The sequence below is a fragment of the Periplaneta americana genome, chromosome 14, assembly GCF_040183065.1.
Source record: "Periplaneta americana isolate PAMFEO1 chromosome 14, P.americana_PAMFEO1_priV1, whole genome shotgun sequence".
Taxonomy (NCBI): Eukaryota; Metazoa; Arthropoda; class Insecta; order Blattodea; family Blattidae; genus Periplaneta; species Periplaneta americana.
This window is the reverse complement of record NC_091130.1, coordinates 149,053,481-149,165,578: the sequence shown is the minus strand read 5'-3', so window position 1 is coordinate 149,165,578 and position 112,098 is coordinate 149,053,481. Positions and strand designations below refer to the sequence as shown.

The 112,098-nt window shown below is 36.6% G+C and overlaps 1 protein-coding gene and 1 non-coding gene across 2 annotated transcripts; one reads left to right on the top strand and one right to left on the bottom strand.

The window, feature by feature from the left end:
* Positions 1-7,654: 7,654 nt before the first annotated feature.
* ogre (optic ganglion reduced) lies at positions 7,655-75,466 on the bottom strand. The gene is made up of 2 exons (XM_069846275.1): positions 74,558-75,466; positions 7,655-8,833 (listed from the first exon to the last, which is right to left on the bottom strand). Exons 1-2 carry the CDS (start codon positions 75,071-75,073, stop codon positions 8,261-8,263), a joined length of 1,089 nt encoding a protein of 362 aa, XP_069702376.1. The 5' UTR covers positions 75,074-75,466; the 3' UTR covers positions 7,655-8,260.
* Positions 75,467-86,942: 11,476 nt separating this feature from the next.
* On the top strand, positions 86,943-87,014 carry TRNAD-GUC (transfer RNA aspartic acid (anticodon GUC)). Its single transcript has one exon. It is a non-coding gene; the product is annotated as a tRNA-Asp (tRNA).
* The last annotated feature ends 25,084 nt before the right edge of the window (positions 87,015-112,098 follow it).

Sequence of the window (112,098 nt, the reverse complement as noted above, 5' to 3'; positions counted from 1 at the left end):
AGATGGGAGGACTATGACCCATGTTTCAAGTTGCACACCATTTCGGCAGGCCACGCTGTGCATGTGTAGTATCTGTGGACTCAACTCAGAATGTTGGGAAGGAAATAAAGGTATAAAATGAAACACAAGTGCATTCAAGTCTCTTTCAAACTGTATTGTCCAGATCCAGTTAAAACATCACGTTACATTTTAATTGGAATGTCTTAAAAGGAAGACAACGGTTTCACTCTATAATGAAAAATGGCAGCTTACTTCTCGCTTCCTTGGATAATCTCTTGCTTTACAAATTGCGTACAAAATATATTTCAACAGTATATAAACTGTATGCTCTTAGCACAGGAAGATAGACTTCAACTTTGTTTAATATAAATTATATATAAAATGTTTATTATGTAATACTCGATCTAGAAAAAAATGCAGACATGTGCTTTGTTTAACCCTTCTGAAGTTGAACACACAAATTGGAAGATTCCGTTTTCATGTTAAGAGATGTCATCACACAGGACTTAAACAAAGGTGTTTCATATTCACAGGCAGTCTACTGAACAATATATTTACACACAGTCACAAACAAGAACAATTCCTTTCACTTCAGAATACTGATTGATATGTTACTTCGACAAGGAACTGTGGTGAGCAGATTAACTACATTCTAGTAGTAATGCGTCTAAGAATGTACGAGACGATATGAGAATAGTAGCACAGGTTCGAACCTACGTCTACTTCGAAACCATGTAGACCGGAGGGAAACGAAACTCTGGCATTTGCAGCTGCGTTACGGGCAGGGCATAGTTGCGCCCCACGGTCAGATAAAATCCAGCAGATAAAAAAGGGTCCCTATTTTGTGGACATAGTTGCGCCCCGTTCCCATCAGGTAGAGGAAAGGGGATGACATAGTTGCGCCCCGATGAAATAGGTAGAGAAAAAGACAATACGGAAACTCGAGCCTCGTATTCAACCAACCTTATTGATTTCTTATGCGATTTAATATTCATTATCGATACCGTTAAAATGAACACCATGAAGTTGGCAGTACTTTATTAACTGTTTTTCTACTGTTTATGCAGTGATTATCGATAGCCTACCGTTTAAATGAACACCATGAAGTTGGCAGTACTTTATTAACTGACATATTCAAATGAGTGAGCCGTTGGAATATGGGGGCTTAGCAGTCTTTGACATTTTATTAATGATTTTCACACCGTCTGTGGCGTGTAGTGAGGTTAATTTAAAATGAATGTTAAGCTTAGTGAAAAGGGTAAAGAGTTAATAATTCACAATGGTTCTAAGTTTCAATTTTCGAAACCCTGTACCGTAGGGTTAAGATATCGATGTACAATGAAAAAATGCAGTTAATTTATGTGTGTGATCGTAAAAAAAGTGCTATTTTAAATAGTAAAATTGATCATATGCTAGGTCTACCTGATTTCAATGCAGCTATCACTGTAATATTTGTAAGTAATTTGTTTATATTATGACAATCACTTTCGTGTGTACTATGCCAATCGGGGAGCAACTATGCCATGTCCATTCTGCTACCTGGTTTCTTCGGGGCGCAATTATGCCATGCCTAGGCCTCCCAATTGTCCGCGGGGCGCAACTATGTCATACCGTGCGTTACTGCTCTAATTGGGTTCACAGCTTTCATCAATTTGTTGTCAAGGAAAGTAAACTGTATTATCTAACATCATCACAGTGAATAGAGTTTCGTCTTCCTCTTAAGGTCTATAGGTTATTCCTTTTTATCACGCTCACAAACTTTAAAGTATGAGGCCTTGTTGTTCGTTAGTATAACTATAACATAGAATGAAGTTATTCTTTAGCTTTGTGTGAAAATATGGAAGACATTATTTCAAATCAAATGCAGTGAAATTGTCAACAAAATATCTGTGCTTTGTAACCCAACCTCACATAGCACCTAAATGACAGCATTTCCCAAATGGTATCAACTTCCGGAAATGCACTTCTAACTTTGAAAAAGCAATTACAAAGAACTCACTACAGAACCGTTTCAAAAGATTATAGGGAGTGATTACTCGTTTAAAATGTCACAGATTGCATAGTCCAACAAAGTATAATATTCCTCAGTCACTGAACTCGTATACTTCGAAATGAAACAGTCTGTCACACTCAACAGAAGGCGATAACTTATAAATAATTCAAGTAAACTACTGTCGGTGACTCAGGAGAAGACGAGAGCGGACTGAGGAGGAAGGGATGTGAACAGATAACGTAAGACAACACGTGCAATATTTGTACTGCAGTAAGCGGAAACATTAGGTCTCCTTCTGTTCAACTTAGCTTTAATTTCCATACGCATTGTTACTCATGTTTCCTGCACGAGTAATAACCTGGCTACTGGGATGCTTATCTGAGAGATGTTTATAATAATCAACAGCGATAGTCAAGAAGGTCACATTCTTTCCGCTCGTCTTCTCCTGAATAATGGACAGTACTTCTAGAGGTTCCATCCTTACATGATAGTTATTACTGTATGCGAAATTGTGAAGACTGTTTGTTTGTAGAAAAATAACATGTTTTCGAAATATCGAAAAAGACACTTTCTACACATATACGGAATTAACGGTTGGAGATTAAAATGTCCATTTCAATACGTCCGCAAACAGAAATATCCATTCACGCAAATGTCCATAAAATAAAATGTCCACAAATACAATGTCCACTTATATAAATATCCATAAAATTAAATGTCCACTTACATAAATGTCCACAGAATTAAATGCCCACAAATGTAAAATGTCCTATACATGAGATCATAATTTTTAATGTATAAACACACAGAAATTTCCAATTTACAATGCATTTTTTATGTAAAATGTCCTATATGAGATCGTAACATTTTATGTACGTATAAACACACAAAAATCTACAATTTACAATAAATTTTTTATTCCATCTCTTGATCTTGAGCTTCCTCTTCTGGCTGTCCATGCACTTTTAAGTAATAAGATATTGCACGAAAGTAGCGTTTTATATCATTCCTGTCTTTGTATTCATGATATCTCCTGACGATTGCCTCTATCCGTTGTTGGTTTCTTTGGTAGCCTATGTTTATTAACTGGAGGCCTAATATTTCGATGAGCTACTCGAATTTCATGTACGAGAGTTTCATTCCCATGTTGTTCATCTTTGATCTTTTGAATAAACCTCCAAACACTCGCATCATGAGCAGCGATCATCTTCTGAAATTTACTATGAAATGCTTCCTCTGCACGGTTTGTTCGTTGGTGTTCTTGAAGAGTCAGCATTACATGTTTCAAATTGAATGCGGACTTTTTTATACTGGACATTTTGTTGTGGACATTTTGCTATTGGACATTTTTATATTCGACATTTTGTTGTGTTCATTTTTGTATGTGGACATTTTTTACTGGAGTTTTTCCCTTGGACATTTTCCTCTGGACATTTTTGTTTGTGGCCATTTTGAAGTGGACAATTTAACCGGGAAGCGAATTAACAGTACAAAATTTCTTTATTACACATATTTTGCAACCTCTGTGTCATATAAAATGAACCAAACGATTTCTCATGTTGTGCGAAAAACTGTGTATTTAAAACACGACAGATTAGTTTATGATAATCATACACGAGGCATTCTACTGAAGAATAGTGGCCTATACAATGCTCGAGAACAAAAAGCCATATTTAAAATGAAGTTATTGGCAAAATTTCGTCTAAGTTACTTATTAAGCCACTTTAAATTTACAAAAATGGAGGTAGTTTCTAACCAGTCAAGCGAAGCAAACAATGTTTTCGTGGTTCAGTTATATAAAGAAATATCGTCTGCATTATTCAAGTTATAGTAATGGTGAGGCAACGCAAAAGATTTTGTGTAGAGGGAAAATTATGGCAAACTTGGTTTCTTTAACAATTTCTGTAATTTTGGTTATCTCTAATGCATGTTATGGGAAATGAGATAGTATGATATGTTTCGTACAAGTAAATATGTCAGTTTTTTAAATAAGAATGTATAATATTCGCAACACGAGGCAAGAATGAATTAGTTTATTATTCTACCACAGAATTACACGCCTGTAGATCATTTTCGGCTCGTGCTCTCTAACCCAAAAAGAAAAATCAATAGAGTACGCAAACTCATCCTTTTTCCCCCCTGAAGAGATTCCGTTACCTACGATTTAATGTTAAAAAAATTAATTTTCGGGCACATATTAACTGATACTCTACAGTTGCGATTACAACCCCGCCAAAACAAGTAAGTTACTATAAGCTTCGGCAGAATTCAGATTTTACCACGAAAACATGAATGCCTGACATGTGTGATTTCCTCTGCATGTGTAAGTATAATTTCTCTTTCAAATGAGTGTTACAATTATACTCTCGAATTCCACATTTGTGAGTTTCTTCTGCGTCATAAGAGGGCGAGAAAAAAGTTCTAGGTTTAAATACACCCTGAGAAAGTCGGAACAAGTGAAACCGCATATAAAAAGGTTTCATACTAAACATGTTGCAATATTCCATCACTATGCATTAGTTTGGAGGGTAATAGTAATTCGTGGCACGACAACCCATGAAGTGCCAAGGCCGAACTGTCGACTGCTGGTCTCAGAGTAGGTGAACCATCATCCAACCATTACGGGAGTAACATGTAGTTTGGAGAGTGACAGAAAAAATATTTAAGCACCAATATATTCGTATATTCTTCCGATAAACAAAATGTTATCTTTTCAACATCTGAAAAATTAAGTAGTTCAACAAATAGATTATATCCCTCAGTATGTTCCCAATTACATACAGTGAGCCTAAGTAATGATTAAAAAATCTACTATTAAAAACCATGACATGTGACACAACTCATTGGCAGGGTTAGCTTAGCAGTAGCTGAACTGCTGATCCTAATGAGTGTAACTTAAATATGATACCTGTACTTGCAGAATTCGTGCAACCATGGCTTGCTTGTCTGCCACACCGACTTGCACATTTTGCATTATTTTGAAACTGTAATTCAACAGCGAGTCTTTTTTTTTTTACTGTTACTACTTATTACATGTAACTGTGCAATATTCTTGATATGTCTGTGAAAATGTAACATTATACAGAGTGATTCACGAAGATTGTGCCATACTCTAGGATATGATTCCTAACATCATTGAGAAAAAAGAAGTTCATAGATATATGTGTGTGTGTCCGATTTTGAATAGTTTTGGATAAAATCAAGGTTCTTCTTTCCGTATCACGCATCCTTGTGAACTTCTCTCTCTCTCTGGACGTCTGGAGCTGTGTGTGTGTGTGTGTGTGTGTGTGTGTGTGACAGTACACTTGATAGCAGCGACACATGTCTCGTGATATCAGGGTCAGGGTTAGAGATAATGCAACACTAGTACAACGTATCTACCTAGCATCTGAACAACGGAAGTTGTATTTCTGCTAAAGGTGAGGTCTTTGAAAACTGGATTTAATACAGATTTTTTTTAGATGAGTAATAATATTAATGTTCTTTAATGAATTTATAATACAACCAGTACCATTCTTGTAAATAATTTAAATGCTTAAACCTTCATAATTTCCAAGTTTATGTTCAACATTCAGGTGGGTGTAACTCATTCAGTTTTAAAAATATGACATGTTTATATGAACTTTTTTCATAACAATAATGCCAGAAATCAGATCACAGAGTATGACACAATCTTCATGAATCACCCTGTATAATAAATTATTAAGAAATGTCTTAAACATGATTGTTTTACAAATCCTAAAGCCCCTTGGGAAATTGAAATGTTCCCGGAACAGCACGATGCAATACTCCGTTAAAAAATATAAAGATACACTTAAATACAGTTTAGCATATATTTTTTAATTCCAATGTTTGGACTATACATTTCTTTGCTGTGTTAGGTAGCACTTTCTATTTTAATGCAATGTTCAATCTTAATAATGAACCTATTCTAACCTCCTGAACTTGAAAGACTAACTGCCAGTAATACAAGGCTTCACACACACACTTTTAAATGAAACCTTCAACATGTCAGAGGTACAAGAAGGCAAAAATTATTCTGTTACTACAAGAGAAGGAGTTTGTATCATAAATATAATAATATAATACGAGTTCTTCTTTAAATATGGGGATATGGCAAACATGATGGCAACTCTTAACATGTAATTGATACGAAGAGAATGCATTCTCTCAAAGTCTTTTATAATTATTGCTCGTGAACTACCTTCGATGACTTAATAACGAATTCAGGAATGCAGGAGCATTTATACGTCATCATGCAGTCTCATTGTCGCAAATCTAGAATGAGATTCTACTGACAGGAGTCACCATCCCTGTCGAATCTTGAAAAATTAGTTCTATAAAAGATATGTATAGGAAGATAGTTAACTTTGAACATTTGTTGGCAAGTTTTTAACCCATTCAAAACAAATTTTATCATTTGCGCATTAACAAGGATATACACATAGTCTGGCTTCATTTCTTTCATAAAATATCAAAAACGTACTGTCACTACCTAGTGTATATGCTTCACTAATGCACTTTCAATAAAGATTTTTTTAAACATTGTAATTTACGAGTTGATTTTCTATTTTGATATGGTTGTTCATTTCCGTTCCGTATTACTGTAATACGAGGGATGTCAGAAAGCAAGGTTCCCTATTTTATTTTCTTGGAAATTAAATATTAGATGTAACTCTGTGTTCAGCACGGTATTCCATCACTAGGCGGAGGGGCTGTACACTCACAGGCAATGACTTACAAACAAAGATCACAGATTTGGTGGTAGCAAAAGAATTACGAAATTCTACAACCCTTTACATAGTTGATAACATGATAACCAATGGCTTAGCGATTTATAGTACAGCAAACACAAAGCGATATGAATCATAAAATAAATGCAGCAAAAGTAAAGTTATGAATGAATCCTAATATACCTATATATGCGGAAACCAAGGAACAATGCCAGCTACTCTTTCCACTTGAACTGTATGCGACAGTCCTAGAGAAAAGTTATATGAAATCTTTGCACGAAGAATACTATCATTAGCAGTTAATAAAAAAATATAGTTTTGAAGCCACTACTGTTGAACATAAAATCCGTGTACTTCAGAGAATACAGATTCTCAGAAGAAGCTACGTAACCGAGATCAAAAAGAATGAAGAAAAAGACAGCAATAGTAACAGTGTAGTCCAAGCGTTCAATTAATACCCAGCCGGTGCCAAAGACTACTATTTTTCTTTGAAGAGATATCGTAAGAGTTTGTTTATTGATTAGGCCTTCTCAGATTTCGCTCCAATCACAAGGATGCGTTAGAATTTGTAATTGATTGATTGTAACATATTTGCTCTATGCGGAGTAAAAACCAGTGTTGTCGAATCTGGAGTTAATTGGTAACGACAGAAAAATGTTAATGATTTTAATTTCACTTTTAATAAAAATTAGCAACTTAAAAGTTATTCAGTGTGGATGGTGGTGGTAAAAATCAGTGTACTGATATCGATAAAAAGTAATTAAATAATTGTGATGAGGGATAATCTTTACTACCAAAATGTGACAACAATGCTTGACATTACAAGTACTGGTGCAAAGCTTGCCGCTAGGATATTAATTGAGCGATTGTACTATACTGAATGAATGGACTAGTAAGACGCGTTAACTTCTTTTGTTTGAACGTCTAATCTGTTTTATTTACTATGTTTATCTTTGTTGTTCTTAATTTCCCTTTTTTGTTTCTCTTTTGTGATCTTTCCTGTCTAATTTCAATTTTGTTTTCTGTGTGTTGGTTCAATGAGACAGTCCCATTATTGGGAAAGCTGAAAGAGTGTCTTTCTAAATAAAATAAAAATGCGTCAAAGTGACTCTGATTCGAAAATTGTCACGTAAGCCTATTATACAAACAAAAGAGTCAACACATCTTTGTTCTATTGCAGCTTGGACTTACTTATTTCAACAGATAAAGAGATTTCGAAAATTAAACTAAATGCGTTAATGCACGTGTTCAACTACAATTTTATTTCACTTGAAATAAGAATTAATTGGGAACCTTACATTCTAAGTCTTATTTCAAAACCACTGAATATTGAGAAAAAATAGTAACTATAAAAACAGTCCCCATCTTTGTAGATATCACATATAACAACCGGCTATACTTCTCTTACAACTGAGATTTTTTTTCAATGTAAACATGAATAATATTAAATGAGAAAGGTGAGCAATCAATTATAGCACCTCAACAGGGGAGGTGCACGGATCAAAAACGAGTATCATGAGGCAACAATACTGTCTCAAGGACTATTGCTGGCGGCCGTCTCGATCTTCTTGGCCAGCTCCGCCATGACCTCCCTGTAGATGATGGGGTCCATGTTCCTGCCCAGCATGTAGAGGATCCACCAGTCGCCGATGTCCGTCTTGCGCGATATCGCCGCGGCCACCTCGCGCGGCACCATCCTGTTGCGGGCGTGCAGCAGGTGCGGCCGCAGGGAGGGGAAGAGGATGATGGCCAGGCGGTACAGCAGCAGCAGGCCCAGCATCGTGGCCAGGATCATGAACCAGAACCACAGGAAGATGTACGTCTTTTCGTTGACGATGTTGAGCGGCAGGATGCACAGCGAGTCGTGCTTCTGGATGGAGCCGGAGGGGCCGTACTTGTGGAAGGTGCACTTGGTGACGCGCGGGAACACGAACACCATGGGGTCCACGCGGTCCTCCTGCGCCTGCTCAGAGAACGTCATGACGCGCAGGCCGTAGCTGATGAACTCCCCGTCGAAGAAGCTGTCCATGAAGTACAGCTGCGCGATGATGTTGACCAGGCACAGCGCCTCGCAGAAGTAGTACCGGATCGCGTACATGTTGTGCCTCTGCAACACGAGACGCAAGCACTTCAGTCTCATTGAAAATATATAAAGCTCCATTTCAACATTTGCACAGCCTCAGTCTCATTGAAAAATATATAAAGTTCCATTTCAACATTTGCACAACCTCAGTCTCATTGAAAAATATATAAAGTTCCATTTCAACATTTGCACAGCCTCAGTCTCATTGAAAAATATATAAAGTTCCATTTCAACATTTGCACAGCCTCAGTCTCATTGAAAAATATATAAAGTTCCATTTCAACATTTGCACAGCCTCAGTCTCATTGAAAAATATATAAAGTTCCATTTCAACATTTGCACAGCCTCAGTCTCATTGAAAAATATATAAAGTTCCATTTCAACATTTGCACAGCCTCAGTCTCATTGAAAAATATATAAAGTTCCATTTCAACATTTGCACAGCCTCAGTCTCATTGAAAAATATATAAGTTCCATTTCAACATTTGCACAGCCTCAGTCTCATTGAAAAATATATAAAGTTCCATTTCAACATTTGCACAGCCTCAGTCTCATTGAAAAATATATAAAGTTCCATTTCAACATTTGCACAGCCTCAGTCTCATTGAAAAATATATAAAGTTCCATTTCAACATTTGCACAGCCTCAGTCTCATTGAAAATATATAAAGTTCCATTTCAACATTTGCACAGCCTCAATCTCATTGAAAAATATATAAAGTTCCATTTCAACATTTGCACAGCCTCAGTTTGAGTGATTGTTATTACTACCATAGACAAATATACTGTATGTTATTTCAAGGAGTGCAGTTCGGTGTCTCCCTTGAACATCCACTTACAGATTTAGGACTTCCTACACAAACACCTCTGACAACTCCATCCTGTCCCCTCGTCCCAACATTGCACAGTTGCCACAATCCTGGTGACCCTCGAAATGAGACTGACGGGATTCTTGGAATTCGGAAAAGATGCAGCAACTCTGCCGCCACGTGGATTTGACGGGAGCCTGTCAAGTCTTCTGAAGAAGTGTTGTGGTTGGTTACTGACAGGAGAAGACAAGATTTACGTCACAGTAAGGAAGGCATTTATTTATGAAAACCAATTAGTAGGGGGCAGTAGAAGATCTGTCGGCAAAGTCCTTTCTATGAAACTGCACTCCATGAAAAAAAAAAAAAAATACAGTATAACATAGAAATAGAGGTTATTGAGGCGATTTTTAAAGCCAAGCCAATGATGGCAAAAATCGGAACTACATGAAACAACAAGTCAAAGTCAGAATAGGAGAAGAAATGTCTGAAGGAAGTGAAATAGGAAGAAGAGTACGTCAAGGATGTCCTTTATCACCTACCCTGTTCAGCATCTACTTGGAGAATTTGGTGAAGAACTGTTTTCAAAACATGGCAGGGGTGATAGTAGGAGGAAGAAGAATAAAGTGCGATTTGCTGATGATATGGCGTTGTTAGCAAAAAAGGAGACGATACTATTCATTTCAAAGTATAGTTTTTTGAAAAGTAAGTACTTAGATTCTCACTGAAAACCACCAACTATCTCTATTACTTTTAAACTGTTTTGGTAAATGAAAATATTCTAAGATTAGTAGGCCTAATATCAGAAGGGACTACGATAATATATGAATAGCTATTTTGAGTCGTCTGTTAATAACTTATATTTTTAATATAATCATTTTCACTTTGTTTTGTTTTATTATGATTGTGTCCATAGTATTTGTATAGGCTAATCTTCATGACTTTAATCTAATCTATGTGAATTTGTACTAATTTAATCATACATAACGCCTACTGAAAAGGGCATGCGGAGCGTTGCGGTTGAGGCTTAAGGCATTGTGCTGTACGTCGGAAGCTCTAGGGTCCGAGTCTCGATAGTGTCATGGATTTTCTCCATTGTTCTAGTCCTACCGGCGACACTCAGCCTCCAATCAAAAAGCGGCAAGCACACAGGATGATATCCCTACCGCTATTAATGCCGTCCCTAGGAGTGAGTCTTACCCTCCCGCTATTCTATGGGTATCCACGACTTGTAATAGGGATAACTTTACCATCACCTTTATCTACTTAAACTCTACAGTTAATTTAAATTAATGCTGGGTAACTTTCGGTGTTGGACCCCAGACTCGTTTCACCGGCATTATCATCTTCATCTCATTCAGATGCTAAATAACCTTAGATGTTGATAAAGCGTCGTAAAATAACCCACTAAAATAAAAAAATAAAAACATTATATTAAAATTTTAAAACTTTTTATGTGCTGTGCAGAAAGGAAAATTATCATTCCGCTTAAATGTATAGTAACTATTTCATTTAGGTATACTTCTGATGGCAGTCCAAGAAAATCTATAAGCGGAAATATCAATTAACTATTGCGAAATGAATACTGGAAACGCGTCATCTTAATGATATCGATCCTTAATTTCAACGGGAGAGAAAAGAAACTTCTAACATCGCACCTTTCAACGAAGTTTGAAGCCCCTATTGTATGGGTTGAGTTAATTAAATGACAGAAACGGGGACAACGCTAGTTAGAGATTTCCTTTCTTCCACTACACAGAGACAAAAACTTTCTCTTAACGTGCAACTTTGCACCACAAACTTCATTGGAAAATGTGGGTCACGAATAAGTGCATACTATAATCTGCAAGGAAGCAGAATGCGTAGTTGCAGCCGCAACATGTAGCAGTCTAATGCCCAAGTCGGATATTTTCTGTTCCCAATTGAAGTTGCACAATGTGATAATTATGTCAAGAGCAGAGCATTTGGAAAGGTGGATTTGTACTCTTGGCACAGGACACACCTGAGAGAGTTGTACGGAATGTTTTTTTTTTTTTTTGCAGCATCACAGTAGGCTCTCTTACAATAAGATATAAACAGCTATATTTGCTTGAGATCGAACCCACTTCTTCCACATCTTGAACAACGATCACCGCTAACTAATAGGCCTACGTATATAAAATTGCCTGTAGAGAGAATATTTCATAACAGTAACGTAAGTAAACAAAGATTAGTGACAAATAATCTCGGAATGTTTGAACTGGAGACTTGAAGATCGCGAAACACGACAGCAATGCAAACGAGATAACAAGGATTGTTGTTATAATATACACCCTTGAAATGAATCACTGCAGCTGTCTAGTGACATCAGAATCAGCGTTCTTAATCATACAGCAAATTCCATGTTCATGACGTCATAGCCACTTGTTTTCCTGAAACTGGTGACAGTGAAATACATAAAGCACATCCAAACTACATTGCGGAAGACTTCCTACAATCGTATTCAGGAATATTTTATTTCCACAATGTTGTTGATTACTTTTGTGCGAGATCGTGCGTATTTGCTTGGTTTCCGCACAAAGCCAATCCGCGGAAAGTCTAAAATTCCACATTCAGTATTCCCAACCTAACACACATAACAATTTCCCTCTTCTTACCGCTTAAGTGACATGTTGATTTTACTGCTTTAGGCTTTTAACATATTATTTTTAGAGACGTTCAATATAGTAATAATTATAAATTGGAAACTTACCACTGCAATTTCACCTAAATTGCACTGTTAATTATTGTTTTTAAATATTTGCAAAAATTAAGTAAACTCTACAACTCCACTAAACTTACTGCATTCGTGATGCATGTAACATTAAGGAAGCCGTTTGTTTTAAGTTCGCATTTACAGATTGGGGGAAAAAAAGACAGACGTATATCACGGCCTGCTGGAGTATAGTAAACACAGAAAACATTTTAAAGCAACAATGTTGAAGATAGATATTTTTGTTTTGCAAATTTGCCGTCATTGGACAGAAACCAAGATGGAGATTTCATTGCAACTAATTAGAAATTCCTCTTTCAGGTATGTAATAAACGATCTTCGCACAAAATAATGTACGATACACGAGCGGTATGTTTTCTTTCAATTCTCGGAAATTGAAAAAGCTCAAGTACGTTTCGCTTTTTCTATCTTTTCCTCGAACATGAAAGCTTCAACATACCGCTCTTGTAACGTATATTATTATTGCTTCCTACTTCACTTCTTTTTCCTCTTCCAGTTATGGATAAGGTTTTCTCCGTTCACAAATCGCCACACTTCAAGCTAATATCTTTTCTAATCTGAGTTGATGTAGCTCTACTTCTTTTCTAATATGAGATACATACACGTCGAAAGCCACTCGAATTTTTTTTGTTTACTTTTTCGTTATAAGAACTGTAAACAGGAAGTGTCCCGCGCCGTAGCTGCGTGTTCTAAGACGTCATGTATTTGACTAACGTTACAGAATAAGCAAGTACTGGTTCAAGTCCTCATGGGGGAAGAAATTTCTCTTTAAATTTCGGCCAGTGTATGGGGACCGGTGCTCGCCTAGCATCATGAGAAATTTGGGGAGTCACAATGAACAGCGAAATCAAATTTCTCGGCTGGGGGGAAGAGAACATCTTAGTACACGTAACCCCGTACTGGTTGAGTGTTCGTTTACTTTTTGCTGAGGCCCTGCATGGACTGTCGTGCAACGAATTTTCATTTATTTGTATAATAATAATAATAATAATAATAATAATAATAATAATAATAATAATAGTAATAATAATAATAATAATAAATCTTACGAAGTCGTTTATTCCTTACGTGAGTCACACACTTAGAAGATAAAAAGAAAGGAGGAAGTACTCCAAAGCAAATATGCTTGAAATTGGTGCGACGGATATGACGTCAAACTACACCGCGATATACCGCCAATTGCCAAATATTAAATTGCTACTGTCGGTTTTGGTCGTACGTAAACAGATTAGAATGGATCTGGAGGTAACAGGACTATTAGCAGAATTATTATATAAATGAGTAGCTTAATATCAAAGGCGGACATCTGACCTTCAGAAGAAATTTAGATACTGTGGATTCTTATACATTTTTTCATGCTTTTTTCAGTTATGGTGAAACTATATACAAACTCTAACACTACATTTATAAAAATAAATTGTTTTAAAATACTGCAAAGATCACTGTGAAACAAAAAAGTGCCTCTAGATCAAAACTATGGAGACGACAGATGTCCGTCTTTGATATTAAAATACTCAAATGTACATTTCACTGTATATTTATTAAAAGTGTTATGATTGTGACATGGACTGAACACTTCATTTCCACATTTTTCTCTTATCAAGAAGAATGTTGGTACTCCTTCATATGTTAAAGCATAGGGGGACAAATCAATGGACATATTCTACAGTTGAGCAGGACAGAATATTAGCTTATTTATAAAAAAAATAACACCTGCTGAACTTGACTACGCTTTTGAAATATTCACAACACGAAACAATTTGTAATCGTAATAATATGAACAAAACAGATGATAAACACACCGGAAAAGAGTTGAACTATGGGTAATTTGACGGCCATACTAATACACATTTTTGGTTCCACAGTTTCAAGCTTATGCCCCGGGGTTGGTCACACAGTTTCATTTGTTTATTCTTCGTAATACAATGCATGACAAAGATAATCGTTAAGGTTTTATTACGAGTGCATCGAAATTTTGTTTTGATCTCAAATAAAGACTCATTAATTTGTTTACCAACGGAATGCCGTCAGTTATAAGGTCTCTCTGATCACTATTATTAAAAAAACTACATTTCTATACTCCTCAGTATCTTGCTTCACGTTTTCAAAGATTGTCAGTCCCAACAGCAAGTGATATGGGTGTACTCCAAGCCCCCAACATAGAATCTCTGCATATTTCTCGTCATTTAGTATTGCACTTCCCCGACTTTGGAATTATCTCCCAGGCTGTCGTACTCTAATGACTAGAGTTGAACAACGATCGAGAAATCAAGACTAACAGCGCCCGCAAAGCCGAAAACCCGCACGACAATGTTGCATACGTCGCGTCGTTGACGTAAAGACTGCTTGTGAGTGTTTCGAGACGTCGAGATTGATCACTCCAGAAGTCCCGAACGTTAAGCAGCCTTGAAATGCCACAGTTGTTTATATCTGACTGAACTTTTATGTACTTTGGCAACTGTTATATAATTATGTATAAACAATCAAGTAACCTATTTGGAATATCATCTCTACCTTTCAGTGCATAATAATCCGTTCTCCAATCTTTATTTAATTACTAGGCCCTTATTAAAAGGCTAGAAATTTTCTTTTCATATGTCTGAGATCAAGTGTGCAATCTCAAGTAAAAATATAAGTTTATTAACGTTATGTTTTGTTTCTTAGAAATGCAAATTTATTTGGGAACTGTTTTTTTTCTATTTATATAACCATAGGTAATATCATGTAATAGAAGCATAACATTTTGATAACTAAGATACTGTTCTGTTTTGTATTCTTGTCTCATTTAAAGGTTTATAATGCCATTTATTTCAATGATCATGTTATTGAAAGTTACGAAATCTCTTCACGCCGACCAAATACTATTTCGAGAATGATGAGCGAGACTCGAAGCGTACGAGAATGACGAGACGAGACGGGACGAGACGAGACTCGAAAGACAAATATAATAAACACAGCGAGCGAGAGCGGCAGTCAGTTTTGTTCATCTCTACTAATGACGTTTAAAATAAACTGTTAGAAAGTTATTATACAGTAGCTAGACATGTTTATTATACTTATGCCTCTGTGTAAGCTAGTATTCCATATTAATTTAGTATTTTCTTTGATCCTTTAATAATTTAGCTTCAGATTTATTCTTATTTGTAATATTGATTCCTTAACTGTCTGTAAGTTATTTTTCTGTATTACTGTATATTCTATATTAAGAGGAGTCTATATTTTTAAATTGTGAACTATGTTATATTGTTAATTATTATTAACATCTATGACATGTATCATATTATAGCTAATCTCATTGAATGTAATAGTTCTATTATATTGTACGAATCACCTTGTACCTCAGGTTGATTTATGGTGAAGTAAAAGAGAAGGTCTGATGGCCTTAACTTCAACCTGGTAAATAATTACAATTCTAATGATTATATTTCATGTGAATTATTCAGAATCAATTGACTCGTAGACAGTGGATATGGACGAAATCCTCTCACTGTATTAGCAGAAATCGCTATACAGAATAGAACCATTTTTCCGGTATCTCAGAATCGGTTTTCTGTCAGAACCATAATACTTTCTCTTTATCTTTGAGTTATGTGGGAAAACAATAAAAAGAAATAGAGATTTAAAAACAACATAATAGCTAGGTAATATATAACAATGAAGAAAAACAAGAAGAAAATATAGAGACTGAAGCAGAGTACAGTAAATATTTTATAAAACATAGCTATAATGAGCAAAAAGTAGAGAAATAAGAGGAACGAGAAAAAGAGTAGAAATACGTTTATATTAGCCTAAATATTAGTAGTGAGAAAGAGTAAAAAGATGGAAATGAATAAAGAGAGAAGAAGTCATTCGTAAAATGTATGACGTGTAGCGCGTAATTACAGAATGCACTAACATTAATGGCTTTTCTTGATAAACAAGAAAGTCACTGCAACACAAATATTTCTATTGCCCATGAAAAGGTTTGAAGTGGGGCTCATGTTCCACGTTAATGGAGCCGAGATGACGGTGCAGACTGAAGCACAAACATTTTACATCTGCTGCATTATTATGTCATTAAAACAAGAAGACAGAAACACTAGAGGATGCTGACACAAATGAAGGACATGCATTACAAGACGGGAGTTTAAGTGCTTCTAGCTGGGCAACAAAAACACAATTATGTTCATACAGTGCAGCTAGATGCACGGGGTAGACGCTGGTTGGATTCCTATGCCATCCACTCTGAAAAATAAATAATTAGCTCTTCTGGTATCGGCTTAATTTATGTATTTTTTTTTTTTTTAATCTCTGCATTCAGTGGCGCCAACTTTTGTAAAACGTTGGGTGGGTTCAAACTCTTGAGTTATAAGTTAAAACAAATCTCATAAATAATAATAATAATAATAATAATAATAATAATAATAATAATAATAATAATAACAACACAACTTATTGGGTGGATACAGGCCTATGTAAGTTGGCGCCACTGTCCATTTCGCATATGTATGTTGGCGAATAACCTTACACAATATGGAAGTCTTTCTAGTGAAATGTGTTACTAAGACCTGAAAACGGAGTAATGACTCGTGCACGGATTTTATGTAATTACATATTCTGCTACTTTTCTTATAGTTTACATGTAGCTTAAATTAATAGACAGAATAAAACAATACAGAAACGATTGGAAACAACATATACAAAGAATGGAAGCAGACCGCATACCAAAACAGGTGATGAACTATAACCCAATAGGTAGAAGAAATGTTGGTAGACCGAAAACAAGATGGGCTCAACAGTGTTAAAAAAAATGAGACCGGTACGAGCCTTATAAGGCTTAATCCATGATGCTGATGATGATGATAATGATGTAGCTATAAGAAAAGTTATGATGTCGGCGAATTACACCAAAGGGATCATTATTCCGAAGTTTCATGTTACTTATTTTTACATATTCTGGTGCATAATAAATATTTTGGCATATATTACACATTTTACATATTTTGAAGGATACTTTTTTTTTCATCAAATTTCCCTCGACCTAAGTTAAATTATACGTTTGAAAATTGTTCATAAAGCTTGTCCCTTCGTCTCTAATGCATAAAAATAGTTTAATGATTGAAAATAACGTATTCTGTAAAAAAAAAATGGACATCCCTTTGAAATGCTAACATTTTGTGTATCACTTAAGAAATAGCGGTAAAGCAGCAATAAATACCAAAGCGAAGGGTGGGTCATTTTACTGCTACCGCGGTGAAGGAAAGAGTAAAAATTACCCTGTGGGTATGATCGTTTGGCACAAAGACCCCCAATTACTGCTCTGAAAGAAAACAGCAGTTCTTTCAGTTTTCTCGAGAAGCTTATTCTGACATCAGGTAATACAGCTAGCTAGTCTACTACTATGACGCCAGTGCATCCAAGTTAAAGGGCGGGATTTCAATTGACGATGCCTTTACTAGTGACGACTAAATCGTTCTGTGCAAAGTGTGTGACAACTCATTTAAAAACTGAACTTCATGTCACAAATAGAAACGCGCAAAAGCAAGTTCTTCTTACACAAGCGGTGCTGGAACCTTCTCTGTCTTCTACTAGTGAATCTAATATAGATTTGAGCATGGCAATGGTTGCCGCAAACATACAGCGGTATAAACTTGGGATGTCAAAGTTTCAAGCATCCCTACGTAATCAGGCTGTACTCTATATAGGACAGGAATAATGAAGAAGTAATTGGAAGGGTCATCTGTTACGCCTGTCAGTCTGGAATCTAAAAATAGCAGTTACGTAATTCCGAAGGCCAGTGAAGAATCTTAGAAAATCGAGACAAGAGCAATTATTAAAATATAAGATCCACAAAATCTTCAATAATTTGAAGTTATTAATCCACCAATGACAATTCCTATATGAACCACAGAAGAATAAGCAATTAAAGTCTTCAAATCAGTCTGACGTATACAAATTAAACTACTACACCACCAACCAGTCTTAATAGAAATTCAAATATAATTAAATATAGAAAAAGTAGGTGCGAGAAATGCAATTGGACTGCTACAGACAATCGGGGAAAGATACCTAGAGAAGAATAAAGAAGTGTATGTAGTATTTGTGCACCTAGAAAAGGCTTTTGACAAAGTGAATTGGAATAAACTGAGGGGGATCCTAAAGAAAATTGGCGTGGATTGGAAGACTGTTGAGTAATTTTTATATGAAACGAGTGAAAGTCAGGATGGGAGAAGAAATGTCAGAAGGAAGTGAAATTGGGAGAGGAGTACGTCAAGCATGCCCTTTATCACCTACCCTGTTCAACATCTACTTGGAAGATTTAGTAAAGAACTGTTTTCAGAACATGGAAGGAGTGATAGTAGGAGGAAGAAGAATAAAGTGTATAAGATTTGCTCATTATAGGCGTTGTTAGCAGAAGAGGAGATGATACTAAAGGATATGCTACTGGAGCTAAATGACAGCTGTGAAGAGTATGGGATGAAGATAAATGCAAATAAAACGAAGAGCATGGTCATAGGAAGAAAAATACAGAAGATAAACTTGTGAATTCTAAATGAGGCAGTAGAGCAAGTGGACAGCTTAAAATATTTGGGGTGTACTATAAGCAGTAACATGAGCTGCTGCCAGGAAGTCAAAAGGAGGATAGCAATGGTCAAGGAAGCTTTTAATAGAAAAAGGAGCTTCTGCGGACCTCTGGAAAAAGAACTAAGGAAGAGACTAGTGAAGTGCTTTGCATGGGGCAGAAACATGGACATTACGACGAAATGAAGAGAAGCGAATAGAAGCATTTGAAATGTGGATATGGAGAAGAATGGAGCGTGTGAAATGGACAGAGTAAGAAACGAAGCTGTGTTGAAAAGAGTGGATGAAGAAAGAATGATGCTGAAACTGATCAGAAAGAGGAAAAGGAATTGGCTGGGTCACTGGTTGAGAAGAAACTGCCTACTGAAGGATGCACTGGAAGGAATGGTGAACGGGAAAAGAGTTCGGGGTAGAAGAAGATATCAGATGACAAACGACATTTATATGGATCATATGACAAAACAAAGAGGACGGCAGAAAATAGTAAAGACCGGAGAAAGCTGGGTTTGCTGTGAAAGACTTGCCCTTGGGCAGAATAATAAATGAATGAATGAATGGAAAAAGTAACTAAAATTACAAATACACGTAATAAACCACGAGGATGATATGATGATGCTGAAAAAATCACAGTATAATTATATTAAAAAGCTTAGAGTTGTTGACATGGTCATACATCTACCTGAACAGACAGAGACTAAAGTGAACTTTCTACGACCACATGTCACTCTAAATTTTGCGTGAAAGAGTCGCACACACTTTATACTTCACAGTGATAAATCAATCTGTTTGTTTAGTCAACTGTCCGAAGACAGGTCTGAACCTCATACGTGATACCAACAAGGTACCACTTATGAGGCCACTAGGCCAGGAGATAATGGGATAAGTTGGCTAGTTCCTTTTCCCCTCCATTGGATACATCGCCGATTAGCTACATATTACACTCTCTATCGGTGAAACGCATTGTAAATCACTGTCAAATAAGCATATGGATATTTTCGCGAGATAACTGTATTCTGCATATGAATCCTGGCTAGATGCCAAGACGACTAAAGCTATAGGTCGTCACAAAGTAGACTACAAGTCGTGAATCTTTGTATCCGTACATGACATCATAAGGAAATTGTCAATGCATGATGAAGTGACAAAAGTTGTTACTAAGAAAATAAATAGTGCTAACTTTGTCGCCTCAAAGTGTATTTGAATGAGTTTGTAGGATGTGAGACAATCTGGAGACAACTCAGGAACAATGCATATTTACTCAAGCTACTGGTTTCAAAAACTGGATTTCTTTCTTAAAGAGAAAATGAATCCTGATTGAGGAAATATATGAGCAAATAAAAAAATAAACAGTGAACTCCCTTTCGGTAGCTCAGTGCTGTTTATTTTCCTGCGTTCGGGTTCGAGGCTTGGTGTTCAAAGGTAGCATGTATCGAGAACGATACCTTGTACTGTAGAAAACCACGCATTTGCAGTCAAAAACACATCAGTAGATAGTAAAACATAATCATTTAGTCATTACCTGCAGCCAAGTACGTGTTTACAGTACACACGACTGTCCTTTGTTCTGAATTGTTGCTATGGAAAGCAGCATTATCTTATCGCTTGCTGTGGGAAGGTGCCTCAGTGAAATAAATAACGACACTCCTTTTAAGAATTTTCATTGCAGGTGCTATTCCCAAGACATCACACACAAACACTGTATGCAATGAAGAACTTTTGTAAGAAGTGGAAATTTCCGGAATTTCAGTATTTGCTTCCTAGACGAGAGAAAATCGTTATTTTTACCTCCAAGCTCAACAGCGGCTGCGTGAGATGCGGAAGTACAAAAGGAAGAAAATACAATGAGAGAAAATAATTTGTATTAGCGGAAAGTCTTCAAATTAGCTTCATGCTAGGGGACCTGAGTTTGATTTGTTTGAAGTATGGAATATACCAGATAAAAATATTTTGTCTATAATTCGGGTTTCATGTTACGCATTCGTACTTCGTTCTCCCACTTCCACGTTTAGATTGAAAGCCTACTCTCCAATCGCTTTTTTGATCTAGATAATATGTTTTTAATGGTTTATTTTACAATGCCTTACCAACTACTACGAGCATTTGACGTTTGTATGACTAGTCTGTATATATTTTCGTGTGGTTTCACTTTGTTCATTGTTTGATGTTTCTGTTATTGTATTTGTATTTCTGGTGGTGTGGAAGAGAAAAGGTCTTAACTACACCAGAAAGAATAAATAAATAAATTAAATAAATGTAATCCAGCGTCTAAGTGAAATGAACCAATAACCAAAAATGTATTTAAAAAAAGGCTTAAGGATTTTACTAATAGACGGTAGTATATTATACACACTACTTAAAGGGTGTAATTGATATCTTGTTATTTGAAGTGTTCTATCAGTGAGGAAGTGTATTGTGTCAGTGAAGTGTGTAGTGTCAGTGAAGTCTATTGTGTAAGTGAAGTGTGTTGGTGTCAGTGAAGTGGCTGTGCAAAGTATTTGAACAGTGAAATGGTTAGAAGTGTTAGAGAAATCAGGATAGAATCAGTGCAGTGAGTGAGTTGACAGCGAAATAAGTGTAGTGCCGAAAGGTACTTGTGCAGGTATGAACCTGTCACACTCGTGGGTCTTAGTTCGAACTTAGGGTTAAGATACAAATTAGATTTACTGTACTTTAAAGGTTATTTTAAGTGATCATGCTTCATTTAATTTAGAATGCTCCTTATTATTATTATTATTATTATTATTATTATTATTACTATTATTATTAATTACTGTTTTTATTAGTTGTGTTTATTATTAATTGTCATTATTGAGTGTAATTAGTTACCACTGCCATCGGGTATATACCCATTTGCAGTGTGAATAAATACATACACATACAATTTGAAACACACTTGAAGTGTCTCAGTTCATAATAAATAAAACGTAAACAACTCATTGAGTTGCGCTCTTCCCTTGTCACCAGTCCACTACTTATTAATGCCAGCAAAACGAGTCGAGGGTCCAACTCCCAAAATTATCCAGCATTGTTCGTAATGAGTTGAGGGAAAACCTTGTAAATGCCTCAGACAAGTAACATCCGAACCAGGACTGAACCCGGACCCGCATTTTTGCAGTCCGAAACGCGGACCACTATACCACGGGGTTTTAATAGTTATTATACTAGTTTTATTTTCCCTGGCAGAGTTCAGGCCATGAGGCCTTCTCTTCCACTAAACCAGGATCAAAGCACATACAGGAAAATACATTTACAAATATTAACTTAAGAAAAAACATTGAATACAATCACAAAATTAAAGGAAGATTACAAATTGTATACTCAGTATGGGGTACATTGAAACAATGACAATTATTAGAAATTAATAAAAACAAAGTAATAACTAAGGCTAAGAATTATATGCTGTTACATGACGCTTCATGCGCCTCTGACTTTAGGTACCGGTACGTAATTGCGTTGGGGTGGAGGATTTCAGTGTGTTTCGTTCAGCAGTGAACTTTAATTGATCGGCTACATTATATACGACCGAATACTGCTATTCGAAACAGGCAACATTCAACGTCCTGTAAAGAAGAATAATAGCAAGATACCGAAGTCGAAATTTGTGACAATTTCAAATGAGGAAATTTGCAATAATTTTTTTTAGTTGGTTATTTAACGACGCTGTATTAACTACGAGGTTATTTAGCGTCGATGAGATTGGTGATAGCGAGATGGTATTTGGCGAGATGAGGCCGAGGATTCGCCATAGATTACCTGCCATTCACCATACGGTTCGGGAAAACCTCGGAAAAAACCCAACCAGGTAATCAGCCCAAGCGGGAATCGAACCCGCGCCCGATCGCGACTTCAGACCGGCAGGCAAGCGCCTTAACCGACTGAGCAACGCCGGTGGCTAATTTGCAATAATGATACAGATTTTGAGATAAATAATGCTTGAGTAAAATATTTCAAATATGTCCTCATTGTTTCTGCAGAAGTGGAACGAAGTTTTTCTAAATGCAAAGCTGTTTTTTCTATCAATATTTAATCATTCTCCTTTGAAAATTTGAAAATGTGGTTTGTTATTCACTGCAACAATACATGAAGTGAAAAATTATGTAAAACAAAAACGTAATATACTATCATATTAACATAGTGAAGTCCACACCTGTGGAGTAACGGCTAGCGTGTCTGGCTGCGAAACCGGGTCGGGACAGGTTACCTGGTTGAAGTTTTTTTCCGGGGTTTTCCCTCAACCCAATATGAGCAAATGCTGTGTAACTTTCGGTGCTGGACCCCGGACTCTTTTCACCGGCATTATCACCTTCATTTCATTCAGACGCTAAATAACCTAAGATGTTGATACAGCGTCGTAAAATAACGTGCTAAAAACATAGTGAAATAAAAAAGGCTGATACTTATCAATGTTATATTAGGTGTATTTTTTACAGGCAGAATATAAAATGTCTTTAAAATAGTGTAATTTTTCTTTAACAAAGAAAATGATGTCTTAAAATTTTTCTTTAGCAGATAGTTGTGTTTCAAAGTCAAAGGAGTGGCTTTCAACCACCCAAATGCTGAGGGCTAACTTACAGTTATGATAAGCATGAGTTCGAACGAACGACACAGCGTTAACTCACCCCAACTCTGAGACGTGCTCAAAGTTAGAGGTGCACGAAGCGCACTGGTAGTATAACGGCATATATTTCTCAGGCCTAGTAATAACTATATTAACTAATTCTGTGTATTTAAAATATTCCTAAATAACCTAATTTTATACGACGGGGTGAACTAGATAACATGTCAAAATAAATTTGTTCACCATAAATTCAACTTACGTTCACTGGGATTTGAATCTGGGATTCCAGTGTGAAAATGTGGTGCCATAGCAGTGTAGCACAATTATAATTTTCTATATTACGAAATAGAAAGTCTAAAGACAGGGAATACCCAATCTTATTAAATGATAACCCCAATATATTAGTTGTGTCCAATATTCTTAGTTGCTGGACCCCTCTTTGGGGTAATGTATACTCCAAATCAAAGAACAGTGTGCTTTCCATAAACCCTGAGCTACAGAATGATGAAGTTGCATAACAACGCACAATCAAGTGAAGCTGTTATTTGGAGTAGAATTACAGTAATGATTAACAAAGGGCAAAAGGTCGTGTATCTTAATTAACGAGGTGAACCCTCCACGTTCTGACAGGATATGCAAGAAAACTTTTTTAAGTTCAAGGTTGCTTGTTCAGAACGAAACAGCTGAGCTGAAACCCGGTGTTTTAAACGCGATTAAAAAAACATTTGTTTTGTTCCAAATCGTAAAAACTTTACAGACAGCTATTCGTAAACGTAGATATTTTAACACTAGACAAGCGTGTTTAAAAATAGACTATAGTATGATAGCATGCAAAAAGTAGGACTTTTAACACTAGTGCGAAAAGTTTTTTAATAGCGACTTTCAACTGTTTGCGCCGACTGTCAATTATTGTTCCCCAACAGATATCAGACGGCAGAAGTCTCAACCGATCAATAAATATACTATAGCGGATTAAACTTAAAAAATAGCTCTCTTTAGTTAAGAAACGTACACAAATTCAATAAATTGCTTCAACAACTATTTTTTTGTATGACAGTATTATAAATTACCTATTATGTTAGTCAAAATCCTGCACAATATGCCACGTTATCGTACCAGTGCCGTAAAATGTTACCATGCCAACTAAAACGTAGTGATTTCTATTATGACATCATAACCTGTATTATGGTGGCATAACTTGTGCCATAAAATTAATATTATCAAACGATTTTCCTTGTCATAACATTTGCTTCATTGCAAATCATTCTTCAGGGATCATGCTTTCAAACTAAATCATTATAAATTAGATAATGTTATATATTAATTGGTTTATAATGTCATAAAAATAACGTATGAAATACGTTTATAATATTATACAATTTTCTACATTCGTAAAAATTAACGAACTCACTTTGTTCAGTAGCCTAAACTTTTACTCATGCAATAAAGTGCAACGTGATAAACTAGTTTCATAATATACTACTGTATTACTTACAAATGGCTTTTAAGGAACCCGAAGGTTCATTGCCGCCCTCATATAAGCCCGACATCGGTCCCTATCCTGTGCAAGATTAATCCACTCTCTATCATCACATCCCATCTCCCTCAAATCCATTTTAATATCCTCCCATCTACGTCTCGGCCTCCCCAAAGGTCTTTTTCCCTCCGGCCTCCCAACTGACACTCTATATTTTATTTATTTATTTATTTCATCAATATTTGTTGACGTCATGGCGGATTAGATGTCCAAACTAACACTCTATATGCATTTCTGGATTCGCCCATACGTGCTACATGCCCTGCCCATCTCAAACGTCTGGATTTAATGTTCCTAATTATGTCAGGTGAAGAATACAATGTGTGCACTTCTACGTTGTTTAACTTCCTCCATTCTCCTGTAACTTCATCCCTCTTAGCCCCAAATATTTTCCTAAGAACCTTATTCTCAAACACCCTTAATCTCTGTTCCTCTCTCAAAGTAAGAGTCCAAGTTTCACAACCATACAGAACAACCGGTAATATAACTATTAATATTTGAGGAGAAAAATTCGCTCCGGCGCCGGGGATTGAACCCTCCTCAAATATTAATTGTCAATATTACAGATACTATTCTGTAGGACAAATTGATATAAAAATTATATTTAATATTAAGGTAACGTAACTGTTTTATAAATTCTAACTTTCAGATTTTTTGACAGCAGACTGGATGATAAAAGCTTCTCAACCGAATATACATAATATACTATTATTGATAATTATATGCAACAATTAACGGAAGGGTAGGAAATCGTGGAAAAACATGAAAAAAAAAAAAAATTTTTTGTCGTTATTTGTATTTTACAGACAGTGATTCGTGACAATCCTTGTTCCCATTCTGCTAGCAGGAATGGTTTAGAATAATAAATTTCATACTTTATCTGTCCCTACTCTCAGTTGGTAGAGCAGCTGGCTACGGACTGGAAGGTCCGGGGTTCGATCCCAGGTGGTGACAGGATTTTTTCTCGTTGCCAAACTTTCAGAATGGCCCCGAGGTTCACTCAGCCTCCTATAAAATTGAGTACCGGGTCTTTCCCGGGGGTAAAAGGCGGTCAGAGCGTGGTGCCGACCACACCACCTCATTCTAGTGCCGAGGTCATGGAAAGCATGGGGCTCTACCTCCATGCTCCCCAAGTGCCTTCATGGCATGTTACGGGGATACCTTTACCTTTACCTTTATCTGTCCCTACTGATTATCAACGATTATCAACCTTCCCAACCGCAATACAGGAGTTTAATTATTAAGAATAACCAGCATTGGACATAAAAGACCAAATAAATCTCTCTGATCGGATGCGAGCACAATACCATACGACCCAGCCGTTCGGATAATACATCGTTTCCATGGTAACAAACTTCGCCACAAAGAAAATGGAGCTCGTCTGTTATTACTCTCAAATCATTATAATCTGAGTTCATTACCTCTGCAATGACATCATCATGACTACGATCTGGCGCTGCCCTTCCCTTTGTTGGGATCCATGATACCGGACGTTCGTCTGTTGTCTCTAACTCGTCAACTGCAGCATAATAGCATTGTTCAGTTGAGAATTTTGCTCACAAATTACACACAGAATGCAAAACTGTTCCTGGAAATTTAGAGTAAGATCCATTGTTACGCACATGTAGATACCGTTATGCGTAGATAGTAGAATACGCACTCCCCCTTCCCGGAAACATCGCTTGGCATTACACGGGAAAATAGTGGAATGACAGCGAGTTGTAATGTTGCCGGCCCTTTTAATCGTGAAGTACAAGCAATGTGTATGTTTCTTGCTTTGCGCAATGCTATATGAGCTTGGGTTGGGACTAGGGTTGCCAACTTTTTTTGAAGAAAATACGGGAGACTAAGGAATCGACAAAATTTCACACAGAAAATAGACAAATTATTCGGTTCAGTTACTAAAAATAACTTTATTCTACACTTTGTCAGATAGACTTACATTAAGAGTATTTTGAGACAGTTTTAGTCTCACGTAATAGTTGAAGTCGATTGCAGTTTGCAGCTCTGATTTGATTATGTGTGTTGTGGTCCTGTTTCGAATATCTGTTCAATTAATTATTATTGAGATGAAACACCCTCTTTGTATGAATATTACTATTTGGTGTGGTTAGTACAAAACCAGCCAGTTTTTCCAAATGTATAATATTAATATTGTTTGGTTTTAAAGGGGTGAGCACTAAAACCCATTTCTGGCAAGAATTACGTTCTATAAAATCTGCACATTTTAATGCATTTCTTGAACAACAAAATTCTTCGTATGAATCATCATTCACGGAAAAATCAAATGTTTATAATTACAATTTTTACATGATGCAAAAATAGGGGAGGAAAATGCTCGAAGGGGAAAAAAAATATGGGAGCCGGGAGTATGTTAAAAATTAGGGACAAATACGGGAGATCTAGGGAAATATAGGAGGATTGGTAACCCTAGTTGAGACTGTGATCTTATTTTGTACGAGATTGCCACAAATCGAAATTAATTTTGCCCATATTTATGTTGTGAAAGAAAATATAGACTACTATAAATAAGTGTAAAACATTACATATTATGAAGTAACATTTACTTAACATTTGATTACATTGCTCCGTCGTTTGAGTCTAAAGAAAGCAGGAAACAGTACACTGTGGTCTGTTGTGACGAGAATCCAAGACCCCGCATAACGGTAAGGCATCATGTCAAAAACAAGTTCACGTCTGAGTATTTCTGACAAAGTAAATATTATTCAACGCCACAACGGCACAAATGTTAAGGATATTGCTAGAAAGTAAGATAATATTTATGTATTTAAATGTTTTTCTTTCTTTATTATTTAATAATTTATTTATTCCTTCATTCATAATTCGTTCATTCTTTCCTTCCTTCACAATTACACTCACTTATTCCTTTATTTATTTATTTATTTATTTATTTATTTATTTTTTATTTATTTATTTATTCATTCATTCGTTATTGTATTTTCTTGAGATATATACTGTATTTTAGGAAATAAAATTAATTTGTATTAACATTGTATCAGATTCGTTTTTATAATGAATAATTAACAACTCTTAAATACCCATTCCCGTACGGTCGATTTTTTACTGCCCATGAAATTCCTCGACTTTCTTATTCTACCTTACTTAGTGGTATTCAATCGCTTTTGCTAGCGTACCCCCAAGCCTAACAAAATATTATGATTGATGTTTTACTAGATTTTTTTTTATTTTAACGACGCCGCATCAACTACAAGGTTATTTAGCGTCGATGAGATTGGAGATAGCGAGATGATATTTGGCGAGATAAGGCCGAGGATTCACCATAGATTACCTTTCATTCACGTTACGGTTGGGGAAACCTCGGAAATAACCCAACCAGGTAATCAGCCCAAGCGGGGATCGAACCCGCTCCCGAACGCAACTTCAGACCGGCAGGCAAGCGCCTTAACCGACTGAGCCACTCCAGTGGCTTAGTAAAAATAAATTATTATTATTATTATTTTTATTATTATTATTATTATTATTATTATTATTATTATTATACAGTAGTTGTTGATGCAATAATAATAGTAATGATTTACGTAAAATGTTATTCAAGCAAGAAAAAACAAGAGTTGATATTGTAAAATAAACTATAATATAGGTCTAATGCAATAATTATCAACAAGTTTATAAAATAAATATGCCAGCATTTTTACATACGTAACTAGTGGAATGCGTAACCCTTGAGACAACCACGTACTTAAAAGCGCTTTTCAATTTGGACAAATCAAGCCACTTGTTTCAGGCTACTTCAAAATGTGAAGGAGGCTTTACAAAGACTCTGGTCCGTGCTAAATTTTCGGTCAACCGTTACTCCGCACAGGCAATTTTCATTTTATTCCCTCATCTAATTTTTTAAGTGCAATGTTTAAGCGGAACTCTATGCGGATGAAATTGTCTCATTTCTTGTAATACGATGACGTCACTCGTGACCATGGAAACAAAAGTTGAAGTGATTTTCCACGCGGTCCGCCTCTCTCTGCATTCCCTACTTAAATCTGTATAGACGTTTTACACACAAAATCTTGTGGTCAGTGAACGGTGCGATCAAATTAAAATTAACCAATGATCACGGTTATGCCGTGAAACTTTCAGTATGATATTAAAACTCTTAAAGAGGTCGGTCATGTTTTCTATTTTGCGTAACATTCTTGTGCATGATACGAGTAAATTCTTAAAGCGTTAGTCTTCAATTTATAGAAAATGGATTTACTTTCTGTATCACTTCAGTACCTGAACGAGTTGGAACGGAATAGACCAAGTGACAGATTATGGTAATGATGTACAGGTATCTCATCCAGCACATAGTAGCTGCTTCAGTTGAAGCAATACTGTCAATAAAGAAATGTACCGTATTACCACAGTCTATTATCATAGAGTCACGAAGCTTTAGGTAATTTTTTTGCATTTCTCGCGATAGAGCGCTCCAAGCGGTTAGCAACCGAGAGTACTACAAACAATAGACTGTGCCGCATTGTCTGCGATGAGGCGATAGTAGCGATCCTAATGGCTAGCAACTAAAGTTCAATTGTCATTGGATGCATATTCCCTACGTATTGAGCTTCGTACTAGACTGTGTTCTTACCCCATTATCAATAAAAAATTTAGATAACTTAATAGCTTAAAAGAAAAGCATAGGGACTATCTTTTGAATACAACACGGATAATAAATGTAAATGTAATCATGTACTGCTTGTTCTAGAATGAGACAATCCTGCATTAGCACATCACGTAGACAAGGGCAGACATGTATGCCCTAGGCGGGTCTCGAACCCACGCTTCTTCAAGGCTACATGTCTCCACTGGCGATGTGGTTGAAGTTGAAGTTGGAGTCTTGCCGTGAAATATTCGTATATTTATAGCAAGTCTCGAAGATGCAAGTCTTAAGTCATAGGTATTCCTTTCCCTTTCGCGTGATATATACGAAAGATGCTTTACAGTAAGATTATGATAATTAAAAAAATAGTTTGTGTTTTCAGCATTAAAGATACAGAAAGAGTGTCTTTGACATGCCATCGGAGGTTTTACCTTAAAGCAATGAACGAATCTTGTTGATATTCTACGAGTAAATTTATCCGAGATTCTTTGAAAACGAAGTGTGTCAGCTTTAATACAACATTAATGGATATTCATTTGAAATCAACATCCGAATCGAATTATAAGTTTCCGTCTTGATTTTTTTTTATTTCCGTGCAACGTTTTTCTGCGTACCACTCGAGAAAAATTGTAACAACAATTACATTACCCCATATGAGAGTTACGTCGATGCTACCCGCAATACATTCATTAGTTACAGAGCTTCATTTGTTCATTAAGGGCATATTATTCTTCTATTACAACATTGATCAAATGGAATGCACATCTTGTAGGTAAGCGGATCCATCCGCATTTATTTTTTATATTTTAAGAGGTTAGCCTATCTTAGGATAGGGACCGCTAGCGGGCTTATGTGAGGGCGGCAATGAATCTTCGGGTTTCTTAAAAGCCATTTGTAAGTAGCCTATGTGTATCGTAGCATTTCCTGAAAGAATCCATCCAGCCATCCGGAGTGTCGGCTCTTTATAGAGAGTGACTTATTAATTAATAAATAAATATGTATTTTGATTATTTATATCTTTATAGAAGGGAATGGTGTTAAGAACAGTTGCTGTATATCTGTGATTTCGGTGTCACATAGATTTGGAATAGATTCACGAAGAGTTTTTAGAGTGTAAAAGTTTAACAAGACAATAAATTTAATTTTAAATTAATCAAAAATTATTATTCGTACACGAGTGGGGGTGATTAATAAATGTAGGAAGTATAAAGACAGAAATAGTCTAATTCTAAGGGTATTATGTGCCACAGATACAGCTTAATTCGATTCCTGGTCGGGGCAAGTTACCTGGTTGAGGTTTTTTCCGGGGTTTTCCCTCAACACAATATGAGCAAATGCTGGGTAACTTTCGGTGTTGTACCCCGGACTCATTTCACCGGCATTATCACCTTCATCTCATTCAGACGCTAAATAATCTTAGATATTGATAAAGCGTCGTAAAATAACCTAATAAAATAAAAAAAATATAGTATAATTCTAAAGTACCCTTATGTGCCGTAGCTATATCACCAATGGATAAACATAAAAGCAATCATTTTCGTCTCCCCCCCCCCCGCGTGGTTTGCGCCAATTCAAGAATTTGCAGATTCAGAACATGTTATCCATAAATATAGCCAACAGGGAAGTGTTTTTATTTCTATGTATATCTTTTCAAAGTAAACAAAAAAATCACCCTTTTTCGTGAGTCTTTTTAAACCCACGCGCCTGTGTCAATTCGCAGCATCAGTCGCATGGTTTATAAAATCGGCTTTCCACACTGGAGTTCGGGGTTCAAATCCTGACGAGTACAATTAGAATTTGTTATTAGAGGAGATGGTTTTAGAGAAGGTTTCCTAATGGCAATCCTATTTTCTTCATTATCATCTCTACACGGGTGCAATAGGAGATACTACTCACTGTGCCAACTACCTCAGAAGAAAAACTTCTTCTACGGGATCACGGAAGCTCTACAATGCACGGAGCGACAGAATAACTGGAGCATAGGTTCCGACAGCAGAGTATTCATGTACTGGGGCTTACAGGACAAGAAATCTAGTGCACATAGCCCGCTTACTTCTGTTACATCAAGGATCTGTATATAAATCGTCGTTGATTTTATGAAACTTCTTATGTGACAGTACAGAAAATAATTTTCCAGGAGGAAGAAAAAATTAATTAAACATCAATAGGCCTACACTTATCCTCAATGATGTCATTTTATGTTCATCATATTCACCAACGTTTTCTGCCAAATTATTTCATATTCTTAATTGATTTTTAATTATTTTTTCTTCCTCCTGAAAAATTATGTTCTGTATTACTACATAGAAGGTTTCATAAAATCAACAACGAAATACTGCTACTGGCATAATTTATACCGGCATTTTATATCTTGCAGAGTTCTTTGGAGAGAAAAAAAAAGAAAGAGTTGGCAACACTGGTTGGTTCCTGTGACAGACAAAAACTATTACTTTGTCCACAATATAATGACAGAGGAAAGCTGGTCATTACACCCATATAATGTCTGGGTCAACAGCACATTGATCTCTACCTCCATGCTCCCTGTACGCCTCCACAGCCTGACTCAGTCACTCAGGAATCTGCTCTACTGTCTCCTCGCGATCATTTCCATCATGCTTTCCAGAACATGAAGGAGAGAAGACTGATAAAGATGTTATGAGTAGCTATCTCAGTAGAATGGGTGATGGAAGAATTTCGCAAAAGAAATATAGACGTCAGATAGAAGATTGGAAGCTAAAGCCAGAATAGGAGAATTAGGGCGGCAGATGCAATGCAATATATTCCGATAATAATAATAATAATAATAATAATAATAATAATAATTTATTTATTTATTTAATCTGGCAGAGCTAAGGCCAGTAGGCCTTCTCTTCCGCCCAGCCAGACTCTAATTCTAATTGAATACAACTGCTTACATAGTTATTACATTAATATCTGGATCATAAAACAACATGAAAGTAAATAATGAAGATTGGAAAACTAATGTTAGTGTGACAATAATAAACATGGGTAAGAAATAATAATAATAATAATAATAATAATAATAATAATAATAATGAGATAATTTAGATATTTATCTGTGATATATATATATATATATATATATATATATATATATATATATATATAACCATTAAACATTGAGAAACCTGAAAAAGCTATTTTTGTTAACAAGAATTGTTAGAAAAATATTTCGTTAGCCTATTCTTAACTTGGTTTGATGTCTGACAGTCCCTGACATTACTCGATAGGGAATTCCAAAGTCGAGGAACAGCCACAGTGAAAGAAGATGAATATGAGGATGTTCGGTGGGAGGGAATGGATAATATTGAGGAGTGTTGTGATCGTGTGTCTAGGTTATGATGGGTGGATAAATTTTGAAAACGAGACGCAAGATAGACAGGAGTGGAGAAATGCAATATGTGAAAGAGAAGGGAAAGACCGTGGATTTTCCTACGATCTTCTAGACGGAGCCAGGACAACATTTCGAGGGATGGTGTTACGTGATCAGCCCGGCGAATATTGCAGACGAAACGGACGCACATATTATGAACACGTTGTAGTCTCTGCGCCGAAGTAACGCTTAGGTCAGGAAGCAGAATATCACAGTAATCGAAGTGGGGCATCACGAGTGTTTGCACTAACATTCTTTTCATGGAAAAGGGTAGAAAATTCTTCAATCGCCTAAACGAGTGGATTAATGAGAATACCTTTTTGCAGGTTTCTGCAACTTGAAGGTTCAAATTTAAACTTTTATCCACATAAATACCTAGATTCTTTACTGATTCACTGAACGGAATTTCAGTGCTATGTATTTTAATCGGGGATAATTTTGGTATGGTAATAGTGCTTAATAAACGTGAATGGCCCACAATGATTGACTGTGATTTTCCTAGATTTAGTTTAAGTCGGAATTTCCGTGTCCATGTCCAGATTGAGTCCAGATCGTCATTAATTTTAGTTATTGCATCATTTATTTCGTCAGTGTGAAATTTTATGTATATTTGAAGGGCGTCTGCATGTAATTATGAAGGAATAATTTTATTCATTAAAGCTTTATTTTGCCTCATTTGAAAAATTAAAACGACGATTTGCGTACTCCAACAAGAGGTTACTTCATGTGAGATAAATACTGAAAGAACAGTAATGCAAACTCCATTTATTTGTATGTCTTGTTAAAATTCGTATACCGTAATTAATATCCTCTGATTAAGGTTCTGGCTGAAATGTAGGCCTATATCTATTACCAGTACATCTCACTTGACGGTATGTGTCAGAGGAACAGAAATTGTTTGTATGCATCTGAAGTCTGACTAGTGTAATATGTAACTAGTCAGCGATGTAAGCAATGGAGGGGAAAAGGATCTGGCCACCCTACCCCATTATCTCATGGCCTAGTTGCCTCGTAAGTGGTGCCTTCTTGGTATCACTTGTGAGGTTCAGACCTGTCTTCGGACAGTGACTAAACACAACAAATCGTAATTAAAGAAGGTACTAACATCAGCTCTTTGGCTCGCAAGCTCTTGTGTCATGGCGTAAAAGTTTTCAGTTATTATTACAGTGACGATAAGTTTGATCATGCATTAAAATTAAAGTACTCCGATAAAAACATTTCAATAAATTTGCCAATGATTTCCCTACATGTACTCTTCCTGTAAAACCTCCCCAAAGAATAAAAGTTACCCAGATTTTGGAAGAAAATTCTCAAACCTGGGTATGACTGATGGACATATCTTTGTCAAAACGATGGTTCTTTTTCATTGCTGATTCAACATTTCGTCACTGCGCAGAAACCTTTCAATGCTAGTCTTTTCGCAACTCCCACTTACATATGCTGCGTATCATATGGGTTACATTTCCGAAAATATCAGAGTTTACTCATATCTGGGTTAGAGCGTTGGTTTTTTATGTTGTACGAGTTCAGATCTCTGGGATTTCAGCGGAATTTGTATAATTATAATTGTTTGCTTTTGTGTAATGTGCAGATCGTAAAGTACATATATATAAAGAAATATCAGTGGTACTCTATTATTATTATTATTATTATTATTATTATTATTATTAGGCATATTATTATTGTTATTATTAGGCCTATTATTATTATGATTATTAGGCCTATTATTATTATTATTATTATTATTATTATTATTATTATTATTATTATTATTACTTTAGCTATGAAGTTACTGAGATTTTTTCCAAAATTATTGTAATCTGGGGGAATTTCGGCACTCGTTTTACATTTTTGACTTGGCAACTCTGACAGGGAGCGAGCGTTACAGTGCATTGTGATGTCTTACATACGAGCTATTCCATCTCAAATCGACCGAAATATAGAGAAAATTGACCTTACAATTTCTAAATACAATGAAAGTTTTTTGTCCCGAGAGAACTGTGATACAATGCTTTGTGCAAAGTTTGAGGCATAGTGTTTAAATTAAAAATATTTAAATTTATCGTATTTTCATAAAATTAGCAGCTTTAAACTGTTGTGGCTCCGAAACCCCTTCACCCAATGAACAAAATCATGGTTTATTTTGATGCTGAGAAATTAAAGTTTATATTGACATATAAACAGATTTTCTTACTTTTTATGGAAATGGAGAAATTTAGATTTTTCCTCATTAAGACGCCTTTGCCAAGGAAAAAAACATTTTAAAAATATATAGTTAGATTCCGCATTGGAAGTACAAATAAACACATATTTTTTACTGATGGTATGTTGATAAGAAAGTATTGAAAATATCAAATAATGAAAATAGATAGTACGCGCGTGAACTAACCAGCTGACTGTGAGGCGGGAGCTAGCCTTGGCAAGCAAGGCCAAGAGACATAAACACGTGATGTGCCGTCTAGCAGCGCATGGCTGTGCTAGCTTTATCACAGGTTTTCATAAACACTGGAGTAAAATAATGCCCAACGCTCGCTTATCTTCAGCTCTCGGCCAGTGCGTGCGGTACTGCGCCGTTCAAGTCTAGGCGTGTGAAAATAATCTATTTAATACCCTCGAAACTTATTGCCGTACCATTAAGCAAACAATGCCGAATTCCTCTTAATAATGCAAGGTTTTTTCTCAATTTTTTTACATTTTTACAAATGAGCAAAAAGCCTAAAAGTAAGTAAAATCAGATTATCTGTCTCTCTGTGTACAATAAAAATAAGGATTACTTCTTAACATAACCTACCAAATGTCAGCTTCAAAATGAGCTCCCGTTCAACGTTCTGCAATAAATGGTTCCAGAGTTCTGAGCGCTGAAAGAGGCTTGTTTTTATAAAATACGCTATATTTGTCGCTCAATAATACGAAAACCGTTTGACTTTCGATAGTATATTTTTGAAAATGCACTCTCCTCAGCACCTTGTATAAGTAGGGAAAAAATCAGAGTATAAAAAAATGCGAGGTTTTTTACTGATCGATTTCATATGGAATAGGCCATACAGAGGAAGTCACAATCACGTGTGTGATAAGGTCACAACACCCCATTTGTCCAACGCTTCTCAAGTGTAATGTGCCACACATAAAATCAGAAGCTACCCAAAGACATGCACATATGATATTGAAGGGAAAGGCCTGCGAGTAAACACAGGTGCTGCATCACTGCTGGCGCCCATCTCGTGTCCGCACTCTGTCAATATTTACATACCGGTACACGAAAAGCAGTGAGCGCACGAGTACACCGTGTTTGTCACCTGTTTCCGTAGGCGAGTCACGACTACCGACCTACGACATACGGAAACTTTAAACAGAAATGTGATGCTGTTTGAAGTCCAGTTTTATTCGTCGTCTGGAAATTGCGTCAATGTTTTCAGCAGAATTTTGTTCTGATTTGTTCGGTTGTTAGTAGGATTACTGTTGAAGTCTACATGAATCCTATGCCAGTTGGTTGTTGAAACTTGAACGCGACGCAATTTGTTCTGGGCATCATTTTATTCTATGTATATTAATTTGCAAAACCAAATATTAGGCCTACAGCTGTTTAATTTATTACTTCACAGTCACCGACGACTATTTAAGAGTGGTTTCGAGGTGCCTATCTCCCTGCAGAAATGATGTAGAACCCTTCTTTTCTCTTCACTTCATAAAATGAATTTCATTTCTGGAGTTGTGATACTGCATTGAAAACATTTTCACACATCACACATCGACATTTATGGTCAGCTATTAGGCAATACACGTGACTACAGCTTCTAGAGTACGGTATTCAATGTTGCCATGACAACCTACAACCGCCCGCCATTAGTCTCGATGAGTCCACTAGTAATAGATATGAAGTGATATGGGGAATGAAATTGGATTTTCGGCAACAAATTTTGATTCAATATTTTTTTTCAACTTTTTTCCTCTAAAATGGTATATCACATTTTAACTTTCAGACTTTGCGAGCAAGGGTGTAGAAGTTTTTATTTTAATCGTCATTAAAAAAAATACGGGCTTTGGGCTGAAAATAATGTATTTTTCTATTTTTCCAATTCATTTTTTTGGTTTTTTGCTCTTTAAAAATGGCAGTATAACACATATAATTGTACTAAAAGGATGACCATGTTAATTTTCAGTTTTTACGAGGAAAGGGCGTAGTACCTATAGCCTAGTCTATGTATTATTTTAACGCTCATTTTCCTTTAAGTTTAGTTTTTTCACACAAAAGTAACTTAATCTCAGCTTCTATTTAACCTAGAAAGGTGAAAGTTTCAGGCATTGTTGTTGTTTACTTGATTATTTAACGACGCTGTATTAACTACGAGGTTACTTAGCGTTGATGGAATTGGTGATAGCGAGATATTTGGCGAGATGAAGCCAACGGTTCGTCATAGATTACCTGACATTGCCTCACAGTTGGGGAAAACCTCGGAAAAAATCCAATCAGGTAATCAGCCGAAGCGGGAATCGAACCCGCGCCCGACCGCAACTCCGGATCGGCAGGCAAGAGCCTTAGCCGACTGAGCTACGCCGGTGGCTCAGGCATTGTTTATCTGGTTGTAAAAATGTACATGTGCTGAAACAATGTTACTGAAAATTACTGAAATTTGGAGATGCTACAGCGGGTAACTTAATGAAAATCGTTGAAAAAAATATATTTATGAATGAGGGAAACAATTATTTCACAGTAAGAAAATAAATTAAATAAAAACTACTGTTTAAACGTAAAGTTATGTGTACATAACCTGTAAAAAATCAGCTGTCTAGCGTCAACAGTTTTCTACAAAAAGTTCCCTATGCTCCCGAGTCCTGAGAGTGTAGTATACCATACCATACTTCATACATGATTATTAGGGGCAGGATTTTTAGGTTTTTAAGAAGTCCATTTTAGGTTATTGAAATAGGTGAAATAGGTTTTCTTAAGATCTTTTGTCCAAACTGTAAAAGGAGTCGCAAAAATGGCCTGATTGTTAAAAATGTACACTTACAGTCAATTTTAAATAACATAACTTTTCACTCGGTTGTAAAGATGAAATCATTTCCAATCCACTGTCGTAATAAATGTGATTTCACTTGTTTTGGCATAGATTAACAAAATACAAAATATACAAATAATCCAATGTTAACGCCAGAACCACCAGAATAAGACAGACTGCACAGAGACCTCAGGAAAGGTCACAACTCGTACCCGCACACGCAATATCACAGTCTTCAATCAGGGAACATGCCCAAAAACTTAATGGATTTCAACACTAGTTCATTCACCTGAAGAGAAAGTTCAGTCACTTCATACCCTTGTCATATCTGCAATCAGTGGAAATTCCAAAACACATACAGTACAGTCCCAATCAGTGCCCTTGAGAGAAAGAACCTCTGAAGGACGGCCGCTATACAAAGAAAGACGAACCATTTTATCCAGAACAACAAAAGACTGTAGGAGTAACGACCCCACGCAGAAGAGAACAAAAATTAGATGTATAAAGTTAAACTGTATAAAACGCAGTAAATATAGAAGAATACATATTAATTATGATTTAGATTTTTTTTAGGTTCAACAGAATTTACAAATATGACTCTTACGACCATAATTCGGAAAATTATCTCAAAGAATAATTGATTAAATGGCCATCTTACTCGTGTTAATTATGTAAGCATGTGCGACTTACAGCTGTTTCGGTGCTATTCGACACCATCCTCAGAGCCTACTAGATCTCGGCGCTATCTCAACTTCGCTGCCTGTTGTGTGGGTGCGTTCGTGCGATGAAGAGTTGTGTCAAATAGTGTGTGTGTTCTGAAATTCATTTGTGTGTCTGTATATTTCATATCGTTCTAGTGTGTGGTTTTTGGGTTGTATATGTAGGATTCCCATGTCTGTATTTATTTATTGTATGTGTGGTTAGCATTAGTTATGTGTTCGGACACACTAAAAAACACCCCAATCAAATTCTCAACACACAGATCAATTTCAGAACACACACACTATTTAACACAACTCTTCATCACACGAACGCACCCACACAACAGGCAGCGAAGTTGAGATAGCGCCGAGATCTAGTAGGCTCTGAGGATGGTGTCAAGTAGCACCGAAACAGCTGTAAGCCGCACACGAGTAAGATCGCCATTTAATCAATTATTTATATTCAAGTGTTAAAAGTAGTGTACGAAAGATTCAACATGGATTAACTAAAAGAATTATGTGTTTAGACGCAAGGAAAACAATAGGTAAAAACCTATAAATCCGGTCCCTAATGATTATGATACAAGATGTACGTGCAGAAATCCGAAATATAGTATAATATAGGTACCTGCATTAGTACCCTAACTGTAACCTGCAGAATTTGTTCAATATTTTTCTTCATGTCAGTGACTTTCTTTTTTTGAAGTGTAGAATTATATTTAACTTTAAAAATAAAACAACAAATGTTTCAGGGCTCAGTAGGTTATGCAAGATATAATTTAACATTGTCAAGGTAGGCAATTCCGCATCCCGTAACTCAAATGTTTGGTTTTTCTTTCAGGCGAATGGATACACTCGACGAATCTGACTGGAGTTCCAAGTAAAATAAGGTAGGAGCATGTTTTCACTATGTGCTGTCATCCTAAAATTTCTTAGTTTTTTTTTAACTTGTATTATTTATAATATTCTCTCTCCATGACTCAATTCAACTAACTTTTCACAGGTCAACGTTAGTTTTATTCTGAAGGATTCTCCATCTCAGAAATCTGGAACTCTTGCTTCCATTTCAGAGATTGTTAAGCTTTAGCATTTTTTAGCGTTCGTTTTTAGCGACGTTTCAAATTTGAAAATTTAACATATAATCTAATCTCTGACTGCACATTTATCATCAGCAAAGATTGGAAATACACAGTCGATGTTTACCTACTGTTATGACGCTATCTTGGTCGACTGTGACGAATATCGCTTTTGTAAATTGCAGAACGTGGTAGAAGGGAGGGATAATATGATAACAAGGAAAGCATTACTATACGCTGCAATTGTTATACACAGTCTTCTCCAGATGTCCTGCAACCCGTATAAGCCCAAAGTACAGGAGGAAAGGAGGAAAGAAACTATCTTTCGGGGCGTAGGTTTCAAGAATTTAGTCGACAAAACTACTAACTCTGCTGTCCATTTCCGGTGAAATACTGATCAGTAGGGACCGGATTTTTATGTAATTACATATTATATTCCTTTCAACCTAACCATATATACGTAACAAATCTTTACGAATCTTGTAATTACCATTAATATATTACAATTTGATACTACATATTTTTACATATTTACCCCACTTTACATATTATGGCTTGGTATTACATAAATCTACATATTTAGGGGTTTTATTCATTTCTACTTCTCTAAAAGGAAAATAAAAAAAAAAATAAAAAAAAACTTCTGCTGGGGAAGTTTACAATTTGAAATACACAGATTTAAAAAACCTTTCTACCTACCCAAGAAGGGATACATTTCGGGACGAAACGTAACGTCCTTAGTGCCAGGAAGTAGAAGAGGCACTCACCCCATAACGCCCACTGTAAATATTAGTGAACAAAAGGCAACCTTTCTCATGCAACTACCTTGTATTGTAAAAATCACTCATAAAGTAGCGTTGCTTTCATGTGGTGGAGTGGGACGAGGACGATATGATTTGTCTCAAACTATAATTATTGTTCTGCACATGTATTAACAAGCCGTTCCCACGCAATTTGCAACCTTACCCACACTCTTCCTAATCCTTCCAAAAAAAACCCGTGTCAAGTCTGACATGAGCCGCAATAAAGTAGCCGAATTTTGAAAAGAAGCTGGAGTAAAGGAACAAACTGGAAAGATGTTGAAAGATTAAAATAAATAGCTTTCCAGGTTATTGGTTGAACTCTTTACTTTAAATTTAGTAGACCTATATGGAAATGGGATTTTCCGAGAAATTAGAAAGTATGGCTCTCGGTTGGAATAATCCTACCCTTCTGAATGAAACAGGAACGTCACTTTTCAAACAACAGTTTGTAAATGCCTATAGTTTGAGGTTTTAGTAGGTACCGGTACTTTGTTTCTTACAGGGAGCAGCTAAAATGCATGTGTCCCACATCTCCTCTTATTTTCTTCTAATCCAATAACGCGAAAGTTGTGTCATTCATTTCACTCAGTTCTCTAGTTTTAGTACTTACAGTATAAAGTGCAAGTGAGTTTATCTACTGCTTTTAACTAACTAAAATGGCCCCTGTATCTTCAACCCTAACGACAAAAATAAAATCATGGATTGCGGTGAACGAAGCTTTCACTACAGATGGAAAAATAGTAATGTGTCAAGTGTGCGGTAAAAAACTGGGCGCTCTATGAAATCACAACTGGAGAGTCTTGCCTATCCTATACCTTCCAGATATTGATATTAAGTATTTTCATGGTTTTACATATTTTGTACGTATTCAGCTTATTTTTCTTACATAAACATGTAAATATTTCACACCTTGATTTGACATAAAAGTCCGGTCCCTACTGATCAGGTTCACAAATGCACGAAGTGTTGTAGGCGTTTCATTGGTAGGTTTTGGTGCGCTTTCATTAATGCATAAAAATCTACCTGGGTGCGCTTTCAATGTGTAAGATATGAATAACTTTCTATTAGTGTAATTTTTTATGTTGCATGGTAAGAGGTTATTTGTAGTTTTTACAGCTGGAGTTTTTTTAACGTCCTTATGTTATATCCTATTTAATTTTGAAATGAATTTTTCTAAATGATTATAGATTCTCTTGAAATTATACCTACTAGTATTTACTCATATTAGTTGCATACGGCCACCTCATTTAAAGTCATTTTAAATACTGAAACGACGGAAATCATTTTAGTGATAACAGTAATGTTCCTTATGACCGAGTCACGTACCTGGCTACGTCTGAACTGTTTGACAACGTGGAGTTTTCGACAGAATATTACCACGATAAGCTTTGTCACATAGGAGCAAAAGGCAATAGTACAGCTAAGGTACTTCCTTTAAATATCATACGGTGCTTAGAAGATACAGAAGTAGAGCTTCATGTTTTCACGACCTCGGCACTAGTCTGTCATACGAGGATATTCTTTCTGATTTTACAACTGATCAACTACTGGTTTATTTAGCGTCAATGGAATTGGTGATAGCGACATGGTACTTGGCGAGATGAGGCCGAGGATTCGATATAGATTACCTGACATTCTCCTTATGGTTGGGGAAAACCTCGGAAAGAAAACCCAACAAAGTAATGAGCCCGAGCAGAAAATCGAACCCACGCCCGAGCACAACTACAGATCGGCGGGCAAGCGCCTCAGCCGACTGAGCTACGCCGATGCTTGTGCGCTAAAGAGTTGACTCGCGAGTCAAGAAATGCTGATTACTATTTTAAGTGAAATTCGTAACAATTTCACTATATTTCTATTACATAAAAAACAAAGCTTTCTGTACCCAAAATCTGTCTGTAAGAAACACTTTATTTTTAGAGGATTATTTTATGACGCTTTATCAACTGTTATGGTTATCTATCGTCTGAATGATATGAAGGTAATAATCCCAGCGAAATGAGTCCGGGGTCAAATGACGAAACTTACCCAGCATTTGCTCTTAATGGGTTGACAAGAAAACCCCGGAAAAACCCTCAACCAAGTAACTTGTTCCGAACAGAATTTGAACCGGGACCTGCTAAGAATCACTTAACATAACATTTCAAAAAGAAGTTCAGAAACGAATTAATGAAAAATTGTAATTAGGAGTAAGGGTTAGTAAATACAGCAGCGAAATAAATGAATCGCACTGGAAAGATCAGCTGTACATGTTTCAAAAGGCAGGCGAATACTGACGAAACCAAAGCTACTCTACTATAAATGCCCTACTAAGCACAGAAGGGTAACTGCAAATTTTATTTAAAAAAATGAGATAATTACGTATGGCAGTTCTGTGGAGTATTATTTTGTGGATGGTTTCATATATCAAGGCTCTACAAGGTCACATCAAGAGTGTAATGTGTCAAACGAATAGGAGCGGTAATGTAGACGTGTGTGGTGTCAGCGAAAGAAATGAAGGCAACGTGAGACAACAGCTGGGAAAGGTTAATGTGCAAAAGAAAGTCGATAGGGATAAGGCGGAGAGCAGCAAGGATAAACCAGCATACAATCTAAGGAAGTGGTGTGTCAGTGGAATGAAGGATTAATTAAGGGTGCAGTGAATATGGGTGAATAGTGTTTTAGTATGAGAAGGGTCATGATGAGTAATTTAATTAGTAGGAATGAGTAGGACGTATTGTAAATATAGGAAGAGTTGAGGAGCTAAAAGTAGGACTAGACTAGATAGGTATCAGTAGGACAAAAAAAAAGTAATATAGATAGATGTAAAGCAAATAATAGAGGGTAGGCTTAGTTATAGTACAGTAAATGATTGTAGTGATATGTTAAATAAGTTGGTCTGTGAAAATGATGAATAGGAAAAGTAATTGTTACGTTGTTATTAGGAATAGGAAATAGTAGAAGGTAGGAGTAGAGGGAAAGAAGGAATATTTAATAAACGCAGAAATATAGGAAGTGTGGTGAACGAACATGAAAGACTTAGTGGGTGAACATTAAATGATGAAGAGATGTCGGTCATTAACATCGAGTATTGTACAAGTTGTAAATAGTATATGGAAGGGACTGCTGGCCCGAATACTATATAAGTGAAGGGCCAGCAGGACCAAAAGTTTGAGTGAGAATAAACCATACCATACCATACCATATCAAGGCTCTAAATATCTTAAAAATTATGTACACAACCATGAGTACTGCACTCCAACCACGAGAAAGTCTCCAGGGAATGAAACGAAGCGGGGTAATGCTGTGAATGAATGTTGATGTCATAAGATGTCATAAGGTCACACACGTGGGTACTCGTATCTGTATTGGCTATTTCTCAAAGCACAAACCATAACACTGATATGCACATTTTTATACTACCCTAGTTACAAAATTAGATCACTGTTAATCTCCTGGTCTTTTAATCCCTCCATACAGGAAATAACATATGCAGGAGAGCGCATGGTTTTTAAACTGACGTTATAACGATAATATTATCTAACTACTTCGCTCCAATAGATGACGCAATAGTAAGCACATTCCTTTCACGGTTTATCTCCTAGTTGGAGAACAGTATGTGCATTTGCGTACATGTTATACTCAGCTTTTTACTGTAAATATCTCAGAACTAACTAAATTACAGGTAGCCCCTCTGTGATTACAGTGTATTAAATAGAACTGAGATATTACAATAAAATTGGTGAAGTAAAAACTTGCCACGTGAATCAAGAAATAATTCAAAACTGATGGTACTGAAAATGGATTTTTGGAGGTCTGCAGTAATATCTGAGCGAGATAAAACTACAAATGAGGTTAGAAGAGATACAGTTGAAGTACAAAACTCAGTACACACTTACTTACTGGCTTTTAAGGAACCCGCAGGTTCATTGCCGCCCTCACATAAGCCCGCCATTGGTCCCTATCCTGAGCAAGATTAATCCAGTCTCTACCATCATATCCCACCTCCCTCAAATCAATTTTAATATTATCTTCCCATCTACGTCTCGGCCTCCCTAAAGGTCTTTTTCCCTCCGGCCTCCCAACTAACACTCTGTATGCATTTCTGGATTCGCCCATACGTGCTACATGCCCTGCCCATCTCAAACGTCTGGATTTAATGTTCCTAATTATGTCAGGTGAAGAATACAATGCGTGCAGCTCTGCGTTATGTAACTTTCTCCATTCTCCTGTAACTTCGTCCCTCTTAGCCCCAAATATTTTTCTAAGAACCTTATTCTCAAACACCCTTAATCTTTGTTCTTCTCTCAAAGTGAGAGTCCAAGTTTCACAACCATAAAGAACAATCTGTAATATAACTGTTTTATAAATTCTAACTTTCAGATTTTTTGACAGCAGACTGGATGATAAAAGCTTCTCAGCCGATTAATAACAGGCATTTCCCATATTTATTCTGTGTTTAATTTCCTCCCGAGTGTCATTTATATTTGTTACTGTTGCTCCAGTACATGCTGAAAAAAATATCGAGCACCAGAAAACTGCAAAACAGGAAATACTGAACGTGTAGACAATGCTTTTCAGTCTTGTTGAACATGCAAGTGAACCATTTGCATTGCCGATATTGGAGTTGTTTACGACCTATATGCACCTGTGCCGTGTCTCCATTTAGTATCGTAAGGTTCATAAATCCTTACCAGGGCAATAAAATCCAACGGAAGACCATATAAAAATGGCTATTAAACGGGGAACTGCCTGCAAAAGCCTTGCTTCTGGTCTTCAAGGTTGCACTTGTCTTGCCAATTTAATGGGTTTTGTTTACGATCTCGCTTTTTTTTTTAAATAATTTTGTGACACAGATTTATTTTTCTCTTATGTGTCAGGTACGTGTATGCGTGAATTCCAAACTACATGTTACATTATCAAGCATGGGATAGACAGAGAATATATCCGCAATGCTTTTTGATAGCTACACTGAATTGAGCTTCTGATCTCGATCTGGTAACTAGATTATTTAATGACAGCTACTCGTATAATGATACTGAAAAGTATTATGATGTACCGCAAATTAAGATGCTGAGCCATATGTTTTAGTATGCTATTTCCTATGCAAAAGCCTATGTGTTTTTTATTCTTCGCAATAATAAAACAGGCCAGATTTTCTTTCATACTTCCATCCAGTTGATTGTCTACGGGTATGACGTGAATATGTTAGGAGAAAATCCACAAACGATTAGAGAAAACACGGGAATTTTACTGGAAGCAAGTAAAGAGATAGGTTTGGAGGTAAATCCTGAAAAGACGAAGTAGCCTATATGATTATGTCTCGTGACGAGAATATTGTACGAAATGGAAATATAAAGACTGGAAATTTATCTTTTGAAGAGTGGAGAAGTTCAAATATCTTGGAGCAACAGTATCAAATATAAATGATACTCGGGAGGAAATTAAACACAGAATAACTACGGGAAATGCCTGTTATTATTCGGTTGAGAAGCTTTTATCATCCTGTCTGCTATCAAAAAATCTGAAAGTTAGAATTTATAAAACAGTTATATTACCGCTTTATGGTTGTGAAACTTGGACTCTCACTTTGAGAGAGGAACATAGGTTAAGGGTGTTTGAGAATAAGGTGCTTAGGAAAATATTTGGGGCTAAAAGGAATGAAGTTACAGGAGAATGGAGAAAGTTACACAACGCAGAACTGCACGCATTGTATTTTTCACCTGACATAATTAGGAACATTAAATCCACACGTTTGAGATGGGCAGGGCATGTAGCACATATGGGCGAATCCAGAAATACATATAGAGTGTTAATTGGGAGGCCGGAGGGAAAAAGACCTTTAGGGAGGCCGAGACGTAGATGGGAAGATAATATTAAGATGGATTTGAGGGAGGTGGGATATGATGGTAGAGACTGGATTAATCTTGCACAGAATAGGGACCGATGGCGGGCTTATGTGAGGGCGGCAATGAAACCTCCGGGTTCCTTAAAAGCCAGTAAGTAAGTAAGTAAGTACTTCCATCCAGTTTCATTTGAAATGGATAGTCACATATGACAACCCTTCTATGTGAATTGCAGTGCTGGTTGACAAGAACAAGCACTTCTTCTTGGTGAAGAATTGATGTGGAAACATAGTGCCTAGAGAAAATATGTTCCAACACAGTTATTCCACAATAAATTCCACACTTTTCCGAAACAATTTTCTATCGAACCTTAAAGCGGAAAGTGAACAGACGTAACTTTTCGTTCTGAAAACGGATTTTAAAATGTTACATTTGTTCGGATCAAATTTATGCACATTTCAAAGACAAAACTAAATTCTTTCAATCATTTATTATAATAATACACTGTTCTCTTAAACTGACTGAGCATATCGGGAATTAAATCAACGGCTTTCCCAAAACACGTTTTGAAATGTTTAATATAAAACAATTTTTAGCTCGAAAAGAAAGCAAAAACGAGCAAAATTGTATTAAACTTTTTTTGTTTGCAGTATCTCAAAGAATAACGCCCTGAAATTAATGACATTACTTACTGTTCATTCCGTATATAAAAAAGTAATATTTTAGGAGAAAATTATGTCTGATTTATTGGGGCAATAAGTAAGGAAATATTTTAAATTTCAAGTTCGGATTCAGGTTCACTAATTAGTAAGAATGACTCTTATTTCGAGGGAAAACAAAATGTAAACTTTGTTGTTCAAAGTGACAGTCGTACTTAATGACATCTACGAAATATAAATGTCCGCAAATATCTACTATATGTGACAAGTGACCATGAGGCTTCTTAGGATGACTGATGGTTGGCATCAGCTTTCTTTCGTTTACAGCACTTGTTGCATGTAAGGGCAGTTACAGATGTTATGACATTCCGTTCATGACGTTATTAATCAGCCTTTCTGCATCAAGCAAGAAATATAATTTTATTGAAATCACATTTTAAGTCTTACGTCTAAAGACTAAAACGAGCTTGTGATTCCAAAATATATTTAAAGGAAGAGATTTGTTCAATTAATGTAGGCCTACTTCTTAAAAATAATTCTCTAATTGTTTTTTTTTCTCCCTTAGTAATGCGACTTATTCCTTTGTAGTATACAATACAGAGTGAATTATCATTAATTTCAGGGGGTTATTCTTTGAGATATTTCAAACAAAAAATGATATACAATTTTGTTCGTTTTTTCTTCCTCTTAGAGATAAAAATCGTTTTATAGGCCTATGAAATATTTCGTAGCTTGTTTTGGGAAAGCCATTGATTTAATTCTCAATATCTGTCGTCGATTTGCAAAACGGGACACGTCCAAAATGACAAAGTGTTGAGAAATCGCAAAAAAAAAAAAAAAAAAAAAAAAAAAAAAAAAAAAAAAAAAACCATAATAAACTTAAAAAATTAAAATGTTCATTAATCTTGAATTGTACCCATAGTGATCTAATTAGAAAAAAATATATGAACATTTTTAATTTGTTAACTTAGTAATAGTTTTTGCGATTATCCAACAATTTATTATTTTGGACGTGTCCTCTTTTGCAAATTGACGACAGATATTCTCAGTCAATTTACAAGAGCAGTGTATTATGATAATAAATGGTTGACATAATTTTAGTTTTGTCCTTTAAATGTGCAGAAATTTGATCCAAACAAATGAGTAGCTCAGTGCTAGAGTTGCCTAACCCACAAATTTTTAAACCCCTGATTTCTGCATAATGACTGTAAATTACCATTTATATGTGTGCCAAAGTAGATGTACTAGATAAATATTAAATTATGGAAAAGGAGAAATTATTACCAATTGAGAGCATGTAATTTAAAAGAACGATGTCTAACTTCAGACTTCGATAACTTTTTTACAGTGTAATTGTGATTTAGGCAACTCTGACACTGATCCACTCAAATGTTACTTTTCGTTTTGAAAACGGATTTTAAAATGTTACATTTGTTCGGATCAAATTTCTGCACATGTAAAGGACAGAACTAAAATTATTTCAATCATTTATTATCAGCAAAACTGTATGAAACGTTTCTTATATATATATCTCAAAGAATATCCTCCTGAAATTAATTGCGTTACTTACGGTACACCCTGTATATTTTAATTTTGAAACCTGCATGTAATTTCAAGTATTTAAAAGAGATTTGTTCAGCTGAAAGACATTTTTTTAAATAATTCCCTGATTGTCTTTTTTTTTTCTTAGTTACATGACTTTTTCTTTTCTTTTTTTTTTCTTTTTTTGTTTAACTTCCTATCTGGGTCTTATAAGTCAGAGCCCATAGGGGAGAAATAATTCCTTGAATCACACAAGAGACATTGACAATGGAGGGACTTCTCTAGTGAGGGATCAGCTCGACGCAGGGACCACCTCCTAAAGACAACTCGAACACGTACAGACAACGGGCAGAACATTTGGGGTAGATGGAAAGTAAACTCCAATCCGGCAATCGGTTTTTCGAGTGAGAAAAATAAAAACGGAAAACTACACAATCAAGATTGGCCGGTCTCGGGATTTGAACTCCTGAATGTGAGTCCGACACGATACCGCCTCAACCACCTCGCTCGGTAGACCTTTTCTTTGCGGAATATTTTAATTTTAGCCCACAGCTAACATATATTGTCCAGGTTTTATTACTTACACCTTATTTTCTCTGCTAGCCGTCACTAATTGGTCGTCTGCAGATAAGGGCTGTGATTTTAATTTTAAGTACAGTATGTAAGACTTAACTCAACGACCCTTTTAAAATACAAAAATAATTATGCGTCATAACGATAATGCAGTAATAATGGCTTAGGGGCTAACTTTGAATATGATTTAAAGAAAATTATTGCTTTATCTATTTTAAGACAATTGGGTTTAATAATGAGTATTTTGTCTATAGGTTTTGATGGAATTAACCAAAATCTTATTGGGATGATGAAGAATCCTAATACAGTATGGGCAAAGGGGTAAGTACTGGTATTAAAGGAAAACTACACTCAGATTTGTCCTTCACTAATCTCACACAACTTGGCGAGATCCATCTGCTGGAATGTTGTCAGCTACTTGATTACTGAAGGCCAATTAAAGACGTCATTAACAAAACGTCCGAACACCTGCAACTGCCGATTGACGTGCGCCAAAGAAAGATTGATTCCATTCATCCGTCAGCCTGTAAACATTCATGATCGTATTATTTTGTTGCATAATGTACCGCTTGTTCCAGATGTAGGGTTACCAGACGTACGAATTTCTCCGGACACGTCCTCCTTTCTAGGTTGTGTTCTGCGTCCGGCCAGATATGTAGAAAATCAGAAATTATCCTGCTTTTTTCACTCTTCAGTTCTTAGTGAACCAAAGAGAGAAACCGATTATGTCTGGACTCCATTAGGAGACTTATGTTCTTAAAATTTAATTTAGGACATAGCCTATATCTTGTGCCGATTTCCGTAAGGATTTACCGGGTATCAAACAACATTCCTTGCTCAAACAAATCGGATCATCAGAGAAATATTAACAAACAGAAAACTGAACAAGATATACATTTATTTATAATCTGTACAGTTAAATATTTAATTAAATTAGTATTGTATCAATTTCATTATATGCTAAGACAAACAATTTGTATCGTACATTATATAAAATATTAAAAATAAACGTTACGTCACGTGTCACGTTATCATGTCCTTTTCCGTGTGTAAAATGCTGCTTCTTCAAATAAAATACCTTGTTTTTCATTTTCTTTTTAGCAGGTAACCATACCCAGATGTGATAATCCAACACCGCCACCACCAATGCTTAATAAATACTTATGCTAAACTATAAACGCATCAGTCCACTTTCTTCAGAAATAATGATAATAATAATAATAATAATAATAATAATAATAATAATAATACGGACATTCTGCTTGAAGCAAGTAAAGCGATAGGTTTGGAAGTAAATCCCGAAAAGACAAAATATATAATTATGTCTCGTGATCAGAATATTGTACGAAATGGAAATTTATCTTTCTAAGAGGTGGAAAAATTCAAATATCTTGGAGCAACAGTAACAAATATAAATTACGCTCGGGAGGAAATTAAACGAAGAATAAATATGGGAAATGCCTGTTATTATTCGGTTGAGAAGCTTTTGTCATCTAGTCTGCTGTCAAAAAATCTGAAAGTTAGAATTTATAAAACAGTTATATCACTAGTTGTTCTATATGGTTGTGAAACTGGACTCTCACTTTGAGAGAGGAACAGAGATTAAGGGTGTTTGAGAATAAGGTTCTTAGGAAAATATTTGGGACTAAGAGGGATGAAGTTACAGGAGAATGGAGAAAGTTACACAACGCAGAACTGCACGCATTGTATTCTTCACCTGACATAATTAGGAACATTAAATCCAGGTCATGTAGCAGCGAATCCAGAAATGCATATAGTGTTAGTTGAGAGGCCGGAGGGAATAAGACCTTTGGGGAGGTCGAGACGTAGATGGGAGGATAATATTAAAATGGATTTGAGGGAGGTGAGATATGATGGTAATCATAATCTTGCTCAGGAAAGGGACCGATGGCTGGCTTATGTGAGGGCGGCAATGAACCTTCGGGTTCCTTAAAAGCCATTTGTAAGTAATAATAATAACATACACTCGTTACTATACGATCATAATACCTGCTGAATTTTACCTCAATATTTCCCATTTTGGTCTGTGAGGTTGACGCCCGGTTTTGAGAACCTATTGGCGATATCATTGGTTCATTTTGTTTTACGCCTGATTTGCGTGCTTCGTTTCAATGGCTGGAAGTGAACCTCAAAATACTGTCTATCTTTCGCTCTGTTTCTGTATCGAAGCAGGTTGCGGGTTCGGGAACTGTGAAGTCTAAGTGTATGTGTAACTAATATAATTTAGGTCACTAAAAGTTAATAACAAAAGATTATGAAACATAACATCTGATTCCAAGACACTAGCATCACATAAATACAGAGCGCATCTCTATTAAAATAACAGTAATCGATTATCGCTACTGGTATGCATTCCTTTCAGATATTCAGATCTGAGAAGTGTACACGTGCTGCTTCCAATCTTAAATTATGAAGAGCTGAAGCACAGTCCTTGTAGGAAGAGTTTCCTACTTCCCGGTATGTTGCAGCAAATTGCTCAGTAAAGTGTCCTTCCGATAGCACGAACGATATTACACAGGAAGCACTGATAGACAACGTGTGACAAATCCGCTGTACTGATAAGCAAGCGGCCGTGCATATTCCATCCTCATGCATTTCATGTACTAAACCTGGCAATATGGAACAATAAAAAGAACCTACAGTAAAACACAAAATGAAAACGCTCTTGAAGTTCTGTAAACTTCTATAAGACCAACAAAGTACGGAAAAATAAAGCAGAGTGTTCAATGCAGATAAAAGTTACATGAAGATATCAAGGCACAAATTAAACTTCGGAACATTTGCAAGCCTAGCTGAGTGTGAAACCATGCAGACGAAGTGGGAGTGGGGAATAGAAGAGAAAGTGTACTTCCAACGCTCTTACAATTCGCTGTAGAAATATAGTATAGTTAGTCTTTTAGACGTAGATGTTACGGAGTTTGTGTACAATGCTTTCTCTTGTACCATGCCCCAGCAAGTACTGATGCACTTTAGACTTGCACAGTAAAACCCTGTCATTCTGTATCGCAGGACAATCTCTCAGATATCTACGAGTGTACAGCTTTTTTAACTAGCGGAAAAAATAAACCAATAGCGACAAAACGTGTAAATAGTTTGAGATGACGTAGAGTACCAACAAGTATTTAAATGAGCCCATACCTAAATAATCTGACCATAGGCAGCGAAGAAACTCTGCTTTCAACATTTCAACAATTTCAGCCTTTATTGGGCCTATATTTGAATTTCCTGTTTCTATTTGCTGCCTACTATGCTTGCCTGAAATTATTTTAATTAACACTTATTTTTCATAAGCAAATTTCAGTGGATATGCGGGACAATAAATAGAACACTAAAAAATAAAACTAGAAAAGAAACAAAACTAAAGTTCTATAAAACTATGGCAGTACCCGTGTTGACATATGGAAGCGAATCATGGATAATTAAAGAACGAGATAAAAGTAAATTACAGGCTGCAGAGATGAGGTTTCTTCGCAGAGTAAAGGGATGTACAAGAAGGGATCTGATAAGAAATGAGGATATCCGTAAAGAATTAAATATATACAACATAAACGAAAAAGTTGAAGATTATAAAGAAAAGTGGAAAGAACACCTGTATCGAATGGATAACGAAAGAATTCCAGCACTGATACAACAGTACCAACCTAAAGGCAAAAGAGATGTCGGACGTCCTAGGAAGAGGTGGAACTGAATAAAATGTGAAGAAGGAACAGGCACTAAGCCTAAACCATGAAGTGAAGATGATGATGATGATGATGATGATGATGATTATGTTTTATTTGAAACAGGTGAGATACACAAAAATATATTATTATTTAAACACAATTTCTACATTTTACCTATTAACATATTTGTTTTGTCTTGCACTAGCTTTCAGTTATTGTGCAAGACTCAACTCATTCTAGAATATTGGTACCATCAGTATTGGTTTACCTTCCTAAGATGTACTTCCCTCTTCACTCTGCAATGTGCAGCTAGCGTATCTAAATCATGATGATGATGATGATGATGATGATGATGATGATGACGACGACGACGACGACGACTTATTTTTCAAACACATGCTATAGTCTATCTTTTAACTCACAATGAGTAGAAACAAAATCCTACTACTGGTTTTTCGAATTGCAGAATATTTAAAAGATAGCAAATGTAATGGTTTTTGCAAAGAATATTTCGACATTATGCACGATGCTTATTCAGTATCGCTGACTTGCTTCATGGGTTCTCACAATGTCGAGGTGCTGCTTATACGGGCAGACAAGGTGAAGCTGTGTCGCCAACCAAATGGAAATGCTAAGTTTAGTCTAGTCTTGAAGTCGACAAGAGAGAAAATGAATGAATGAATGAATGAATGAATGAATGAATGAATGAATGAATGTATGTATGTATGTATGTATGTATGTATGTATGTATGTATGTATGTATGTATGTATGTACAGACGTGGACAAATTATTAGACTAAAACGTTTTCTTCGAAACATATTATAATTCGTCACATCAACTATCAGTGTAATTCACAGAGTCTCTATTGTTGTAAATATGATTATCACTGTAATTCACAGAGTCTCTATTGTTGTAAATATGATTGTTTACATCTTGTGGTATATTTTTCCAATGGTTAAGTATTTTTTCTGGTTATGTTGGTACTACTGGTGTTTTAATTATATACTGCAGAAGATATTCTCCCATGGCCTGCAAGAAGACCGGACATGAACGAAACTGAAAATCTATTATCTATACTGAAGAAGAAAGTGAACAAAAAGAGGCTTACAACAAAACATGGATTCATTTAAGCACTGTCTGATATCTGGCTAAATGATGCTGATATTCAAAGAAAGTGTCAAACTTTGGTGTCCAGCATCCCTGACAAAATCAACGTGTTAATAAAGAATAAGGGAATGTTCACAAAATATTAGTAACCTGCAGACTCAATCAATTTTCTGTTCATTATTTCTGTGCAAAACACATTTTGTTCATCATTTCTACCGATAAATACAGCTTCCTTTTTCACATATAATTAATTTAGTCTAATAATTTGTCCACGTCTGTATGTATGTATGTATGTATACTGCACGTACAGTGGCGTTCAAAGATACTTGACCACTCTTAATTGATAACGATCGATAGTCCTAATAATTTGTTCATATCAGTCACTCTCATCAATGAACACAGTTTCGAGCTCTCGCTCACGTCCGCTCCAAGAAGTAGGCCTACACATCAGATGAGATGATCACGGGATGATAACACTTCACCGTAATCCCATGAAGTGGTAATTATTTCTTATGTTTTATATGGAGTTATTAAAATTTGTTTGGGAATTTTGTACTTTAAATTTCGAGGATCATAGTGTCCTAAATTTGAGATCATTGGATTGATCTTTTCACTAGTTTGAAGGTAGACAGTGCTGGCTGTCTGTTGAACCTCTTATATGACGTACTTAAGACCAAGATCTTCATGTAATTGAACAATGCGAATGTCGTAATCTGCTCCAGAAATTATTCTGCTTACTTTATTTTGAAGGACTCTTAGTCATTTGTTCATGGAAGTGTAACTTTTTAGTTACTACTTCTACGAATAGATGGCGAAGATAAGAGTGTCGCCATAGTAGATAAATATACCCGGATTATAAAATTCAAAATTTCAATCTCCTTTGCTGAGGGGTTTAGCAGGAAACCGCTGATATTGCCAATTATGATAACAATTTCAAAGTCTAACAATTTATATATAATCTACATTTCCTCTAACACTTTTTTACCTGTCCCAATAATAGTATCACCCATTGAGAACTATCATAACTTTATCGAAGTCTGTTAATTTGTTATATCTTTAGTTCTGACTTATCCCGTGGTTAGAAAGTTCTCTTACACGATCAGAAAATTCTAGGTCAGATATCTTTGAACTCCAATGTATGTACAAAGTATATGCTAGTTACTAGGTATTTACAAACATCTTCACTAGTTATTAGCTCACGCAAGGAACGATTACCGAAAAACAGTGGTGGCGTTACTGTCTGTTTTGACATGTGTATGTAAGCACGCCGAGGGAGCGAGAGATTCGGGCCGATGGAAGTACTGCCTCTTCCAAAAAGATAATAGATGGGGACATCTGTGGAAATGAGCGTAGCAGGAGAAAAATTCGAAACAAATTAAACGCGCAACATTATGTTCACGAATAAAATAACGATATTCTGCGAGGGGAACGCTCCATCACTACATACTATATAATAAAATAAACGCAGTTGGAACAAGACACTTATTCACTTGCAATAGAATTGAAACTAAAACAGTATTGTAACTATCACAATGCAAGACTGATTCTATCGATGTCGTTTCTCTTCCGACTGTACTCTTGAATATCATTGAAGTTATCTCGTGACCTTTCGTGTCACCCGCCCTTCCTTATCGAATTGTTTCTTTCGCATTCCTATCGTCGGTAATCCCTGCTTGCGACACCTACGAGTATTTTAATTAGTCGTAAAGAACTCGTACGCAAATGTAGTATGTATTGTCGCTTTTTATCTGGATCCATACGATTATACTGATAATAAAGCCACAGTAACAAAACCAACCTTGATAATTACTGAGGAGTGTGAGGATTGTCACCGGTGTTCAGTGAACATCAGATAGCATTCCACAGGAAATGAGTTAATTGGGGCAAAGTCATTAGATACCCACACTTCACACTAGGGTGTCACCATCAATCATAAATACGTACGTACATACTTGCGTTGCAAGTGCAACTGTGCGCAGATTCTATTGAGCACGTTCTTGCGTCACCGCTCCTCTGTGTTACGTCATTCATGACCAAACACTGTAGGTTGGCAGGCAGACTGATACATTCAAAAGTGCCCTTGACCTTATAACCAAGACGCCCCAACTGTTACCTCACACAACGTACCCAAATCTTTGTGGCAGTCTCGAGCTCAGCAAGAAAGTATCAAATGTAAGTTACATGTGATACGGGACAATTTTTACTTAATTTGATTCACCAGAAACTACAGTAAAGTTAGGCTGTGATTTGTGAAAATCTTTTGTTTTTTAAAAGGTCAGGGCTTAGTCTGAAGCTAAACGACATTTGTTCGATTCCGGGCGCAAAAACCATTCTTCCGGGTTCAAACCATGTTGTGACGCAACACCACGACGTTAACAATTGACAAAGATCCTTGTCCTAGATCAGGTCCAAACCCAAAACCGTAGCTTTCATGCAACGCTAAGCTGTGATGCTCAGACGTTCGTAAACTGCCGACTAACAACTGTCACATGCATTACTATAGCCTTGGATTGCACTGATTGCTTGCTAAGATAGTAATGCACGCCATCATTGTCTTGACGTCACTTGTGACATGATATTTATGACGTATACAAGGTGTTATAATAAACTCCTATATCTTTAAGAACTCAAATAGGTTTGGAAGTAAATCACGAAAAGACAAAGTAAATGATTGTCTCGTGACCAGAATATTGTACGAAGTGGAAATATAAAAACTGGAAATTTATCCTTTGAAGAGGTGGAAAAATTCAAATATCTTGGAGCAACAGTCACAAATATAAATGATACTCGGGAGGAAATTAAACACAGAATAAATATGGGAAATGCCTGTTATTATTCGGTTGAAAAGCTTTTATCATCCAGTCTTCTGTCAAATTTATAAAACAGTTATATTACCGTACCGGTTGTTCTTTATAGTTGTGAAAATTAGACTCTCACTTTGAGAGGAACATAGGTTAAGGGTGTTTGAGAATAAGGTGCTTAGGAAAATATTTGGGGCTAAGAGGGATGAAGTTACAGGAGAATGGAGAAAGTTACACAACACAGAACTGCACGCATTGTATTCTTCACCTGACATAATTAGGAACATTAAATCCACACGTTTGAGTTGGGCAGGTCATGTAGCACGTATGGGCGAAACCAGAAATGCATATAGAGTGTTAGTTGGGAGGCCGGAGGGAAGAAGACCTTTGCGGAGGCCGAGACGTAGATGGGAGGATAATATTAAAATGGATTTGAGGGAGGTGGGATATGATGATAGAGACTGGATTAATCTTGCTCAGGATAGGGACCAATGGCGGGCTTATGTGAGGGCGGCGATGAATCTCCGGGTTCCTTAAAAGTCAGTAAGTAAAGTAAGTATCTTTAAGAACAAATTCGTTTTTTTTATTTTTGCAGAATCTAAATATTTGCCAAGTTATGACCATTTGAAACAGGGTACGTATTTTTGAATAGCATATTATTTGAAAGTACACCTAGATCAAAAATACCGGATACTGGAATATCAACAAATTCAATTTATTCCACTATGTGTGAATAGTGATTAGGCCTATTTATTCCTGCGATGTGATCTCTGCAGTGCAACTAGTCGTTTGCCTCATCACGTAACATGCAAGTCACTAACCTCCCATTAATAAAATATCCGTAATATGTCATGAGTAGCTCTATTCCGGCATTATCTGCAGTCCGTAGTGCAGTCACGGTGACGTCACTGCGCAGACTGAACAAAAACTAGAATATAGTCCCTTCACCTTTACTACGCATCCTTTACGTCAATGGCATGAAAAGAGTCTTTTATAATATCGTTAAATTTAAAATTGCAGCTGCCGATTTGCTGTTTTTATACTGCTGCATTTATTTGCGGAGCGGAAGAATGGAAACTACCGGAAGCGGCAAGCAAACAAGTGGAGGCGTTTGAATTACGTACACATAGCTCCCGCCGCACGATGAGAACTTCCTGGATACTACTGCATAACGGCCACAGAAGAACAACGACATGTTAAAAAACAGTAAAAAAAAAACTAAAAGTATATTTCGGTTACGTTGTGCGGGCAGTAATATGTCTTCTCTTGTTGCAAGCATCGTCCAGAGAAAAGTGCGAGGTCAAAAATCGTGCATTGTCATGGTTGGGAAATCTCAGTCAGTGTCCGTAACTGACATTTGTTCTATTTTCAGCAACGGTACAAGAAACAAGATGTCACTTAGAGAAGTTGAGATTGATGATGATGATGATGATGATGATGATGATGATGATGATGATGGTTGGTGGTGGTGACGAGGAAAAAGTTGAAAATTGGAGAAAAATGAAGAGAGACAGCGACAGGAGAACAGCTCATGTAAAAATGGAAGAAAATGAAGCTACTGTCCGTTACTCAGGAGAAGACGAGGGGCAAGAATGTGACCTTCTTGACTTTCGCTGTTGATTATTATAACATCGCTCAGATAAGCATCCCAGTAGCCAGGTTATTACTCGTGCAGGAAACATGAGTAACAATGCGTATGGAAATTAAAGCTAAGTTGAACAGAAGGAGACCTAATGTTTCCGCTTACTACATTACAAATATTGGACGTGTTGTCGCACGTTATCTGTTCACATCCCTTCCTCTTCAGTCAGCTCTCGTCTTCTCCTGAGTCACCGACAGTAGTTCGGTCCCATGGCCAAAAATATACAGAGTGTTTCCGGACTAGTGTTACTAACTTTCAGGGATGATGGAGAAGGGCATATGTATCAATTTGAGATAAGGAACCCTGGTCCGGAAATGACAGTCCAAAGTTATAAGCATAAATAGTTGTGTGGAAGTGAAATAATTTTATTCCTCTGTATACCTTATTTATGTGTATTTATCTGTACATCTTACACATACTGTATTCATCTGACGTTGTTTACGTTGTCTACTTACAGCATTCCATTCAGTGCGCTGTCTGAGAGATGGGGACAGGAAACTACACTAAAGCAATGCAGATAGCGTAATGTGTAACGGACATGGTCGGTCCTGATATGCACGTCTGTAGACAGCAGTGTATGTGTACAAGTTGCAGTGTCCAGTCGATCAGTCCTAGTGAAATGGAGGAATACATGGAGCGGAATATGCAGACCTGATTTTCGAATACGGATGAGCCAATGGGAACAGTAGACAAGCTCACTGATTGCATCGGTACAAGTACCCACGTAGGAGACATCCGTCTCATAACATCTTTCCACGACTGTTCCAAAAGTTAAGGGAAGGAGGGCACGTGTTGCCAAATTACAATTCCATTTCCACACAATTATTTTTGCTTATAACCAGGGAAAGGGATTTGGAGTATTATAAAGAATGGTGAAACGTAGTATAGATATTCGTAGCTCAGTGACTGTCAAGCGAGCTGCGTCACAGAACATGAACGAGTACAGTCCACTTCATACAAACTTACACGCAACATGCTGTAAACGTATTTCATAATAAACAAATGGAATAGTTAATGACATATAGTGACCTACATACATAATCTGCATTTCTTTTTGAACTACATGTGCTTTTCTTGGCTATGAACAAGACAGCAATAAACAACATTACAAATATACATAGTTAAATATCAACCTCTGCATCTTCGCGTGACAGTGGACATATTGATGGTTGATAGACAGTTGTCTTCTGTATGGAACTCGCCTTTGAATATGTGTGTTTTTCTGTCAGGAGCGTTTTAAATTAAAACCTTTATTTACAATATATGCAATATACTACAATATTTACAATATAGCCTAATACAGTATCATTAAATGTTGAACAAAATGTAGAACCAAACGAAATGGCATTTTCAATTAATGCTATGTTTTGTTGATGATCCTGCTGTGCCTTGTTATAATAAATTGTAAATATTATTTTCAAATTTTCAAAATACAACTTTGCTCTGTTACAAGGAAGGAAATTTTTTAACATAGAAAAACTCTCTTCTACATCTGCAGAGACAATTAGAGAGTACTTGAAACAAGATACGTCAATTAAATTCATATGTTGAATGACGTCATTGGGACACGTCCTTGTTAGTACATCTGAAATCCGACTAAGAATACCGTGCCCATTATTTTTAATCAAAACTCTGTTCATTTTTTCACCAACACGTTTTCCTATTTTACCTTCTACTGCACTCAGTTTATTTACAATAATCCTCATAATATTTATTTGCTCAACTAGTTCTACTCCTGACTTTTCTAATTGAATAATGGCATCCGGTAAACATCCTAAATTTGGCTTAATATCCATGACTTCTTTCTCGATTGTTCTATCATTTAGCAGTTCCTGGCGTATTTGAATCGCAGCGGCATCATCGGGATCGAAAGACTGGACCACTTTCTTCACGGATTGGAGGTGATGTGCGTAATAATTGCAAGCTTCCAACCATGACCCGCAGCTCTTAAGAAATGGACAATTTACAAAATTGTTTCTTGAATTTTGATACTCGATCTGGAGCTTTTACAAATATAGTCTTTCAATTTTGTATTGTTAGTTGGTTTCACTTTCGGCATTGTACCTGCACTTCACTACTCTGAACTGCAAACCTGCATGTTGAAGTTCTTATGCGACAACTGTCCCGTTCACCTGTTGTTGACTTGCAGAGATCTGCGAGTATGTCATGGAGGGGAGGACTTGGTATAAAGGGTTGTAAACAAATGGCTGTGCAGATGCCAATACTAGCTTTTACTGCTCCAAATTCCGTTCCCTACTTATAACTTTCGACTCAGTCATTTCCGGACCAGGGTCCCTTATCTCAAATTGATACATGTGCCCTTCGCCATCATCCCTGAAAGTTGGTAACACTAGCCCGGAAACACTCTGTATACTAATTCGGTCCGGAGTCAAGATATAAACAATACTAGTTCGGTCCCGGGTCATTAAGTTAACAGTACTAGTTCGGTCCCGGATCGAAAATAGAGCAGTACTGGTTGGAAATCAACATTTTTCCTTCCCATTCTATGCAGGCTTAGGACTGTCATAAGGTAAGTACGGATAATTCGTGACTCGACACAGCAAACTACAAAATTTCCTATCCCTTCCTTAAGACATAGTTATAAATGTTGATTACCATGTAAAGTAATGGCAAAAAAAAAAAAAAACCAGGACCGACCCTTGTAGCTGATTTCAGAGCCTTGTTCACTCCAGAGCACGATAGACTGGTAACTAAGACTTTCGTGGTTCAAATCCTGCCTGGGAAGGAAACTTTTTTTGTTCCTTATTCAAATTTATTCCTAATACTTTTCGATTGCAGCTATATTATACTACTTAATTAACTTAATATTCCCAGAACATGAATTTTACCGGCTTATTTTCTAATGGCTTTCGCAATGGGCTATGTCAGCAGTCGAAACTACAACAATTTCAATAGATTACTCGCTATCTTGTGAATGCGGGCGTGGCATTTTCAGTGGCTCATTTCGGGGACTTTGTTATTCCGTCGGTCCGGTTTTTTTACCACTACTGTACATAGCACAATATAAAACTTAGTCAAAACTTCTTAAATTTCAGAGTAGTCAGTGTTTTTGGAAGACATTTGTAGGACAGTTTTTTTTATATATATTTGAGTCCATTTATTGATTTAGATACAAATTCTGCTATTTTGTCTGTTATATATTGGCCTATCTTTAATTGGTCTGGTCTTCTTTTTGTTGCTGGACTTCTAATTTGTATGTCAAGTGTCAAATGGAAATATGTCGGATTCGATACAACAGCTGCATTGAAAGAATCAATTGCTCTCCTGAAGCATCACCTATATTCGAAATGAAACCAAGTTCATTAGCATTCTTTACTTTTTTGTAACACTTGCCTCTCTAAAACTAGGTATATTTCCACAATCACAAAATGTATTTGCAGCTATGTACTTGTAGGAGTTTCGTTGTCAAAACAAAATTAATGGTTCACTGAACTTGTAAACATTTATATGGTTAAGTACTCTTTGTCCCTTGTGGCAGCTCACGAATAGTAAGGAGATTTCTAAATTAAACATAATAGGCCTATATACTGCCTCTTTTATATACATACATATATATATATATATATATATATATATATGTATCTTGGCTATACTTGCATAGTTCGGACCAAATTAGTATACTCTATTTTTTTTCATGGAGTGCAGTTTCATAGAAAGGACTTTGCCGACAGACCTTCTACTGCCCACTACTAATTGGTTGTCATAAATAAATGTCTTCCTTACTGTGACGGAAATCTAGTCTTCTCTTGTTAGTAACCAATCACGACCCTCGTTCAGAAGAATTGACAGGTGCCCGTCAAATCCACGTGGAGGCAGAGTTGCCGTATCTTTTCCGAATTCCAAGAATCCCGTCAGTTTCACTGCATAATTTCGAAGGTCATCAGGATTGTGACAACTGTGCAATGCTGGGACGAGGGGACAGGATGGAATTGTCAGAGTTGTTTGTGTAGGAAGTCATAAATCTGTAAATGGGTGTTCAAAGGAGCCACCGAACTGCACTCCTTGAAATAAAATAAGGTATACTGTACCTTTCTGAACCCCGGACCGAATTAGTACTGTATACTTCAGGTGTGTATCTGATGAGACAATTGTTTTCGATTTTAGGAAAAAAGTTTCTCCTTTAAGCAAAAACCATTCTACTGAAAGTGCTAGATACTTCAAGTGTGCACCCAGCCTACATAAACACACTAGCGCTACAGATATCATTGACGTTCAAATATTGGCCGACTTAGGCATGTATGAAGTGTGTACTGTTCGTGTTGCAAGATTTTTTCTCCGCGTGGCGTCCTTAATGATCTCTGTCTCGCACAACAGAATCCATTACACGCGCTGCAAAGCTTCCCGATGCTTCCAGAAAGAAGCAACTGTCTACAGACAGACCACTAAGTCAGAGTGGCGAGCTGCTTGCTCAAATGGGCGTGAAATTCCTTTCCACGTGTTGCTGCGAGTGGTTTTAAGCATATTTAACCATTACAATCATTGCACATACTGTATTTAGAATACATTACTTCCATGACCACAGAGAAATTATGATTAAGCAGCAGCAGCAGCAAATTCCACAGTTATATCATTTGAAAGCGGCAAGTGTAATAATTCTTCCCAGCCAAATATCCACAGGAAAGCCTGAAATACTTATTCTTATCGACATTCTGGATTTAGGATTATTATGGCCTGTTCTCATGACATTATAGGTGATCTTATTGATCCAACGTTGTCTAGGCCTTTCTATGTCTCGTTGACCACAGGTTTGTAATTGAAGGGGCAGGGCATGGTTGCGCCCCACGGTCAGGTAAGATGCAGCAGATAAAAAAGGGTTCCTGTTTTCTGGGCATAGTTGCGTCCCGTTCCCATCAGATAGACAAAAGGGGCATGGCATAGTTGCGCCCCGATGAAATAGGTAGAAAAAAAGATATTATGGGAACTCGAGACTCATAATCAACCAATCTTATTGATTTCTTATTCGATTTAATATTCATTATCGGTACCGTTAAAATGAATACCATGAAGTTGGCAGTACTTTACTAACTGTTTTTCTACTGTTTATGCAGTGATTATCGATAGCATACCGTTAAAAGAATACCATGAAGTTGGCAGTACTTTATTAACTGACATATTCAAATGAGTGAGTCGTTGGAATATGGGACCTTAGCAATCTTGACATTTTATTAGCGATTTCACACCGTCTGTGGCGTATAGTGAGGTTAATTTAAAATGAATGTTAAGTTTAGTGAAAAGGGTAAAGAGGTAATAATTCACAATGGTTCTAAATTTTGATTTGCGAAATCCTGTACCGTAGGGTTAAGACTTCGGTGTAGCCTACAAACAAAAAATGCAGTTCATTTATTGTGTGTGATCGATAAAAAAAGTGTTATTTTAAAAAGCAAAATTGATCATATGTTACCTGATTTCAGTACAGCTACCACTATAATATTTTTAAGAAATTTATTTATTTTATGACAGTCACTTTCGTGTGGACTATGCCCATCGGGGTGCAACTGTGCCACGTCCATTTTGCTACCTGATTTCTTCGGGGCGCAACTATGCCATGTCCATTCTGCTACCTGATTTCTTCGGGGCGCAACTGTGCCCCATGTCCATTCTGCTACCTGATTTCTTCGGGGCGCAACTATGCCATGTCCATTCTGCTACCTGATTTCATCGGGGCGCAACTATGCCCCATGTCCATTTTCCTACCTGATTTCTTCGGGGCGCAACTATGCCATGTCCATTCTGCTACCTGATTTCTTCGGGGCGCAACTATGCCATGTCCATTCTACTACCTGATTTCTTCGGGGCGCAACTATGCCATGTCCATTCTGCTACCTGATTTCTTCGGGGCGCAACTATGCCCCATGTCCATTTTCCTACCTGATTTCTTCGGGGCGCAACTATGCCATGTCCATTCTGCTACCTGATTTTTTCGGGGCGCAACTATGCCATGTCCATTCTGCTACCCGATTTCTTCGGGGCGCTACTATGCCATGTCCATTCTGCTACCTGATTTCTTCGGGGCGCAACTATGCCATGTCCATTCTACTACCTGATTTCTTCGGGGCGCAACTATGCCATGTCCATTCTGCTACCTGATTTCTTCGGGGCGCAACTATGCCATGTCCATTCTGCTACCTGATTTCTTCGGGGCGCAACTATGCCATGTCCATTCTGCTACCTGATTTCTTCGGAGCGCAACTATGTCATGTCCATTCTACTACCTGATTTCTTCGGGGCGCAACTATGCCATATCCATTCTGCTACCTGATTTCTTCGGGGCGCAACTATGCCCCATGTCCATTCTCCTACCTGATTTCATCGGGGCGCAACTATGCCCCATGTCCATTCTCCTACCTGATTTCTTCGGGGCGCAACTATGCCATGTCCATTCTGCTACCTGATTTCTTCGGGGCGCAACTATGCCATGTCCATTCTGCTACCTGATTTCTTCGGGGCGCAACTATGTCATGTCCATTCTACTACCTGATTTCTTCGGGGCGCAACTATGCCATGTCCATTCTGCTACCTGATTCCTTCGGGGCGCAACTATGCCCCATGTCCATTCTCCTACCTGATTTCATCGGGGCGCAACTATGCCCCATGTCCATTCTCCTACCTGATTTCTTCGGGGCGCAACTATGCCATGTCCATTCTCCTACCTGATTTCTTCGGGCGCAACTATGCCATGCCTAGGCTTTCCAATTGACCGTGGGGCGCAACTATGCCATACCGAGTTGAAGATTATTTTGGTAATCTGGTGTCTAGCATGCTTGTTTTTATGAGAACTACATTCTCTCAAAATATTAGACTCTTGTATAGAAGTTGAAAATTTCAGTCCTATCCCCCCTTAAGACTTAAATTGTCATACGTCCATAGGAGATGTGGCCACACTATAGTACTAAAACGTGTGTAAATCCCACTGCCTGTACTCCATATAAAACAAAATAAATGAAACTCTCTCTAACAATACACCACTACGACCGTAGTCAGTTTCCGATTAACGCATAATGTATTTAAATGTAATACAAACAGGGTAAACGTACAGGTCTCTACCAACATGCATATTAACATACAAAGTTCAAATGAAAGTACGTGTGTACAGTGGCGTCACACAACCAAGCAATGTTGCATCAGATAAGGAATCTGCAGTATATAGCACAGTAGTATTGTTCTCTTTAGTCATCATCGTTAACGTCATAAAGATCTGTGTTCACGGCAATTTCACCGCTTCCTTGAGCAGCCTGCTGGAATTTTTTCTTCCTTCAGGGTTAGAACTTAAAATAGGATTCGGAACACCGTAGTGACATTGTATTACATGGTTTCTATCCAGCCATGGAGTTTTACATTGTCTCTACTAGGAGGAAACAAATTACTAAGCTGGAGCGATAAGAAAACTGGAAAAATAAAACGATTATATTGTAGTGATAAATGTCTCTCATTGATTAAAATTCAACGAATTGTTCCACCTTATTGGTGAGTAGATAAAGAGTCAAATGGTCGCTGTAATTGTAACAGAAGTGTCACATATTATAATTATTTATATTAAAATGTTGGTAGAAAATCCACAAATGATTAGGGAAAACACGGGAATTTTACTGGAAGCAAGTAAAGAGATATGTTTGGAAGTAAATCCCGAAAAGACTAAGTATATGATTATGACTCGTGACGAGAATATTGTACGAAATGGAAATATAAAAATTGGAAATTTATCTTTCGAAGAGGTGGAGAAGTTCAAATATCTTGGAGTAACAGTAACAAATATAAATGATACTCGGGAGGAAATTAAACACAGAATAAATATGAGAAATGCCTGTTACTATTCGGTTGAGAAGCTTTTATCATCCAGTCTGTTGTCAAAAAAATCTTAAAGTTAGAATTTATAAAACAGTTATATTACCGGTTGTTCTTTATGGTTGTGAAACTTGGACTCTCACTTTGAGAGAGGAACACAGGTTAAGGGTGTTTGAGAATAAGATGCTTAGGAAAATATTTGGGGCTAAGAGGGATGAAGTTACAGGAGAATGGAGAAAGTTACACAACACAGAACTGCACCCATTGTATTCTTCACCTGACATAATTAGGAACATTAAATCCAGACGTTTGAGATGGACAGGGCATGTAGCACGTGTGGGCGAATCCAGAAATGCATATAGAGTGTTAGTAGGGAGGCCGGAGGGAAAAAGACTCTTAGGGAGGCCGAGACGTAGATGGGAAGATAATATTAAAATGGATTTGAGGGAGGTGGGATATGATGATAGAGGCTGGATTAATCTTGCTCGGGATAGGGACCAATGGCGGGCTTATGTGAGGGCGGCAATGAACCTCCGGGTTCCTTAAAAGCCAGTAAGTAAAATGTTGGTAGAGCTAGGCCTATAATGTTATACAATTTCTATTGCATAACGTTCCTTGATTATTTTTAATAGTCTGATCATTGTTCAGCATGTATCTTGAAATTTTATTTTGCTATTTTGTTTACGACAGTTTTAAAACCTTCAATGATTCGGAAATACAAGAATCAAAGAGTGGAACACTTCACAAGACTTGATTTCATATGAAGGCAATGAAACGAAAGTTGTGAAAGAAAAAGAGTTGTTACCAGTGGAATTAAAACTTAAGGGGCTGCTAGATATACAGAATAATGTAGGCCTATATATGAATATTCTAGGAGAATTAAAATTATGGTAGACTAAGTGAAATGTCACATTGGCTGATGAATACAGATTAGAGCTGTAAAGCAGCAGCAGACAACCATAGAATACCAAATAGCAATGTAGAATACAGTAATTTTCCTACTACATATATAGCATTCGTAGTATACATTGCAACCTTAGATACACCAAGGCTCTGTTAGTTGCATAAACAACAGGCGATTTTATTTCTCAATGCTATTAAAATGACGACATAATAAGCAGATTCTATAACATAAGGCTTCGTGTTGTAACAGCATTCGTTAACTACAAATCATGAGATCCCTGTTCGATTCTCGTCCCGAGCATGGAAATTTGTCATTTAAGAGACAGTTCAATACTTTCACTCGTAAAGATCTAGAAGCTAAGTGAGTGTATACATTATAAAGTTTTTCTGTAGAGGAGCACTGCAGTGTTAGGGTCCTAGGGCTGAAGTATGGAAAATGTACGATACAAAAGTCATCAACAAGAAAAAAATTCAAATGCAAATATTGCATATCGGTTTACCTTAATATAGTGGCAACTGAACACTTACATTACTTCAAAAATACAAGAAAGCAACTGGATTATAAATTCAGAATTATAATAAAGTTAATTTTTAAATTAAAACCAAATTATATAATGTATATATATATATATATATATATATATATAACTGGGATTGAAAATAAAATAAAATAAATTAAAATAAAATAAATTCACTCCGATAATGAAAATTACACAAATCGACTACTTTCGTGACAACTCAAACATAAATTCTAACAATTTAAATCGTAACTTTAATATCTCTCTTCTATTTGAGGGGTTTGGTACAGCTTACAGCAGTAAAAGTTTTGGAAATATTCAACATTTTTTTCCTCCATTACTGTATCTTGTACAATAATGAAAATTGGTATGTGTAAAACACTGTTCTTCTGCTATACGAAAAAAAATATATATATATTTACGATTTTAAAAAATGCTTTTTTTTTTTTTTTTTTCAAAATTCAAAATGGTGGCAGTTCACTGTGATGAATCGTTCCTTTCGTAACTCAACTTTTTAACTTTTCCATGTTGTCTCTCTTTTATTTTATTGCTGAAACTCATGTTTACAATATCATACTCTTTCAACTACATTTCTTAATAAATAATATTTTCTTTATTTTGTGTTAGAAGAAAATACTGACATTCGACCATTTTTTAAAATGAATTTATTTTTTTTCAGACAATCTACCAAAGGTGAAGAGTGATCTTGCATCATATTGTACAGACGTGGACAAATTATTAACAAAATTGACGATTTTTATGATAATTCTGTTTACAAAATTTGACTTTTCAATTTAGACGACAGTCGACAATTTTGCATATTTCTATCATTACAATAGATAGAAATACGCAAAAATATCAACTGTAGTTTAAATTGAAGAGTCAAATTTTGTAAAAATATATAATAAAATCTTCATATTTTGCTAATAATTTGTAAATATGCAAAAATGTCAACTGCAGTTTAAATTGAAGACTCAAATTTTCTAAAAATATATAATAAAAATTTTCAGTTTTCCTAATAATTTGGAAATATACAAAATGTAAACTGTAGTCCAAATTGAAGAGTCAAATTTTGTAAAAATATATAATAAAAATATTCAGTTTTGCTAATAATTTGTAAATATGCAAAAATATCAAATGTAGTCCAAATTGAAGAGTCAAATTTTGTAAAAAAAATATACAATACAAATCTTCAATTTTGCTAATAATTTCGAAATACGCAAAAATGTCAACTGTAGTCTAAGCTAAAGAATCATATTTTGTAAAAATATGTAATAAAAATCTTCAATTTTGCTAATAATTTGTCCACGTCTGTAGATATGACATGCATAAATACACACAAAATATTTCATCACAGAATGTTGGATATAATTTTTTAGTTATGTGGGAAACGCTTCATCACTGCACAGTGAACTGAATTTTGAAAAAAAAATGTAAATAATTTTTTTAAATCGTAAAAATATTTTTTCATATAGCAGAAGTACAGAGTTTTACACATACTTATTTTCATTATTGTACAAAATACAGTAATAGAGAAAAAAATGTAGAGTATTTCCAAAATTTTACTGCTGTAAGCTGTACCTAACCCCTTAAATGAAATTGAAGATTAATTCATATAATTTAATCTATAATATGCTTTCTCCTTAGAAACTCTCAGGTCCGGTTTCTTCAACCTTTGTTAAATTATAGCAGTGTGTTATTCCATTTTAACTGTAAACTTGACAGTTGAAGCATTTCTTCAACTCCTGTTAGTATTAACAGGCTGTTAATATAATATAACTGCCCAATTTCATGCAGTTAAATCATTTAACTCTCTGTTAGCATAGAAGTATTCAATATGGCTGGTGCATTAGATGCTGAACTTTTATATCTTGATTATATAGAAAATGATATCCATGAATGCATAAACAGAGCGGATTTCAGTAATTTGACAGAACAGAAGTTCATACAAAGGTATAGAGTATCTTCTGCCAAGCCTCACTTTTCGGTTTCAACGTAGATCCGTTTGTTTGTTTATTCTCAATAATTGGCTTATACTGCGAAATTATTTCCAGCAGAAGGCTTCTCTGGAAAGAAGAGAAATTAGTCCCACGATTTCTTTTTGTAACAGTGTTTTCCATTTCACAACAGCAATGCCAATACGCCGCTCCATGTTACTGTGATGCAGACGACGGAAAGAAGCATGAATTAAACCTGAGAAAATAGAATTAGGCAACGGAAACAAGCGAGAATCGCAATTTTCAGAGTTCATAAACATAACTGAGCCTATACTTGGTTATAGGTTATGGTTAAGCTCTAGAATCTCTGGTCCTAACAAAGAGTTAACAGAATGTTGAAATATGAAGTGTAAAGTTGAAGAAACGCAATATTTTTACCTTACAGTTAATTGACGCTATGTTAGGTGCATTTTAACAAAGGTTGAAGAAACCGGCCCTCAATATACAATCGCTTAGGTAACTTTAGGATCTTTACGAATTCCAGAAACATTAAATGCAACATTAGTGGTCGCGTGGATCACAGTTGTGATCCATATTTCAAGTTATTTTTACATGCAATTTTATTTTTATTTTATTTTTTTACTTTTTTCTGGTTAATTATTATTATTAATGATTACACATTAACAGTCTAATAAGTTATTTTTTTTAATATTCACATAACAATTGTTTGTCCAAATACATATTATAATGAATGCTGTAAATACATAAATTTATAGACTGAGAACATCTGTGCAGAGCACAGTCATGATTCAAGAATGCACCAACTTAATTACGTTCCAAGAAAACACTTGCTTAACACTTGTCAATTACAGCGAGAGGGTAGAGAAAAACAGGCACGAAAGTTACCTAGATGACAGATAAGGGCTACCATCTCGGCTCACCAATTATAAATAAAGTACTGGATCATTCTGATCCACGCGACCACTGGAGGGTTAAGAGAAGTAACGCAAATTCTTTCCACACACCTGGAATTTCTAGCTAGATACCTAATTGATATCTCACACAAAAGTCCAAATTATCACTCACGCCAATTATAACACTCATAACCAGGTTATAATCCTTCATATCTGAGTATCCTACAAAGGTATTTCATTGGTTGTTATTATGATTCTGTACTCTCAATAAATTAGAAAAAATACTTCGATTCATATACATGCATTCAAGTTTATTTTCTGAACGTTACTACCAATTCCATGACCATTTCTACAGGACAATACCTTATTCTCGTATTCTATCTAAAGTAACGCAATATAGTTCTACAGAGTCGCAACTCTAACACAGATGCAATTTGCAATATGTCCTTCGTATGCAAACACGTTTCATTTCACAGGTTCTGATTACCAATCAAAGGACAGACGACCTCCTAAAGTGGTGCCAGGACTAATAGTACAAGGATGGCGATTATTATTACTACTGCGTTTCATTATCATATCAATGTATAAGTTATTGCACCCCATGTATTTGAAGTGAATGATTTGCTCCGTCGTCTTACAGAAAAACAGTAATATTTTCTAAAATATAGAAAAACAGTAATATTTTCTAAAATATAATAATCACCCAAACGACATAATAATAATAATAATAATAATAATAATAATAATAATAATAATAATAATCTGTCCACTTCACACGTTCCATTCTTCTCCATATCCACATTTCAAGTTTCGCTTCTCTTCACTTCGTCGTAATGTCCATGTTTCTGCCCCATACAATGCCACTTACAACTTACTTACTTACTTACTTTGAGAGAGGAACAGAGATTGAGGATGTTTGAGAATAAGGTTCTTAGGAAAATATTTGGGGCTAAGAGGGATGAAGTTACAGAATAATGGAGAAAGTTACACAACGCAGAGCTGCACGCATTGTATCCTTCGCCTGACATAATTAGGAACATTAAATCCTAGACGTTTGAGATGGGCAGGACATGTAGCATGTATGGACGAATCCAGAAATGCATATAGTTAGTGTTTGTTGGGAGACCGGAGGAAAAAAGATCTTTGGGGAGGCCGAGACGTAGATGGGAGGATAATATTAAAATGGATTTGAGGGAGGTGGGATATCATGATAGAGACTGGATTAATCTTGCACAGGATATGGACCGATGACAGGCTTATGTGAGGGAACCTCCGGGTTCCTTAAAAGCCATTTGTAAGTAAGTTGTAAGTGGCATTGTATGGGGCAGAAACATAGACATTACGACGAAGTGAAGAGAAGCGAAACTTGAAATGTGGATATGGAGAAGAATGGAACGTGTGAAGTGGACAGACGGAATAAGAAATAAAGCTGTGTTGGATAGAGTAGTGAAGAAAGAATGATGCTGAAACTGATCAGGAAGAGAAAAAGAAATAGGCTGGATCATTGAGAAGAAACTGCCTACTGAAAGCTGCACTGGAAGGAATGGTGAACGGGAGAATAGGTTGGGGTAGAAGAAGATATCAGATGATGGACGACATTAAGATACAGTATATCGATCATATGAGGAGACAAAGAGGAAAGCAGATAATAGGAAAGACTGGAGAAAGCTGGATTTGCAGTGAAAGACCTACCCTTGGTCAGAACACTAAATTAATGAATGAATGAACAACAACAATAATAATAATAATAATAATAATAATAATAATAATAACAATAATAAGTCAAAAATTATTTTAATCATATTATACTTGACCGCGACAAATTTTTAAAGTGAAGAAAAAAATCATTAATCTAGGGTGTGAGTGGGGTACTCCACTGTCTCATATTAGCCATTTTTGTAAAAACAGTTTCAACTCGTGGACCATGACACGAACAATGCACTCGATAGGTTATTGCACTCTAAAAGAAGTAATGAAGTTCAACTGTTCGAAAAGACAAGCCTCACTGGAGATAAAGATGCTGATTTCAGAAGATCTAAAACGAGTTTCGGTGTGGTTCAGTGATTTTGGGGCATGCAAGCGAGCTGATGCAGCTGTTTTTCCAGTTCTGATTTGAAAGAAAAGCGATTATGCGTGAAAAAAATACATGTCCCATAAAAGTAAATTATATACAGACAACGGCCAGAACACTTTCTGTCAAATACATAGTGGTCAATTTTATCGCTAAAATACTATTAATTACTCTCTACATGTCTAGTAAGATTTCACGATTGTGCATTGTGTAAACAACTTGGCAATGTTGTAGCCCAGTTTTTTCGTAATTAAAATTTATTTCTCGTGCAAGAAATTCTCAAGTTCCCATAATTAGGAAGGACTAATTATAATTATTACAGGAGTTCGAATAGGTTAAACAGTTTACCCACCATTCACCGGCGGTATTGCACATTCACTTACGTTAGCATGTGTAAATAAAAGTTGCATCACTTCCTCTAGTAGTAAATACTTTCAGTAGCGTTTACGTCATATTGATTTTTTGACATAACCTCAATGTGAAGGCCTTAATCGCCCGCCATATTGGAGCATTCCACAAATTTATTTCTCTGTAATATTTCAGAATAATTTAGGCTTTTCGCATATAAAAGAACAATGACATTAATATAAAATAAATTTCTAAGACTAGTATTAACAGAATTTCCACACCATAGGCTATATAATATTCGTATGGCTCCAAGGCAAAATGTGATGTCATTTGCTGTTTTTCAGACGCGAGCATTTATAATTTGAACGACCGTATAAAATCATAGTAATTATGTTTCATAACAGCGGGTTAGAAAGAAAAATAATAGAGATATGCATGTCATCTTCTGCCACAATAAAGATACCATCAGGATGCATAACATATCGCAAAATCTCATTTTCATAAAAAAAAAAAAACTGACATACCACCGTTTGTCCTGGAACCAAAGATTTGGAGTTACCAGTTTCGTTATAGCCTACCTCATATTCCTACATAATTGTTTTGTTCTAGCTGATGGTAATATTTTGGTTATGATACTGTGTTATAGCTATTTTATGTTTGTTAAATTCAGATTAATCAGTGAATACAATTCAAGAATTTAAAGGTCCGGGCGAATCTTCCATATCTCCCTACACCACACACGGGACTAACGTCTGATGTGTTTCGTTATGGGTTAAATGGGGGAATGGATAAGTGATGAGGTCGAGGTGTGTGTGACAAGCTTAGTGGGTTATAATAGTTGTGAGGATATAATATAAGCGACGTGAGGCAGAGGCATGTGAAAAGTTTTCAATGATATAAGTACGTTTTCTCTCCCGTGTGTAGCGTGGGGAGATATCGAAGTTTCACCAAAGGTCTTTCTGCACCTAGCACTCTAATAGAAATTACTGTTTTTTTTTATTTTTTATTTTACTAGGTTATTTTACGACGCTTTATCAACATCTTAGGTTATTTAGCGTCATGAGATGAAGGTAATAATGCCAGTGAAATGAGTCCGAGGTCCAGCACCGAAAGTTACCCAGCATTTGCTCATATCGGATTGAGGGGAAAACCCCGGAAAAACCTCAACCAGGTAACCTGCCCCGACCGGGAATCGAACCCGGGTCACCTGGTTTCGCGGCCAGACATGCCCGTTAACCGTTACTCCACAGGTGTGGACTGAAATTACTGTAGCATCAGCTACTTTTGAATGGATATTTTCTTTAATTTAACTTAAGAAAGACGAATATTTTACTTTTTAAAAAGTTTTAAGTGTATAATAATATATTATACGGGATATGTATTTTAATTAGGCCTAATATAACATTTATGTAATGATACTTTATTTTATATGCGACAAGATTTCGTCGTAATTAGAAATGTCATTGAACAATATGTTTAAAATAGCAATTAAACTTCACTGTATATAATCCTACGCTGGACAAACATGCGATTAAAACGAAATAGGGAACAAACAAAAAAAAAATGGAGGGAACTTAAAGGTAACAAAGATAATAAATTTCCGGTTCCGGTTTTCTTACCCGTACGTGACGTAGTAGATAATCTATGAGGATCTTCTTCTTCTTGCATTTGTCCTCCTCGTGGCACATGCCGACGTTGAGTCCCATGACGAGCGACTTCATAAGTCCACCTTCCGAGGAATCCCAGATGTACTTGGGAACGTAGCACAACATGGCTTGAAAGAACAACACGAAACACACCCACTGGTAGTACGTGTAATATTTTTTGTGATCCTCTTCACCAAAATCATTATCGATGCCGGGATGGGCCACCTGGGAGCCGACTTCCCTCAGATAAGCGTCCGGCATGGTGAACGTGGACGTGATCCAGCAGTACGTGTTGATGGCATGGGTCGGCAGCCCCTTGCCCACGATGCACTGGATGGGGTTGCCGACGTATTGCGTCGCCGTGATGATTAGGGAGCACGTGAGGAGCAAGACCGTGGTGAACAGGTTGTGGAGCCTGAAGATCGCGTTGTCCGTCACTATGTCCTGCCATTTCAGATAATCTTTAAGTCCTCCTAACAGTTTATACATCTTGCCTACGCTTCACTACGCCGAGACACACATAAAACACTCTTCGCCTCGTCCGCGCGAAAAACACTTCAGAAACACTAAACACTAAAACTGTTCTTCAATATGGCGGTAGTCTATACGGGGAGGGGGGTTCAGGACGTAACACCCTCCACAACCCCGAAATAAAACGGGTTTATTCTGTTTGTATGTACGGGCAGGCGGGTGAGCGGTCTAGTTGGTAGTAGCAACACGATGAGCCCCGGTCATCTTGGATCTGAGTTTCCTTGCCTGGGGCGCTCTTTGCCTGTTTTAAATCCCTTCTTCTTCCTTGCCTTATTCCTGTCTCTGTCTACTGCTGCCCCGCAGCCCGCAGCACAACCAGAACCGAGTAACAGCGCGCCAATGCCGACTGAAGCCCTCACTGTATGCAAGGCAAAAGACTTTCCCCTCTGCGCCTTCAACGGCCTTTCCCCCCCCTTTCCCTTCCCCGCCTTTCTCCCACCGCGGCCCACGGATTCCCCACCACGTGGTCGACCTCCCTCCCTCGGCTGTACTACTCTCTAGCAAGGGTCTCCAGGAAATGGCGTCGGGGGTTGAGATCGCGTAGCGTGGGTCAGGACGTTCAGTCACCTCGTGTCGACACGCTCTGAACATCTGGTGGACTAGACCAAATTCTGTTTATGTTAAAGAAAGCTACATTATAAGTTTCAATGGAAACCAAATATTTTCTCGTAGAAATGCCGCGAAACATCGATTACAAGATTTTATGCCACATGTTTATTTGTATTTATTTTTTTTAATTTATTGGAATTGAATTTCAATTTATCAACAGTAATCTCACTAGACGTTTTGATTTATCTAGAGAAAATGAAAACTCGAGTGGGATTTAATTGACTATTACACGATTAGAAGAAAGTATATAAAGATTAGAAGTAACGAAGTACTCCAATACAATAAAATATTAATTGACTTACGAAAACTCAAAACTTTCTTCAAATTTGTATCATCTCAACATTATAAATATTACGCTAGTAGATGGCAGTAGTGTGTTATGAATAGCTGTTTTCTTATCAGTTGTGCCAACTATGGAATCTTCATTCCATTGAACTCTGTGGACGGTTACTGGTCAAGAAGGCTTTTTTGATTCAGTTTCATTTTTATTAAAACAGTTGCATTCCACTTCAATTATCCCGATCCCAGTAATCAACGTCACTTGACAGATGATTTTCAATAAATCTTAGTATTAAACAATCTCTGATACGTGACTATTCATAATATCATATAGCAGAAGCTATAACATAACCTAAATAATATAAACGAGTGTTAGAAAAGTTTTAATTAGGGATGATGAAATAAACAAGAAACATTTTAATTAACGATGATGAAATAAAAAATAAACATGAATAATTTTAAAAGAAACAATTATTGAAAGTAGGTACAATTTTCAAATTTGAATGTTTTAGTGGTTGGTTGTTCAGTTGATGTTATATTGGACGTGTGCGTAAAAGAAGTGAACTCGGTGATGTACATGGTGTATCCCTCAACTTGTTCAGGATTTCCGAATGGTGCTCTTCATTTATTTGTGAATAGGGGTTCAGGGAAAATGCATAGCTATGACCAGTGATCTTTATTAATCCTTGTTCTTGAATCCCAATGCGAGTCATATTTAAAAGTGCTGTGCATCGACTGGAGTGGTTTGTAATTTTCTGTTTTTTGACGTCCAGACCAGTGCAGTTTGAAATGTTGGCAAACAAAGAAACAAATGCTACGGTAGTGATAAAAATAAACAAATGCTAGGGACGCGATAAAATTAAACAAATGCTAGGGACGCGATAAAATTGAGCGATAAGCAGCCATGATTGGTTGAAAGACGTCCTTTCGTACCGTTTTATTGGTCAAAAATAGTGTGAAGTAGTAAAAGTATAATAGTCAAAATAATAAATTATACAGTTACTTACTTACTGGCTTTTAAGGAACCCGGAGGTTCATTGCCGCCCTCACATAAGCCCGCCATTGGTCCATATCCTGAGCAAGATTAATCCAGTCTCTACCATCACATCCCACCTCCCTCAAATCCATTTTAATATTATCTTCCCATCTACATCTCGGCCTTCCTAAAGGTCTTTTTCCCTCCGGCCTCCCAACTAATACTCTATATGCATTTCTGGATTCGCCCATATGTGATACATGCCCTGCCCATCTCAAACGTCTGGCACGATCTGAACATCTGGTGGACTAGACCAAATTCTGTTTATGTTAAAGAAAGCTGTTTCTATGGAAACCAAATATTTTCTCCTAATGTCTGTAGAAATCGTTGTCATGGCGCGAAACATCGATTACAAGATTTTAGCCTACATGTTTATTTGTATTTATTTTCGTGATTTATTCAAATTGAATTTCAATTTATCAAAATAATAAATTATACAGCTATTTACTTACTGGCTTTTAAGGAACCCGGAGGTTCATTGCCGCCTTCACATAAGCCCGCCATTGGTCCCTGTCCTGAGCAAGATTAATCCAGTCTCTACCATCATATCCCACCTCCCTTAAATCCATTTTAACATTATCTTCCCATCTACGTCTCGGCCCCCCAAAGGTCTTTTTCCCTCCGGCCTCCCAACTAACACTCTATATGCATTTCTGGATTCGCCCATACGTGCTACATGGCCTGCCCATCTCAAACGTCTGGATTTAATGTTCCTAATTATGTCAGGTGAAGAATACAATGCGTGCAGTAGAGTCGGGCAGACTGCCTCATATTATCGCCCGTTCTCGGTTGCGTAATCTCCACAGTCTCGCTCAGTGCGCGCGTACCGAATGTAGCCAAATGACTCATTGATAGAGAACACGAGATTCTCTTGGTCCCGAGATTACCGATACTAGATCACTCCCGACAGTCTCGGAGGTCTAGACGGGACTGTAGTACTGATAAGCAAGCGATATCGCTGGGGCCGCGCTCCTATAGGAAGCATTGGCTTATACATTTCCCGGTTCTTTAAATATATATCATGTCGTAGCTCCTATAATACTTGATCAATCGCGCTGTATTTTTTTGGATTGATAGCTCAATGTCTAAGGAAAACATAGGAAAAAAATCGAACTGAAAATATTTTTTGGAAAGTGAGAAAAAAAATATTAACTTCGATGGAGATTGATGTGTTCAGAATAGACATTTGCAACTTCACCTTTGCAGGCTGAAAACCTTTTTTGTTTTTCACGTTAGATGGGGGGTCAAAGCGAGAGAAATGTTGAGAAAGGATGGAAATTACTTTTAAAAGTGATGGCCACTCAAAATTTTTACTGGTTCTCGAATAACGGCGAGTTAACCTGTTAGCGCAGGACTCATGACTCAAACGTTTGTTCCGTAAAATTTGTACGGAACCCTTCAACGCATGAAAACTCGTTATTGTACGGATAGTATTAATTGGTATTTTAATAAAGGTAGTTGAAAATGAGGCTATATAGTCCAAGATGGTTTACACTTTATAGTAATTAGGCTATCTTTTATAGCAACTAAATAAAAAAATTGTTTGTAACACAATGATATGAAACATGAAAATATTAAAAGCTGGTTCACAATAAACCGAGAACGGAAACGGCAACGAGAACTAGAACGGAAATATTTTTAAAATAAATGTATTTAAAGGTAAGCATTCACAATTAACTATTCTGAATGCTCACATTTAAATACTGTACATTTATTTTAACATTATTTCCGTTCTCGTTTCCGTTCCCGGTTTATTGTGAACCAGCCTATACTATAGAAAACTACACTTTCTATTGGTGTGCACGTTATAAATTATTGTTACAGAACAATCATTATTGTATTCTAGCCATGTTACAATATAAAATTATATAGGCCTATATGATTTACAATAATTATCCTATGTTATAGGAACGAGAATAACAAATTAAGAATTAATCAGATTTCTAATACTTGTACCTAATGATAACTTACAAGACAGTAATAAATAATAACCATCATAATAATCCTGATAATCATAATCTTAATCATCCTAATGATTACGATAATGATGATGATAACAGTAATACTAATAATAATAATGATATAATGATGATAATAATAATACTAATAATAATAATAATAATAATAATAATAATCGCTGTAGAGTAACGGTTGGCACACCTGACTGTGAAACGATCGGCTTCCGGTTCGAATCTTGGTTGGGACAAGTTAAGACTGGTTCACAATAAACCGAGAACGGAAACGACAACGATAACGGAAATATTGTTAAAATAAATACATTTAAATGTGAGCATTCACAATTAACTTTCACGTTCCCGTTTCCGGGCTCCGGCAATCTTCTCGTTAATTGTGAATGTTCACATTTAAATACATTTATTTTAACACTAGTTGTACCCGTGCGCTCCGCTGCACTTATTAGAAATAAATATAAAGTAATTACATAATTAAAATAGAAAATTGGGTCCAGGGAACATTCGTGTTTGATAGAAGAATAAATCGTTTAATATGTTACTTAATTTAAATTGTATTTAAATAATTAAAATGCTATCATTTTGGTCCAGAGACCATTCATTTGGTGCAAATAAAACTCGTTTAATATTTCTCTAAATTAGTCTTGAATGCATCCTTTAATAAATCACTCCAAATTAATAGAGTTGATTGTGTAAAAATGTAAGAATTCACGATCTCCTATGCACTACTGCCATAGAACGAATAAATCTGTTTTTCTTCCTACTAAAAAATTTAATAGTTTGCACATAGCAGTTACGGAACAACGACGCTATAATCTGAAGCGGCAGTGAAAATATATTGTATTGTTATTTTAAAACTCTTCTATATCCTTAAATATCAGACCTATCAAAATTTTGCCTGGAATAAAACTTATCGACAATCATTTTTGAAGAACCTTCTGTTATGTAACATTTTTCACAAAAATCAATAATAAGCGAGATATTTCGGTTTATTTAATTCAGGCCCCCTTACAACCGCCCTTTTAAATAAAGTATTTTGAATGCTACGTAGCCTAAAATCTAAGTTACAACGAACTTAATTTATATTCCAATTTTCACTGAAATCCGTTCAGCCATTATCGCCTGAAAAGGTAACAAACATCCAGACAGACAGACAGACTTAAATATCAGTCCTATCAAAATTTTGCCTGGAATAAAACTTATCGGAAATCGTTTTTAAAGAAATTTTTGTTATGTAACATTTTTCACAAAAATCAATAATAAGCGAGATATTTCGGTTTATTTAATTCAGGCCCCCTTATAACCCCCCTTTTAAATAAAGTATTTTGAATATAGCCTAAAATCTAAGTTACAACGAACTTAATTTATGTTCCAATTTTCATCGAAATCCGTTCAGCCATTATCGCGTGAAAAGGTAACAAACATCCAGACAGACAGACAGACAGACATACAAACAAAAATTTCAAAAAAGCGATTTTCGGTTTCAGGATAATTAATTAATTATATATGTTAGGACCAATTATTTTTGGAAAAGCGAAAATTACCAGAAAAATTTCGCTTACAGATTTATTATTAGTATAGATTATTTCTCGTTGTCGTTTCCGTTCCCGGTTTATTGTGAACCAGCCTTTACCTGGCTGAGGTTTCTCGCCTCAACCCATTGAGAGCAAATGCTGGGTAACTTTCGGCGCTGGACCCTGGACTCATTTCGCTGGCATTATCATCTCATTCAGACGCTAGATAGCTATAGCAGTTGATAAAGCGTCGTAAAGTAACTAATTTAATAATAATAATAATAATAATAATAATAATAATAATAACAACCCTCTTTTATTCTCTGTTGTTATGATAAAGCAAATATAAATGACACTCAGGAGGAAACGCAGAATAAATATGAGGGGAAATGCCTGTTATTATTCGGTTGAGAAGCTTTTGTCACCCAGCCTGCTCTCAAAAAACTTGAAAGTTAGAATTTATAAAACAGTTACATTACCGGTTGTTCTGTATGGTTGTGAAATTTGGACTCTCACTTTGAGGAACAGAGGTTAAGGGTGTTCGAGAATAAGATTCTTAGGAAGATATTTGGGGCTAAGAGGGATGGAGAATGGAGGAAGTTGCACAACGCAGAGCTGCACGCATTGTACTATCACCTGACATAATTAGGAATATTAAATTCAGAGGTTTGAAATGGGCAGAACATCTAGCATGTATGGGCGAATCCAGAAATGAATATAGAGTGTTAGTTGGATGGCCGGAGGGAAAGGACGTTTGGAGAGGCAGAGACGTAGATGGGAAGATAATATAAAAATGGATATGATGGTAGAGACTGAATTAATCTTGCTCAGGATAGAGACCGATGGCGGGCTTATGTGAGAGCGGCAATGAACCTCCGGGTTCCTTAAAATGCATTTGTAAGTAATTATGATCAATTTGTGAAAGGATCTACTCTGTTTCGTAATTCTGTCCTTCCTTTTGCAAAAGTGTTTCCATTTCACATGCAGCATTTTATCAGTTGGGAAACAAAAATATCTTTTGTCAGAGTCTTTGGTCCTTTATAATAATATAAATAAGTATTAATTATTTTATTTCGTCCTTACACAGCACAATAATTACCCATGCTGATGAAGATGCCGTTGCATAACAACGAAACATCCAGATGTGAACGCGCAATATAATAATACAGACGTGTGTTATCCATTACTATAGCGTATACAAAACACTATCGAATGATTAAATATGCAATGTCAACGAAATGCTGATAGCGAGAAAGTATATCATAGCTCCAACCATAACTTGTTATTGTTTTAGACTAGCTTAGGATTAGGTAACGACTGAAAGTGCTGCATTATTTTGCTTCTCCAGAAAGGCAATAAGTAGTTCATTAAAATAGTGTGCCTTCTGTAAGAATGTCGACAATCATAATGTGCTGTATTATTGCATACCACACTGCTGTGCCTTCTTAAATTACTTCATGAACATTAATATTTTTCAGAAAGAGTCACGAATTTCAGTGATGAGCGGCAATTAAGCCGGCAGTCAGTGTACGCATTTCGTAACGATAAGTCGGCCGTGCGATAACAGGCCGGGACCCGGTATTCCTCGTTCCCGAGAGTGCCAATCTCGAGAATACGATTCTCGGAACTGGCGTTATCGGCCAGCCAGTCTCGCCTACGAGACGAGCGGGAGTAAGAGGCTGTTTGCCCGACTCTAGCGTGCAGTTCTGTGTTGTGTAACTTTCTCCATTCTCCTGTAAATTCATCCCTCTTAGCCCCAAATATTTTCGTAAGTACCTTATTCTCAAACACCCTTAACCTATGTTCCTCTCTCAAAGTCAGAGTCCAAGTTTCACAACCATAAAGCGGTAATATAACTGTTTTATAAATTCTAACTTTCAGGTTTTTTGACAGCAGACTGTATGATAAAAGTTTCTCAACCGAATAATAACAAGCATTTCCCATATTTATTCTGTGTTTAATTTCCTCCCGAGTATCATTTATATTTGTTACTGTTGCTCCCAGGTATTTGAATTATTCCACCTCTTCAAAAGATAAATTTCCAATGTTTATATGTCCATTTCGTACAATATTCTCGTCACGAGATATAATCATATACTTAGTCTTTTCGGGATTTACTTCCAAACCTATCTCTTTACATGCTTCCAGTAAAAATTCCCGTGTTTTCCCTAATCGTTTGTGGATTTTCTCCTAACATATTCACAGATACAAATTATACAGTTACATATTTAAAATATACAATTTTAATGATCGTACTTGCGGCAGTTCCAGTCATAAAAGGGTATTCGAAAAGTAATGGCAACATAGTTACTGTTTCACACTAAATTTAATTACGTTACTTTTGACATTACATATTTCAAGTACAATCTCCTGCCATGTCAACAATACTTTACCAAATTCGTGGAAGACGGCGGACTCCATCTGCAGCAGCAGTTCTGGATATCTCTCTCACTCATCAATCTCGCGAATTTCTCGCTTTCACCCAACTTGCAATAGTTGAGTATGGTAGGACTTCTCTCCCACAGATTTCTGGTAATCCCCTAAAATACTGAGTTGTATGTTTTTCTCTTGCAACTTGGACTTTTATGAAGCACCTTTGTTGCTACTTTTAGGCCATATTGTTTACTACAAATCAGAAATAGTCACTGTATTTACAAAATATGGCTACTTCGAGATTTTCAATATTGCAAATTTATGAAACGATCGCTTTTCTATTACGTAGTATAAGATTTCAATGGTCACCGCTAGGAGCACTGATTTACAGCATTGCATTGTTGTCATTACTTATGGAATGCCCTGGGCTAGTATAATAGTAGAAGTTGCGACGCGCTATGGGGTTTTTGTACTTTCTATCTTTTGAAAAATTTGCATCAGATATTGCCAAAACACATATGCACAATTGAAGAGTGTGATTCCAAAACGCGTTAAGTCCAGTTTTATGAAAGGACTGGTCTAGCTTTTTTTTTTCGCTACCTATCGTAGCTCCCCAAGTGCATCACGATGCTGAGTGGGCACCGTTCCCATACATTGGCCGAAATTTCATGAGAAAATTTCTTCCCCCATGAGGACTCGAACCAGCGCGCATTCCGTAGCACGAGTGCTAGGCAGGATGCCTTAGACGTCACGAAGATCATGGTACTCAAAATTTTAGGAGAAACTGATCATAGGTTAGAATATCATCAGAACGGCTGAGACAAAGCTGAAACTAGTCAACTAGGTAATATACAACTGAGCTTTTATTTTAACATATGGAAGTGGTTATTATAACTATGTAGGCCTAATAGGCCTACCTAAGAATTATTAGTAAATTGATACACAATGTACATTCACACATAACAAAACCTAATTGGTATATTAACTTACATTTATTAGAATTACATTTACGCACCTTGAACGTCTACCTTGAAAATAGTTATTTAACACAGCATATGGATAACAATTTTCTACTTTTTTTCAGCTCTGTAATTAGACTTCACAGTGCAGTAAATTCACGTCTTTATTTATTTATTTTTTTCATTCTGGATGATAGGTTTCAAGAATATATCTATAAGTGATCTAAATTGCAGTTATTGTATACAAATGAGGTGATCACTAGAATCAGGAATGCAATAATTTATTACAACAGCTGTTATGCCGAAAATAATAATAATAATAATAATAATAATAATAATAATAATAATAATAATAATAATAATAATACTTTTCCTCTATTTTCTATATTTTGTAACCGTGTTGCATGTAAATGATATAGAAGGTACACGGTTTGCGATATAGTAGGTTGTGGTTTCATAAAAATGTGATATAATTATGAAAAATTCATTGAACACACTTATTTAGGCCTATCCGTAATGAAGCATTTACTTACTGCTCACTAAATATTAAGAAAATTTGGTTGGTGAACAGCTCGCATTTTAGTGAATTGTTAAATATTTTAATGTTCACTAGTTAATGATTAATTTGAATTGATTTATTGAAGCTTGGTGAAACTGATCATGATTGTATAATCTTGGTCGATAATTTATAAAGAATGAATTTGCCTATATTTTGTATTGTATTTTGGCTCAAGTAAAAGAGGTAACATATTTTTCCTAGTATTACGAAATGTTGCATGTCATCTTTATATCTACAACGAAAATATAAACAGAATTCCCAATATGCTCAGTCAATTTAACAGAGCAGTATATTATGATAGTAAATGTTTGGAAGAATTGGAAGAATTTTAGTTTTGTCCTTTGAATTATTTCGATCATTTATTACCACAATACAATAGATACAATTATGGACTTCTTCCATTGTTCTGGTACAATTTCCTTTTCCCAAATTGCAAGTACAAGTTTATAAATTTCGCTATATAATGCGCTTCCACCCTCTTGTATTAATTCTGCTGGAATTTGATCGATACCTGAAGACTTGTACTTTTTCAGATTTTCTATCTCAATTTCGACTTCAGAAAGTGTGGGTTCGGGTATAAATGGCTCAGCAGTTTGTATTTGAATTTCGTCCCGATCATTTCTATTTCGCCTGTGTACAATTAGTAGTTGCCCAAAATAGTTTTTCCATCTGTTCAGGATTGAATAAGAGTCTGCAAGCAAATCACCATTCTCATCGTGGATCACGTTTACCCTTGCCTGATATCCGTTCTTAAATTCCTTTATACCCTGATATAAATACTTCACTAGTAGGCCTAATAATATTAAATAAAATAAAAATGAGAAAATGAGCTAGATTTATTCATAATATCTATCTCCGGTTAGAAGAAAATATTTGTGGGACCTGTATTCTGCTCTCGTAGTGCGAGCATCGTAGTTATGACAGTTGCAGTGAATGACACTATTGAGTGTTGCAGATCCTTGAAATTAGCGTTGCCAACCGTAGCTGGAACCGGCTGAATGTAGGAGAATTTACGGTCCCGTAGCTGGTAGCTGTAGCCTTGAAGAAGATTCTGAATAAAGTCATAAAAAGGGATGAGTCTCAAGCTTCCAAAATATGAAACCATAAAAGGACTGCCCGGTCAGGAAGTGAAAGTCTTGTTGTATTGTATTTAGCAAGAACTGCGATATTTTTTAAGGTTTAGAGAAGCCTGGTCATAAAAGGGAACGGGGGTAGTTTGTATGTATGTATGTATTTATTTACACTGCAAGTGGGCAAGCACCCGGTGGCAGTCGTATATACAATATGAACAATACACAATAAAATGATAACCAATACACAATAAAATTTACAATACACAATACAATTTTACAACACATCTACAATTTTATACACAATACAATTTAACACAATAATAATAAAACATAAAATAAAATACCTAATTTTACAATAAAACGTACATAATTATGTATAGGTCCTACATAAGTTTCAATAGTCTTTCACTTTACTCTCATCTCATTCCCTGTAGTGACACTATGACGCATTTCACTGACACTTTAGCACACATTTCACTGACACTCTGTAACACATTTCACTGACACTATAGAACACATTTCATTGACGCTATAAATTATCACTAATCGGAACTATTCACTGCACTGTAAAACCATAACTTCACTGACTCACCTCGCTTCACTGATACAACAGTTCAAATAAGTCAAATAATTACATCCTTATGCATGCTTATAAACAGAACTACATTTAAACTAAACATTTCTAGTCTAAGGCCCTCTTACACTCTATTTTTAAATAATTTACAATTCAAACCATGGAAGTAAACTCCTCAGGCTAGATAAATACATGTCACCTTAAAAAATTAAATGTTGAGTGTCACCTTAATTTTAATTTTCACTTTATATACAACTTTTTAAATTATTCTTGAATCTCCTTAAGGAAGGACAGCCCTCAAAGACCGCTGCAGGTAGGTCATTCCAATCATTTATAGTTCTATTTAAAAATGAGAATTTACCTACATCCGTTTTCTGTTTCCTACATTTGATTTTAAAATCATGATCGTTCCTACCATAGTACGTTGGCTTTTTTAATCGAGCCGTTATGTATACCCATGCTTTCTGACCTATTATTTCTCATTATTTCTGTCAGCTGAGAGGCTGTGAATAAAGTAATAAAGGAGGGAAAATGCGAAAACCATTTTTGTATATTTTTTCTTGAGATAAAAATGTTAGGTTGTACTTTCTAATCTGAAACCTTGAATGGGCTGCCCAGTAAGATGTCAAAAGCCTTGCACAAAAGGACCTATTTTCTAACTTTGAAGGTTTCATCACAGTATACTGTGGTGGCTATCAGACTTCAGTAGTAACTTTACTGTTAATTTTCAAAATGTGTGTCACAACAAGTTTTCATGACCCAAGGGATACATGTGTGTGTGTGTGTGCGTGTGTGTGTGTGTGAACTGTATGCTCAACCGTGCGACAGATAACCATATCACGAGATGTTGAGCCAGAAAATGCTCTATTTCTTAACTCGCGTCCTCGGTAGTATAGTGGTCAGTATCCCCGCCTGTCACGCGGGAGACCGGGGTTCGATTCCCCGCCGGGGAGGTTGAATTTTTTAGGAAAAGAAAAACTTTTGAATAGAGGCAAAACCTACATAAATTATAAACAATTTATAAAATGTATGTAATAACTTTTGTATCCATTTTGTGTATGTAGTTTCTGTATGTAATGTAAACTTGTAATATAAAAGAAGAAATAGAAACAGAAGAAGATTCTTGTCTGTAATAATAAAGAAGGCCATGTGCAAAGAAGGACACGAAGAGGGCCATGCTGAAACACTCATTATCTTCAGCACGTTTATATTATCATTTCAAAATGGAATAACAATTATAATTTTCTTTAATATTATATGGAATACAGTGCCATTTTTAAATAAATAAATAAATAAATAAATAAATAAATAAAGTGAACTTGTAAATGAGTAGTAATTTTATGTTCTGGATCTTTGACTGCTGTAAACCAAGGGAGACGCGTTCTTTAGAAAATTCGAAGGAGAGCCGAAAATTCAAATACGGTACTTGTTAAACTTCACTTTTATTATTTGTTTACTTCTCTGACCAGTTGCTTTGCTTACAAAATAATAATAATAATAATAATAATAATAATAATAATAATAATAATAATAATAATAATAATAATAATTTTAGGATTTTTTTGCAATACCTTTATCTAAAGAAATTTTTGCTCCTCCACAAGTTTCTATCTTCAGTAGTGTTTGTTCTAGTCATATTGCTTCTGACGATATCTATCTATTGTCTTGGTTTCCCTCTTTTTATTCTTTCCTCCTCAGTCCACTCAGCAAATCTTCGGTATTCTTCAATTTTTCATTCTCATATATACGGACCACTTCAATATTCAGTCTTCAATAATGTTCTTTCCTACCTCCATAATTTCTCTAATTCTTTGATTTCTAATTTTTTTCCTTCTTGATTTTCTTGCTGATCTCCGCCAGAAGTCCATTTCAGTAGCCAATAATTAATTTGTTTTCGTGTACTCTATGTAATGTCCAAGATTCTGCCTCGTATAACGTAACACTTTGTACCAATTACTTATAAATGAGGGTTTTTGTTTTATTTAAAACTAGCCGTACCCGTGCGCTCCGCTGCACCCGTTAGAAATAAATATAAAGTAATTACATAATTAAAATAGGACATTTGATCCAGGGAACATTCATTTTTGATAGAAGGATAAATCGTTTATTATGTTACTTAATTTAAATTGTATTACAAAAATTGAAATGCGATCATTTTGATCCAGAGACACTCATTTGGTCATAAAAATATTTTAGGAAATACAGGAAACGAATGCCTATCAAGTTTCCTGTGCATAAGAAGCTATTTTAATCTTACCTGTCCTCGATTCACTCAGAAGTTACTGTAATAACATTATAGCATTATGTCCATCTAGAGAAACTACACTTCCCAATGGTGAATTAATAATTAATTATACAAATCGGTTAATTTAGCTTCCGATATTACTTCATACAAACACAGAAACATTCACTGTAGGCTACCGTATGTTTCATAGCTTTCGATTGTTGTTGTCCAAGGCCCCTTATAGACGAAGTCATTTGTTTTTTATTTCATTACACCGCCTTAGATGGCGTTGTTATTGTAATTTTGAAACTCATTTATCTCGTTAAATATCAGTCCTATCAAAATTTTGCATGGAATAAAACTTATCGGAAATTATTTGTAAAGAAACTTTTGTTATATAATATTTTTCATGAAAATTAATAATAAGGGAGATATTTCGATTTATTTAATTAAACCCCCCTTATAATCCCCTTTTAAATAAAATATTTTGAATGCCATATAGCCTAAATTCTAAGTTACAACGAACTTAATTTATATTCCAATTTTCATATAAATCGGGTCAGCCATTATAGCGTGAAAAGGTAACAAACATCCAGACAGACAGACAGACATACAAACAAAAATTTCAAAAAAGCGATTTTCGGTTTCATGGCGGTTAATTATATATGTTAACACCAATTATTTTTGGAAAATCGAAAATTACCAGAAAAATTTCGGCTACAGTTTTATTATTAGTATAGATGTTCTTACTCCAAAGAACTGAGTTCAGCATGCCAGTTATACTCCTTTCTTCACTACTTATCCTTTTTTCAATTTCAGTTACATTCTTCTCATCAGTAGGGCTAGGATTTTGATGACCTATAAATCATGAAAAATGTCCTAAAACAATGCATTTATGACCTAAAATCTTTCAAAAATGCCCTTAAAAATGCCCCAAAAATTGTTCGTACATAATTGGCTTAGTAGGAAAAGACGTTTTGTACTACTTAATATTTAGATTAGTAATTAAATTAAATTCTAGTACCAATATTTAAGATTATTTAATTTTACATAATTTTTTGTAATTGTAAGTGGTACATTTTAATTAATTATTTTACCTGATGTAGTTTTCATGTAGCCCACCACAACGCCATTCTTATCCGGAATTAGCAGGTATAGAGGAGTCTATATTGAAGGGGTGGTTGGAGTGTACTACATTAAAATGGCAATATTTGTGTAGAAAAACGATTAAAATATTATTCAAAATAATGGGTATTAGCCACCGGCGAAGCTTGGTCGGTTAAGGCTGTTGCCTGCCATTCCGAAGTTGCGCTTGGTCGCGGGTTCGATTCCCGCTTGGGCTGGTTATCTGGTTAGGTTTTTTTCGAGGTTTTTTACCCAACTGTAAGACAAATGTCAAGTAATCTATGGCGAATCCTCGGCCCCATCTCGCCAAATATCATATCACTATAACCAATTCCATCGACGCTAAATAACCTCGTAGTTGATACAGCGTCATTAAATAACCAAGTAAAAAATAATGGGTATTAATGGACAAAATATGTAGACAAAATATCAAAGGAAATAAACATTATTTTATAGTAATAATGGGGATTTATGGCCAAAATTACTTGGAAATGCCTAAAAAAATGTCCAAATAAAACAAAAGATGCTCGTATGAGTTGTAAGAGGCAAAAAATAAAAAAAAAATGCCCTAACAAATATATCTTAAAACACTCAGTTTATCACATAACATATAAATACTAAAGCAGCAATGTTTCTGGCTTAAGTACTATAGAAAAAAGATGCAATTACATCAAAATCCTAGCCCTACTCATCAGCTTCTAAAAATGACCTCACGTATTAAAATTTATTGACCATTTTAATATCTTTACCTGTCTCTAATTTTTCATCTTCCGTCTTCAGGGTGAGATATTCAGTTTTCTTATAATTTATATTCAGCCCAATAATAATAATAATAATAATAATAATAATAATAATAATAATAATAATAATAATTATTATTATTATTATTATTATTATTATTATTATTATGACAGGTTAAAAGTTTTTCCTTGACTCTTAAACCAGCTGTATATCTCTCTTGCTATTAAAGCGCCGTTGAACTTACACGAGGAGAGCCTGAGCTTTCCGCTTTCTGGCCTTCAGCTGGGCACGGCTTACTCGTGAGACGTGAGTAGCCTGCAGCTACGCGTGTGCAAGTACCCATGTTAACAGAGCAGTGGCGGCTTGTGAGCAAACAACAAACTACCATAAAATATTATGTGGGGTTTATTATTCCAATATTTTCTGTACGTCAGTGTTTACAAAATATGGAAGAATATATCACCTATGTAGCTGTTAGAGAACTGAACTCGAGTTGCAAGTACACATATCAACGGTGCAGAGGCGGCTTGTGGGCAAACAACAAACTACAGTCAGATAATATTATGTGGTGTCTATTATTTAAAATGTTCTGTAAGTCATTGCTTACAAAATATGATGAAATATATCAACTTTGTAGCGAGTAGAGCGACTTGTATGCATACATTAATCTACCGTCAAATATTTTATTATTTATTTATTTACTTACTTATTTATTTATTTAATCTGACAGGATTAAGGCCATAAGGCCTTCTCTTCCATCCTACCAGATAGCACATATAAATACAAAAAAATAAATACAAACGCTGATGAAAATAATACAAATTAAATTAAAGCCCTATATAGGGTCAAAAGAACACTATGGAGCTCTCATCGAGCTAATACAAGACAAAAAGAGAAAGAAAAACAGAGATGGCAATGATGATAGTAATAACTGATAATAATAATAATAATAATAATAATAATAATAATAATAATAATAATAAATTCATTACACATTAATTGTCAATTTTACAACAGCATACAATATTTACTATATGTCATGGGTTAAGCCGAAGTTGCGCAACCTGACAGGTGTTCAACAAGCAATTCCATGAACTAGAATGTGATTTTTTAAATTTAAATTTGAATTTTGATATTGTCCGACAGTCTCTGACATGGTTTTATTTTAGTTGGTTATTTAACGACGCTATATCAACTACTAGGTTATTTAGCGTCGATGAGATTAGTGATAGCGAGATGATATTTGGCGAGATGAGGCCGAGAATTCGCCATAGATTACCTTGAATTCACATTACGGTTGAGGAAAACCTCGGAAAAAAAACCCAACCAGGTAATCAGCCCAAGCGGGGGTCGAACCCGCGCCCGAACCCAACTTCAGACCGGCAGGCAAGCGCCTTAACCGACTGAGCCACGCCAGTAGCTTCTGACATGGTCAGGGAGAGAATTCCAGAGACGTGGAATCGATATGCTGAAAGATGATGAGTAGAAGGATGTTCTGTGCAGAGGAATAGAGAAGGTACGTGTTCCTGAGATTATGTGGAGATTTCAAATATTTCTGTACGTCGGTGTTTACAAAATATAGTGAAATGTCTCTGTAGCTGTTAGAGGCAAAATTGCAACAAACTTGAGCGCCGAATCTTGTCTCGGGAGCAAAAATCTTATAAAACAGAGTATCGAGTCGTTCTTGAGGGAAAAAGATTATAACCGGGCTTCGAGACTTGGGACCCGATACAATAAGTTTACTGTGCATGCACTATAGGTTGTTGATTCGCTGCAGGTAGTGAAAGGTAGAGATGTGTTGAGGTAACAACGTTGCTATTTAGAATAGAGTACGGTAGTATGGGGAAACACACATATGTACATTCTGAAAGTAAATACACATTACATAATGACAATGTCAAAAGAATGTGAAAAGCATTTATTCTCCTGTCTTTTATAAGCATTTGTGTTTAATTATACACAGTGTTAATGGTGGAAATAAACATGTAGCAATTTTAATTTCTTCATTTATCCTATTGGTCGTCTTTAGGAAGTGCAGTTGCAGTACCGAATTGCAATGTACTACAAGATACATTTTCAGTGTCTCAAACATAAATATTTTTCGGTTATCTGCCAAACACAGTTTGTACTGTGAAAAGCTGCTCTCTACGTCGCATGACGTGATAGGAGCGCAAGAAAAAAAAAAAACTAACGTCTTTGCAGTCTCTAAGAGATAGTCCTTTATTCTCGGGTGACTCTATGTCCACTAATTTGCTGTTTATATTACACAGTGATCTATATCCGTTATTTTTACATAAAATTGATTTCCACTTCTGTTTTACACGTTCAGTAACTGGTGTACTTGGTGTCTCATTAATTCTCTGTGTCATTTCCTCAACTAATTTGAGAGCTTCCGGCATCTCTTGCTCTGACTTTTCTAACCGTGTAATAGTTTCAGACACAGTTTGAAAATAGGTTTGTATGAAAACCAAATTATTCGTCAGAACCTTCAAATCCAGAGCGTTTTCCTTGCTTTGCGTATTTGTTGGCATTCATTCTACAGTACCCCCACCCACTGTACACTTTACCACTATACTCAGTACGTCGTTATGTGGATTTTCCACTGAACTGCTCTATCGGGTCTGAAGTCTCGAAGCCTGATTATAACATAACATTGTGTACCATGTCTCTCTCGGTGCAAAAGCCTATAAAATTGAGTGTCGTGTCTTTTCAAAGACAATAACTATATCAGCTTGGGTATAGGCCTTGCCCGGGGCATGAAGTTGAGACAGCGTGATGTTAAACGCATCACCTGTTTTTAGTACCGCGACCGGAAAGGCGTGGGAGCTCTATTTCTTTGCCTCCTGTACGCCTATAGGACGTACATTGTCACTATGTTACACTTTCTCTCTTTGGTAGCGCGAACAAGCGACAGCTTCAAAAAGAACCCTTGTACGCCCGTCTTCACACACAGCTGACTCTTGTTTCACGAACTCATTGTCCTCCCGACCCTTCCAGTTTCTGCTTATAGACAAACACCAGGGATGTCCAGAATGTAGCTAACGCGTGACAATTACGAAAGAGAGAAATGAAAAGATTGTATAGAAAATATGAGCGATTAAATTTATCTCTTACTTACTTACATATTTACTTATGGCTTTTAAGGAATCCGGAGGTTCATTGCCGCCCTCACATAAGCCCGCCATCGGCCCCTATTCTGAGCAAGATTAATCCAGTCCCTACTATAGTAACCCACCTCCCTCAAATACATTTTAATGTTATACTCCCATTTACGTCTCGGCCTCTCCAAATGTCTTTTTCCCCTCTGGCTTCCCAACTAACACTCTATATGTATTTATGGATTCGCCCATCTCAAACGTCTGGATTTAATGTCCGTAATTATGTCAGGTGAAGAATACAATGCCTGCAGTTCTGCGTTGTGTAACTTTCTCCATTCTCCTGTAATTTCATCCCTCTTAGCCTCAAATATTTTCCTAAACACATTATTCTCAAGCACCCTTAACCTCTGTTCCTCTCTCAAAGTAAGATTCCAAGTTTCACAAGCATAAAGAACAACCGGTAATATAACTGTTTTATAAATTCTAACTTTCAGATTTTTTGACAGCAGACTGGATGATAAAAGCTTCTCAACCGAATAATAACAGGCATTTCCCATATTTATTTTGTGTTTAATTTCCTCCCGAGAGTCATTTATATTTGTTACTGATGCTCCAAGATATTTGAATTTTTCCACCTCTTCAAAGGATAAATATCTAATTGTTATATTTCCATTTGGTACAGTGTTCTGGTCACGAGACATCCCTAATAATATAGAACTACTTTGTATTTTCGGATTTACTTCCAAACTTTCTTTTTATTTGCTTCAAGTAAAATTCACATGTATTTTCCCTAATCGTTTGTGAATTTTTTCTTAACGTTTTACTGTATTATTATTATTATTATTATTATTATTATTATTATTATTATTATTGTTGTTGTTATTATTGGAGGATTGTCTGGTATTAATAGCTTATTTCATTCCGTTCACTAGATTCACTTAAATCTTGCAGCAAATTGTATTTATTAAAGTAATTCTATCACCCTAATTAATGTAGGCATATTATACGTTACACACAATAATAGGGATGTCCTCCAAATCTCCTGTCACCTTTTCAATTTGTACTACGGGTTTGTTTCCTACAGAATATTATTTTCATTTGACAAAACCCATAGAGCTACGCATGTACAGTACGTAGTAGTAATACTACTAGTAGTAGTAGTAGTAGTAGTAGGAGCAGTAGTAGCAAATACTCTCCAGTGATGAGTATTTGGTAGTAGTAGTAGTAGTTCAATGCATCAAGTTCATCTCCACAGTTTGAACTTGCAGTCTGTTTCTTTCCTCTATCCACAAGTTTTCCATTAAAGAAAACTCGTGCTTAACTGCAGGAATATTTCACGCTATTCGACAATTTTGTAGCCATGACTTTGCGAAAAAGAAGTAGGCCTATCACTCATTTCTCGTCGGTCGATGTGTTACTTAATGACCTCATCTGCCAACTCTCCTGATAATTGCGAATTGAAAAGCAGTATTGCTGCTTCTTATCAAAACGCTAACAGCTCAACCGTTAAGGAAGATAATGTTTGAGAGAAACTGATTTCGATGTGACGAAGTGTTTCTAACAAAAATACGCAAACGTTTCATAATATAGTATAAAACTCAAGGACAGGCAACATTTCGCTTAGTAATGCAAAACGAACTATCGGGATGTATTTTATTTTATCAACTCTTTCTCAGACGACCTCGATCGGATGGCTCGGTTTTTTCATCCACTAGCTAACAACAGTCCATCAAAAGTATTTTTTTATTTTAATCTTCATGCATAACATCTGGAAATTTCCAACAAAAGTGAGACGATTAACAAGGATTTTGCAGCAAAGGTGTGGTTTGAAAAAGAATAGTATCTAATCCATTCAACTTCATACTTCTGGAGCATTTTATCACAATTTATAATAATTATATTACTACTACCGAGCGGGCTAGCGGCATGGTAGAGGGCTGGCCTTGCATTCGGGAGGTTCGGGGTTCGATCAATTCTAACAGGTTTTTCATGGTTCCCTCAGTTATTTCCAGGCAAATGCCGGGATTGTACCTCTTGAAAGTCCGGCCATGGACGGCGATCCTTCCCTTAATCCTTTCATATGTGTGAGTGAATGCTGTGTAATGTCATCCGGGGAGGCCCTCCATGTCCTTGTGTAGTCAAAAAAGTATGTAAGTATGTGATCCAATAGATTAATTTTTCTACCGACAGGTCGCGGCCCTGTAAGGCCCGTGTGGCGTGGGTCGTGTAAATGAACCTAAAAGGAAAAGGTTAAACTAAGGTAAAGAAAGAATATTACACCCACTAATATTAATTTCTACACTTTATTTGTACGGTATTATTATAGTGCTATTTTTTTAACTTGAGAATAGACTCATTGGTCGCACAAGTTTATCGCCTTGTTGACTTTGGGTGTTGGCCAAGAACTCCTGATCTAAAAGAACACAGAAAATCCATGCTTTCGCCGGAACTTGAACTCCTGACTATGGCTTTGAAACATCGTTTCAATGCTCACTCTAGCTGCTAAGTACACATCGATCGGCAATTTCGCCTACTTCCAATTCTGGCACCTGATACAGTGTCTATTGGCAACAGAAATGTGGACCGTTCTAGAATAAAGTCGGAAGATACTAACTTGTCAAATTCTTGTTTAATAATAATAATAATAATAATAATAATAATAATAATAATAATAATAATAATAATAATAGTCGACCTGGTTGGCAAGTTGGTATAGTGCTGGCCTTCTATGCCCAAGGTTGCGGGTTCGATCCCGGGCCAGGTCGATGGCATTTAAGTGTGCTTAAATGCGACAGGCTCATGTCAGTAGATTTACTGGCATGTAAAAGAATTCCTGCGGGACAAAATTCCGGCACATCCGGCGACGCTGATATAACCTCTGCAGTTGCGAGCGTCGTTAAATAAAACATAACATTAATAATAATAATAATAATAATAATTTATTTATTTAATTTGGCAGAACTAATGCCAACAGGCCTTCTCTTCCGCCCAACCAGGCTCTAATTGAATGCAATAGGCTTACCTATTACAGTAATAATTATAATAATATCTGGAACGTACAGTAGGCCTACAACAATAAGCAGTAATAGTAGATAGAGTAAAAGTAAATAATAAAATATTAAGAAATTTGAATAGCAATTTATGTAACTAATGTACGGGATGGGCAAAATAAAACCGGCCCGCGGAAAATTTATGAAAATAAATATATGAATTTATATGTATAAGACTGACGCTGAAGTCTCCTAAACTAGCGGATTACAATGAGAATAACGTTTTTGCAAGTATCGGCAACTTCAGTGTTGCAATTTAAACTTTACCCGTATGTATAGGCCTACCTACAGTATATGTTTTACTGATTCACTGAACGGGATTTCTGTGTCGTTTATTTTAATGGGAGAAAGATTTGATATGATAATAGTGTTTAACAAATGTGTATATACCCAGTAGCAGTGGTAACTAATTACACTCAATAATGAAAATTAATAATAAACACAACTAATAAAAAAACAATAATTAATAATAATAATAATAATAATAATAATAATAATAATAATAATAATAATAATAAGGAGCATCCTAAATTAAATGAAGCATGGTCACTTAAAATAACATTTAAAGTAAGTCTAATTTGTATCTTAACCCTAAATTCGAACTAAGACCCACGAGTGTGACAGGTTCATACCTGCACAAGTACCTTTCGGCACTACACTTATTTCGCTGTCAACTCACTCACTGCACTGATTCTATCCTTATTTCACTAACACTTCTAAACATTTCACTGTTCAAATACTTTGCACAGCCACTTCACTGACACCAACACACTTCACTTACACAATAGACTTCACTGACACTACACACTTCACTGACACAACACACTTCCTCACTAATAGAACACTTCAAATAACAAGATATCAATTACACCCTTTAAATAGTGTGTATAATATACTGTCGTCTATTAGTAAAGTCCTTAAGCCTATTTTTAAATACATTTTTGGTTATTGGTAAAGCCTTTAGTAAGTCTGCAGGTAAAGCATTCCAGTCCCTGATAGTACGATTGAGAAAAGAAAACTTTCCAGTGTCCGTCCTCTGTCTTCTTTCCCTCAATTTATATGAGTGGTCGTTCCTTGAAGAGTACCTAATTTGGCGGCTGCAATCTATTTTTATTTCTCTCCAGGCAGGGTCACCTCTGTATGTTTTGAACATTGCGCATAATGGAATTCGCGTTCTCCGGTCCCATTTTAATTGTGAATTATTACGACAACACTTGAGAGCCCGTTTTTTATTCTTTTCCATTGTCTTAATATGTTGTAATCTGTAAGGATCCCAACATGCAGCACCATATTCCATTACTGGACGAACTAGTGATTTATATGCGATCTCTTTGGATTTGAATGTGTTTATTAATATTATTTCAGTACTTGTTTTTACATATATAGGCCTAAGGACACTGATTTTAGGCTAGGATAAGTACAATCACAGAATACTACTCTTCTCACGTTCATTCATAGCTGGGATCTCACTTTTGACATCCCTTGTCAAGTCACCCTCTTACTCGTATTAATATGCATGGTTCATTTTCAAGACTACCAAATTTTGATGCAGTCGTCCCTCTCCGAAGAGGACCCATTATGTTCAATTAGGGAGAGCCGGGTGATGCAACCCTTCCCGCTCCTAGTTGCATCAGCCGGGCAGCTGCAGGTTCGCCCAAGGGTGACCGGTTGGCTCCGTGTCTCACAACAAGCCCCGTTGTCCCCCCAGGCGGGGCGAACAGCCACACAACACCATCAAAGGGACTGGCGTTCGACACACCGTCATATACTTGTGGTGGCTGACGCGTGAACAAAGTGGCTGAAATCTGGTTTTCTTAGGCCCGATTGTATAAATCATTTAATCTTAGATCAGAGGTTAAATTGAACCTTGTTTCAGCTGAACTTGGAATTTTGTGTTGTATAAAGTCTAATCTGAGATTAATTTGTCTCAAACTAAAGTCAACTTTGACGGAAGAAATTTCTCCGATTAAGTTAGATGATCCAAGTTCAGTTATTTCTTTTCTGTTTGAAATATACGAGTGACAGATTGTGCAAATAAAATGTCCATTATTATTAATATTAATAGATATGTCGGGTACGTTTATATATATATTTCTTTCAGTTTCTTGCCTTAATACACAAACATTCTTATATTTTATAAGGCTCTATCGTGTTCACCAGTATCAAATAACATAACCTATAATTATATTATGTTTATAACGACCATTAATTATTAATGGATATAAATGTTCAATTAACTGTATTACTAAACGAAAATTGTCGTTTTATAAAGTTTTATTATGTTTAGCAGTATCAAACACCATAACATGATAACAACTTGGAGAACAGTCAACCTTCTTCTTATTGTCCGCCATTATTTGCATTGCACAAAAAACCCAGTGTCTCCAACAGAATGTAATACGGGAAGTCGCCAAAAAGTAGTTGTAAAGTCGCTAGATTTCTCATTATCAACAAAGAAAGATTAAATTTTGTCACTAAAAGGTCACTAAATCCCTATGCTAAAAAGGGGTGCTAAAAAGGTCATTAATCCCTATTTAAGCAATATAAAAGTTAAAAGAAATTGTTGTTGAAAAAGAGTTAAAGTCGCTAGATTGGCAACACTGAACAAACCTGTATAACATGGTCCGCGCATCACGTATTTCACCTGTCTATGCGATGTTGCCAAATCCTTTTCACGTGAACTTAGATTGCATTTGAACCAAGGTAATTTGATCGCAGAAAAGTTTTATACAATAGAAGAAGTGTCTGAACTCGGTTCACTTTTCGATCTTCGATTCTAAGTTGATCTTTAGTCAGGGAGTTTTATACAATTGGGCGTTAAAGTTCCTCGGAGTACTAGCCATTTCCACCGTATACTCGTAATTTCTCTGTTACTGTCTTATTAATAGGGACCGGATTTTTATGTAATTACATATTATATTCCTTTCAACCTAACCGTATATAAATAACAAATCTTTGCGAATCTTGTAATTACCATTAGGCGTAATATATTAAAATTTGATACTACATATTTACCCCACATTAAATATTATGGATTGGTATTACATAATCTACATATTTTGAGGTTTTATTCATTTTTACTTTTTTAAAAGGAAAAAGAAAATTGCTGCTGGGGAAGTTTACAATTTGATATAAGCCTTTTTACCTACCCGAGAAAGGATATATTTCGGGACGAAACATAACATCTTAGTTCCAAGAAGTAATAGAGGCACTCACCCGTTACAGCCCACTGTAAATATGAGTGAACAAAAGGCAAACAAAAGGAGGGAATAATCTCATACGCATACGCGGACGACGTAGTAGTAAGGTCTGAAGACCTTAAAAAGTTACAAGAAACAATAAACATCATGGTAAAATGATGCAATAGAAACAAATTTCATATAAATGTGGACAAGACAGAAATGGTGACACTCTGAAACGGCGGAAGAGCACCAGAAACAGTAGAAATCCTCATGAAGAAAAGAAAATTAAAAATTGCACCAGACTACAAATATCTAGGCTTAACAATACAAACCAGCGCAGATATTGATATTAAATATTTTCATGATTTTACATATTTTGGTACATATTCAGCATATTTTTGTTACATAAATATGTACATATTTCACACCTTGGTATTACATAAAAATCTGGTCCCTACTTATTAACTAATAAAATTGTGTAATCTGAAAAAGCATACGTAAAGAAATTTAATCACAGCTTTTTTAATAAACCTGCTATGAGGTAGATTCTTTCCATGTAATTCCATCGCCCTGCCATCTTTTTTTTTTCTATTTGATTCTTTAACGACGGTGTATCAACTACTCAAGATGCACTATCACCTTTACTTTTTAACTTCGCTCTAGAATATGCTTAGAAAATTCAGACAGGATTTGGAATTGGACGGATTACATCAGCTGCTTGTCTATACGGATGACGTGAATATGTTAGGAGAAAATCCACGAACGATTAGGGAGGACGGAAATTTTACTTGAAGCAAGTAAAGCCATAGGTTTGGAAGTTGTTAATGTTATGTTTTATTTAACGACGCTCGCAACTGCAGGGGTTATATCAGCGTCGCCGGATGTGCCGGAATTTTGTCCCGCAGGAGTTCTTTTACATGCCAGTAAATCTACTGACATGAGCTTGTCGCATTTAAGCACACTTAAATGCCATCGATCTGGCCCGGGATCGAACCCGCAACCTTGGGCATAGAAGGCCAGCGCTATACCAACTCGCCAACCAGGTCGACAGTTTGGAAGTAAATCCCGAAAAGGCAAAATATATGATTATGTCTTGTGGCCAGAAAATTTTACGAAATGGAAATTTATCCTTCGAAGAGGTGGAGAAATTCAAATTGGAGCAACTTACTTACTTACTTACTGGCTTTTAAGGAACCCGGAGGTTCAGTGCCGCCCTCACATAAGCCCGCCATTGCTCCCTATCCTGAGCAAGATTAATCCAGTCTCTACCATCATATCCCACCTCCCTCAAATTCATTTAATATTATCTTCCCATCTACGTCTCGGCCTCCCCAAAGGTCTTTTTCCCTCCGGTCTCCCAACCAACACTCTATATGCATTTCTGGATTCGCCCATACGTGCTACATGCCCTGCCCATCTCAAACGTCTGGATTTTATGTTCCTAATTATGTCAGGTGAAGAATACAATGCATGCAGTTCTGCGTTGTGTAACTTTCTCCATTCTCCTGTAACTTCATCCCTCTTAGCTCCAAATATTTTCCTAAGAACCTTATTCTCAAACACCCTTAACCTATGTTCCTCTCTTAAAGTGAGAGTCCAAGTTTCACAACCATACAGAACAACCGGTAATATAACTGTTTTATACATTCTAAGTTTCAGATTTTTTGACAGAAGACTAGATGACAAAAGTTTCTCGACCGAATAATAACACGCATTTCCCATATTTATTCTGCGTTTAATTTCCTCCCGAGTGTCATTTATATTTGTTACTGTTGCTCCAAGATATTTGAATTTTTCCACCTCTTCGAAAGATAAATCTCCAATTTTTATAGTTCCATTTCGTACAATATTCTGGTCACGAGACATAATCATATACTTTGTCTTTTCGTGATTTACTTCCAACCGTATCGCTTTACTTGCTTCAACTAGAATTTCCGCGTTTTTCCTAATCGTTTGTGGATTTTCTCCTAGCATATTCACGTCATCCGCAAGGACAAGCAGCTGATGTAACCCGTTCAACTCCAAACCCTGTCTATTATCCTGAACTTTCCTAATGGCATATTCTAGAGCGAAGTTAAAAAGTAAAGGTGATAGCGCATCTCCCTGCTTTAGCCCGCAGTGAATTGGAAAAGCATCAGATAGAAACTGGCCTATACGGACTAAATTGGAGCAACAGTAACAGATATAAGAGAAAATTAAACGCAGAATAAATATGGGAAATGCCTGCTATTATTCGGTTGAGAAGCTTTTTTCATCTAGTCTACTGTCAAAAAATCTGGAAGTTAGAATTTATAAAACAGTTATATTACCGGTTGTTCTGTATGGTTGTGAACCTTGGAATCTCAGTTTGAGAGAGGGCCCAGTCCTGTGCAAGATTAATCCAGTCTCTACCATTATATCCCACCTTCCTCAAATGCATCTTAATATTATCCTCCCATCTACGTCTCGGCCTCCCCAAAGGTCTTTTTCCCTCTGGCCCCCCAAATAACACTCTATATGCATTTCTAGATTCGCCCATATGTGCTATATGCCATGCTCATCTCAAACGTCTGGATTTAGTGTTGAGAGCAGAAGTGGTAAGTCAAAAATGGGTAATGAGGGTTAAAGTAAACATTCTAAAATACAACGCAAAGTAGCCATTAATATTCAATTTATTTAAACTATTAGTAGTCAGTGGATAGCACGATAGTACATTCCTTAATAAACAATATATATATTTTTTGTGTTTGATATTTGACCATTTTTTAAAATGAATTAATTTTTTTATCAGACAATCTATCTAAGGTAGAGAAGTAATTTTGCATCATATTGTAGATATGATATGCATAAATACACACAAAAAATTTCATCACAGAATGTTGGATACTTTTTGAGTTATGAGGGAAACGCTTCATCACTGCACAGTGAACTTTGAATTTTGGAAAAAAAAAATATATATATATGTATGTATATATATAAATAATTTTTTTAAATCGTAAACATATGTTTATCATATAGCAGAAGGGAAGTGTTTTACACATACTAATTTTCATTATTGTACAAGATACAGTAATGGAGGAAAAAAAATGTTGAATATTTCCAAAATTTTACTCCTTTAAGCTGTACCTAACCCCTTAAGTGGTGTAGATTTCGATGACTAAAATAAGCTTGATTTTGTAGACCAGTGTTATTTATTTATCTTCTTTTTTATTCTTTAATACTTTATGTCCCTTGTTCATTTCGGAGTGTTATTATATTTTCTCCTTTCATTCATTAGACGAGATTCAAATCCGTAAGTGTAGCACTTCATCACGGTCTGCTGACGAAGTCTAGAGGACGAAACCAACTGGGTTGTTGTCCAGCGTGCAGCTGTTTGACTTATTGGTCACTTATTGACTGATTCAACAGATCTGTGGCCAAGTCAATCGTCCTAGGAGATTAGAGCTGTGACAATGAGTTACGTCACCGCACAGACATCATTATTATGCTAAGCTAAAAGACAGTGTGGCTTCACAGAGCTGTACTATACCGTGTGTTACGGAAATACAGTATCTACTGTAGTCAGTTATTCTTAATGGATAAGTTATTTCAAGCTCGGACCATCTCTTTCTTGGTCTACTTGGATCTCTTCTTCCTTTAGGTTAGTATAGACAGTCTTGCCCAATCAGTTATTTACCAAAGGGTAAGCAGAGAATATAGCTTAAATCAGAGGAGGTGAAAATAAAAGATGTGATAGCTTTTGGATTGCTTAGTCCAAGGTATCCGTTCCCTTGTCTAGCGAAGATAGCGGCGTACTTCTCTCGCCATTCGCTACGTCTCTACTAATGTATAGGCGATTCTGTCCTTTTCGTTTGCTCATCCCGGGACGAATGTCCAATGAACAGGAGTGTGATTTTATGGTGATTATTTTATCCTCATTTCGGTGATTAAAATGGTTTAATTTCGGTGAACATTTCGTAAAAAAACAAGCAATTTCGCAATATCTCGCACCCTAAAGAAACTTAAAAAATAATAAAATAACAGTTTTTAAAATTATTATTGAAACAATCGCTTTGATAACTAATAGAAAATTGTTTTAATCAAAAGTTAAATTCATAATTCAATTTCATTCGACTGTGAGGGCGTGCCGGCACTGCCTTCTTGATCTGACGAAGGCAGTTATTGTAGGAAAGAGAAATAACCGTTGTCTGCTTGCTCCCTGACAGTAGTCCCTGAAACTATACATACATCGTTGCCAGATGTCACACGCATGTAATGCTGAATGATCAAATATGTAGAAATGTTCATGTATGTTTTATAACGAAGAAAATGTTTACGTTTTATTTGGAAGAAAGAGTCAATTTTCCGTGCGAATTCTCCATAAAACCCGTTTTTTTCTTTCTTTCTTTCTTTCTTTTCTTTCTTTCTTTCTTTCTTTCTTTCTTTCTTTCTTTCCTCTTTTTTTCCTTTTTCTTTTCGAAATGTTTTATTAAGTAATTTCGTGGATTTCTATGAATTTCGCGAGAATTCGTGGATATATTTCACTTAATTTTGCACTTTCATTAAGTGATTTTCATTTTACCTGCATCAAATTAAGTTTTTAACACATTTCCTGTATATCGTTAATACCAAAAACTCACACCCCTATCGATGCAGTATGCTGCAGCCTTATAAGAATGCGTGTAATCATTCAAATCGGACGGTCCGAGACAAAACTGTCCTGTCTGATACAGAATGTCCGATGCAGTATGCTGTTGTCCTAAGAGGACACGTGTCAGTTGGTAGTTGACATACCATTCTATGCATGTTTTAATAAGTAATTAATCAATTGTTTACGCAATAAACATGGGAGAGAAATTCTGTCTGGAATTATCTTTATTCAGAAACAGAACTACCTATTTTGCATGACTCAAATCTGCAATACGAGACCTCCAGCTTTATTTACTGTCCGGAAGAAGCCATGGTCCTTACGCACTCGAAAATCAACCGCTCTTGCTTGGATTTCATGACCAGATAATAGGTTTAATGATACCGGGACAAAAAAGAAGTTTCCGAGCTATTAAGACAACTCCTTTATTCGAAAGCCTGTTTTATAATAAATAAGTAGCTTATGTATATTTGTAATAGACCTAATTAGGTCACTCTTCCTGTATGTATTTGTTTGTCCTTAAAAACTGAATATAAATCCGCACTGAATTGTAATCGTGTCCGGGCTTTTTGTCACAACCAGAACGTACCGCGGACTTATCGTCACAATATATTAAAATGTCATGCGGACAATATGTCACAATATTAATATTGTCACAGGTACAGTACGTCACACTAAAAACTATGTCACATGGAATTATGTCACAATATTTAGATTGTCAGTATAAATTTGTATGTTGTCAATATACTGGGTGTTCATTTCAAAGTGTGTCATGACGTCACTGTTGTGAGTCAGCGATTTGAAGCGAATTTCAGCTTTTATGTCAGAGAAGTTGCCTATTAATCAAGGAGTTCAATCTGAACTTGAGAACGTGTACGGTATAACTTGAACGTCGTAGCAACAGATGGCGGTCTGTAGAGTCTGTGTGCTACCATAACCTCTTTCGAACTGTGTTTTGCGCTGGCAAGTCGTACGAAGGGTATTTGTTATCATCGGTTGCATACGGCAACATTCCACAATATAAATCAAATGTTCCGTGTCCATGTTGACCGTCGAAGTTAATGTCAGCAAATACGTAAGTAATCGTCTTAACCCTCTCCCCATATTCCGACAGTAAGGAAAAAAACTCACCTCAGTACGTGTTTCCAAACAGTTCATATTCCTGCCACTACAGGCGTTATCGTACGTATCGGTAAGTACTCTTCAGAATGTGAACGCCGTACTTGCTAGGCAACTTCTCTGACACATAGGTAATACACCTCTGCGGAAGTGTAGGAAGATTGAATTATCTAGGGTCTTCGACTAGCCACATGACGGCATACAGCGAGCCATGACACACTTTGAACTGAACACCCAGTAGTACGTAACAAACTAAATGTTTTTTATGGTAACAACAAACGAAATGACTTTTATAGTAACATAAGCAAAATTCAAGTTAACAAAATTTAAAAATGTCGAACTTCGTGCGAAATTTCACTCTATTCTAGTTCTTCCTTTGTTCCAATAAACGATATTCTTGACGTTTTTGCGTTGATGATGATGATAATAATAATAATAATAATAATAATAATACTTTTTATTGCCAGAACAAAGATATAAAAACACCCTAGCACCCCCAGAAAGAGTAAGTTACATACTCGTGCTCAGGGTGCATTCCACATAGCTAATGTTAAGACATTTTATTAAATAACAGAGTAAAAATAAAAAAAGAAGAAAAAACATATCACAATACAGTAATTGAACTTAAGTTTTCTCTCTAAATAGCAATTTTTTAATTGATAAGATTTTGATGAAAATCTGCAGGTAATTTTTGACTACTTGAAAACAAATTATGTTCTTGGAAGAAGATATGGTAGAGGGTGAAGAACACCAATGTTCTCTCCGAAAACATGGAATCGTCATGATAGAGTTCTTTTAAATTTGCCGCGTACAACGAACACGTGTGAGGCTTGGCATAGTCGCATTAACAAAATGGTGGGCAAGGATCATCCTCCAATCTATTATCTAATTGAACATCTACTAATGAAGCTGCGGAGATATGTCACGATATTGAAAGACTGGAAAGCAGACACTCACCACAAAAGAAAAAAAAAAGTACTCGGATCTCGACAAGCTAGTCGAAAGGGTTGTTGCAAGGTATCAGGAATATCGCAATGAAAACAGGACCTTACAATATCTGCGAACACTTGGACACAATTTTACAGATGTATTTTGAGTTTCCTCATGAATATTTTGTAAAATATCTAATACTCGCAATAGATTTACCTGTTTCTTTAAAAATTTCAATAAACTTATATATGCCACATAAAAATGCTTCATACAGGACATAAATCCTGCTGTGACGTCAACTCCCATGACAAAGCAGCCAGGTGACATTCTTCTCCTTATAACATTAATTCCGATGTGACATAATATCCCTGTGACAAGAAGTCCTTGATACTTTTTACCTGTGACAAAATGTCCGGGAATATCTATAAACAAAGTTCTTAATTACGGATCACAAGACTTCCAAACTAACATAAGTGACTAGGAAGTGGAGTAATGAAGCCCAACGACTCAATCAACATTAAGTGACATTTGGGAAGGCGGATAACTTTCCGTGGGAAAAGCAGGGCGAGTTGCCACTTCCCGACTTCACCTCAAAATTCCTTTTAATGGCGTCATTCGTAACAGAACACTGTTTAGGCGAATCTGACATACTGCAGTCCACCTGTAGCTGGTAAGTTATGTGATGACTTAAACGTGCCTGGTGGCCAAAGCATCCAGCTGTTTGTGGCCGTGAAAGCTATATTTGAAGAAAACACATGCCACGTGTAATGTCTGAAATTTGACCTTATTAGATGACGACTGCCTGATTGTTAACACAATTGAATTACTCATAAGGCGAACAAGTGCGGGTGACATCATTTCTGTTAAATGTACTGTTTCATATTCTGCAATGTAGGCTGGGCTGCATTTGAACAGGCTCCAATGATTTCATATTGTAACTTGCATATACTGTGAAAATTGCCATGATTATAAACTGGTCAAGTAGGGCGTGCCGTTAGTCGCCGAATGGCTAGAGCGTAGGTTCAAATTTCGATGAGTCAAAATAGAATTTGTTGTTAGTAAAATGTGTTGCAAAAGTCTCCTGTTACATCGCCATCATTTCAGAAATTCATCAGTCTGTTGTCACGCCCTCTGAAAAAACTCGCAAAGCAACTTATCACTATAACATAAATTAATAATAACGATCATCAACTTTCAGGTTTTCTTCCATTTGGATCCGTTCCCATATGGATTCAAACGTAGAGAATGTAGAGTTGATCTTCAGCCACGTCTCTGCTCAGTGTTGGCGCTCTGGTCTTTCGTCTAGAAGGCCCGACTTCGATCACCGGTCAGGTCGTGATGGAATTTGTGGTTGACAAAGCAGCCGAAGAGGGTAATTACCTGGGTATTCTCGTTTCCCTTTCCCTCTTTCACTCCATTACTTTAGTGCAGTCAGCCGGTGTGGGTTTGGGAATGCTCCTAGCTTGAGGACTAGCGCAATAGATCGTAAAAGGTCGCAGTGCTGGGTCATAGTCCCTCCTCCTGAAAATTCCGTTCCATTTCACCATAAAGGCTTCTGAATAATACGATTTTTATCTCTCATGTCAAAATCTCAGGTGTATCTTATACTTTATTCTAAATATTTGAATTTTGAAATTTGTCCTACATGTTTATTAATAATGTTCAATAACTTTTGGTTTCGTATATTCTGCATATGTAGACTAATTTCTCATTATCGATATGAACTAGTGCCGATGTTGATAGGAGTTTGTTGGTAGTTGGGCTGAATATGCAGTAATAGAAAGTAAAACATTAATAAGTAGGCTACGAACTCGCATTTCTTCCGTCAGTAATTGCAAATTGGTTACTTTAAAAAATAGTTTAAAATTAAATTTTATGCTCGACAATGCCGAAATGTAGTTATTATACACCTGGTAGCAGTCCTTTAATGCATGTCATTAAAGTACACCTACTCATTAAAGTACAGGTGTTCAGCCAATGACAACTCAGCTTACAGGTGTTCAGCCAATGACAAGTCAGCTTTGTACCGTCATAAAACCGCAAGTATCGATTATTCTCGGATATGCAATCGAAAGAGAATTAGCGAAAAGTTACGGAGGCTGGAAATCCAATACTGTCGCAGAAGGTTATGTCCTGTTACTATAATAATTAGCGTTAATTGTAAATAATATTCAAATAAATTCAATTTGTCATCTCGTTTTTCAATGTCGAATTCAATAATCAAGGTTATACCAAGTTTAACGGGATTACATCAAGGTCAATGACATTATTGTTTTTCGGAAAAAATCAATACTTTCGCGTCTGCGCACATCTCACAATTCACGACCTAGAACAAGGTCACTTCCGATCTTGTCAGATATAAATAAAATGTATACATCAGAATAATTTCAAGTTAGAAATATGGTCGAGCATAAAAAGTCGTATGAAACTCGCCTATAATGGTAATTAAGAAGCTCGTATGAAAATTATGAAACTCGCTTGCGCTCGTTTCATAAACATCCGTACTCGCTTCTTAATTACTATCATTATAGGCTCGTTGCATAATGTACTATTATAGCGGCTAGTTAAATATTTGTAAGCTATCCTTAGTTCGCAGCATAGAACAGTAACTTGTGTCATAGCTATAGACTGCAGATAGGTTTTCATTTTACATTAACATCCTGTTCTATTATACATAAATGTCACACATAATTACAGGAACAATTTTTGGGGGTTTGTATTGATATTGTGAATTTTATTAGTTACAACAATGTAATTTATTCGTCACAACAATAATTCCTTTCTACAATTCACCTTAAACGCTCTCGTCAACAATTGGATCTTCACTCAACAAAGTATTCGTTATAGCACTCCACCGACGACAATGACAGTTTACTTGGATTATTACGCACAACAATGAACTGTTAATCTTAACTAATATTTACAAAGCACTATTTACAAATCAGAACTACCAGTTCTCAGTTCACAGTTCTTCTATCTCAGTCACTCGAGTTCACGGTATCTCGAACCACAGACCTTCAGAGACAGTTCACTGTACTCGAACTCGGGTCCCTCCAACTGCGGTCCACTGCACTCGAACTCAGGTCCCTCCAACTGCGGTCCACTGCACTCGAACTCAGGCCTTCGGATGCTGACGCAGATGCGGACGCACACTCGAGTCGAACTCCGGCTGGCTTGCTTGCTCTGGCTTTCTCACTGACTGAATAACTGAAAACTCTGAAGACTCTGTCTAGTTCGCTGGCGCCTGCTCTTTTATAGCAAAATCATAGTTGCGAGAACCTTCTACAGGTGTGTAGAGAATTATCTCAATATCTCTACATCGACAGACGTCTGGAATAATCGGGAAGGTCGTTCCACATCCACTGCGTAGCAGCTGCGCGCGCAGACTCGTCGCGTGACGTAATACACCCTCTCTCCCTTCTCTCCACCGCGCGACGTCACTCAATGTTCCGTGGAGCCCGTGCGATCTGCTTTCTTGCGGGACGCTGGTCGTGAGTTCGATTCTCACGTCGCTGTCACATTGCCCCCTCCTTAGGGCTGCTCGTCCCGGGCAGTCCCTTGGTAGGCTGCTAATCGGTCCAGATGCACCACCATCATCTTCCCTCGAGGTTGTCGCTGGATCCGGTACACCACGTCGTTGATCCGGGTCACCACGCGGTATGGTCCATCCCAGGCACGCTGCAGCTTTGGTGATTTCCCTTTGGTCCTGGTAGGTCGATACAGCCACACCAGGTCGCCCTCCTGGAATCCTGCAGAGTTGGCTAATCTGTCGTAGCGCACCTTCATCCTGTCGCTGGCCATCTTGAGGTGCTCTCTGGCCAGTTGGTGAATTCCATTCAACTTCTCGGTGAGTTCTGCCACATAGTCAGTCGCTGGCTGGTCGGCGCTGGGTGGCGTGCCAAACAGCAGATCACAGGGCAGGCGCAGCTCTCTCCCGAAGACCATGTTTGCCGGTGTCATCCCTGTTGTATCGTGGACCGAAGCTCTGTAGGCCAAGAGGAACAGTGGGACTCTGGCATCCCAGTCTCGTTGATGGTTGGACACCACCTTCCGCAGATGCTCTTCCAAGGTTTTGATGTAGCGTTCCACCATACCATCGGACTGTGGGTGGAGGGGAGTGGTCCTGGTTTTATGCACCCCCAGACGCTCGAACAATTCTCCCATCAGGTTGGATTCGAAGTTGCGCCCCTGATCGCTATGCAATTCCCGGGGCACCCCGAATCGGCAGATGAAGTTGTCAAGCAGCGCGTCGGCCACCGTCGAAGCCTCTTGGTTGGGCATCGCGTACACCTCTGGCCATTTTGTGAAGTAATCCATGGCGACTAGCAGGTAGCGGTTCCCGCGATCCGTGACCGGGAACGGTCCAGCAACGTCGATGGCGATCCTCTCAAAAGGAGCTCCCACGTTGTACTGCTGCATGGCTCCCCTGCTGCGGGTCCTTGGTCCGCGACTGGCTGCACAGGTGTCGCATCTTCGGCACCATTGTTCCGTGTCGGTCCTCTGATGCAACCAATAGAACCTCTGCCTTAACTTGTCCAGCGTCCTGTTGGCTCCCAGGTGGCCTCCAGTCACTCCAGCATGAGTCTCCTCCAGCACTTCCTTCACCTTGCTCCTGGGCAGGACAAGTTGTTCTATGCGGGTCCTTCCATCGGCCGACTCCCAAATCCTCTTCAGGATACCGTCCTTGACAGTGAAGGATTCCCACTGGGCCCAGTAGCTCTTGTAAGTGGTGCTACGGTTGGCGATATCGGCCCATACTGGTCTCTGGCCGGACTCCACATCACGTAGTAGCTGTCCAATGTTTGGGTCCTCCAGCTGCTCCCTCCTTATGGCGGCGTTATCCCATCCTGGGCTCGGCTGGGCGGCAATTGCTCGGACTGCGTGGGCGCCATCCCGCTCTTCTACTTTCAGGCAGTGTTTGCAGCCATCCGGGCACGGACGTCGTGACAGTGCATCAGCGTTGGAATGTTTCTTCCCTTGTCGGTGTTCAGAGGTGAAGTTGTACTCCTGCAGACGTTGAACCCAACGGGCGGTCTGCCCCTCCAGATTCTTGAAGCCCAATAGCCAGGTGAGTGCAGAATGGTCTGTCCTCAGATGGAATTCCTGGCCATACAAATACTTGTGGAAATGCTTCAGGGCTTCCACAATGGCAAGAAGTTCTCTACGCGTCACACAGTAGTTTCTCTCAGCCTTGGATAGTGTTCGGCTGAAGTAGGCAATCACCCTCTCTTGCCCGTCCTGTTCCTGAGAGAGTACTCCGCCGATGCCTACGTTGCTAGCGTCCGTGTCGAGCGTGAACTTCCTTCCAGGGATGGGATATCCCAGTACAGGAGCAGTGCAGAGCGCCTCTTTCAGTGACTGGAAGGATGACTCCGCCTCGCCCGTCCACTGGAATTGTCGTTTCTCCTCGGTCAGCTGGGTTAGAGGCTTAGCGATGTTGGCGTACCCAGCTACGAACCTTCTGTAATAAGTGCAGAGGCCGAGAAAGCGGCGCAGCTCCTGCTTGTCCCTCGGTCTCGGCCATCCTCTGACGGCTTGTAGCTTCTCCGGGTCCGTGGCCACTCCGTTGGTCCCTACTACGTGTCCCAAGTAGTTGACCTTCTTCTGGAATAGATGACATTTCTTCGGGTTCAACTTCAGTCTGGCTTGTCGCAGTCTCTCGAACACTTTCCTCAGGTTCAACAGCTGTTCGCCAAAAGTCTTGCCCACCACAATGACGTCATCAAGGTACAGCAAACAGGTGTCGTATGTCAGGCCTCTCATTACGGACTCCATTAGTCTCTGGAATGTAGCCGGGGCGTTGCAGAGGCCGAACGGCATAACGGTGAACTGCCATAGTCCTTGGCCTGTAGAGAATGCCGTTTTCTCCTTATCCTCCGGATGTAGCGCCACCTGCCAGTATCCTGACTTGAGATCCAACGTCGAGAACCACTCTGCTCCGGCCAGGGTGTCCAAGGTGTCG

Excerpts from the sequence above, each read along its gene's own strand:
- ogre (XM_069846275.1), bottom strand. The coding sequence starts at position 75,073 with ATGTATAAACTGTTAGGAGGACTTAAAGATTATCTGAAATGGCAGGAC. Across the intron at positions 8,834-74,557 it reads ATCTACTACGTCACGTACGG|AGGCACAACATGTACGCGAT; the intron begins GTAAGAAAACCG and ends CTCGTGTTGCAG.